General features: G+C 35.7%; 1 protein-coding gene across 3 annotated transcripts; it reads left to right on the plus strand.

The window, feature by feature from the left end:
* The first annotated feature begins 11,204 nt into the window (after window positions 1–11,204).
* Window positions 11,205–103,386, plus strand: LOC149806922 (CDK5 and ABL1 enzyme substrate 1-like). Of its 3 annotated transcripts, XM_089959710.1 has the most exons (13): window positions 11,205–11,666; window positions 18,245–18,348; window positions 20,690–20,801; window positions 25,618–25,695; window positions 36,912–37,044; window positions 41,359–41,452; window positions 56,044–56,133; window positions 67,376–67,479; window positions 82,091–82,197; window positions 83,868–83,904; window positions 86,858–86,920; window positions 100,922–101,026; window positions 101,706–103,386. In XM_089959710.1, the coding sequence occupies exons 1-13, from the start codon at window positions 11,275–11,277 to the stop codon at window positions 101,844–101,846; spliced, it is 1,560 nt and encodes a 519-aa protein (XP_089815836.1). In that variant the 5' UTR covers window positions 11,205–11,274; the 3' UTR covers window positions 101,847–103,386. The 3 variants fall into 3 exon arrangements, with proteins under 3 accessions (XP_089815836.1, XP_089815853.1, XP_089815843.1); XM_089959727.1 differs by lacking the exon at window positions 56,044–56,133; XM_089959717.1 differs by lacking the exon at window positions 25,618–25,695.
* Window positions 103,387–144,179: the final 40,793 nt, after the last annotated feature.

A 144,179-nucleotide genomic window follows, 5' to 3' on the forward strand; every position in this document is an offset into this window, starting at 1 on the left:
GATTTTTTTTTTATCACAGATGAGAAAAATTTTATAACAACTCACAAATATCGAAATATTTTTCCGTGTAATGCAGCTAATGATGTATACAATATTTATAGTTTTATTGGCGAAATAAGACACTTGGACGTTTATAAAATGTATTCAGACCCCATTAATTCTGAAGTCAAACAGTCAATCGAAAAAATACGAAATCTGTTTTTGTCGTTATCACAACATTATAATGATGATATAAAACAAACAGTCATTGAAAAAAATACAAGATCTAAATCAATTGGAATTATATTATAATCATGTTAATGACACTTTCATTAAGGAAGTTTTAACACCGCTATTTCTTTCCCGCGCCCTAGAAAACCATTTATCAATCATAAAATAACAGAAAAAGAATATGAAGGACCAGATGATTTTACATTTGCAGTACAAAATTTAATATGGATGAACTATAATTGTTTTTATTTTTATAAACGAACTCTTTTCTAAAATCGTTGAATCATGGAAAAAAAATAGCCATTCCTCCATGAATTATCAAACATAACAATAATCTGTATGGAGAATGTCGTTTTATTTCACCAGGAATCGTTAATATAACTTCAACTATTGCAGTCAGTCTTGTATGCGATGTAATTGATGGCAGTTATCAAATAGATCTTGAAAAGTCAAATAAAGCTCAGCAAGGATATATTCTGTATATTTTTACTCCGCAAGTACCTCCTGGATATTTTATTCTACAGGAACCTATAAATCATGTTTATCTACAATGTCATTATCCGTTATTATCAAGAATAAATTTCAAACTTACTAACCAATCCGGACACTTAATTGATTTAAGAAATAAAAATTTGAACATAAATATGTATGTCAAATCTTAACGAGATATTTTTTGTAGAGTGATTTACAATTAATTAAAGTCAAGAGGTATATTGTACAATGTACCAACATGTCAGAGTTTTCATACATGACAAGGAGGATGTACTCGAAAACGCCATCAGAACAATAATGACACTATGTCCAGTCAACACAGAACAATTTAGTCTTAATATAGTTATTGATAAACACGTCAGCGAAGACGTTTTCTTGGCGCAGGAACAATTAGATGAACTGTAGCGAGAAATATTTCTATGATCACGTGTGAGTTTGATCGGCTTAAAAAAATATTTTCTAATTCTGAAAAAAAATCTGTGATTGGTATACACGAAAAAAATATATAAAATATTGTAACAATCTTTTTTTACCGATTCTCGCTCAGATTTCAGATAAATATTGAAATTCAGTCAGATTTTGTTTGTTTTTTTAGCAAATAAATGGAAAATTTATCGATTTATCGATAAATCATTTGGAGAATTTTAATGACAAATCGGCTAAAATCGGTATAAAAAGGATGAATTTTGACTGAATTTCAATAACATTTTGGAAAATCAACATAAAATGATATTATAACAGAATATATTTTTTACCGATTCTCTCTAATCACTAGTCATAACTTTCATTTTCATCACTAGTGACGTTGTTACTACAATCATTGTCATAAGTGACAGCGTTTTCGATTTCATGATCTGATATAATTTTTTGCAGCTATTTATAATCTTTTTTGTTTCATATTGGTTAGATAATTTAGAAAGAATGTTCTCAATTGTGATGGAAAGTTGGACCAATTTCTCCACTTTAGTATCTTTCACTGTCGATAAAGATTGTAACATAATCTGCTGGATGGTTCTAATCAATTTATATTCTGCTGATAGTGCACATCCACCTAAAAATTTACGATTTTGTTATAATTCAAAATCAGAAATTATTTTGTCTTGATCAAGTTGAATTTTAATTTCTGAATTGCAGAAATAACAGCATTAGTATTTTCAAAATTCATGTTATTGCATATATATATATATATATATATATATATATATATATATATATATATATATATATATATATAAATTGTATTCCTCAACCAAGACGATATAATAAAATTGTGTAATATAGCGCAAACACAACATCTTGACTACTGAATAAATGTTTACTTACCTCTGTGCAATCTCCGAATTCAGCTCCACCCTGACTGGGGATAGAGAAATTCTGGCTTCATTTTATAGTCCAAAGTATTCTAGAATGATGGGTTTTCCCACACGGGTTTCCCAGAATAACTTGCACGATTCTCTAGAATGTTCTAGAATGATGGGATTTCCCAGGTGGGTTTTCCAGAATAACTCAATCACAAAATTCTCTAGAATATTCTAGAAAGATGGTTTTCCCAGACGGGTTATCCAGAATAACTCAATCACATGATAATCTAGAATGTTCTAGAATGATGGGTTTTCCCAAAATGTTTGAATATAAAAGCAAGCCAGAATTTCTATATCCTCAGTTAGACTGGAGCTGAATTCGGAGAGTAATCAGAGGCAAGTGAAACATTTTATTAAATACGTTCTTTTAATCATCACACAGATAATTAATTATTATGACAAAAGTTAATTACGATCTACGGAGAAAGATATACTACAGAGTAACCTCTCTTCTTTCAGGTCAGTGACATCAAGAGGGGAGGTAACTACTGAATTACCCTACAAAAGTGACAAGAGTTATCTCTCTTTAGTAATACTGAAATTTTATAGAGGTTTCAGATAAAAATAAGTATTCTGTCTCGGTATTCTCGTGACAGGGTAAAACTATACTAAATATATATTTTATAGTAATTTGAAAACATTTTCACTACTGACGATAGAAGCTTCAGAATGGATAAATTAACTGTTCTATCTTGATATTTAACTCGACAATGATACACCTATATGTCCTTGCGAGTGGGGAATCTTCCATATTTGTAGTGTTATATAGGATTCAGGAAATTTCCCCGGAGAAAAGACATATATATGATTATCTATTTTTTCCTCGACGAAGCCTTAGATTGATAAAAAAACTGTTCTATCTGAATTATTTTAACAATGCTTATGATGATACCAAAAAGAAAGAAAAAAATTAAATAAATAGTTAATAATATAATCGAGATAAGTACTTAATTAACTCTTGCCAAAGATACAGAGTCTCCCTTCAACAATAACGAAAAGTTATTTTCTTACTATACTTTTCGATGTGTGATGTGATGTGATTTAACGTAGCTTTAACAATTTTTCAGTCATATCGCTTCGATGTCTGCAATGTGGCAGTTTATAGTGATGTCTAGCACTGGGGCATCATGCCAAAGACATGTAGCACGATGTCCCACCCAGTCACATTATCCTGACACCAGGCCGACCAGTCCTAACACTAACCTCTTAATGTTGAATGCCAAGCGAGGCAGCTGTTCGTACCATCTTTGTAAGTATTTGGCATGACTCGACCGGGGATCGAACCCACGACCTTACGCATCCGAGGCGGACGTTCTAACCACTAGATCACCGGAGCGGTCCTAATACTTTTCGAAAAAGCCGATCTGGTAATATTATTTGCGACTAAATGTACAGAACGCTTTACAGTATTAAAATATTTACCAGCTGCACTCATTCATTGAAATATTATTACTTCGCCAGTCTCTACATTTGTAGATACAACTGATGTTGCAATTTTTGAATGTTTGCCAGTATTTCGAAATCTGCCATTTTGGCTCTGAGTGGCAGCTCGCAGATGAGATAAATTATTATCGATTTTTATACCGAATATAATGCAGAATATCCCCTGACTTACCGATATAAGCTCTGGTTGATCCGACGAATTAAACTTTGATTAATAAAATTCATGACTTCAAGAAAGGATTTAACAAATATGGCGCATCTCATGTGCAGTCAACGTTCAAAATCATAAGCAACGCCGATGGTGTGATACTACGATGAACGACAAACGAGCAGCGACGATTTTTAATTATCTCGACAATGGAAGATATTTTTCCAGAGTAAAGTTTATTAATGAAGTAGACGATACTTGGATTGTCAGTGACAAACGTGACCCCGTCTTTCATAATGAAAAATGCCGTATTGAGTAAAAATTTCAAACCAGGAATGTTGACTGGTATTGACAAACCATATTATTAAAGAGCCTATCCTGTCACAGCAGTAATCTACGCGTTATATCCGATAAATGATAAACCCAGCGTTAATAATTTAAAACCAATGAAAGTTACAATTGTGTAGCCAAACGAGTAACGGATTCGACTCGCTGAAACGGTCTAACGGATAAAAGACGTAAAACAATAAATGAGTGGGGAGAAATAGTTAAGGATACCGGAGCGTCTGTCAAAGATGTCGCTGAGCTAGGAAAGAAACTAAAATTGTAGTAATAGTAAAAACGAAAACCGAAGCGATTTTGTACGAATCAAAATATAAATCAAAAGAGCTTCGATTGAAATTATTGATCATAATGCGCATGCGTAGATTAATGCAGTAACAATATTTCCACGAAATCGAACTGTTCAATTTTATAACGATGATATATTTGATTTTATTAACGAAATAATTAAAAATGATCCTGTCTCAGTATGGTTATTTCAAAGTTCTGATGATGGAAACTATCTAATGGCGACCTAATGGCGTTATTTATCGCACAGAATCTCTCCACGAATAAATGAAGAATCATGCGTTAAAATATACCGATGATGCTGAGTAATTCTTTTACTGTTCCGTCAGTTGCTGCTCATTTTGCTAGAGAGAAAAATTCGTGGAAACCAACATGATTGGATTTTCTCAATGAAATAATATCGAGTTGTGTCGAATACAGACACGATGGATTGTGGAATAGTAAATACGATCATAAAGATGTTATTTAGGTTGATATGGTTGCATGTTATCACGAACGTTTTCATTGTATGGGAGAGTGATCTAAGAATTTTGAGCGATTTGGTCATCCCTCACACGAAATGACCAGATTATCGATAAACAGACTATTACCAGATTTTGACCAGACTGGATTCACTTGCATCGAGTCATTTAAGTTTGCCGAAAATCTTCATCGGATTTGTTTTGTCTGGTTTGGCAAACATTTTTCAGAAATAATGTGAGCACCAACAATATTTGTACGGTATATGCTCGATGTAAAAATACTGATATTTATGACAATAAGTGAAAAAATATTATCATATCGTCCGCAGAAAGAAGTTTGGTTACCACAACAAAAGAAATATTCTGATGATTAAAATCCTGACAACCGATTACGAAAATAAAATCGCAAAAGATCTCGGCAGAAAAATAATCGGTAAATTTACCCAAGGAGGATCATATGATCATAAACGACATTGTACCAAATTTATTATAGACGATGCTGAGTTAGATTTTATAATTGTTGACACAACGAAAACAAATACGTTTATAAGTTGCAGTATTGTTTACTTATCGGACGCAACTAAATTAGGTACAATTGTGGGTTATATTGATGGTGAGTCACCGCAGTTTACTCATTTAAGTTCTTCAATACTCGCGTACGTTTTGATACTTCTATTATCGATGATAAATATAATTTCTAAGTTTGCTGACAGAGTCACTACAGATTCGTTTTATATGTATAAAAAAAACATCCAGGATTGTTGGAAAAATTGAATATCGGCATTTATGCATCATGTGGCGAATGAAGAACAAAACAGGAAAATATACTAGATTATTCTGAATCTGCCGACGTTGAAATCAAAGATATTTATTACAAAAATAATCAAATATCAAAATAGTCATCTGCACCGTCAGTGTATGATCCCGTAGCTAGATATGAAAGTTCATCTTAATGAGCCTGATTGTTCTGGTAAAACAACTCGTGTGATTGAACTATTTCGGAATTTTGATATGGTTGTTTTAATCCCTACGCACAGACTCACAAGAGAAATGAGAGAAAGAAATATTAAATCATGTACTTATCTCAGCTTCTTTCGATGGAAGGTAGATAAATGAACTCCTGATCGAATGGGTGAAAAATACATTCCAAGGATTATTGTTTGGGATGAAATATGTACAGTGTCGTTAGAAACATTAAAATCATTTCTTGATTGGTTCTTTACAAAAAAATACTGCTGTATTAATGTGCGGCGATCATGGTCAACCGCCACCTTTTGTTGGATTGTCTCCACATGAATGGTTGAAAAACTTTGTGGATTATTATGAAAAAGTAACCGATGATTTTAGAGCGCTTGATCCAGAATTAAGAGAACTTAAGAAATTAATCAGACTACAACCGAATAAAGTTCAGTGTTAAATAATGCGTGATATAATTTCAGGAACCCCAATTAACAATTATTGGAATTTATGGAGACCAAATGACTTAATAATTGCAAGTAGAAAAATAGCTCGCAGTGTCTCGAGTCAGAAAGATATCTCAGCCGCGGAGAGTTGTCACAGACTTTACATAAACTGCTGGTGATAGCGATGTTATTGACAACGACATAATAAGAAAAAAATTAGTTATAAACAGTGTGACCAAAAAAAAAATAAGCGCGACTTTGATGATCTTGACGCTGAATTTATAATGACATTAAAACAACATCAAACTAATCATTGTGCGAGCTGTCACACAGTAAAGTTGTGTCAGTATTCAAATAATGATCCAAGACAATTTACCGTAGATAGAATTAATAGTGATTGTGGTCACACACGTACAAATGTGATGCTGACCTGTCTTGAATGTAATCGAAGTCGAGGTGCTAGTTTACAAAAGTGAATGCGATGGTAATTGTGTGTCTTCAGGAATTATTTGTAATTGCTCGCGTATGAATCCACGTTGAAGAGCAGTTGAATCTAGTATCTAGATTGCAGGTCGAACCGTAGATCTTACAACGCTAGAAATGTTATGTGTCGTAATACTCCAAATAGGATCAGTCGCTCTTTTTTTGCTACCGCCATCAAGTTCACCGGGTTCATATAAATATCTTACAGTAACATTACCTAATACTGGTTGTTTTGAAAATTCATGTCGTTGTATTGGTATGTATTTTTTTTTTTTGTAATCGCATTAACGGGTTTCATACAATTTTTTTCGAGTAATTTCATTATTTAATCCATTTATCACACTTGGTAATCTTGCAGCCCATTCACGAGATTTCATATCTTTCTGAATTATTTCCTTTGCATATTGATATCCAAATAACCGCTCAACTAGTGTCCGATTAAATCGTTCAACAATTGCCTGATCACGATGAATTACAGGATGTCCTCGTATAATTTTGACGTTATGTTTTTGCATCAGAGATTTTATTGCCAATCTAGCTAACTTTTCTTTAAAAGAGAAATCTTTCATGGAATTTAATGTATGAATTAGTTTTACGTTTGCAATATGTCGTTGTCGTAAATATTTACTTTTTTAAGCTACATCATGAACATGACATGCTCGATCAATATCATTTATAGGATACTCTCCAGGTCTTGGTTGATCTTGTTTATCAAGTCGGATATCAAGTCGGGATCCAGGACCACAATAATTATATCCAGGAAGATGTTTTTTCTCCTGGATACTTAGCCCGTGGAGCACCAGGTTATTTTCCTAATGAAGCAGCGATATCACCACCTGTTTTCCTTGACTTGTCAAGGGAGATAAATTTATATTTTTTAATACCACATTTTACACATTTACCTGTAAGTGCACGCTTTCTATTTTCTGTAATTATTATTGTTAATCCACTTTATTTATTATATTTATACAACATAAATGTCACTGATTTCTCAGCGACACAAAAGCAAGAGCCAGTCAAACATATTTCAGCATTGCCGAATTCCATCAGAATGATAATAATAGGTCCATCCGGATCGGGTAAAAGACAATTACTGCTTAATTTGATAATGAGATGGCTCAAGAGGGATAAATTATATTTAGTGGCACCATCCGTAGATGATCAGAGATGCTTAAATGTGCTTACAGATTTATTGAAAATGCAAAATTGTTGGACGGTGATGGTAATTATATTGTTGATTTTATCACCGATATTGATGAAGCCCCATCTGTAGATGACCTCGATGGATTTATTAATAATCTCATAGTATATGACGACGTAATGCTGTACAGGCAACCAAATCCAGCAAAAAATATATTCTCGAGGCAGAAACAAAAACACGAATGTGATTTATGTTACTCAGTGATATATACAAATACCTAAAGTGGTCGGAGATAACTGCCATATTTTAGTTGTGTCTAATGGAGTCGATACACATACTCTGCGAAATATTCATCAGGCTTAGTGTAGTGGGGACATGGACATGATTAAGTTCAAAAACTCCTTTTCAAAAGCACAATCTACCTCCCCCCCACGGATTTATAACAATAAATTTACATGATCCTCGATTGCATAGGTGACTGACGTTTCTCGGGAGTATAGGTCTGAGTAGTGCTCCACCCACCAGGCCATCTGTTGCTTACGGTCTTTGATCTTCTCTCGAGTCAGTGATTTCGGGGGGGGGGGGAAGACCTCTTTCACTGTAGGGCCTTCTTGATGCCACTGTGCACATCTTGGATGTTTCCAGACTCGGTACTGCGCCCTTCACGATGTTCCACTTGTCTGTGGCATCGTGCTCTGGTAGGTCCTGGAGAGCCTGGTCCTGGGCGGACGCATACTCCTCCACATTGAACTTGGAGGGGACAGACATCTGCGCAGTGTTAATGCGAGGGAGTCCTTCTGGTTTTGAGCGGTGTAGTGTGTGTGGCTGTAGTCGCACCCTACTGATCACGAGGGCGTGGTCGGAGTCGCAGTCTACACTGTGGTAGGTTCTGGTGGAGAGGACGTTGTTAAGGGCAGAGCGCCTGGAGATGATCAAGTGGAGCTGTTGCCAGCGATGAGACCTGGGGTGTTTCCATGACACTTTGTGTTGTGGCTTACACTTTAAGGTGTTTGTGACACACACAGATCGTGATAGGTGCACAGCTCTAGCAGTCTCTGACAGTTTTTGATGGTCTTTCCAATGCCATGTTGTCTGAGGCAGGTAGGCCATGACTCGTGGTCCGCACTTACTCTGGCATTAAAGTCTCCGAGGAGGAATACTAGTTCGTCTTTGGGGCATGCTTTAATCTGTTCGTCCAGCTGCCCATAGAACTAATCCTTTGTGTCTTCTGAAGACGTGAGGGTGGGGACGTAGACATTGAGGATGTTGGCAGGACTTGCAGCAGTGGTGAGGCGGATGGAGAACAGACACTCAGTTCCCCCTGTGGGAGGCTCAACCGAGGCCAGGATGGTGTTTCTGATGGCGAAGGTTAGGTTCTCGACCCTTCCAGAAGAAGGTGTAGTTTTCCTCTCTGAGGGATCCGCTTGAGGCAAGTCAGGTTTCCTGGAGGGCAGCTATGCTGATATTTAGTCTGGTGAGCTCTCTATCGATGATGGTCGTCTTCCTGGTGTAATCCACCTGCCTGAGGTCGTCAGAGATGCATGTGCACATGCTGCGCACGTTTCAGCTTGCGAATCAAAGAGCTGTAGTCTTCTCTATTGGTTTCTAGTTTCTTTTGTCTGGTGTGGAATTTCCGTCTGCTTGTCATGCTTAGCAACACACTGAGCTCCAGACACCTACTTAAGCAGGCAGACGTTGGCGGGTCAACACATTACTGACCAGGGCTGTCAGGCTTGAGGCAGGCGGTAGTAGGCCAGTGGGACACGATTATCCCTCCCACCGTCGAAGCTGACCCGTGGCTCCCCTTCCCTACACCACTCGGGTAGGACTTATAACCCGTAGACTGCCAGCTTTCGTGTTGTTTCCTCACTCAGTAGCGAGACTGGAGTGACCTCTCCATGGCGCAAGCCTGGGCGTGGAGTATGGAGATTCTGGGCTGCCCAGACATCAGGATCTCCCTCTCGTCCTTGCTGGTGAGGTCCAAAGTAATGCTGAGTATGACATTTGACACCAGTTCGAATGCAGTAGCTGCCAGAAGGAAGTCGTAGTTAACACTCAAACGCCTTAGGGGCTCAACTCCGAATTTTCTGTTTGGGTTTACTCCCAAAGCCTTTCCTTCTCCCGAAGATATCCACAAGGCAGCAGAGCCACCATCCAATGGCTGCGACTTGGTGGGTTTTGAATCAGAGTTTCCTTCTCTTAGACGAACTGCCTGACAAGGCTAAGGAGCTCCATCTGCCCGGGTTTGGAGTCAGAATTTTCCTTCTCTTATACTGGCTGCCTGCCAAGGCTAACGAGCCCAGTCTTCCCACCCAGTAATTCCGCCGGGCACTCGGTCGCGTCACACAGCAGGCTCTGTGAAAACAAGGGGCCCCGCGTGAAGGTGCTGATGTGGACACAATAGTGTAGGAGAGGCTATATGCAAGTAACCTCCTGCCCAGCAGAGCCAGACAGGGGCCCCGTGGTATTCACTACACCTGGAAAGGAGAGGCTGTGAGAGACGATTCACTTTCCTTTGGCGAGTGGTACGTCAGGCCCAGATCTCTCCCCCCCCCCCCCAAGTGATAAGAATGGCAGATATCGGCATAATTCGATTTAGGTTTGACCTCAGAGTTCTGAATGGTCTCAGATGTATTTTTGAACTTTTTTTTATATATTTGCAACCACTCGGTAAAATTCGACGCAGACTTCATAGTTCCTGTTATCTTCTCTTTCCAATGGTAGAGCTCCTAAATACTTCTGACAGAGTGACGGGATAAGCTGAAGTTGTTTGCATCAGCACCATACACATATCAAGGAAGGTTTGGCATACCTCTATGCTACTTTCATGTATTGTGTCTAAAATATCTTTTCATGTCGTAATTATGAAAATCGTGCATGATCCAAGCATACGATTGATCAAAATGACTGCTACCATTTGTTCTAAAACTTAGCCCCACATAGTCCAAGGAACATATATTAGTATAGGGAAAATTAACTTACCCACAATCGGAAATGCCATCATCTGAAAGTGCAATGAATAAATTACAAAGTGTACATTTTTTATTTTTTTTTATTTTTATTTTTTTTAATCGTCTTTTTTACAGTTTATGTATGAAGTTTAGGAAGCGAAAATGAGCAAGCGGAGCTAGCAGCTTTTTGAAAGACACATCTCTGAAGTAAAGTCAAGCTGTATAACCCAAATTACACTCATCAGTCAGAAACCAAAATAAAGGGAATTAAAAAATCTTTTAAACATTCGTAAGACATGCAAGTCTTTTGTTTTTAAACAATCATAATAACCATTGAGGAAAACCTAAGAAATTATATTAATTCATTAACTTCGACACAGCATGTCGTGCAAAGTTGAGGATACTCCGATTAAAGCGCTGATCATTCACAATACCTGTTTATTCTGCATGAGCACTTGTTGATCTCATCGGTTCAAATGCAGGGCGAGTAGGAGTAGACTGGTTCTAAATATTATTGTTTACAAATATATTGATGTCAAACACAAACAAGAATGGCTACTGCTATGATGAAACAACACAAAAAACGGACATTGAGAAGAATAGCTGCCAGAAATTTCTTGTCCAACATCTCACTAGACGGGACATATAGAGATACCAAATATTCTGTATTTAATTGGAAACACCATAGAATCAAAGGAGAAAATTACCAGGAAACGACTAAACCCAATGACGAGCCACATTCAAAAGGAAGCCAAGAAAATGAAGTGTTGCGGAAACAGGAGTCAAATAACGCAGCAGAGGAAAGCCCCCAAAAGAATGATGACTTTATTAATAGGGAGCGATCTCGAACTCTTACAGAATTTGATAAATCTCAAGGGAGAAAGAGTTCTGATAAATTCGGGAGGGAGAATTCGGTTGATTCAAAGACACCCAAGAGATGGAGGTAAAGATGAGACAAGACCAAAATTTGTCACATTAGCGGGTTCAAATATGCACGATCGCAGTGGACAAGAGAGGATATTTTTTATTTTTGTCTGCATTAATACCTTTCATCTTGTGATACGCGAGACGTAATCTTAATGAAGGGCACATCAGTAGGGTTTTCATTATGTAATTACTATAGTCATACAATGTTAGACATCGACCTGATATTTATGTTTTGGGGGTCGACGCCTAAAACTTAAATATCTGGGTCGACATCTTACAATGTTGGACTAATAATAACTACAGTAGGTGTTTGTGGTTTCCGTTTAAAAATGCTGAAATATGCCCAAGAACCGATATACACGAAAATACGCAAGTATTTAATGTCTTGTGTGTACACTTCGATATTATCATTTGTAATTGTTTTAATAATAATAACAAGCAAAACAAACACTGATTTAAGTGATTTTTATACGAATTATTTACTTTTTACCAGCTTCTATTGTAATTCATGTAATGAAGTCACTCGGTCATACTCGATTTTTCTCTGTTGGACAGGAATGATAAACAGCAAAATGGTCAGAACTTAAAACATAAGAGTGAGATTATGATTGTGAGATGCTAGAATGTGTATTTAGTTTTGGTCTATGGATCATATACTTGTATATTTTAAAGTAAATACAGACAACTGGGTAGAAGATGGAAATGTAGCATACAGACATCCTGCAGAAGGCAAGTTAGATCAGGGTAATTTTTTGGACACAGGAAAAGTTGTTGAATTGTCATCAAAATCGGTCTGGAATTCCATGTGGCTTAAAAATGTCTTCATTTTTAATAATGAGAAAGACTGCAAAAAGAGGTAGTATAATGCTTTTACAGACAAATGTAGGTGTGTGGGATATATAAACTGCTGGTGTATTCCCTAAATCATACTATTTTCAGTCAAAGAATGGGGACATGAGTATAATTTTGTTTAAATGGGAAGTTTTCCAGATCCATATATACTATACTCATTTGAAGAAGGACCACATGTACCAGAAGAGAGTAACATGGAGAGGGTTTACTAAGAATTGTTTTAATTTGTAAAAATCTATATTATTGAAAGTTCAAGTAAATATATAATGTCAGCCAATACTTTCAGTACTTTCATTCCATGTATATAATATGATTTGCCTTTTATCCTAGCCAACCAATCAAGTATGACTGAGTGACTTCATTGCATGAATTGTGCTGTAAATAGATAAAATGTAAGCAATTCATATAAAGTACACTTTAATCAAATTTATTTTGCCTCTTCATCATTTTTCAAACACATTACTATCATAATACATTCATCTTAATGAGTATTTCAGGTTTTGAGTGCATTTCAGAGTTTCTAGTTACCCAACACCATTGTATAGTAGAACTTCCTCACTGGATGTTGTAAATCACTCGATCTTTAAGTGTATATGCACCACGATTTTGACAAAAAATTAAGGTTATGGATATATTGTGCATGAAGAGAAGACCTTCAAAAATATGATTAGAAAATTATATAACCTATAGTCCTCAACTTTTACACAAAGCACTTACTTTTACATTGTGAAAAATATTCACCTTTCATAGTGATACATGTATCTCTTATTTTTTAGAAACAAACATGCATATAAAGTGTCATTGATATATTCCTTCATACTCTTCTTGGTCCAGAAGACCCCATGTCATTTGTTTTGTCGCACTTGGACACTGTTGTACATGGCTCCAGTACAAAAATATATCACATATCATGATTAGAACATAGAAAACACAAGATTTATAGGAAAACTCAAATATTTAAAAAAAAATCATTTAGCATTTCTAAAGCTTTCATTTCATACCAGTCTGCCTTAGATCTGAGACCAAAAAGTCTAAAATTTAGACACAATATTGGATCCGACCACGGGCAAATTTTGGGTGGAAAAAAGGGTCAAAAAAATGAGGTTTTTCCCTCTGTATTTTGTAGTGCAACTAGAACTTCCAGATTATTTGGTATCATTGCAGAGCTACATCTGTCTACCTTTCTATTATACCACCCACTTTAGTGTATCTTACATAACCTTGATGCTACAGAACTCAGCAGTAGGCTAGTACCTCCTGCCACATTAACTAGTCGTCAGGGGTTAATGTGTTAAGGGCATAATAGAAATCAGCAGTTGAGACCTCACTAATGTACCAATACCAATTCAAGGCCAACTTGGTGTTATAGCATTAAAACAAGTAAATGCTTGGTCACAGACTACACCACCAGGCAAGAAAGCACTCTGGAATTGTTTCTGCAGTGATGAAGTCGAGTTCACTATCAAATCCACCATGTTTACATTCCTTGTTGATTATGTTAAACCAACATGGACTCAATTGAGAAAAACCTTAACTGATATTTGACAAGGACAAACTTGTTTCTTTAAACATTTCTTGGCAAAAATGAGAATGATCCTTTCAGACACCATTAAATGGTGCAATCGGTATAGGTCTAAGTGATTATAGTACATGTCCTTGGAATACACAGTGGCTGAAAACTGAATTATTCCCCATGTATATATTTTCTGTGATGGTACGGCAGTTGTAGAAGTATAAAAGAGTGATTGGTTGGAGTTGTTTGCATGTTGCAGCTGAAGAAGGCAAGATTTATTAGCAATTATACTTCATGATCACACTATTAATGGAAGAGCTATGATAGACCCTCAAAGTTACTGAAGCAAGAAAATAATTGAAGCAGTTACAATTCCATTTCTCTTCTTTGCCAGCTATTGTTTTCTGTTGCTAAAACAAATATCAAATTTTTAAAAAAATTTGTGGGGTACCTCAACTTTAAAGACCCATAGAAAAATTTGTCATTTATGATAATGACCCCGCCTTTCCATTTTGTTACAGTGTTTTTTTTTCTAGAGATTTACAAAGATACCAGTATTTGATAAATCAACACCAATACTGTAATCAGGTAATGAAATATTAGTTTTGACAAGTGTTTGTTTTATTTTAACTCTTTGAGAAAAAAAGAGCATTTTATGTTTCAATGCAAACATCGTAAAGTTATAGAGTGGCTATAATTTCAACTAACTGTCTTAAATCATATGTGAAATAATTAATGTTAGAGAGAAACGAGAAAACACCTAGGTATTCAAAACAATAGCAGTAATGAAAATGAAAGAACAATACGCTACTAGTATATGCTAACAAAATTTAATACTTATTGAAATCGATCCTTCATTCAAGTACAACTGTTGTTGAAAAATTTAAATCTTCCTAAAAACATATTTCATTTTATCCATTCATTTTTAATCCAGAAGAACAATAAGTTTGTAAAATACAAGGACAATTACATGTATAAAACACAACTTACAGCAAATTATTTATGTCAAGATTGTGTCGATCATGTCTAATGGTACACATAAATGCTTCCCAAGTAAATAATCCCAAATCTTCATAATTGGACAAGTCCAGTTTTTTCAAAACCACTGAAAACGAGGTCACTTGTTATGTGCGCTGCAGTTGTCCATTCATCATGAATTGGCTTGGCTAATGAGGTTACAAGATTCACATATACATTGCATAGATTGCCACCAATTACGTCTTCCTTTTCCATGATGGCCTCCATGGCCTGTTTAGCATCCCGTTCAGATCTAGTGGTTGAAGTTGGTCATGAGGCAGGCAAAAACAAAGGAGTGATTCCGTGGTCTTTTAATTTAGGTAGCATCTTCACACTTTTGTGGCACCAGCTTCCATCAGTATTGAGCACTCAGATGAAAACAAGATGAAAGTGATTGATCTAGACCGATTCATTTGTGCTACATGTAATTGCAGTTGTAAGATTTTTTTCATGTTGTTGGCTGTACTGGCTTCCATTGTTATTCACCTCGACAAAAATTCAGTGTAAGTATTGAACTCGTCAGGTCTTTGCTTTGTGTTCATACATTTGGTAGTTTTGTTTTAAGTGATTATCGTGTGCATTGACATAGTTTTTATCTTTGGTATTTATTTTGTATTTTTGTAAAGACTAAATCATGAATTAAATACATATTTATAGGCAAACCCACAAATTTAAGTGCCTACGAAGATGTCTTTTTATTTTACAAATCAACAAAGATTTAGCCCAACAAAAATAGATGATACTAATCATTTTTAGTATCTCCACTTCCCACAGAGATCCCCAGCCTCAGTTGAATCTGTGCTGGGGATGATCAAGACTTGTCAGTGCTCTGCATTCTACCTCAATGCTTCCAAAGGAAGAGGAAGGATAAAAAATGTCTTTCTTCCTATGATGGCTCCATTGATATTTGGCTTCTATGATTTCATGGTGGATTGTCCCTACCATCAAGAGCTTATCATTCCCTTATTGATAGAGGCTTCTGTTATGAAATAAAATCCCATGAGGCGGCTTGAGCTATTGCTTTTTTGGCCTCCTGAAATCATTCTTTAGAGGAAATCATGAAAGCAGCATTTTGGCAATCAATTCTACCTTCTCCTCTTAGCGCTACAAAGGGCAGACTTTTTTCTGTGGGACATACAGTTGCTGCACAAAATGTGGCCCAGAGAAATGCCAACATACAGTAAGTAGAGTCTTCCCCAAGGGTGATTCCATTCCATTTTTCTCTGTGTTTGTTATTTTGTTTTAACACATCAACCAGCCCACCAAACTATATATTTTTCTCCAAGTTTGCATTTTAAGAAAGAAAAACAGAAAGACTTGACACAGAAGTTATATCTTGTCATAAAACAGTTCTTAGGAGCTCATTGTAGGCTAGGCTTTGAATTTTGAAATACTGGCTTTTTATTGACTTGAATGCCATGCTGTAATGAGTTATGTTTTGTATTTTTCCACTGCATTAAGATAGCACCATAAAATAACTGGCCAGATGCATCAGTAGAAAGGGTTCCAGATCCTGCTTGTGAAACTTCATTGAATGATCCCTTTTCTTAAGTTTGTTAATATTTTTCACCATTATATAAATAATTCCAGCCCTTTTTGGAGGACAAAGCTGCAGTCTCATAGTTTTATTTTGTAGATAAGTTTCACTGTATATCATATTTGAAACTGTAAAAAGGGAGAAATGTTGTTGTATAATGCTTTACAGAGTGCTAACTAAAAGTCAGTAATTAAAGTCAGATCATGTTAATAGGGAAAAAACAACAGAAGGCTCTGTTCTAGAACTGAACAGTTTGGTGGCGGGGGGATTCTCCTCTCGATTGGCAAAGGCAGAGAATTTTCTGAATATTGGAGATGTTTCCTGGGGTTGGTTATTTGAAACTGTTATGCTTGTTTTGTATGTATTCAGTTTTATTTTCATATTGGGGTGGGAAGAGAGCAGTAGAAATTTGCACATCCTTGAAAAATCCAGAAAATGATATTTAATTGCAGTTAAATGGGATTCATGACAATGGCTGTCTTTAATGTGGAACTGCATAATACTGCAGTGTGTTACATTAAACAGTGTGTTACATTAAATTCAGGGATTGCAAAGTACTTTACTCTTGGTGCAATGTCTGTCAACTTTTATGTTGAATTCAGGTAAAACCCATTATGTTACTACAAGTACATGGTGCTATGACTTGTATATTTTTCTCAAAACATAGATTGATTAATATATTTCACCAAGGAGAGTACTTACCAGTATTTATAAATCATAGCAATGGATAAAAGGGAATGTTTAGAGCCAACACCAGTATTTATAATTCATAGCAATGGATAAAAGGGAATGTTTACAACCAACACCAGTATTTATAATTCATAGCAATGGATAAAAGGGAATGTTTACAGCCAACACCAGTATTTATAATTCATAGCAATGGATAAAAGGGAATGTTTCAGCCAACAACAGTATTTATAAATCATAGCAATGGATAAAAGGGAATGTTTACAGCCAACAACAGTATTTATAAATCATAGCAATGGATAAAAGGGAATGTTTCAGCCAACACCAGTATTTATAATTCATAGTAATGGATAAAAGGGAATGTTTACAGCCAACACCAGTATTTATAATTCATAGCAATGGATAAAAGGGAATGTTTACAGCCAACACCAGTATTTATAATTCATAGCAATGGATAAAAGGGAATGTTTCAGCCAACAACAGTATTTATAAATCATAGCAATGGATAAAAGGGAATGTTTACAGCCAACAACAGTATTTATAAATCATAGCAATGGATAAAAGGGAATGTTTACAGCCAACAACAGTATTTATAAATCATAGCAATGGATAAAAGGGAATGTTTACAGCCAACAACAGTATTATAATTCATAGCAATGGATAAAAGGGAATGTTTACAGCCAACAACAGTATTATAATTCATAGCATTGGATAAAAGGGAATGTTTCAGCCAACAACAGTATTTATAAATCATAGCAGTGGATAAAAGGGAATGTTTACAGCCAACACCAGTATTTATAATTCATAGCAATGGATAAAAGGGAATGTTTACAGCCACCAGCTTAAAATCAACTTGCCTTCTCTGAGCAACTGAATTTCTTTTAATGATAGTCCACAGGGATGTGAATTGATTTTGAAATTTGTCAGGCCCTGTAGTTACATACCATTTGTCTACAGTAACCATAATGTTCTCTTCAAATGTTTCCAGGACAGGTTCTTATTCTGGGGAGAAGAGCAGTGTGAGGCGCAAAGTTGTTCAGCTTCCACCAGATACTTTTGTCAGTGCTACTTCTCCAATTCAAGAAAGACCAGGTATAGTTTCTGCATTAAGCTGTATATAATTTGAACCCAGCTAGCACATATCCAGAGATTTTGATGCTCTGTGTGTTAGTTTGGAGATCATAAAAGTGTACTTTTGAGTTTGAGACTGGATTTTTACTTAAAGCCAGTCAAAAGTGATGTTACATAAATAATATTCTTTGTGATTGGCTAACAGAAAATATCAAGTTCAGAAAAATCATGATAGTATGAACAACAGATCAATTGCATAAGTTTAGTCACATAACTTCATTCATTGTATGTTTCATAAATTTGTTGGATATTTTCAGTATTCCACATAATGATGTCATACAATTCTAAAATCATCAAAATTAAACTCTAAATTTCATTCAGAATTTTAATTCATTTGACTCAATGAACTTCTTGAGAAAAGTAACATTGTATTTAATTGTATGATAATCACGATCTTTCATTTATGTTTTTTTTTAAAACTAATGAATCTTACTGAATAATTTCAGTACATTGTATTTTGCTTTTCAGGGCTAACCCATTAGAAAAATTATTTACCTGGCTTTATGAAATGAGCATTTAAATAAAATTTTCGTTTACAATAGCACAGTTTAGCTTTTCTGTCAATATAATACCAAGGCAAGAAAAAATTAATAGGCTATCTGCTTTAAACAAGTTAAAAATTATGCTGGGCATGTTTGGATTTGTTTATCTTGTCCATAACTTTTAAAATGATATATGATATGGAGAAAAGAAATTGAGTAAAGTGAAAGCCTCTAAAATGTTATGTTTGATGCAGCTAGAAATTATATTTTTCCAGCGCTGAAAATTTCAAACCTATAAAAAAGTAGAATAATCTCTTGACACTAAATTTTAACTGTGTTTGATTTATATTTCTGTGAATGCCATCAGTCAGTCTGAAAAGTCATAACTGTTCCAGATCATGGGGATTTTACTGTGAAATAATGGGAAACCAGTGATACTGTAGTGTACTTGCCAAGTTTTGTTGCTACAGGGCTATTTTACGATATGTTAGTCAGGATACTATATTAATGTGAGTTATTTACGTATGGTCATAGAACACTATGCATAACTCACTCAATTTTCATTTAGAGTTTCTGGATGATTTTGAAAAAGGAAAAACAAGTGACACATATTCCTGGAAATAGAGCCCATTAGAAAACTTGATATCAATTTAAAAAAATAAATAAAAGGTGAGTCCAGTACATAATAATGCCAGAAATTGGAGGTCCTAGGACAGGGGCTGTCACTCACTTCTGAGAGCTTTTGTCATAGAAATTAGTACAGTACTGTTGTATGTCAATAAATCTATACCTTTTGAATTTGAGATATTGGTAGCACATTGGGAAAGTTAAATTAAGGTTTATTCCTGAAAAAGTCCAGAAATTTAGAAGCCAGAACTCTGGCTACTATGAATTTTGCTCTTCTGTTGTATTTTAAAAGATTGTACTTACAGTCGCAGTGTCACAGGTTGTACCGGTACTTACAGTCGCAGTGTCACAGGTTGTACTTACAGTCGCATTGTCACAGGATGTACTTACAGTCGCAGTGTCGCATGTTGTACTTACAGTTGCAGTGTCACAGGACGTACTTACAGTCACAGTGTCACAGGTTGTACTTACAGTCACAGTCACAGGTTGTACTTACATAGTGTCACAGGTTGTACTTACAGTTGCAGTGTCACAGGTTGTACTTACAGTTGCAGTGGGGGCCCCCGAGTCGCTGAGGGGTCAAAAGCACTCACCGTTATGGATCACTGCCATCTCACCTCTGTCTGCTCTAGTTCGAGTCTCAGGCTCAGCTAACATTGGTACGTGAGAAAGCCTGCCAATAGCTTCTCGTGGACCGGTGGTTCTTCCCGGGTTCTTCCTCCACCAATTATACTGGCCGCCATGTATAGCCTATCTTGTGCTGAAAAATGGCATTGAACCCTACAACAACAACAACAACAGTTGTATCGCTATGATGTCTGCAGTGTGGCAGTTTAAAGTGATGTCTAGCACTGGGGCATCATGCCACAGACATGTAGCACGATGTCCCACCTAGTCACATTATCCTGACACCAGGCCTGCCAGTCATAACACTAACCTCTTAATGCTGAGGGCCTAGTGAGGCAGCTGTTAGTACCATTTTTCTAAATCTTTGGTATGAGTTGGCCAGGGTTCAAACCCATGACCTATATCCAGGGCGGACGCTACCCACTAGGCCACCGGAGCAGTCACAGAGACTAGATATGTGACATGTATGTATATTTTCATCACATAAACACAACAAAGCAAGATAATAACTTTGGAATAAAATGAAGACAAATTATGTCAGTGAAAATCAAATGCCTGTTTTCTAGGAGAAGGAGTTGACCACAGATCAAGATCACACTCTGGTGAGTCAAGCGACTCTCGAGATCAAGATGTCCTCTTCATTTCTCCAGATCGCCGGAAACGGATCAGGAATGAAAGGTAATATCGATGCAGACACATGTATAATCAGTGATATATATTTGCACAAGTATTAGTGAGTTATAGTTGGATTGAAATATACTCATGAAAGAATATCTCGCTTTCATATTCTGAACAATTAAGAATTTTGCTGCATATTGATCATCTGCTTCAGTAATGCTAGTAGCTTGCTTATTTTTTGGATGTTGTATTTGTAACAGTCTCCATGCTGTTTAGTAGAGCAACAATCCTACAGTAATATCTTAATTCTTAGCTCACCTGGAATACAGGTTTATATCATAAATACAAGTTGTACTCTGTGCCTATTAATCTATGCTTATTAAAGAAGTCATCTTGTATCAGCTTGTTACAACACTCTGGAGGACATACTAATCGAGTGACAGTTTCTTACCAGTCTGCGCATGTCTGATAATTAGCAAGATGAATGCATATTAATGAGGACATTGACTGAGCTAATTACTTCTCAGTGTGTCATATTTCTGATCCGATTTTTGATCAGACTTGAAATATGAGTTTGTATCATCCAGGTTGGATGCAGGGATGAGTGAGACCCATTGCATAATAATGAGGTTATCTTGGATATAAAAATGCTAGCATATCGAAATTATGTTTCTGATCTGATTTTGATCAGACTTGAAATATGTGCGTATGTCATCAAGATCTTATAATTTTGATAATAATCAACATCCATGCATACTATCAATATGATCTTGCATCCGACTGACTTAGCTTGTTACCAGTCTGGAAGTCATATTTTTGATTGATTTTGGTCAAACTTCGATTGCATACTTATATGATCAGAATCTTGTAGGACTTTATTACTGTGTGGGATTGTTAATGTGTGGGATTTGCATGTGATGGGTTAGCACGTCACATGGAAGATACTATTTCTGAATCAAATTTTGATCCGACTTGGTAAATAGGCCTCAGTCATAAAGAGCTTAGTATAGTTCTGAGCAAGATTCATGCACCTCAGTGAAGTGAGTCTGCATCTGATAAGCTGAACTTAACAACACTTGGCAACTTAATTTCAGATCGAATTTGTTATCAAACATGGTACATAGGCTTATATCATCAAGATTTATGATGTCTTTTATTATGAGCAACATTTACACATATTATTGAGCTGATCTTGGTTGCTTGACTTCTTGCCAGTTGAGAGCATGTGTAGTAGACCTGATTTTAATTAAATTTGGTAAATAGGCTACTATCATGAATATGTTCAGTGTTTTAGTCCAGGTCACATGATTTTGTGGAATTAGCTAGTATGCATGCATGTGTAATTGCACCTAGAGGGGTGCTGATATTGCTGCCACATGGACAGGACATACCAAAAACTTAATGTTATTATAAGTTCATAAAAAAGGTTTTTATGTTTTATTGACTGATATCAAGTCATTAACACCGTGGAGTTATACTATTGACCAGTTGTAACCAATAAAATTTCCCAAGGGAGAAAATTTGTCTGAATGTACTTGGTTAAATTGTCACTGTGTCCAGTGCTGGAGGATTGAAAGATCAGAATGGTTTTACAGACAATAACAGCTTTTTCATTAGACATTATTTACAACACATTATGCGATACTTCAAGAAAAGTGTTCAGTGTGGAATAAGTCATAACAGAATTTTCACAATTCTTATGAAGTGCTTGAATTCTTCCTAAATATACAGGCCACAGCTTGATTTGTAGGAAAAGATACAAAATGGATGCTTTAGGCACTGATGCCATATCCCTTCATCTTTTGGCATTAAATATACTGTAAATTTGGAAGTATTTTTTTATTATGATGCAGTATGATTTACGACCATAGTCATACTGCAATGCATACAGAAGATGGTAAAGTTTGAGCACAGTATAATTGGTCGCATAAAAATGAGTACACTGTATTTATCATGTTGATACCTTTGTATGTATACTATGGCATTAGCAAGGATACACAGCTCTACTATTTACAGACTTAAAGTGGAGATGGTGAATTCTACCCCACCATGCATGTTTTTCAATTTGTTTTTTTTAAAACAGAATACTGTGAATTCACTATTTTTCCACATGTCACAATTTTGTTGGATCTTATTTTGTTATGAGCCATGAAATTAAACACCCAGTGAACTGTGTTTCTTCTATTTAAACAATATCACTGCTTTTTCCAGTTCACATAATTAAGTACACATGAAAGGGCTTGCCTTTTGCAAACCACAAACAGTGATAAAATACAAATATGGCAGTACTTGCTCACATTTTTAATCGTCATTGATATAAAATATTTCCTCATAAAGTTAGACTCTGAAATTTCTTGTGCTGGCCATTTAAAAGAGAAGTTAACTAATGAGGCAGCAGATGTGTTTGTCACTTATTTTATGTGTTATTTATGCTGGTTTACCTGTTTATTGCTTGCTTAATGTTCACTGACAAGAGTATTTTGGGCAGTGTTTTGTATGCCTGAATTAGAACTACTTATATCATGTTTTTGACTTGTACATATCATTAGTACCCACGATTTAAGTTTATTTTAAAAATTATGTGCTGCAGGTTTGTTTATCAGAATCAATGATTTTCTTTCCAGTAGTCTGGAAGTTAATTTTAATAACTTCTTTTGATGGCTTCATTTTTATTTCATTGGTATCATTAATTAAAGCAAGTTTCAACGAACTTTATTATATGATTTTTAAATGAAAGTGTATTTCTAATGGTTTTTTAAAGGCAGAAACAAGAAGACAACCTAGATATCAGTCATCCCTATGCATTACTGAACATAAAATTCATCAAGCTGCTTTGTACTATTAATTAATTTCTTTTCTTTATGTTATTTTTTATACTGTGAATTCATTTATTTTTGTAGATACCAGTTTTTGTTGTTTTAAGAAAATTATATTTTTGTCAATAATTAAATTTCTAAATTGAACAAGGGGTCTTATTGTTTATACAGAAAGATTATTGCTTGTTGGGCCTTTAAGGAGTACGAACTGTACATTTTCATTTATACTTTGAGTAAATATACTACATGAATGGAAATAGATACCAAAATTGTATTCAAGAGTGGAAATGATTTGGAATTCAACCTTACCCTCAATTTACACAACATCTAGTTGTATGGAAGACATTGGCTGCATGTATGCCATATCTCACACAGCTGACATTTTGCTTCATTTGCTGTTATGTCTTTTACCTATTTATTGACAGGATTAAGTTTGTAAAATGAGTTTTTGTTGAATATTTGAAACAATTTAAACAGATTTGCTGTATATCCTTTGCCGATTATTAGGACAGGATTCAGTTTGTAAAACAGATCTTTGTTGAATATATTTGACATTTAAAGTAAAACCTCCTCAAGGTCATCCTGATGTTGCCTATACTGCTTATCATATACAGTCGGCTCCACTTAGATGCATATTGCTTAATTGCATAAATTGCTTAATTGCATAGCAAAAGCGTGGTCCTTTAAATATACATGAGTTCTGTTTATATGCATAGATTGGGTCCAGTCCCGAGGCTATACATATAAGCGGAGTTGACTGTACATATTTGATGAGAAATTTTTTTTAAATGCAGCTTCACATATTACATTGTCATGCACATTGGACACTTTTGTCAGATCTACAATGACTCAGAAACTATACATTGGTTGACAGACATTTAATTGTGTTTTTTTTTTTTTTATTACAAGAAAATGCTACTCACTAAAGGGTTTGTTGATGAACGTGTTTTTCAAAAGTAAATAATGTTGTGTAAATAAAATTTTGTCAGCATTATCGGTAAATCAACCTAATCAGTTCCCACCAAGTCAGGTTTTTTCATTGCAAAGACACATTTGATTTGAAAATCATCCATACCATAGGAGAAGAATGAATAGCCATGTGCATGTTCATTTACACGGTTGCTAATATCATAAATGTCTTCAGGCAATAAATTAAACTTAGCCATTTATACCTGAACATGATGCAGCCTTATTTGCACTAAAGTATGTTTTGAATATAAAATCGCACAACTGTAATGTTAATTATAGAGTAAATAATGAAGATTAATTCAGATATGGAGATTCCATGATTAAACATTTTAAAGGCAGCCTGTACAACCTAGGAAACACTGCTTTTCAGTACATTGAGGTAACTGTTATTGTTTTATTACATAATCTCAGCATTTTATCAAGATGCTTTGAGATGATAATATGACTCCATATTATCACACAAGTTATTTGTATTGAAAATAAAAGTCCAATATCCATGTCTACCAAACAGTATAAAATTCCCAAACCAAATAAGGAGTTATTTAAAAAAAGTTTCCAGTACTCTGGAACTCTGCTCTGGAAAAGTATTCCAGTTGAGATTAGAAATGCCCACTCTGTTTCCTTCTTCCAAACCCAATATATCCAGTGGCTTCAGATATGCAGCTTAAATAAATAAATTCCTTTGTATGAGGGCCTCAAGGTAGATTAGTTTTTAGCTAATTGTGTTACCCTCTTTAAAAAAGATCATTATTATTATTATTATTATTATTATTATATCTTTCAAATAGCTGACAATTATTACTGCTTTCAAAGATGGTGAAATCCTGTGCCTCAGGAAGAACTTTGATACTGGAGTAGAAAGTGAAAAACTATTGCATTTAGTAGCAAATACAACTTTTTTTGACACCTTTGCATTTTGCCACAAACAGTTCTTTTTCCCTTGAATTTGTAGCTAGAAAAAAACATCAACAAGGTTGGTTATTACAAAGAGTAGTGAATTCACAGTAAATGAGTGCATTTGTTTTTACTTTTTAATTATATATATCAACTCAGGGTCATGTTTCATCAGAAATTGATTGACGCGCTTTCAGGGTTGTGATAGTGTCATGTCAGAAAGTTCCAGTTGTTGTGTGCTCTACTGTCCCTTATGAGAGGAAAACTTGTTTTAGGTAAGTAGATTGCTTATTAGTTAATCTTGGCTAAGTACTGGGAAGGTATTCCACTACTACAAAAAATGCCAGCGCATGTTCAAAACCACTGTGTATTCTAACTTATTAGTCAAGTACATGTGATAATTGCACAGACCCAGATCTGCTATAGCATGAAGTACTGTAACATCTGGGTTTGTGCAATTTGTTAGGAATAATTAGTATAACAAACATAAACTCAGATCTGCCATTATGCAATGGAAGATCAGGGTCTATGTTTATTGCAGTTGGAATTAACTTGTAAGTGATTATAGATGGTAGTGATTTCACCAGCATGGTAAAGGGCCAAAAGCTACGTATTCACAGCAGCATCATCACATGCAGCATGCAAAGTTTGTTCAGTCCTGTGTGTGGAGGAAATGAAAAAGTAAAAAGCATGATGACTCTACACAGACCCAACTGGCAAATCAAAGAATTCTCTAGAAACTCGAAATGCTGAACACTTGCTTTCCACAGGCAACTTTTAATTACATTCATTGGAGTCACCATCTCAAAATTCTCAGAACAGGCTAACTAAATTAAGAAGAATGGAAACCCATGCATATTTTTTAACTATGTTCCAGTTTCCCTAATCTCATCCTTAACTTTGGCAAAACTTTTACTTTGTGGACCATGACTGTATAATAGATATTATTTTATACAGATTTTTGGGTAGCTGTATATTAGCGCATGATATATTACTTTTGTTTGAAATAATCCCAAACTGGATTACATGTAGGTAGGTTGCAACAAAAAAGTTTTTTTGCCTAATTGAAATACTTGATTTTCCAGTGCAAATAGTCAAGAGTTTTATGCATTTTATGTGCCCACCATAAGGCTGTTAACAACTTGCTTTCCACACATAAGCTTGAGAAGTCCTCCAACTACAGTTACCAAATTTTGTGAATAACTTTCACTGCCAATTTTGGGCTTGAAAGTTTCAAGGTCAAAGTCAGCATGACTAAAGAACAAAAATGGTTTCTACATAACCCAAGTTGTCCAATACCTAGAGTTACCATACTTTGCGGAAGGCTTGAACATGGGGTAAGGAAGAACCCTATCAATTTTGAGGTCACAAGGTAGAAAGGTCACTCTAAAAGAAGAAAAATGGTTTCTCCATAAAAACTCTTGTTTTCCATCATCTACAGTTGCCAGACTTGGTGGACAGCTTGCACTTAGGGCAAGGAAGAACTCGGATAGTTTGTGGGTTCAAATATCAATGGTCACTGTCACACACGGTCCAGACTTTGTGGTTGGCTTGTATTTGAGAAAAGGAAACCTGTTCAAAATGTTACCTCAAGGTTACCATGACTGAAAAAGCAGAAATGGCTTCTGCGCAGTAACACATGTTCACCATCATCAACAATTACCAAAACCATGTTGAAAGCTTGCGTTTAGGTTAAGGAAGGACTGTATTGGTTTTAGGGTGAAAAGGTGTAAGGCCATAGTCACTGTGACTGATAGAAGAAAAATGGTTTATGCACAGTAACACTAATTCTGTATACTGTAGTATCGTCAATTTTCGTAAGGGACTAATTTTCAAAGTTTTTATTGTTGCCCCGAACCACGAATTTAAATCGCCAACGAAAAATGAACCACGAAGGATGATGACCCCCCCCATTTTCTTACAGTGTTTCATTCCTAGAGATTAACAAAGCTAATAGTATTTGATAACTCAAGGTCAGTACTGTAATCTGGTAATTAAATATTAGCTTTTACATGTTTTTGTTTTATTTTTTATTTTAATCTTTTGAAACAAGAATTATAAATCATTGTATATTGTTTCAATGCACACATTCAATAAGGTATACAATAGCTGTAATTATACACTCACTGCCTTAAATCGATATGTGAGGTAAGGATAGAAAGAATTAGAGAAAAACCATAAAGTATTCAAACAATAGTAATACTGAAAATGAAAGAAAAAATAATACAAAATAACAGTGTATGAAAAATAAATTTAATGCTTATTCAAATCGATCCTTCATTCGAGTACAACTGTTGTTGAAACATTTAAATCCTTCTGAAAGCACATTTCATTTTATCCATGCATTTTTAATCCAAATGAACAACAATCCTGTAAAATACTAAAACTATTTCTTGAAACACTATTATTAATGAAACACTATGTCTGTACACTAATTACAGCAGAGTATTAATACGTATTAAAGCTCACACTTCATGTCAATCAAGTCTCATGGTACTCACAAATGCTTCTTAGGTAAATAATCCCCAAATTGCTGAATTAAACAAGTCCAGCTTTCTCAAAACCACTGATAGTTAGGTCATATCTTTCACTCTTGTCGCATGAGCTGCAATTATCCGTTCAGCGTGAATTGGCTTGATTAATAGGTTGCAAGGTTTACTAATACTGTGCACTGATCATCACCAGTAACATCTTTTTCCTTAATGGCATCTATGACCTGTTTAGCATACCACTCTTGGAAGTGTGACTTTAATTCTTCTTTAATAACCAATTGGCCTAGTGTTGTTGGCTGCATTGGCTTTCTTTGATGTTGAACACTCAAATGAAAACATGGCGAAAGTGATTAATCCTGACATGTGTTTTATTTGTGTTCATAGAGATGGAAGTATTGTTTTGTTGGCTGCTTCGGCTTCAACTGATGTTATTTATTTGGTTGAAAACACAGTGTAAGTATTGAACTTGCCAGGTCTTTGATTTGTGCTCATACAGGTGGTAGTATTGCTTTAAACATTAAAGTGACTGCCATTTGCATCGGCATAGTTTTATTCTTTTGTATTCTTTTTTGGGGGTATTTGTAGAGGTTAAACCATGAAATTAAATACCTACTAATATTCAAACTTTGACAGGCAAAACCACAAATTTAAGTACCCACGAAAATGTCTTTTTTTAAATACAAAACCACGAAAATTGAGCCCAACGAAAATAAATGATACTGCAGTAACCTAGACCAAAATTTGTGGATGTCTTTTACTTGGGTTAAGGAATAAGTCAATCTATTTTGGGGTCACAAGGTAGAAGGTAAAGGTCACTTTAACTAAAAGAAGAAAAGTGGTGTTTACATTGTAACTTTAATTCTATACCGCATACTTCGACTAAGATTTGTGGAGGGCTTTTATTTAAGGTATGGACGAGGCCTGTTAACATGAGTATCAAAGATCAAGTTCATTATTACTGATAATAATGGATTTTTCTGATTAAATTTGTTCTTGATCAGATCTTGTGCATGATTTACATTTAGGATAACAAAGAAACCTGTAGATTCTAAAGTGAAAAGGTCATACGTCACAATCTTTGGTAAGTCTACTAAGACAATAGCAGTGTCTGTACATTAATTTTAGTGTTAAGAGCTTAATTAGAGAATATTGAACTTGGGGTTAACATATAATGTGCCGTTTATGGTACTTATGATTTTGGACACATTAGTATTAAATTAAGTGATTGCAAAGTATTATGTAACAGAGCTTTTTGTATGATTTTGAAATTGAAAGTCCAGGGCCATGTTTCTTTAGATGGTGAATGCCAACTATATAGAGAACTGTAGACCAAATTTAAGGAAATGAGTGCATAACTAGAAAGTGTGGAACCTTAAACTAGGGACTCGCACTACAGAGAGCTCTGATATATATACACTGTTGACATTTACATTTTTGTGTTTGTAATTGTCCTTCATTTGTTTCATCTGCTTTAAAAGAAGGACCTGTAGTTCTCAGAAGTGCTTGGCCATTTTCTTTGACCATTCTTTGTTGTGTGTGTGTGTGTGTGTGTGTTAAAATTTATCACACTGTCATGATTTATTTTTTTACAATATTATGATGTTCATTCTATTTTCAGATTATTGAAATTAGCAGTTAAATCTTTAAAATACACTGAATTTGTATACATGGCCAAGGTTATAGCTTGCAGACAATTTTCTATTGTATATTTCCATTCACCATTATCTGTAGACTTTTGCAATTAATATCTGAGAAAAAATGTACTGATTGGAATATACTAATGTTGATGATACCACTGATTATATAAACTGATACAGATGTTAAACATGTACTGCTTGAAATGGAAATGTACTAATGCAGAGGATACTGCTGATTGTGGTAAACATGTACTGTTTGAAATGTACTAATGCAGAGGATACCAATGATTATGGTAAAAATGTACTGTTTGAAATGTACTAATGCAGAGGATAGCGCTGATTGTGGTAAACATACTGTTTGAAAAGTACTAATGCAGAGGATACCACTGATTGTGGTAAACATATACTCTTTGAAATGTACTAATGCAGAGGATACTGATGATTGTTGTAAATATGTACTGTTTGAAATGTACTAATGCAGAGGATACCACTGATTGTGGTAAACATGTACTGTATGAAATGTACTAATGCAGAGGATACTGCTGATTGTTGTAAATATGTACTGTTTGAAATGTACTAATGCAGTGGATACCGCTGGTTATGGTAAACATATACTGTTTGAAATGTACTAATGCAGAGGATACTGCTGATTGTGGTAAACATGTACTGTATGAAGTGTACTAATGCAGAGGATAGCGCTGATTGTGGTAAACATGTACTGTTTGAAATGTACTAATGCAGAGGATACTGCTGATTGTGGTGAACATGTACTGTTTGAAATGTACTATTGCAGAGGATAGCGCTGATTGTGGTAAACATGTACTGTTTGAAATGTACTAATGCAGAGGATACTGCTGATTGTGGTGAACATGTACTGTTTGAAATGTACTATTGCAGAGGATAGCGCTGATTGTGGTAAACATGTACTGTTTGAAATGTACTAATGCAGAGGATACTGCTGATTGTGGTGAACATGTACTGTTTGAAATGTACTATTGCAGAGGATAGCGCTGATTGTGGTAAACATGTACTGTTTGAAATGTACTAATGCAGAGGATACTGCTGATTGTGGTGAACATGTACTGTTTGAAATGTACTATTGCAGAGGATAGCGCTGATTGTGGTAAACATGTACTGTTTGAAATGTACTAATGCAGAGGATACTGCTGATAGTTGTAAATATGTACTGTTTGAAATGTACTAATGCAGAGGATACCACTGATTGTGGTAAACATGTACTGTTTGAAATGTACTAATGCAGAGGATACTGCTGATAGTTGTAAATATGTACTGTTTGAAATGTACTAATGCAGAGGATACTGATGATTGTTGTAAATATGTACTGTTTGAAATGTACTAATGCAGAGGATACTACTGATTGTGGTAAACATGTACTGTTTGAAATGTACTAATGCAGAGGATACTGCTGATAGTTGTAAATATGTACTGTTTGAAATGTACTAATGCAGAGGATACTGATGATTGTTGTAAATATGTACTGTTTGAAATGTACTAATGCAGAGGATACCACTGATTGTGGTAAACATATACTGTTTGAAATGTACTAATGCAGAGGATACTGCTGATTGTGGTAAACATGTACTGCAGAGGATACTGCTGATTGTGATAAACATGTACTGTATGAAGTGTACTAATGCAGAGGATAGCGCTGATTGTGGTAAACATGTACTGTTTGAAATGTACTAATGCAGAGGATACTGCTGATTGTGGTGAACATGTACTGTTTGAAATGTACTAATGCAGAGCATACTGATGATTGTTGTAAATATGTACTGTTTGAAATGTACCAATGCAGAGGATACTGATGATTGTTGTAAATATGTACTGTTTGAAATGTACTAATGCAGAGGATACCACTGATTGTGGTAAACATGTACTGTTTGAAATGTACTAATGCAGAGGATACTGCTGATTGTGGTAAACATGTACTGTTTGAAATGTACTTATGCAGAGGATAACGCTGATTGTGGTAAACATGTACTGTTTGAAATGTACTAATGCAGAGGATACTGCTGATTGTGGTAAGCATGTATTGTTTGAAATGTACTAATGCAGAGGATACTGCTGATTGTGGTAAACATGTACTCTATGAAATGTACTAATGCAGAGGATACTGATGATTGTTGTAAATATGTACTGTTTGAAATGTACTAATGCAGAGGATACCGCTGATTGTGGTAAACATGTACTGTTTGAAATGTACTAATGCAGAGGATACTGCTGATTGTGGTAAACATGTACTGTTTGAAATGTACTAATGCAGAGGATAGCGCTGATTGTGGTAAACATGTACTGTTTGAAACGTACTAATGCAGAGGATACCACTGATTGTGATAAACATGTACTGTTTGAAATGTACTAATGCAGAGGATACTACTGATTGTGGTAAACATGTACTGTATGAAATGTACTAATGCAGAGAATACTGATGATTGTGGTAAATATGTACTGTTTGAAATGTACTAATGCAGAGGATACTGCTGATTGTGGTAAACATGTACTGTTTGAAATGTACTTATGCAGAGGATAACGCTGATTGTGGTAAACATGTATTGTTTGAAATGTACTAATGCAGAGGATAGCGCTGATTGTGGTAAACATGTACTGTTTGAAATGTACTAATGCAGAGGATACCACTGATTGTGGTAAACATGTACTGTATGAAATGTACTAATGCAGAGGATACTGCTGATTGTTGTAAATATGTACTGTTTGAAATGTACTAATGCAGTGGATACCGCTGGTTGTGGTAAACATATACTGTTTGAAATGTACTAATGCAGAGGATACTGTTGATTGTGGTAAACATGTACTGCAGAGGATACCGCTGATTGTGATAAACATGTACTGTATGAAGTGTACTAATGCAGAGGATAGCGCTGATTGTGGTAAACATGTACTGTTTGAAATGTACTAATGCAGAGGATACTGCTGATTGTGGTAAACATGTACCGTTTGAAATGTACTAATGCAGAGGATAGCGCTGATTGTGGTAAACATGTACTGTTTGAAATGTACTAATGCAGAGGATACTGCTGATAGTTGTAAATATGTACTGTTTGAAATGTACTAATGCAGAGCATACTGATGATTGTTGTAAATATGTACTGTTTGAAATGTACCAATGCAGAGGATACTGATGATTGTTGTAAATATGTACTGTTTGAAATGTACTAATGCAGAGGATACCACTGATTGTGGTAAACATGTACTGTTTGAAATGTACTAATGCAGAGGATACTGCTGATTGTGGTAAACATGTACTGTTTGAAATGTACTTATGCAGAGGATAACGCTGATTGTGGTAAACATGTACTGTTTGAAATGTACTAATGCAGAGGATACTGCTGATTGTGGTAAGCATGTATTGTTTGAAATGTACTAATGCAGAGGATACTGCTGATTGTGGTAAACATGTACTCTATGAAATGTACTAATGCAGAGGATACTGATGATTGTTGTAAATATGTACTGTTTGAAATGTACTAATGCAGAGGATACCGCTGATTGTGGTAAACATGTACTGTTTGAAATGTACTAATGCAGAGGATACTGCTGATTGTGGTAAACATGTACTGTTTGAAATGTACTAATGCAGAGGATAGCGCTGATTGTGGTAAACATGTACTGTTTGAAACGTACTAATGCAGAGGATACCACTGATTGTGATAAACATGTACTGTTTGAAATGTACTAATGCAGAGGATACTACTGATTGTGGTAAACATGTACTGTATGAAATGTACTAATGCAGAGAATACTGATGATTGTGGTAAATATGTACTGTTTGAAATGTACTAATGCAGAGGATACCACTGATTGTGGTAAACATGTACTGTTTTAAATGTACTAATGCAGAGGATAGCACTGATTGTGGTAAACATGTACAGTTTGAAATGTATTAATGCAGAGGATACTGCTGATTGTGGTAAACATGTACTGTATGAAATGTACTAATGCAGAGGATACTGATGATTATGGTAGATGTGCTTGCTGATAATCTAAGAATCTTATACAAAGTCTTGTGTTTTGCATAATAATTTTGTAACATTCAATAAATTTGACATGCACTTATTTATAGGCCACATTTCTATTCAGCAATTTTTTTTTATATAAAATCTTTAATTGTAGGTATATATTTCATATAGTTGGCTGCAGTTTTTCACTAGAGTGCCGTTAGTGTTATTTAATTTTCTTAAAACACTTAATTATGGAATGTCATTTTGTGGTATTACCATTGTACTAGAATTTGTCTCTACAGGTTGAGTTGTCATAGTAATTATATAGGATGAATCTGGGATTGTCACCTTGACAAATAGACATGTAGGAGATATGTTCACATGTTGCAATAATTATTTTGTCAGTTTGATGTGTAGGAGGAGATGTTATGTTGACATGTCATGATAATTATCTTGTGAAGTAGACATGTAGGAGGTGCATTAATATGATTATTATCATGGTCTTTCATGTGTTACGAGTCTATGCTCTTAAAATAAGTAACAGAAAAGAGTGAAGACAACAAGCTTTGTAAAATTTAAAAAATAATTTATTTCTCTAGAATACATGATGAGAAATGAGAAAAATGATTAAAGAATTAAAGACACAAGTCAGAGTAATGAAAGGTCCTGAATAAAATTCAGTAAAAGTCCAGAAGAGATCCAAAATTTAAGGCGATGATGTGTATGTTATAACCTGTGGAGTGCTGATGTGTCAACAGTTGCTTGTTGAATCACAGAAATATTATTCCAGGTTTTAATTCAGTATAAATTCCAGTGAATGTCTTTATCCAAGAATTTTATCAGAACACTTATGTATTTCCAAAGAAAATAATCACTTGAATTCAAGAATTTGAAGAAAATAAAATTTAGACCAAATCGGTCACAATATAATACAACTTAAAGTGCTAGATGTTAAAGCACAACTGGTAAAATCCCCCAAGTCACAATATAATGATGTTATCTGCTTGACCTCAGGTCACAATTAGCATTTTCAAAAAACAACCATTACCTAATAGAAAATAACCTTATAGAATGATCAAATGAGCCTTGTTATTTACAACACAATAGCGTACAAAATTCACTATGGAATCTCCAGAACCCTGACCCTGATCAACATATTTACTCCTTGTTTACCCGAATAATAATCCTGATAATAAGCTCATCATAGACATAGAGAATAATTAAGCTATTATTAGTTGTTTACATAAATAAAATAAATCCAACAAAATAAAAAAAGACAATCAGAAAAAAGACAGTCAAGACGAGCAGAAATGAACTCAGTTTTGGACAAGGTCAAGCCCAGCATACAATGTTACATTACTATAACATGTAATGAAATAAAAAAATAAAAAATAGAACTTGAAGTTTTCAGTATCTTTAGTATTTGTTTGAATTATTACATGCATTGAGATTATCTTTAGTAGTGCCAATATTATCTTATTTATATTTAAAATTTTACCAAAAACTGTCAAATTTTGCCTAACTTGCCATACTGTTCCAAACACTGAGTTAAGCTTATATATTGAGTACTTTGGATTTAGTATCTGGCCATTATTATGTATGGAAATATTAGGCTGCCATTGATATCATAGGATATTTTTATTGCATATCAAGTCAGTGTCTTTTATACCAACAAAATGAGTACTGATTGCAATTTGTTGACATGATTATGTGGAAATGGTGACAAATTTTGGTGCATCTATGTTGTTTTACTGACACGTTTCCACAATTTTTCAACCTAATTATCTAAATTGGTCATGTCTGTGTAATCATGTAAGTATAATGCAATCAATAACTTATTTTGTTGGCGTAAATAAATAATTTGTTAAATTTCTCAAAGCTTGTTGTTTTCACTCTTTCATGTGTTACTGTTTATTCAAGCTTATACACGTAACATAAGAATAGTTGAGCTTAATAAGAAAAAGATTAAGATCTCAAATAATACTTTTATATTTTATACAAAATGTAGGTTTTGTTTGTTTGTTTTTTAGCTTACCTGGTCACAAGCTGAAGGGGCTGATGATTTGGTATTGCATCATCAGCAATGCATAAGCAAATGCTATTTTCCACTTCTCAATTGCTTCTCAATTAAACTTGACAGAGCAACCTGGCATGAAAGTCTTTAAAGGTTGTACAAGCAATGCTGATCTGCCATTACTGAGAACAGAAAATATCTTCAAAAAAACTGCTAAGTAGAAGTTAACCTTATTTGATAATGAGCATTATAGCTTGAAACCCATTTAGATTTTCACAAATGATGCTTATATGCCATTACTAGAATTAGAAAAAAGGAAAAAAGAAGAAGAAAAAAGACTAAAAATGAACAAAACTTGACAATATCTGACAGAAGTCTGACACAAAGTTTGTACAAATTGATGCAGATCTACTATTAAACATGGCCACTGTTACTAATAATAGGAAACTTTAAATGACTTTTTCCCTAAAACTGCTTGACAGAAGGTGGCATGTGACAGAAATCTTCAAGGCAGAATAATTGATGCGCAGTTATCATCATTAAAGAATGACTTCTAACAAACTGCAGGACAGAATTTGACTAAAAATATTCTGGTCTTTTTGATTTATATAAATGATGACCCTCTGACATCAAATTTGGACCCTTTACAAGAAATGAGAAACAAAACTTGGAATGACATCCTATCAAAAATTGCTCAACATACTTTGACAGAATTTGACAGAGAATATCCTAGCATAAAGGCCTTTGAATTTGCTACAAAATGTTCACTATGGACATTGTTACAGAAAGTAGAAAACTTTAAAAATATTGACCATTTGCATGCAATCTCAAACTTGCATAGATTGATAATAACATAGATCCAAAAATACTCATACAGCTGAACTAAATCCTCTTTCTCCTCCCTCTGTGTCCTTTCAAATCAGTCCTGCCATTCATAGCAAGTCATTGACTTTTCTGCAGTCACATAATGTACCATAAGGCTCCGGTGGCCTAGTTGTTAGAGCATCTGCCTCGGATGCGGGAGGTCGTGGGTTCAATCCCTGGCCGAGTCATACCAGAGACTTACAAAAATGGTACTAACAGCTTGGTGCTCAGCATTAAGAGGTAAGTGTTAGGACTGGTGATCCTGGTGTCAGGATAATGTGACTGGGTGGGACATCATGCTACATGTCTGCGGCATGATGCCCCAGTGCTAGACATCAGTATAAACTGTCACACTACAGACATCATAGCGATATGACTAAAACATTGTTAAAGCTACATTAAAAATCCAAATCACACACACATAATGTACCTGCTTTATATGTCTTGCAGCAGGAATATTTCGTACAAATTGTTTGATATTTGTTTTTTTGTTTTTTATTGCAGGCCAGAACTTGGTCTTGATGAGCCGCCCATATTATCTAGAACAAGACATCCATCGGGGACCAGATCTATAAGTTCTACAGAAGAGCTGTTGTTACTTGGCCAGCAGTTGATCTCCAGGGGTGAGGATAGTCAGGTCTGTAATGAAAACATGTATAGTGGGGTCTAGCTAGCCTGGACAAATGGTTAAACATATATATATTTCTAGATAAACAGTGTATTGCCTATTTTATGCAGTCAGTTTGACAAAAATGACTTAAAGAAATTTTGTATTGCATTCAGATTATGAAGAATAGTTTGATCTTAAGCATTTAATCAGAGTTGCCAGCATACTGCTCCTGCCAAAGGCACAGTCCGTTTTGCATGATGGAATGTTTAATCAATATCAACTCGACTTTTGGTTGAAGTTCTTATTTGAAATGATAGCACTTGACAGCTTTCAGAATTCTTATTTAGATGGATAGAGCATCATGATCTAGTTTTGATCACAAATCATTTGATGCATTCAAAAGGGTGTGATTAATGCCTCGATCATTAATTAATGCCTTGATCATTAATTAAGGACTCGGTCATGTAAAAAAAGTTTTGTATTTTGCAGTGTTCACAATAGAGTATTGTACAAGTATCTACTTTTTGATAGAGTTAGAAATGCATTTTTAACGTTGAGATTTTCCGTTAACAGTTTTAAGGATCATATGTACAGCATAGTCGAATTCAGAATCAAGAAATACTTATCAGCGTAACTCTTTTTGGTCAGGGTGATACCTAGTCCAAAGTTTGCATTTTGAATAATCTCTTTGACTGTCTTGCATGTTAGCCAAGGATAATAACCTGCTGATTTTCTGCTCAGGTGTCAAAAGTCAAGGTCATGTCAAATGTACACAAGTCAAATTGGTGTTGATCATTTTGGTATTTGAGTATCCAACCAAAAATGTCACTTAAAAGAAATCCAGTAATACTATTTACCACAGGGCAGGTGTATAATGTAGTTTACAGTACTCTTCAGGGTTGTGCAGATATTTTGCATAGCTACTTGTCCATTACAGATGTCTTCTGGAAAAGTGACTTACCCATGCAATGTTTTACTTGCCCCATATCTTTTTAGTTAACCTGACCATAAGGCCAAGCAAGCTTATGGTAAGACGCAGCATCCATCATACATTGTCCATCCATCAACAAGGCCTTGAATGAGTATAACTATAAGCAAGACCCATGCATATCGCTGAAATGTTAAAACTTTGCATCAGATTGTCTGAGTTTGTCAGCAACTCCATTTCTGATCATATTTTTGTCAAATTTTTAAATAGGCTCATACCATCAAGATATATCATGCGTTTTATTATGAGCAAGATCTCTGCTTATTCATTAGGAGGTAATAATAATTTTTTAAAGTCACATGATCGAACTGATCTGCCCTGAGGACCTCTAAGATATATACATATATGTACAGAATGCAGTAAGTCACTACTCGACTCATAAATTAAACATTCACACACACACACACACACACACACATACACACACATTCATATACATGGAAACTTCATGGCTATGCTGTGAGACAAAACTGCTATTGGTGTTCACAAGCCAAAGTTATACTCTTGCATTACACATAGCAACATATATTTATATACAATAAATGTAGCTGGAAGAGTTGGATATGCCTTACGCTTTTAATTAAGACATGGATTTTTCATCCATTTATTGTTGAAAAGCTTATTTGCCCAAGGACTCTTTTTTTTTTTGTATATTATTTCGACTAATTGTCCAAGAGTATTGAAAACTGTTTTTAAATAATACTTGGTTTGGTTTATAATTGGAAATTTGCTGACTGTCATTTGATCTAAAGTTTGTTGTATTGCTGGTTTCTCTGTATTATAAAGTATTTTTCAAGTAAACTGGGGCACTCCTAACAAAATGTTGTATTTCATTTTGGCTTTTTGAAAGCAAACTCAGTGTATTATTTTACAGGCTCGTTTTTTTCAAACAAAATTTTTTTTCCAATATTAAAATCAGACATATTTCCCTATAGTATATTACCATAGTTACGGTGAGGCTGAATAATCTCTTGTCAAGAGTGAGACAGTGAGAGATTATTGTTTTGAATGAAATACTTTATTTTCTTAATAGACAAATATAAAAGTTTTGTTTTCTTTGTAATGAAATTTATATGATCGGATCAAAGTAAATTATTGTCAACGCCACTTTAATTTGTTTTCATTATTATAGAAAAGCAGATTTTGCATATTTGTGTAATTCACAATCTTATCAGTTGAGAGACTGATTTTCTGACTTTTATTCAGACTTTTTCAGTTGACTTATATCATCAGATATATTAAAAGTTTTACTATGAGTAAGACCTATACATATTTTTAAGGTGATCTTGCAAACTTTTAGCTCAACTGGTCATAGTTTATTATTGCAATACCTCCTGAATTGCTTGGATGATTGCAATGAAACTTCATGCACACATTCATCCTGTGATCTAGTTGGTCCTGAGTAAAAATGATGCCCCTTGGACATTTTGAAAATCTTGTTATTCCTTCAGAATGGATGGTCAGAACAATGTAGGGTTTTCACTGAAAGGCTTCTTATGTTATCTGGTTGGTCCTAAATGAAAATGGTGCTGATCTGACATCCAATATGGCCACCACAGCAGCCATCATGATAATCTTGTATTCACAGTTTTTTCAGAGCATAAAGTTATCTTGATATTGAGTATTTGCCTAAATACTTTTAGATATCTTGTGGGTCCTAAATGAAAATGATGTTGATATTGATTATGGTCACCACAATGACCATTTTGAAAATCTTTATCACTGCTCCTTGAGAATTGATGGTTGTATCAAAGTGGGGTCAATTACACTGATAGCTGTACATTGAATATTTCTTTTAACACCCAATTCCTAATTGTTGAGAGCTTTATGGTTCGATAGAGCTCTTTAAGAACACTAAGTGTAACCTTGATTATAGAATTAAACTGGTTTGCTTGAATACAGAAGGAAAACGTCTTCTTAGTTTGATTATTAATTTTATGGTAAGTGTTAGCAGTGAATTCCAAATTGACTTTTTTCCTGCAGTGGGGATTATATCTGTTTGCTTGAAAATGCATTGAAGTGAATGTCAGTACAAACTTAATACTCACACGTTCGCACACACACAAACACACAAGACTGTTTATAAAGTACATTATATAAAGAAATGCTATATCTAAATTGATTTTTTTCTTCAAAATATTTATATAATTGTCCATGTCAATGAAACTGGACATATGTATATATATATATATATATATATATATATATATATATATATATATATATATATATATAGTAAACTATTTATAGCGATTTGATTACTATCAGAATTCACGAGTAATAGAAATAAATTTTTCAAACAACTTACATTTGTATGAACACATTTGATCATGAAAAAATATTATAAAACCAGTTTTGACATCTGATTAAAGTTTCAACATACATATACCAATTGATGAATAATAATTATTTCTTTGTGAAAACATCTTGTTCAATAACTTAACAGCTAGCACATTAGACCTTTATTTATTTGGATAAAAAGGAATTTTGAGTAGTCATGTTTTTAAAAAATTATATGAGGTTTCTGTTGATATGTTTTTTGATGACATGTAAATGCATATAAAGAGTATTAGGTATGCCAGGCATGGCGGCTGCTACTGAATCATTGTCATCCTCATCACTTCCAGCAGAAATATCAGTTGCATCCTGGCAATGAATGATTTCTCAAACAGTGTTATCAATTGTTGGTGTCACAGATGTGATAATATCACAATCAGAGTTAATGTAATCCAAGAAATCAACATCATTATTTACAGATTATGCCTGACATGTGGCTATCATACTTTTGTTACCTGGTACCTTTGTTTTTTGCCTTCTTTATTTATATGACAGCTGTTGTTTTTCTGGTTTTGGTGTATCAGGTGATACACGTTTATAATTGAACTAATTTTCTCAGGTGAACCACATAAATCAAATGCTGTAATCAGTAAACATTGAATTAAAGGAATGTTCTGACAAAACCTTTGGAATACATAGTAATTAGGAATTTAGCATGGGAAATGAAACTCAAATGCTCTGAGAAAAGCGTTTATCCAAGAATGTAACAATTCTTTACTATATATATATATATCTATATATATATCTATCTATCTATCTATCTATATATATATATATATATATATATATATATATATATATATATACATACACAAACACTAATATTTTATCTTTTTCTTTTCTTTTTTTAATGACAAATCCACAAATTGAACTTATATCAATAGTATCTATTTTATACTGAACCACTAAATTTGATATGTAAAACTTTAAAGTGATTCTCATTACTTAATTCCTTTGGGTTCCCTTTTGTGCATACTAACTGTGATTTACAGATACTGGTTTTTATTTAATTGCAGGATGTTTCCTACTGTGATCTGCTAGTTCCATCCAAGCATGTGATCAAGAGAGCTCACTCTGAAATCAACTTTCACATCACTGATCATCTACCAGGTAATCTTTATATAATTGACAAAAATATAATAGAAAAAGATACAAGAAAGATCCTATTTACGTTCCATTGTTTTTTTGGGTTTTGTTTATTCGCCTTCGGAGTGTTACGTTAAACCTGCTACAGTGACCATCTATAAAGAAGTGTTGCATCATTTTAATATATAAATAATAAGTATTATGAATGATTTAAGATTTATTGTATATTAAAACCTTCCCGATGATGACTGTTTTAAATGGCCATCTGCATGAGCTTTGTATGCAGCTTTGACTGCAATGTTTGATTGCATATTAATGATGCAGTTAAAGATTAAGCAGTCTGCTACAGGCATTAAATATGTCTTTCATTTATTACATTTATTACAGAATTACTTGCGAAACTACTTTGTATGATATGGTTAATGCATCAGTTTTCAGGTACTCAGTTTGGAATGCAGTGGGTAACAAAATGTAGTGAAACCTTTATTAAAGGTCATCTTTATTAAGCAGACTCCTGTCTTAAGCACTCACATGTTTTAGGTGCATTACATTAAACCATTTTAATGAGCAGGCACCTATTTAAGCAAGCACCTGTCTTAGGAGGCCAATATCCTTGTTTTCAAGAGGTAACTATTATATATTTGTGATATTCTATTGGAGATATCATATAGTCTTACTGTAAATCTATCCATCTCATCATGTCCAGTACAGATTTTGTTTCTGCTCAGTATCTGTTTATTAAGATGTTAATGGAGTCTAACCATATTTGGCATGAGACTTTATATTAAGAAGATCAAAGTCAGGTTGGATTTTCACCTTTTTTTATGTTCAAATTTGAATTATGGCCCTTGTATGACTTGATGTTTACCCATGCCTGATTATTCCTGTTTTCACTGAGTGAATTGTAATGGACTTAATGGATTGGAATACAGTTTTATATTTAGGATTTGTAAGCTAAGTTCAACAGTGATTTCATAAACGTAGTTTTCCAAGCCCTATCTTTATTCAGTCCACTGATATTAGGGTAGCTCCCACCAGCATACTATTTGAGCAAAACTACTCCCCAGCTACCATCATTCAAGCCATGGGTTGTAGGTCTGAGATGACATTCTCCTGTTTTATCTCCAAAACATCATCACTAGAGCTTAATTTGACCAGGTGGGATCTATATCTGCAGCACAACAGAATATCTTCCCAAGTTACTATGCAATTCCATACCAATGTGCATTCTGCTGGATGTATGGGAGTAAACATAAAGTCTGCACTCACTCATTGATCTGTGCTAATCCTAATCTGCATCTCACATGAACCTTCAAACAGCTTGCATACATTAGGACCCAGGGTCTACTTCAAGTTAAGGGTTGTAACTCCCTCCACCTCTTTCATGTTATCTTATATATATTATCACGTAGAAACACTTTATAGTCATACCCTCCAAAACCATCTCTGTAGTTACATCCTTGGAAGAGTGTAGTGTACACTTCTGCTATCCGTTTAAGAGGATTTTGGTGCCATTGTATTTATGTAATGCAAAACCACTCTTGTCTGACTTCATCTTGACAAGTCAGTTACTTTTTAGCATATTGTTTGTGTTTTAAACAAGTCAAAAGATGCAGTTCATGTCCTTTTTTTTTAGCACAGAGGAGCTGGATTTGTAAGGTGGTAGTTGTTCTCCAAACATGCTATGAGTGTGTGTGTGTGCGTTTGATTGGGATTTTTAATGTAGCTTTAACAGTTTTTCAGTTATATCTCTACATTGTCTGCAGTGTGGCAGTTTATAGTGATGTCTAGCACTGGGGCATCATACCGCAGACATGTAGCATGATGTCCCACCCAGTCACATTATCATGACACCAGGCCGATCAGTCCTAACACTAACCTGTTAATGCTGAGTGCCAAGCAAGGTAGCTGTTAGTACCAATATTGTAAGTCTTTGGTAGGACTCAGCCGGGGATTGAACCCACAACCTCCCGCATTTGAGGCAGACAATCTAACCACTAAGCCACCGGAGCTGTACAATGAGTGATTAATTACCATCAAAGAAAAAGATTTCTCTCCCAAATCTGGTTTAAAACACTTGAGATTAGGTTTTAGTATACATCTATCATTAGAGTGTGGGATGACTGAGTGGGCCTTGTCATTTTTTCAAAATTAACATTATGCTATGACAGATATATAAACCTTTTATAGGCAAAATAAGCTGCAATATATATATACCCTCAAAAACAATTGTAGACAAAGATTAGTTAGTAAAATACTCATCATGCATTCACAGTTATGTCTTTTAACTCATAAGCTACCATCTTATAGAATTAAAATGTATTCTCTATTATATGTAATTTGTCTGGAGAATTATCTGTCCCAATAAAATCTTTCTCCCAGGATGTCAAGTTCAGAAGATCATAAAAAATGTAACTCAGGTTTGAACTTGAGATTTTGTTTGTTTCAGCCAATCACACAGGACTTTGTTATGCAATATAACCTTGCTTGCAAGACCACCCCTTCTGCTAACAAATAATGGTCTCTCAAGTTAGGTGGTCTCTCATAACAGGTCATAACACTATACAACCAAAAAATCTGTGCACAGAGAGCCTGGTCTCTCCAAACAGATGGTCTTTCATAGTAGTGGTCTCAGGTTTTATTGTAACATTTTTGATTGGCCTAGATTGAAAACTCAGTCTCAAACTCAAGCTCTGAGTTTTATTCCATCCTGGCTTAGCTTTCATAAAATATTATCACAACCTGAGTGCGTACTCAACTCTGCGTTTGTCCTACTGTAAAGTTCCTATGAAGAATCCCAGTGCTAAGTCAGCAATAACCATCTTGGTTCAAAACTTGTGTTTGATGCAATTATTCTGTTGTGGTTTGCAGATAATAGGCTTTCACTGTTTGAGCTGATGTTTTCAAAGACCAGATTTCATGTACAGAATCCTCTAAAAATGTTGGTCATTTAAGACTGATGTTGCTGTGGCATATTTTAGTATGGATATCTAGTGTGGAATGAAATGTGACTTTCGGTCAGTTTCTTTGATAATCTTATAGTTTCAAGGTGAATAGTATGTATATACATTGCTCCATTGGCACATTCATTACATAATCATGGTTTTCATTGGTTGTATTCAACAATTGTTATGTATATCTATATTTTCTGTAACTTCTGGTATATTTTATTTAATTTTCATAATTTTTATTCATGGTCATAAACTGTATAGAATAGTTTTTGTTATAAATTTTGTGCATAATTTGGCTTTGTTGAAAACACAAATTACATAGGATCTATAAATAGATGTTTATGTTCTTGTTGTAGGGTTTAACGCCATTTTTCAGCACACGATAGGCTGTACATGGTTGCCAGTATTAATCATGGAGGAAGAACCCGGGAAAACCCTGGAAAGAACCGCCGACCCATGAGAAGCTACTGGCAAGCTTTCTCACGTACCCACATTGGCTGAATCCAAGACTCGAACCCACGCAGACAGAGGTGAGATGGCAGTGATCCGTAATGGAGAGTGTTTTAGACCACCCGGCCACTCAGGGCCCCCAGATGTTTATGTACATGTTGACAATTAGTAATAATCATCATAATAATAACACTTAGAATGGCACCTATGTTCTCAGTGACTGATGGGATATTGATGTTTCTAGAATAATTCAGTGGATTAGTATTGGTTACACAAGATCATGTAAATATATGTAATTTGTTGTAAATCATTAGTGTATGTTGTCACATGCGGTCTATTGTGAACTACAGTGGCGATATAATGTGCATATTAGGAGAAAATTAAGCATTCAGTTTCATTCAGATTTTTGGAGTCATTCACACTTTTCATGTTCCAGATGTAAGTCTGCAGATGTATTTCATGTTGTACTTCGATATTTTTGGAGAGGAAAAATGTTTGTTTGAACTGTTCAATTATGATAGAAAGGGCCTATTATTTGGACTCTAATATTATTCTGGAACTGTTATAAATTATTCAAAAGAGTTCTGGGCAATGCCATCTTCACAATGCCATGGTTCATGCAGGACCAGTACATTTCTGGAATTGAAATTATAAGGGACTTTTCATTTGTTTAGGACTTTCAAAGACTTTTATAAGGACAAATTTGGATTCAGTTCATTATACTGAAAGTTCCTTATGCATTTTTTTATTTGCCACTTTAATAATTAAATTGTTTGTTAAGTTTTGCAAAACTTGTTGGTTTTGCTTCTTTTCTGTTATTTAAGTTTGTGACCATAGAGTTGCAACACAATTTATTAATTTTTGTATATTAAATAATTCAGAAGCATTTTATAGAAACACAAACTATGAAAAATTGTTGACTCAGAATAATTTTAATTAGCAAAGTTACTGGGAAATCTACTTTGGACAGAGTGTTTGTTATATATATCTTTATGTTCATTTTTTGGAGAGGGGTGGGGGATTGACCATCTCCTTTTCCTATATTTAATGGATGAGACTAATAAGAAAACATGAACAATGAATGCTACCATAAATGATATGTGCTAGTTGCACAAGTATGATAATTATACAAAATAAAAATAGAAATTCGGAAGAAAAAAAGTCCCTCTGAATCTAAATGATGTTCATTCGTATACGCCAGACTGATAATTTAAATTTCATGTATGTAGTATGTTCTTAAACCAGGGTTAAGAAACTTTATTGTAATAGGGCCTTGTCAGGAATATAGCTTTTAAACAACAAAATATTTTAATGAAACTTTAACCAATCATGACTAGACTATGTCACATACCATAGCCATGTCCTCTGCTTCAAGTTCAAGGTCACAGCAAGTGAAAATATAAGTTACCTCTATCCATGTTTGGATAAAGCTTTGAACCAATGAAGATATTTTAATTTAACTTTAGCCTCCTGTGCATTTAGCCTTTTATGTATGACAATGCCTTGTGTATCACAGTCAAACCCTCTCCCCACCCCACTTTAAAATCAAGGTCAGAACAAAGGATATTATAAATCATTAGCCTTTTTCTTCATTCAGGTTGTTACCATTTAATCCATACAGATATTTTGATAAACCTTTATACAGTAATCAAGTTCATAGCTCAAAGGTCAAGGTCATTAGTTGGAAATCTTTTTTTTACATCTGGTTGATACAGTTGTGTCATTTGCAGAGCTCATACTTAAAAAAATGGAATAAACACATGCAATAAAGAAACAGTATTTGAATAATAAAAAGAATGATAAATTTTGACCTATGTATTGTTAAGCATTTGGTATGACATATAAATCAATCAGTATTGCTAAGTATACAACAATGGCATTGATATCTGCATAAAAAAATGTACAAGTATCTCATGATTTCCAGTTGTTGGATTGTGTTTTTACATTTTCTGCTATCAATAGATGTTAAATTTGTTTAATGTCATCATCTTTTATCTTGAATACCATCGTATTTTAGATCAGTTTGACAGTGATGTGTTGGTATGATTGTCATCAGAGATTGAGCTCATTTATGGTCATTCTCAGTAGCATACTGCTGCACCCTGTTATCACAACCTTTGCAGTTTGCATGTGCTAGAAGTTGGGATGAAATTTGTTTTTTATTAAATTGATAATTCCGGCTGTTAAATTTGTATTCTCAATAGTATTGACAACAATAAGTAGTTTTGAAGATGTTTTATTAAAACAATTTAATATGGATATTTGATATTTGGTTGTTATGTTGTAATGACAGTCATATTTTAGTTTTTAGCTCACAGGTGTAAGTTAATTCACCCAAAACTGTGCGTACATTAGTTGTGAGCACCAAAACTGTGCACATTTGGTTTTGCATCACGTCAGTGTCAGAACAAGCTGAATCTCACTGGATGCATGTGGGAAAATAAAAGTTGGGTAATTTGTTGAGAACATTTGCATAACAGTGATAATTTGAAACAGATTTTATGGCAAGTTGATACATGAAAATGTTTGAAAAACATTGTACAGTTGATGAAAATATATATTAAGTAAATTTGCAAGGAAGTTAAAATTAAGATTTACCAAAAACGAACTCGCTATGAAAAGTTTTTGTTGAATATTGCTAAGTAATCTGAAAAAGAGAGATAAATTCCTTTATATCTGACATGATTAAGTTTGATAAAATAAGAAAAGTGTAGCTTGCCCTCTGCATTTAGGGTCAAGTACAGGGAATAAACTATTCACCAATTAAAACCCATTTGAATCTTGCCTTGTTTTTTTAATAAATTTTATTAGTAAAGTTACTGTAGTAAATGGAAATGTCATGTGATGTGACTGTGCTAAGGTATTAGTTGTTTGATGGAGTTGTTTCATAACAAATTCAGTTGTTTAACTATCTTCATCTATGCTAGATTGACCACTAATTATTTAGCAAAGTCATGCAGTATTATTCCCATTGTAATCACCCTGACTACCCAATTAATAGTAAACCTGTCTATCCATTCAATCATCCTTCCTGTCTTCCTCTCTCTTTACCTAACACAAATTGATTGGTAGTGCGTTACATTCAAATATTCATAATTTGCATGTAACCCATGTGTAAATAAATATGGAATTTCATGGCATTCATGTAAATTACAATATTTTGTAAAAAAAACAACAAAAAGATACACATACATTATGCAAGCTTGTACCTTATGTAGACCCCATGTAAGTTCCTTTCATTCACTTGTATAATTAGGTTAAAAACAAATGTGATTGTTGCCACATTTTGTCAACCAAGAAAGGATAGATCAGTGCAGATAAGATAGGCTGTGCTTGAGTTAAACCAGTAGACACTGCCAAGGCTTATTTTTTCTTGACCATAAAGGAATAAGGGGTAATATGGTTTTTAATTTCATAAATAGAATACAGAAAAGGTTGAAATACTTGAATGGAGAACTGATATATTCATTGTGAACATTTAAAAAGCTGGTTCTTTGCACCATTATATTATAAAATGTTTTTATCCATATACACGAAAATAACAATATCTGTAAATGGTATTTCACACATATATGTAATTCAAAATACTAGTAGTTATTTTGTATGTTTCAGAATGTTGTCATTTACAACTGAAGCACAGTGCATATGGTACTGAAACAGAAAAAGAGAGAGAAAGAAAGAACATGTTTTGCACTTTATTTTACCTGTTCTGAAATTTTAACAGGAATGATAATAATGATGATGAAGTTTTCAAAAGGCTTACCAGCAGATGACATCATTGTTACAACTGTATTGACTTGTGATCATCATATGAATTAGTTTTTTTTTGTTAGGATCCTGCTCAATGAAGGCTGTCAATTAACAGTTTGGTTTCTACAAGATAACTTTTCAGGAATTGTTAGATTTTAACCTGATTTTATATGTAGCTTTATATGGATGAGACTTCAAAAGATTTTATTTCCTGACTTTTTTGCCATCTTTTAGAGTACCATAGATATGATCCCTGATTGCCTGCCCTTCTTCTTACTTTCAATTCTGCAGCTTTGCTTTATCAAAGATTGTTGGATTTAAACCAAATTTGCCATGCAACTTGTTATTGATGAAATTTTGAACGTGTTCAATTTGCAGCATTCCTTGAAATCATTTACAGGAGTTTTGCCATATGATTTCCCATCTGCCTAATTTTGGTTTCTTCATCATGACTTTACGTTGGACTGCTGGATTTCAACCAAATTTTGCATGAAGTGGCATTGATGAAACCTTGAATGGTGTTGATTTTCAGTGTTCCTTGATAACATTTACAGAGTTATACAGTGGGGGTTGGTGTTTACCCATGCTTCTGATTTTGGTTTCTATTCCATAACTTTAGCAGGTTTGTTGGTTTTCAGTCAAAATTTGGCTTGTGGCTTTATCTGACATGAGATTGAATTTTTTTATTTCCAGTGTTCCATACCATCATTTGAGTTATGTCCCCTGATAGTCCATTCCCATGTCTTTGGTCTCAGTAGCATAACTTTACTAAGGAATGTATGATTTCAACCAAATTTATCATGCACTTGAATGTATAGAATATACAACATTCCACATCAGCACTGATCAGACTTGTGTCCCTCATTGCCCATTCTGCTGACTTTGCTTTCAAGCAAATTGTAGTGAGCAGGTCCCTTTGCAATGTACATATCCTTTTTTCATTTACACTTTTCTTGCTTTTTCAATTTTCAGATACAAAGAAAGTGCATTGAATTTGAAATTTTGTACAAAACCAGTGTATGATCATAATAGAGACCTGCATTTTAATCCAAGTCACACAAAACACTCAGACAAATGCTATAAAACACATTTGTACTTCTGTTGTGAGAGGTCATTAAATGAGTTTTCTTTGAGTGACAAGTATTTGTAGAAGTGTTATGAGAATATATGATATACATTCATGAACTTTATCCGAAATGATTTCTCTAAAAGGAAAAGGTTTACATAATGTTCTATTTTAGGCCAGTTAAAGTTAGCGGAGTTGGCTGGAAGAGTCAAAAGCCATAGGTTCCTAAAGTTTTCAGGTTACATACTCAAATACACAGTCAGTATTATTAGGAAATCATAGATAAGTATTAAAAACAAATAGACTTATGTAAAAAAAATGTATAATGTCAGTTCATCTCTGAGTAATTCCCAATACTCTACATGCTTTGTATGAAAGTTTTGTCTGAAAGTGCTAACAAACCTGGATTTTTGCCATCATGTTCTACACCTTTCTAGACAAGTGCAAGTACTTGCCTTAAAGCAGTGTATTTTTCATTCTGTCTGTCTGTCTGTCTGTCTCTCTCTCTCTGTTTCTCTGTCTCTCTTTCTCTCAGTATACAACTGGCTAAACAATGAAGTGGACCCATCAAAAAACAAAAAGAGGGGGGAATCAAAAGTAATCAATCATTGCTTTGGATTCAGTGTTTTAATAGAATTAAGCTAAGGGTAGGTTGCTCACACCTAATTGTTTTAAGTTCTTCTTGTCATGAATCAGAAGAGACTGTGATATATCCTGATGTCTGACTGACCACTATCAATTAACACAGGAGTCTTATCACGACTTTTAAACTACCTGGAGGATTGCCATAAAACTTCACATACATTTATCGCAAGGTATGGTTGGTCCTAGATGTAAATAATGCCACTTGGACATTTAGTATTGCTACCACTCTGACCATCATGAAAATCTTTTTGTTAATACTCCCCCTGAACTAATAAAACGATTTTCACTAACATTTTTCTTATGGTGACAAGTTGGTCCTAAATGAAAATGGTGCTGATCTGACATCCAATATGGCCATCATGATGACCGTTTTGAAATTTGTATCACTACTCTCGAACAGAAAGTCATAGCAGCATAAGGTTTTCACCAAAACACTTCTTGTTATGTCCGATTGGTTCTGTAGGAGAATGGTGATGATCTGATGTCCAGTGTGCCATCTTAAAAATCTTACATCAACATGGGGTTTTCACCAAAGACTTTTATGGTGGTTGGTTGGTTCTAAATGAAAATGGTGCAAATATTATATCCATAATTTTCTTGGTGGCAATCTTTTCAATTTTATAATTGCTACTTCTCATGAAAGGATGGCCATATCGATATGGGGTTTCAGGGTTGGCGCTGGCTTTAAAAACGTCACCCAAAATATTGCTAATCTCAATATTTTGTTGCCAATTTTCTAATAAAATATCGCCATTTTGATAATACAATACTATTTGTTTATCTCAACATATGCAGGACCACGGGACCAATGTAATGTTGTTGACACAAGCTGGACTTGATTTTTCTCTGTTTTAAAGTTGAATTCTTCTTTTCTCCTGACTTGAATCAGATTTTTCTTTATATAGTACATTTTTTATATCATCTCCGATCCGGTTTTTAAAAAAACGGTCTGTTCGCTCCCATTCTGCAACAACCCTTGTAAATTATTCGTTCCATATATTAGTTTGCACATGACTCTCCTAAGAGTGTTCTGATTGGTCAAAGGTTTTAATTCATCCAATGAATCTTCGTGTAAAGGAGACTGATGGTAATGGAAAGAACATGGTGTCCCCAGAGTTCTATGACACAAAAAGTTTAGGTAAAGGTTTAAAAAATGTAAGGAAATGGGAATGGCAGGAGCAAAAAGTTTACGGAAATTTGGTTTGTCAGTTTATAAGAAAACTGAACGCTAGAGGACTGGCATTTTGTGACCTCTGCTCTACAGTAATTGCGGTTGGAAGAGTTTGGAACAGCACCTACAAAAGAAGCTGCATACGGAAAAATTGAAGCACAGAAGGCATCTGGAAAAAGTGTAATTAATTACTATAAGAAGAAAGATTTCTTGCATGAGAGAACAGATGTAGCCCTGTCAGAATATGCACGATGCATGTCGCCAATACAAGCACTACCTTGAAAGGAGAAAGGCTGTCATTGAGAAGGAAAAGAAATGGTTGCACAAGCCAAAACAGTCAGTGGTGACAAAAAGTAAAGGTAAAGAAATCTTTGCCAAAGCTGCAAAAAGGGCTCAACTGGCATATCAGCAGGTTGTGTCCACCAGAGAAAAGGACAAGTAAATGTATGGGATTATTTGTATAATGTTGGTGTACTTGGGTGTTTATTTTACCAATTTGTTATGAAAAGAGAGAAGTATAATATATTTGCTGCAGAAATTGAGAAATTATTGTGACTTAATTACGATGTGAACACTGACATGCACATGAAATAACTTAAGCACCAATAGTATTGGAGAACAAATTCTTGTGACTATAAATATTGTGAAAAATTATTGAAGTCAAGTTGAATACTTTTGGTAAGTTTATTAGTTTTTCAGATGATTATTTTGGTTTAATTTATGATCTTAAGTTGCACCAGGAGCAGTTTTTTATGAGTGTAAAATACATTTTTGGCTGGGGGCCATAGGCAACCTGGACTTCCGGATCAGGGGGCACTGCCCCTGAACACCATATTGGGGGAGGACCCCCAAACACCCCTTAAAATGTTTTAGCTTTTTTATGGAAGACCAAAATCTTGGTAGTTAGAAAGAAGAAACAGACTAATCTTGGTCTTCATAAAAAAAATTCAGCCAGTTGAGTGTCGGTCCCTTTAAGGGACTCATGGATTTTTGCTTGACCATTGCATCCTATTCCTGCTTTCTCAGAGCATCTTAATCTACCAAACTCTGTACATAAAAAAGCCTATTGACTTGAGGTGAAGGTCACTGAGACTGAAAGAAGGAAAATGTTTCAAAACAATAACTTGACTTGTTTAATAGATACTTTGACCAGACTTTAAAATGGCTTGTATATAAGATAAGAATGACATATATCGATTTGTGGGTCATGTGAAAGTTACTCTTAGAGGAAAAATGGTTTCCACGCAGTATATTGAGTTTTTATCACCTACTCCAACCAAACTTGGTGAATGGCTTGCACTTGAGACAATATGGCATCTTTCCATTTTGGGGTAAAATTGGTCAACAGTGAAACTAACAGATACAGAAAGAAGAAAATCATTTTTCACAAAACTATCTAAGTTCTGTGCTATGAATAAACTTTGTGCATGGCTTGCACTTGAGACAAAGAAGACACCTATATATTTGGAGGTTAAAAGGTCTATGGTTAAGGTCAGATGGGTTCCCAGAAGGAAATTTTGTTGTTGTGGGTATAACGCCATTTTTCATCACATGATGGACTATACATGGCAGCCAATATATCTGGTGGAGGAAGAACCCTGGCAATCCCCTGAGAAAAGCTTCCTACCCATGGGAATCTACTGGCAAGCTTTCTCACATATCCACATTGGCTGAGCCCAAGATTTAGACTCATGTGAAGAGAGCTGATATGTCAGTGATCTGAAAAGTCGAGCACCTTAGACCACATGTCCACCCAGGGTCCCCATTCCCCCAAAGGAAAACAGTTTTCACGATAATAACACAAGTCACATGTCACACATTATGACCAAACTTAGTGTATGGCTTATATCTGAGATGAAACAGAAATGTACCTATTGATTTTAATGTAAATAAATCAAAGGTCAGGTCATCAAGATGGAAAGAAGGAAAATACTTTATGCCAAATAAGTTGAGTTCTGTGTCTTTTACTTTGTCAAACGTTTGTGGATTACTTGATTTGAGACCATGAAGACACCAGTAATAGTGCTGATCGTATCATTTAGTACTGCCAGCAACGCTACTGTGTGACAATGACATGATGTACAAGTTAAAATGCCACTGTATCATGTGGTAGATTAGTATATGGCCAAGGAGGGTTTTACATAAACATTTTTTTAAAAAAATTATGTACCTCATGGAGGGATCAGAATGTACCATTTATGGCATTCATATTTTTCTGTTGACATTAATAGACTGGTCAATAGCAGTTGTGTTGACATTAATAGTCTGACTGGTCAATAGCTGATGTGTTGTCATTAATAGTCTTACTGGTCATTAGCTGTTGTAGTTAATATTCTGACTGGTCAATAGCTATTACATTTTCATTAATAGTCAGACTGGTCATTAGCTGTTGTAGTGTCATTAATTGTCTGACTTGTCAATAGCTGTTGTCCCATATAGTCTGACTGGTCAATAGCTCTTGTATTGTCATTAATAGTCTGATTGGTCAATAGCTGTTGTAGTGTTGTGTCATTAACTCTCAACTTGTCAATAGCTGTTGTCATTTATAGTCTGACTGGTCAATAGCTGTTGTATTGTCATTGATAGTCTGATTAGTCAGTAGTGGTTGTGCTGTCATTAATATTCTAACTGGTCAATAACTATTGTGTTGTCATTTATAGTCTAACTGGTCAATAGCTATTGTGTTGTCATTAATAGTCTGAATAGTCAATAGCTGTTGTTGTCATTAATTGTCTGACTGGTCAAGAGCTGTTTGGTTGTCATTAATATATATTTTATAGTATTTGTTTACATATAGTAAAACCTCTCAAGAGAAATCAGATTTTTTTAAACACTTCATAAATTTTTATCAACCAAGAGATGAAGGTGATCCTGATAACATATACGCTGTTGAAACACTGTTGTGCAAATAAAAATGAGGCATGTCTTGAAAGTAAGGTTGTTTGAAAATATACTATCCTATTTCTACAACAATTTTGCTCCCAAAAGTATGTCATTCTTGAAAATAATCTGCCTTATATACATGTACCATATATATACATGTACCATATATATACATGTACCATATATATACTCCCTTACAAGTCAGATCCAGCTGCATAAACCCAATTTTCAGGTGGATTGCAAAGCAGTTCTGACTTGGTGATTAATGATGTCAGTCTGTCTGTTGTCAACATTGAGGTTTGAGTTTGGATATATGTCATTCACTGTTGCTGGTAGAGACACATGATGTCATAAAAATGTTTCATGAGGAATATTACAGCCGTAAGTGAAAACTATGTCAGTGTAACCTGTATTTCATGGTTTGTAATCTGGCCAGATAGCCATTGGAAATTTCTTTTTCATACATGTAGATAAATGGTATGTACACTTCACCCTCAATTTATTCTTTATTTCAGCTCTAAGTACCAAGATGACCAATATCCAAACTGCAGCATTAAGTACCAGGATGACTAATATCCAGACTGAATCATAATCAGAAAGAATATTGATAAGCAATAATTTAAGTTTTGTCATTTGGATAAAATTAAGCAAAGTGTTACACAAAGCAATTGGCAGTTGGAGCATACAATAAAGTGACTAATATTAGCACATGAAAAATGTTACTACAATATGCACACACTGCCATACATGTGCTGAGATAAGGTAGTGCCACAATTTTTATTTAATGTCAAATTCATTATTTTTGTGTGGGGGAATTACTTTTGGATTATAAATCTTTGCTTAAAGGTCAATAACTACAAGGGTGCTCAAGCTTTAGTGTACTTGTATTAGTCATTGCACAGTGTTATGTATCTGAAAGTCTATCAGTAGTGGAATGTCCTCAACCTTTTGTTACAAGATGTTAAATTTGACAGATGTTCATACTGATGTCATGTGATCAAGTTGGCAAAGTGACCACATTGAATTAAAATAGATGAGAGAAGAGAAAGGCAAAATTATTGTTCAGTGAAAAGGGCAGTGGCTGAATTATTGTTTAATTAATGGGCAATGGCTATTGTAAAATTAAAGGGCGATGGCTGTGGTAAAATTAAAGGGCAGTGGCAAATTTATATCAGAATTTAAGGAGAAAAGGGTAAAAATGTTTTCACAGGGTTTGAAATAGTTATTTGGGGCATTTTTAGTTTAACTACAGCAAATGTAACAAACCCTAATTTTACTCATCCTTGAATAATGGTTTTATTCTGTCTTGGAAAATATAAAGTAGGAATTTACAGTTATAGGATTGAATCAATGAACAAACAAACATTGGGTAAATTTTTGTTCAGTTAGAGAGGACAGTCCACCAAAATGCTATTTCCACTTAAAATCATAGAAAGCAACAAAAGTTGGTGAGTTGTGAGAAAATCGTGTAGTCAGCCAGAGTGTTTATCCAGAGCTTTGCTTTGAATTCAAGCACAGTCTCATCAGATGTCCCAGTATTATTATAACATTTGTCAAAAGCTGGGGAGTCTCCTATGTTATTCTTTTTCCAGTCTTTCAGAAGAAAGGACTCTTATTAAGGGCTAAAGAGAAATTCTGGTGTAATAACGATTTACATCTACTCAGCTTTCTTTTGAATTAGCTGTGCTTTTGCCTTCAGGTCGAATGTATATTAGGAGTGTGTCAGATGACCCATCACTTCACATTCCTACAGCAAGAAGTTCTCTCACTCCTTCAAATCTGGAACGAGGTATAATTTTATCCAGACTTATTTGTTGATGTGTTTTGTTTATGTACTGTCTCTGTGTATTGTAGTGTGTGTCCAAGTAGATAAAAAGTGAGGTATCTTTCCTTGCTGAAGTTAATGCCCTCCCATTTGACCTTAGTCCCCTCCCCTTCGACAAGTCCTTCCCCATCTCCTCCACCTCCACAAATTTACCTCTTTCAGCAGGTCACTGCAGGACCTCAGTAAAACTTTTCTTACACAATTACTTCTGATTGATTCCTTCACATACATGTGCCAAAGGGAAATATCAGAAATTATTATATCAGTAGCAGTACCCATTTTTACCATTATCATTACAGTTGCCCCATGGTATACCCTGCTTGCCCACTCCTAAATAAAAATTATCTAGTTGGAGCACTTTGCATCTTGAATCATAGTCCAGAATTTTAATCAGAGAAAAATCATAGCCAACCGTATAACCTATAGAAATATCTTACTAATTATAAATAGTTTTTAGCATGCATTTTGGATGTGCAGAAAAAAGTTTGTGATCTGTGTATATGTGCATGGCCATATAGTCTGTAATTAAGTTAATTTCTTTGAAGTTCATTACCCAGATTTAAAAAATGTCCTTTTCAATTAAAAGGATATATAGGGGTATTAACATGTATTGCAGTTAATTTGTGGACTTTTGAAGAGCATTTATCAGAATTTCTAAAAATTACTGAGGTTGTATCAGATCCAGGTGTTGCAGATAAGCTATATTCTCATATGTACAGATTCTATTGCTGATTAAGTCGTGTTCTAACATGTCCAGATTCTGTTGCTGATTAAGTCATGTTCTAACATGTCCAGATTCTGTTGCTGATTAAGTCGTGTTCTAACATGTCCAGATTCTGTTGCTGATTAAGTCGTGTTCTAACATATCAAGATTCTATTGCTGATTAAGTTGTGTTCTAACATATCCAAATTCTATTGCTGATTAAGTTGTGTTCTAACATGTCCAGTCTTCTGTTGCCTATAACTTGTTCTTACACATGTCCAGATTTCTATTTTCTATAACTTGTTCTAATATATATCCAGATTTCTATTGTTTATAAGTTGTTCTAACACATATCCAGAATTCTGTTGTGATAAGATGTGTTCTAACAGATATCCAGATCTCTGTTGCCTTTAAGTTGTTCTAACACATATCCAGATTTCTGTTGTGATGTGTTCTAACAGATATCCAGATCTCTGTTGCCTTTAAGTTGTTCTAACACATATCCAGATTTTTGTTGTGATAAGATGTGTTCTAACAGATATCCAGATTTCTGTTGCCTTTAAGTTGTTCTAACAGATATCCAGATTTCTGTTGTGATAAGATGTGTTCTAACAGATATCCAGATCTCTGTTGCCTTTAAGTTGTTCTAACACATACAGATTTCTGTTACCTGTAAGTTATTCTAACAATGCTGCACACAATACTGTAAAAAATGTGGACACCATTGTACATCATAAATGTCTTTGTGACACTTTTCTGCAAACATAGTCAGCATCAAGAGTTTGTTAAGCTTTTGATTGAAGCTTTTTATTTGCATATATTTGCGAGTCCCATTGGTAAATTCTGATCATACTTGGCGGGTATCATTGTGAAATTAAGACAGCTCATTCTTTGACATGCTCTCATTTTATGACCACATGATCATATTGTCACAGTCATAGAAAATTTGAGTTTTTTTTTTTTTCTTCTTTCTTTTATATTTTGTGAACCTGTTTGGGCATTTTATTCATACTAGGGATGACTCATTATCAAGCTAAGATACTTGAACTTCATTCTTGTTGTTGGGTTGAGTTTTTGAATTTTCTTATTTATTCTTTGACGTGCTTCTTCGGTCTTTTGAACTTATGGTCAAGGTCACACATTTTACAACAGTGCTTTGATTGTGGGTTCAGCATGTAGGACCAGGCTTTGTTCCTTAAAAATATTATCCATATTTCATTAAGAGATTTGTAAAATTGTTCAGATTTCATGCAGCTGGAATATTTGAGGGTTTTTTTTGTTGAGGAAGAATATTCTTTATACTGTACTGCACTTCCACACCCCAGTTACCTAAACCTCCTCCAATAGTTTAGATCGTACACAATCTGATGCATGTGTGGTTGGTTTTAATGACACTTTTGGTACAGTATAGGCAATAACGTGCCAAATAAATTGGAGCTAATTACCTTTCCCAGAGATATATTAGGGCAGCCAACCTGGGCTGGCCTTTGTGGGTATTAAACCACGGCTGTTAGATTACAAGTCTGATGCTTTACCAACTGAGCTGCTGCACCTCCCATACACAGGCTGAACCTTAAATGGATACCTTGATAATACATTATTAATACAGTTGCTTCGTACCTCTGCAGTTCCGTGTTCAAACCACATAACCAGCACATGAAAATTTAGAGATAATCTATCCATGGCGATATGGTTTTTGTCTCACCTGCATAAGCATGGTGAGATGTAGGTATCACATTCCAATAATAATGTTTACAGTGACATCAGCAACAAGAGTTGATGTTCAAGTTTTGAGTTCAAGTTTTTGCATGTAATGGTGTGAAAGATGCCGGTCACATTCCCAAGAAACATTGTTCTCCTGCATTGAGTTTTCTCCATCTTTAAGACCACTCCTTGCCAACAACTGGGACATTGAGAGTGTACTTTTCACAGTTAGAACTGTTTGTACCATTATTGTAAAATGACTACAAAATGACAAAATGTTTGTGATGAGGCTGTAATACAATATTTCCTCATTATAATGCTGTCCACAGAAGCCATTGAGTATACTGCCTTATAGTGAGACTGCCTTACAATGAAGTACATGATATAGTATTTCCTCATTTGAATACTGTGCACAGAAGCTATAGAGTATACTGCCTTATAGTCAGATTGCCTTTTAATGAAGTACATGATACAATATTCCCTCATTATAATGCTGTTAATAGAAGCTATAGAGTATAATGCCTTATAATGAAATACATGATTAATCCCTCATTATAATGCTGTCCATAGGAGACAGAACATACTGCCTTATAGTGAGATTGCCTTATAATGAAATACATGATACATTAATCCCTCATTATAATGCTGTCCACATAAGCCATAGAGTATACTGCCTTACAGTGAGATTGCCTTATAATGAAATACATGACACAGTATTCCCTCATTATGCTGATGTCCATGGGAGGCATAGATTATACTGATACAGTACTCATTATAATGTTGTTGCTAGGAATTTAAGTGTGCTGTCTTATAGTGAGAATGCATTACAATGAAGTAGATGATATATATAATTTTACTACCACTTAATGAAATGAGATAAATCACCATACTTATAACAGGAACAGTGTTATAATGAAGGGTCTTATAGGGAGGGGGTACTGAACATACTACACCACTCCCTCGATAACTCGCACCCTGATAACTCGCGAACTCACTTATAACATTGCTCCCTATTTGTTGAACTTGAAGAAAATCGCAATCAAAATTGATAACGGAAACTTTAATGGTAGATAGGACCTAGAAATTTTAATCAACACTATAAATTATCAAATTTAAAAATAGGTCATACAATATTTTAAATTGTCTTTCCAAACGACATTCCTAGTACACCGCAATTAACGGAAACTTCGACCAATGAAAATGTCACTCATGCCAAGTGGGGGCATACTTTAATAAATAAATACAAATTAAATAATTCTTACATCAGGTAAAATTTGTGTTCTAGTTCTATCTTTTGGTTCCTTTTAAATGTTATTGTCAAAAAATACAATGTGTCCTCTTGTAATTAAACGTAAAATGCATCAATCTACCGTAACAGCTACGTCTGCAAGCGTTTCTCTGAGAACCTAATTAAGTGCCGACCGTATTTTTATTAACTGACTTCCAGAAGTATTTGTTGTATAGTTGCACTGAATTAAAAACTGGCCTCTTTTGTATTATCACGTTAATCATGTCTTTTGAATCAAATAAAGGAGATGGATAAAATGAAAAGTTAAAAGGCACAAAAATCCTACAAACTTAAAATCTAGCGGCCACAGTCATATGTCATTTGAACTCACTTCATTTGATCAATCGAACGCTTATAAATGTTATCATGTATGTAACATAAACTACCTTAAATTAACCAACTCTTTCATAACTGATCAAAGATAACAAGGCAGTCAAGCGAAATGAATACTTTGTAAAATAAAGAGTTGGATTTCCCAGATACGGACCATTGTGGACAAGCGAGTTTCAGAGAATTCTTCAATTGGCACTTGGAGATATCCTCAGGGATGATAAGAAGTTTCATTATTAGTTCCAATTCATTAATTCATGACATTAATATTATACTAATTGAGCAATACAAATATTGAATTTCAACGTAGACTATTGTCTCACAAAAATAAATGTCACGTGTTTTTGAAATAAAGGAATCTTGTTTGGTGTGTATCAACAGTTAGTCTAGTTTCCTGCTCTGTGGACTCCTAGTTTGAAAGGATAATATTAAACACCACTACAAGAAACAGACTCATCAAGAAAACAAAAAGCAGTGATGTAATACACATATTTTTTTACACGTACACGTGATAAGTTGTTGAAACCAGTTGGAAAGATCTTTCATATGTTGGACATTTTGAAAATAAATGTTATTTAAACAGAATAACGAACAACTTCATTAGAAAAAGAACATTATTAAAAATTATTATTGACATGATTGTAAAATGAGGATTCAGTCAATAAACAGTCCAGTTCCCTAATGCTGCTCTCCCCCCCCATGGTTTTCACTATGTCAAAGCAATTTTTGGAGGTCCCTCGGTAACTCGTGCTTTGCTTATATTGCGGTCTATGTTTGTGGACCCTGTTATGTGCGAGTTATCGAGGCAGAGGTGTAATCAGTATAAACTGAAGAATATCCTATAATTTGCATACTGGTATGTATAATGGTGTAGTCAACTGTAATTTATTATAGGGAAGTAAAAATGTGACCTTTTCTTCAAAAATTCATTGATTGCCATGATAATGAAAATGATAAATTATTCTTAATAATAGTATTTTGGTAATACATATGACACTGTTTATTATGAAAAGTAAATAATGAAAAATACAGAAAGCATTCACATATTGAGAAAATATGTCAAGATGGACTTTAGCATGTGGTTTTAACAGATGTGAATGTAATCTGATCAGAATTGAAACTTTTTCTTAAAGTATTCTGTAGGGTAGTAGAGTTTACAAGCTGCATGTCATTAACGTTGGCGGACATCGGTTGATATATGTAAATCTTGTGATTAGTTTGGATTGTGACTTTAATACCGTTGTTGTGATATCTAATTATATCAACAGTTCTTACTCATACCTACTGTATATGCTCCTTTATAAATAGAGTTTAGCTGCAAACAACATAAACCCTGATTTGCCATTGCATAGTGTGCTTGCAATCAATGTCAGTGTTGTTTGTTCTACTTAATACCGTATTTTCGCGCATTTAAGATGCACCTAATTATAAGACGCACCCATAAATAAGACGCGGGTTTTGACGATTTGTGTAAAAAATATTTTACATAAGACGCCCACAAATATAAGATGCACGCGGCCTAGCCATCTGCCGCACTGAGCAATTTATCTCCAGTGGTTTCCTTTCCTTTATCATAAATAAAAATTTGTCCAATGTTTCATCACCCGTTGGATGTAAACAAGGCTTCATTACCATTTTTAGTTGAGATCAAAGAATTGTCCGAGGCAGGACCACAACGGTTATCGTTTATTTTTATCTCCCGCTGGGCCAATAGCGGATGGGTTGAGTACCTGGTATCTAGATTCTAGAACAATAAACGCCAGATGTAAAGGCGGCTTCATTGATCTGCTAGGCCAAGTCTTCAGCGGGTGGGATTAGTACCGTACATAGACCAATAAATGCCTGATGTATGCGGTTAGCATATATACCGGTAAACGTGGGAACAGTCTCTTACTACCGGTATATATAAATGAGTGATCAATTTGCTTAGCATTTTTAAAATTTATAAAATTGTCACGATGCCGAAGCGAAAATCATATACGGCCGACTTTAAATTAGACGTCATCAAGTTTGCCAAGGAGCGTGGCAACAGAGCTGCTGGAAGAGAATTTAGCTGCAGTGAGAAGAATGTACGTGATTGGAGGTTGGAGGAAGAGGAGATTAAGAAGATGAATCCAAGGAAACGAGCTCGTAGAGGTAGAAAGGCAAGATGGCTGAACTTGGAAGAAAATCTAGCCAACTGGGTGCGGTCGCAACGTGACAGTAACCGTGCTGTTTCAACGATAGCGATCAAACTGAAGGCTCGAATTATTGCTACAGAAATGAAGATCACAGACTTTTGTGGTGGCAGTGTCAACTGGGTGTACAAGTTCATGAAACGGAACAATCTTGCAGTCCGGTCACGTGCAACTGTTGGACAGAAGCTTCCGGACGATTGGGAGAATAAATTGGATGTTTTCCATACCTTTGTTCAGAAGGAAATAAGTGAACTGAAGTTGGCAGATGATGACATCATCAATATGGATGAGATTCCAATGTCATTCGTGTTAAAAAATACTTAGATAAGACGCCCATTAATATAAGACGCACCCTGGGTGCGGGGTAAGTAAAATTTTGTATAAGACGTGTCTTATATACGCGAAAATACAGTACTAATAACACATTGCATAGACCCAACTCTCTGCTGGTGCATTATACATTGGCAGATCTGGATCCATGCAGTTTGTACTTGTATGCATTGTACAACCGTATATATATATATATATATATATATATATATATATATATATATATATATATATATATATATATATATAAGTTTCATGGTTTCTTCTTCTGTCTTGTTTCTAATGCAATAGTCTTTGTGTTATGCTACCCTTTACCAGCCAAAAAGCCAAGTCATCATTTTGCTTTTCAAGCTGGTTTATAAAGGTGGCACTGGGCTACCTATCTAGAAATAAGAAAATCTCATATGGTTCAGTGATAAGTTGAAATATTAATTTTAGGGAAGAAAAGCAAAGATTCCTACCAAATTACTTGTGATATTATTGTTTTTCTTTTTTCAACACATTTTGAAGGAAACTTTTGGGAAGTGTGATATGACCCATGAATGTCCTTTGGGAATATAATAATAGAATCATCTGTGTGCATTTGTCTTAGAGATTTGATCCATTTTGTTATAAGGTATGATCTGGGAAGTTATTTGCTTTGGAAAGGAACTAATAATTTAAGAAAGCATGGGAATATTTTATTTTGTTGCATTAGCATCTTGTTTATGCTACGAATTTCCATCTTGAAAACAATACCTTCCTTTCTTTTCAGCCTGCCAATATTTGTAGCCAGCATGCTTGTGAATTTGAGTTACCAATATGTTTTCTTTAGATTTTTAACATGACTCTCTCTCTCATACATAAATTTATTTGTTATTACTCATCAAAGTTCATACTCCAGTAATATTCATCAGGCTTCATACTCCAGCAGTACTCATCAGAGTAATATTCCAGTAATACTCAGACTTCATACTCCAGTGATACTCATCAGACTTCATACTCCAGTAGTATTCATCAGACTAAATACTCCACTAATATTCATCAGAGTTTATGATCCACTAATATTCATCAGACTTAATGCTCCACTAATACTCATCAGAGTTCATACCCCAATATGCAAAGATATTACTGTTCAAGAGACCAGCTTTACATTTATCGGAGGAGTGGACAGTTAGTTTATTCAGATGAAATGCATGCATTTGCAGTGCCAGTTTTTTTTATAGATTGCATGGCTTTCAGTGGCTGCAGCTGGTAAGCAACAAAGTGTTTGCCTATCTGCTTTATATATCAAGTTTTGAACAAAGAAAAACAAAATTTTAATACCAATAATACGGTACTGTTTTCTGTTGCTTAGCTGCTACTTTTCACGTGAAAAAGGCCCTGACCAAAGGACACATGTATTTTCTTCCCATTAGGGTGAACAAGAAGATTCCAAAACATGAGAATGCCTGTGGCAAACTCCATACAGGCTCATCATGCATACTGCCATCTTCATTCTGTTCTTGGTCATTTTGAATGTTGAACATCATTTATACCATGAAGATTTAGCTACCACTTTGTGGGCCAATGAGTGTATTTCTTTCTTGTGTCTTCTTTGCAAAAGTTAGGATTACATGGTGCATGGCTTGGTATTTTATTTTATTCCTTTTGTCCCTCACCAGGGCATTATTGTTTAAGGAACGAAATTTGATTGTGCCTTTTCATTTTCACAAACAGGTATTTTGTTTATATTCCCTATCCCTGCATAATTGTAATCGTCAGACTCACATTTATTCATTTTATTGTTCCTTACAAATTATTGAATTCACCTTGCCAATATTGTCAATTGTGCTTTATTTATATATGGTAAGCAGGTCATACACCACTTTTGGATCATTCAGGCATTGCATTGTTCTGGAATCTTCTGGTTCACCCTGATGGGAAGATGAAATTTTCATTATTCGGTTGGGGTATATTCCTCCCAGAAAAGTATCAACAATGCAGTAGCAACACATTATGTATTACATTATTCAAATTAGTTTTATCCCCCCACAAAAAAACTATTTTCATGAGTTCTTCCAAAAATTTTAGAAGGAAGTAATTTTGCACATAGTGCTCTGGAAAAACTTTAGTAATAATGCATGTGAATAATTAAAATAATTTTAAGTTAATGCCAACATTTTTTATTATACATTTATAAGATATTTGTTTTTCCTTGTTATTATTGCCCCAAGCTTTTCCATGCAAAGTGTGGGACATATCAAACTCGTTTTGTCATTTCACCGGTTTCTACTCTGTAACCATTCAAGGTGAGGGTAATATCATAATATTGTTTCCGTCTCACTTTCCTTTCTGCTGGTCATGATCACTGATGTTTTTTTGCACTTTGACTCAAACACCTCTTGAGATGGACATTAAAGTTGATTACTAGTAGGGTTTGGGGTGGGGCAGAAGTTCATTAAAGCTTGTTTCATTCTTGTTTGTTTTTAATAAACAGAATCCCCATTTCTGTTGTATGGCAAGGAAAATAAACATTTCTATTTGCAGAGATGCTTCCAGGGCACACAAGTGCAAAAATCAATGCAAAATTTCATAGGAATTCACATACCGTAAAATAGTGATATGTGAGGACTCCTGCAAAATAGTTCAAAGTCACACATGCATAAATGTTGTTTTTTTAAATAAATTTAACTGTTAAAATAAATTGAAAAATGAGAACCTTAAGAGAAATTAAAATGTAATGATATTTAATCAAAACTATATCTGAACAAGCAGAGTATGGCATTGATAGACTTAAAAATCTAATACAGCATTATGTAACAGAAAAGAAATCTGGCATAATAGACAGGAAAGCGCTGTGTCAAGAAGTTGAAACTTAGCCACAGTTCATGTTAGTGAAAAATCTGATTTGGGAGCAGAGATATCAATGAGACAATACCTGTGAACTATGGAAAATTGTGGATAACAACAATAAGGAACAGTTTCCCAACTTGTTCAAGCTGGTTAAGCTAATTGTGCATATGCCTCTTCAGACAAAGGCTGTGCAAGGGGGTTCTCAGTACAAAACAGTGGTCATAGACAGATAATAAAGAGACTTAAGCACAGAAACAATCAACAGATTATTGTTTATGCAACTAGAGGTGACATCTTTTGAGGATTTTGATTTCAGTAGAGCCTAACAAATTGTCACAGGAAGAAAGAGGGAGGGATATTTTATTAGTTGGTAAATACTGAACTATGTCCATTTCCTCCCACCCTCTTTTGTCTACTCCCCACCTTTTTTGGTGACAAGGGGGAGATCCCCCTTTAGATAAAATCCTGGCAGCACCTCTGCATTTGCACAGTGGCAAGAATAATTCACTCAGTACATCACTGGTAAATGAAAAAGAATGCATGATATGTCATATTTCTTTTCTCATTAGAACAAAAGATTTGTGCATCCTAATTTGAATAAATGTTTTGATAATTGTACGATATTAATGTCTCAGACTTGCCCAGCTCCAAACAGTGTGGAGTATGATGGGAAGGAAGATCAGGATCCGCTCTTTTATAATTGACCTGGATATCCTGAATCTACTCTGTTTGGAGTTTGGTAAAAGGAACAATTTCCAAACATTTTACAGACCTGCCAACTCTTACGATTTTGCCTTAAGTCTTACGAAAATTACCCTTAAAATACAGACTTATGGCATACTAGCAAAAACTATGGAAAAGTTATCGTTGCCGAAAAGTCTGGATAATTGATGCATCCGTGTTTTATTTGGATCCAGGTTTAATCTTAGAATTAGTAAAATTAGTTAGGGAACCAGACTAACTTTACAAAAGCACCCCAGACGCTTTAAACTGCACCTATTCATGGTAAGCATCTGCATGATAAACTGTTGATTATACAATTTTAAAAAATGGGGTCCAGAAAGCGATGCATGTTTAAAGGGAAAATAAGCTTCTAGAAAAGTGTTACTAATCAACACAGAAGAATAAAGAGTACTCAGATTTTTGTGACTAAAAGTTGGAAAGGAAACAATCATGAAAATTGGACATCACGTGTCATTTTGAGTATGTCTCATGGTGGGAGATATGATTGCCATCATCATGTGAAATGGAAAACAATTTCCAAGAAATTGTCAAGTTGAGAGATAGTAAACAAGCAACTGAGCTGCATAGGGTTTGGAACTAGAGTTTGTTCAACTGTACTAGTGGTAAATAAAGTCAACGCGTACTTTACAAACTTTTCAGTTGAACATAATGTTTATCGTTGATGTGTCAAACTTTTAATTACGTTTTCCAGCTTTACAATGGCAGTTATTTATATTTTGTTACACCTTACTGAAAACTGGTCAATCTTACGGAAACAAAATCAACTGCTTTACTGAGATGGACTTGTCAGGGTTGGCAGGTCTGGTTTTATACCACTTTAAAAGTAGACTGTTAATAACAGAGGAGTATATTATTTAAACATTGTTAGTTGAAATTATAAAAAATGAATATAAATGCAGAAAGAAAAAAGTTTTAAGATTTTATTTGGTTTATTCATACATGACTCATACATGGCCTATATTTGTCATCCATCACTATTGTTTCATATTCACCCTAAAAGGTTTCATTAAAGCCTGACAGGTTTAAATACAAGCTGTGAGACAAAGGTCTCTAAGCACATATTTCTTTCATTAAAATTAATATACAAATATCATTTCTCTTGTTTGTTCTTGACAGTGCCAGAGGAAGATGAGATGGGATTCTATAACCCATATTTGCTGGATGACCCAGAACTGCAGTCAGGGGCTTATCGTACAGTCTTGACATTTTCGTCTTATATGGTATCTATACTTCATGCTTATTGTGTAGAGTCCATTCTCATTTACAGTCCTATTGTCTTATTCAACTAAGTAACAAGGTATAAATCCACTTACCTTTACGGTAGTTTTATATGTCAAGGGAGGCAACTCAGCTTTAGATAAACTATTATACCTGATGGTAGCTACCTCCCTTGGATAGTGTTTCCCCCAATGGTAATGCTTGAAACAATAGTAGATAATGCTTTTAAAAGGAAATCAACACCAGAATTCATCAAATGATGTTTCAGATATTAAAAATTGCTTTAGAGGCTTATAAAGAAATAAAAAGCCAGAAAATATATAATTATTTAGAACAGTTTGTTGACATTAGTTCAAACGACCATGAATAGCAACATCACTCGAATTTCATTCTTATGTCTGATCTTAAAGTATCACTTCAACCTTCCAAGCCATCAGTATTCCCAATATTTTGATTTATGTTTTAGTGACCCTTAAAGTTACTATTTTTGTCAGGCTGCTTTAGTTGATATGAGCACATTGTTTTTTGCAGTGGCAAAATAGTCTTAAATTTAGATTATTTTGTCATGGTTTTGGAGGATATTAACAATTAACTTTAATTTCCCTGGCGACTTTCCTAATTAATAATTATTCCAAAGACTTTGTTAGAACTTTCCTTGTTGACAATGTTTAATTGGTTATAGCATTGTCCGTTTGAGAATATTAGCTCACTTATAACATTTGTATCATCTTGACACACCAAAACAAATCGAACATTGCTGGTTTTTCACCATCATTCATGAGCTCTGGTTGATTAACTGAGTGTAGCTCAGATGGACATAATGCTATTATTTATGAGCAGTGGCATCTCATTGAAAAACATTACAATAAATATCAGATTAATTTTTAAAAAAACAAATGATTATTAGTTATTCATTTTTATCCAAATGAATAAAGGACTCATTTACTTGTCATTAAGTTACTGAACATAGACGTTTTCACATAAAAGTGATTTTTATGATTCAAAGGCTAGTACACATACATGTACGGTATGTAGACATTTTCATCAGAAGGTACTTAATGGCTTAACATTTTATATGATAAAATATATATATACAAATATATGATATTTGAAATTTATGTAATACTTACCTATTGGTATTGCTAGGTTTCATTCTCCCAGCACGCACTGATATCCCATTTTAGTTTAAGGCTACATCCTGAAAAGAAGCAGCAGGGAGGGTGAACAGACCAATTTTGGAGCAAGTCTTCTTTGAAAATAAAGCTTCCCATAAAAACGAAAATACAATGTCAATATAGCCAAACCAAAGCCTCTAACAGAAAACGGAGAGTTTCTCTAATTGGGTTAGCTCATTTTGTTTCTTTATCTTTGTCGTTTGTATTCAGATTTGTATTTGTGTTTGTTTTCCCATCAAACACTCATTTTTGGTCACACCCTCTGTAGTGTGTGAGTATTTAAATCATTATTATGTCAATAATAGAATCTCGCACAGCTAGATTAGCTCAAGAGCGACTAGAGTCAATTAAGAAATATATCACTGTTTGTGATGCTGTCAGACACCAACTACAAGCGCATCAAGAGTCTCACCTCAGGTAGAATTTGCAGAAGGTGCAGAACAATTATTTAAACCTGTTACAAAGGCTGCCTAAGGAGTTACAGAGGCTACCAAAGGTCTTCTTCCTACGTTGGAGCAAATGATTAGAGCAACTGGAAGAATAGCAGAAAGAACTAAAAAAACAAAAAAGAATCTGCAAGAACTTCCAGCTGAAATAGCTGCTGCTCAACCACAATTACAAGAAGAAATACAACAAGTACTTGAGAGCACTGACAAAGTCTACGAGGTGGTTGGTGATGTAAGGGATCTTGTTATCCCAAAACCAAAACCACTATCCCAATTTACCGAAGAAGGTCGTAGGATACTTCAAGAAAATGCAGTAGCGGTTGGCGCAACAGGATATCCAGATTGTGATAAATTATTAGATCCAATCAACACCGATATTTGAGAAAAAAAATGGATCCCATTTGTATTTTGAAAATACTATGGTATATCTAGAATCACTGGTGAATAAAAGGATAAATTTGCAAAATTTGAGAAGCAAGTTGAAGAAGCAATAAGAACGTCCTTACTCAGAGATATATTATCCCCAAAACATCGCCATTCAGACCACCTCATATTGAGGAAGAGGAAGATTTGCAATTTGAAGAAATTAGATGAAGGAGGGAATTACGTTCAGCAAATAAGAATGAAGCAAAAGGAGCAACTGGAAGTGGTCTTGTTACTCAAGGAAGTGGTCTTATTACTCCATGTCCCAGCGATGTACTTGCCAATGTTGATCAATTAGAAATTCTGATTGGCGGAAGACGAGCTGGTAATAATTCCTCAGAAATCGTCAATGAAGCAGCTGATATTTGTCAATGATTATTTACAAGCAGTTTCATTGACATCAATGTTTATTAGTCCCTCATTGATGAAATCGTTGATGATTATCACAGTGATTGAGAGTAATTAGATACAATGACTAAAATAAGATAATCATACATAATGCTCAACGTGGACCGATTGCAGTCAGGGTGATAAATTCGCAATTACTAACATACAAAGTTACCTTCAGAGATGGACTTAGCGATGTTGTTCAGAGTCTGTTTAGAAGGATATCCCCAAAAGCAATACTGATTGCAAAACAATTAGCAATGAAAGCTTTTGACATTTGTGAAAAAGGTATTGGTGGTGTTACAAATAAAGCATTCTCAGCAATCAAGGATAGACTAGCACAATTAATACGACAAAAACCGCAATCAGTAAAATTAGCCAGCACCAAAATTATGCCTGCAGATGTAAAATAATCAATCAAGCTGCAAATAAAAAATTGGCTGGTGTACCACTATCAGAAAAAGAAAAATATAACTGCTTGTCTGATAACAGGAAATGGAATTTCCTGAAGTGGTCTTCGTGTCAAACAATAATAATTATAATAAAATGTTCCAATGTATATCTGATCCAGCATTTGACATGGATGCACCAGTTCTCAAAAATGAATCTGTGCATGATTATCAGTATTATTCTTATGATACATGTGTACCTAATGCATGTGGAAGAATTGAATTACAGGTTCAGAATACAAGTAGATATTTCTTACCTGCTGAGGCATTTATTGAGATCGAAGGTAGACTTTTGAAAGCAGATGATACAGCATGCAGACTTTTAGATCTACCTAGTTTTGTTAACAATGGTGTTATGGCATTATTTAACAGCGCCAAATGCATGATTGACGGAAAAAAATATTGAATCATGCCAGGAAAATATCGACGTTGCCATGACGATATTGGGTCAGGCAAGATACAGCGATGATTACTCGAAGTCAGCTGGTCCGTCAATGATATTTGTAAAGGATACCACTGATCAGCCCGAGAGTAATAACGTGACAATGAATGCAGCTGGAACTAAAGTTGCATCAATGAATGAAAATTTCAACTTTGGATTTGCCGCACACAGATCAATGTTAAATGGAGAAGAAAATTTTTCATGTGTGATTCCACTATTACATATATTTGGATTCTGTAGAAATGTCAGAAAAGTCATATTTGGAGCTAAACACATCATGGTACTTGTCAGAAAAGCCACCAACAATGATGCGATCTGGTGACCCAATGCAGTTGATGCTGGTAAAGTAATACTAAGAAAACGTTTGCTGTGGATGCCAGTGATGACTCCATTGATCGACGAAGAACAATGGTTACTCTTCTTTCATGAGTCAGGGTGGTAAATCAACATTATCATGGTTGACAATGACCACAGACAGTATTCATAGTAATGCTGCTGGGTTATTCACTTGGCAGATAGCATCACAGCAGGGAATGTGTGCATCACAACATATATTCATCACATTTCAGGAAAATACCAGAGTAGATTCATAGGAACAAAATCCAATGATATTCAACACATTTGGAGTTTCAGAAGCTGCTTTGAGGATAAATGGACATCAAGAACCTTCTGAACAAGTTTTGCTGAATTTTGATCAAAATCATGTTGCACGTGCTTATCATTGGTTGATGACATTCATACGACATGATCAGAATGTTGATTCTAGTTTGCAAATATCTCAACAGGATTTCACAACACTGTATCCAAGATTTCACAATGCTGTATCCAATCTGTTACTTTTTTTTGGAACATTTAGATATATTCAGGCAATCTGTCGTTGATATACACTTCCGAGCTCATGTAGCTTGACTACCCACTGGTGGTTACAGAGCATACGCTGTTTGACTCAGCGATAAAACAACGTTACTTGAAGGTGCTGGTGGACGATTGAGAGTTAATGATGCCCCAGTAGAAAACATGTTATCAAATCGCACATGATATTAAAACGTCATATCGTCATGTTAGTGTTACTCTGACTCCAGGTCAGATTAAAAAGCTACAGTCTGTATCAGAAAAGAATTGTGGAATAAAAATATCACTTACAAAAGAACAAATCGCAGGTGGTTTGAATAAACTGTCATTGTCAGAACATCAACTCAGGCACTTCAATGAGGCCAAATGATCAAAGACCAGTGTATGACTTAATCTTTCTGCTGGTGCTGTTAAAGACATCGCTAAGATGGGTGGTATTTTTCCCCTTCTTGCAGCTATACCAATGTTAATAGCCACTGCAGCCCCAGCTGTTGCAAAAGCAGCTGCACTTGGTCTGCTGGGATGGCATTAAAGAAAGCAACAGGTCATGGAATAAATACTTCTAAAAAAAAGGGCAAGGTCTAAGACTACCAGGAACCCCTCATTGGTAATGGAAAAAGTCTGAGACTTCCCGGGACACTAAGTTAAATGCAAATCATCTTTCTATGTCAGATTTTGATTTACTTGATGCTGCTACAAAATTAAATATCCAAAACTTCAGAGGTGTTTTTATGCATGACCAATTACCATAACAACCAAACAATGTTGAAACAGGTATCATTAATCTCGATAAAACTTCCCACCCTGGTACTCATTGGGTTGCACACACAATTGATCCACATGGAATTGTTTATTTTGATTCATATGGATTGGCGCCACCAAAAGAATTATTAAAATTTGCCAACAGAATATGTAGTATTCCTGCAGTCTGGTATTCAACATTACCAACACAGACAATAACCGATCTGCAAGTGTGTGGCTGTGAAGCAATTGCTATTCTCGACACGTTATCATCATCAACAATACCACCTCATAAAGTCATGCACAAGTATACAAGTAGACAGTATAACTGTCCACCGTCATTTTAAACAGATCTTAAAGTATAAGGGTAGATATATATGGAAGAGTTGCACAAAAACAAAATACTAATGGAATAACCCATGAAAATGTAAGTAAACAGATTAGTGATGAAATATCTGAATTATTAAATCTTGCAAATGTAGATCCAAATAAAGTGGTTTTATTTCAAGATAAGCAAGAAAAATTAAAAACAAGCAATCTTTCATTGAAATATATTATCGTTTAAATTAATGGAGTAACTGAAAATAGCATAGCTCTGTTTGATAGTAATGGAAACATTAAGCCTGGTGTTTGTCAACAATATCAGATAATATTCGTGGTCAAGTACAGAAATCCATTGATACAATGACTGGTTCTCTTAATATATCAAATAATAAAATTACCAGCCTTTAAAGAACAAGAATCAGATGATGCTGAAGCAAAGAAATACATCGATAATAGAAACCTCCCAATGATGAATTTGTTAGTTTCATTTAATGGTACAATAACCACATTTAAATCTGATTATAATACTCATGTAAATACATTTTTGATTTATCACAAAAGAATAAAAGGAATTGTTGATGATTTTTTTGGAAAGCCAGCATCTGTTGATATTAAACTCTCAGACATAATTTTTTTTATCGACAGTGTAGTATATACAGTAGTGTCTAGACAAGCATTATGGTCACCACTCAGTAAATCTATCAAACATCGGTATATACAGGTTCTCAGTACTTGGCATTACAACATTTACAATATCCACCATAATACCACTGTGTTATCCACTAACTGAATCTTCTGGATCTATGTTATTGATGTTGGAGCAAAATGACAAGGAAACATTTGGCTTGATTTACTATTGGTGTCTTGAATTAGTAGCTATATATCCACCTACTTAAATAATGATCTCTCCAATCGTCATTTCAGTGCAACATTACAGATACAATCAGGTATGTGAGTGGCAAACCAAACTGAAAAATATCATTGACAAGTATTCAGTATAAGTAAAAAAATATCACAGACGTGTAGTTGTCATTGACATAATGGTGTATTTGGTGTCTGCTGTTATTGCTGGAACTGGCATATTGCTATCAACAATAACAATGACATCACCAGCAGTTATAACAATTTGCAACAACAATTGCCGGTGTTCTTAATATCATCACAAAAAAATATCTACGTTTAGTGAAAATAAACTACATGAATATATAATAAAGTTGCATACAGCGACGCTAGCCTACTCCAAATTATCTTCATTGATATCAGGCCTAAGCGATGGAATAAGATCAGATACTGAGTTCACAGAAATGATTATGATTTACCGCGAAAGTACAAATGTGTCAGAATCTACTTCCGATTTAAGAAATCAGGATTTCGAAAATAATAATAATGTCATCGCAAAAATTACTGCAACAGATTGTCACTAATACAACTCATTTGAAAACCACGATGATATCAGCAAGTTCAACTAATCCTGAGTTCAGCATCATCTTTCCAACTGCAATTTGCGTGAATGAAATAGCACTAGTAGAGTTATGAGTATATCATAGTTGGCCAAATATTAGACCAAAATCATTTGGTGGATTGCCAGCAGATAATTCACTGGTATTTGCAAATAAAAATAAACCAGATGGAACTCCCGATTGGCTAGCTTTTGGAATTCCCACAGGCAGTTATCAAATTGAACAAATCATCGATGAATTACAGCATAGAAATAAATCTAATACTGTAAGAGAATCTAAAATTGCTATCACTGTTCATGAACCAACATTATCAGCAGTGATAGAAATAAATTCAATCTAAAGTATGATAGGATGGCCAGAAATTCTGCCAATTTTTAAAAACCACCAGAACCAAAGTTAAATGATTTCCTTACAAATGAGATAAAGACACAATATAGAAAATTACTTCCATGGGGCTATATACCACGAATATTAGTAGATCCTTCTCAGCCTGGAATTTATTTTACTACATCTGATGGTGTAAAACTTCCTAAAATATCAATATCCAGAATAAAGAGCTTAAAAAATTACTCAAACTACAACCAAATAAAATTCAGTGTGAAATAATGCATGAAGTAATTTAAGAAACTCTGATGAACGATTTTCTGCAAGTGTGGAGATCAGATGATTTAATAGTTGCAAGTAGAAAGATAGTTCTTGATACACTTATTATTTCTGTTACATGAAGAAAAAATTTCAAAATCTACCTGTACCATTGTATTATCGACCAGCAGATACGTGACTGTAAAATACTGAAGTTGAAATTCCAGGCACCCTGACTTTGTGTGGGGGGGGGACAAAATCTTGTATTAAATGATATTGTTTTAGTTCCTGTCAGTGTTGTTGAGGATGTATTATCAAAGTAAAAAACTCATTGGACGCTAGGATAAGCTATGACAATTCATTCATCTCAAGGATTAACTATTTCTGATACTAATGTTTGAATTGCTGATGATCGTATTGATTGGTCAGTCTTAGTTTATCTTGCAGTGTCTCGTGTTAGAAAAATATCTCAGCTGCGGAGGGTTATCATTTTCACAGATAATAATCAAACTTCTCGCAATGGTGATGAGCTAGTGAAGAAAAATTTAGATAAAAACAATGTGATAAAAAAAATGTGACTGATCTTGATGCTGAATCTATCATGACATTGAAAAGACAGAATAATCATTGTGTAAGGTGAAGCACAGAAATGTTGTGGCAGTATTCAAATAATAATCCAGGACAGTTTACCGTATATAGAATTAATGGTAGTCTTGGTCACACATGCGAAAATGTGATGCTGACCTGTCTTTAATGTAATTGATGTTGAGGCGCTAGTTCACAACAGTGCGGTGGTAATTGTGTCTTCAGGAATTACTTGTAATTGTTCACATACAAATCCACATTGAGGAGCAGTTGAATCTAGTCTGTAGATTGCAGGTCTACCCATGGATCTTACCATGCTGAAAATTTTGTGTGTCGTCACACTCCAAATAGGATCAGTCGTTCTATTTTCACCACCTTTAAGTTCACCAGGTTCCTATAAGTACCTCACAGTCACATTACCTAGTACTGGTTGTTTTAAAAAGTCATGTTGTTGTATTGGTATATTTGTTTGTGATCGCATTGGTAGGTTTCATAGAAATTGCATGAATAATTTCAATATTTAACACCGCTATCACACTTGGTAGTCTTGCAACCCATTCATGAGATTTTTTGTCTTTCTGAATTATTTCTTTTGCATGCTGACATCCAAATAACTGCTCAGCATGTATTCATTTAAATTGTTCAACAATTGCCTGATCACAATGAATTGCGGTATGTCCTCATCTAATTTTGATGCTATGTTTTTTCATCAGAGATGATACTGCACCAAGAAATTCCTTGCCAGGATCAACCTGTAGCAGATGTGGCCACCGTAGACCACCACATTGATAAATTTGTTCAAATGCAGATGCAACTTCAACTTCTGTTTTATTTGATAGTGGTTCTGCTTCTTTTTATCTACTTGCAATGTCAACAGTAGTCAATGCCTATTTGTATGTGCGTGATTGACATCTACCAGATTAGTATCATGGTAAAAATAAAATATCTGCTTGAAGAACTTCATTGGGAGTGCTGACGTCAAAATTTGCATACTAAATTCGTTTAGGTGGTGGTAAATAAATTTGCCATATTGCCTGTCATGCTAATCAGTTTGCAGTAACAGAACATGTGATATTTTCTGCACCCGCAAGTTTATTAATTGCTGCTCTACCTTTCCAGTATCCTCTTGGGCTATAATAAATTGATTTCATCATAATAATAATCAGTTGATTAATTATCACCCCTAATACTAGTTTACCTTTCATCGCAGATTTTACCAGGAAGCTGGTAAAGTTTTTCTTTGAGAGCTTTATTTTTTTATGGAATTGAACAACTGAATCAACTTCACATCTGCAATATGTTGTTGTAGATTTTGATTTTTATACATGACATGCTTGATGAATAGCATTTATTGGATACTCTCCAGGTCTTGGTTGATCTAGCTCATCAAGTCAGGTTCCAGGACCATAATTATATCCAGGAAGATGTTTTTCTCCTGGATACTTAGCTCATGGAGCTCCTGCTAATTTTCCAGTGAAGCAGCGATATCACCACCAAACACTTTGTGTTTGATAAATTTGTATTTGCTTGTACCACATGTTACACACTTATCTGTAAGTGCATGCTTTTTATTTTTTTGTTATTATTGTTGTTAATATATTGGTGGGATTGGATGCTCTGCATCGAACGCAATATAAATTCCTATTATTTATTTATTTATTTATTTCTACAACATGGATATAATTGATTTCTCAGCGACATGAAAGCAAGAGCCAGTAAAACATCATCCAGCACTACCAAATTCTATCAGAGCAATTATCATAGGTCTATCTATGTCTGGCAAGATGCAATTACTGCTTAATCTGATAATGAGATGTCTCAAGTGGGATAAATTATATTCATTGGCACCATTTGTAGATGGTCATAGATGCTACAATGTGCATAAAGATTTTAATGAAAATGCAAAATTGTTGGATGAGGATGGCAACGATATTATTGATTTTATCATCGATATTGATGAAGCTCCATCTGTAGATGATCTTGATGGATTTCTAATACTTTAGTAGTGTATGATGATGTGATGCTGGACAAACAATCAAATCCAGTTCGGATATTTTCTCGAGGCAGGCATAAAAATACAGATGTGATTTATGTTACTCAGCAATATACACAAATACCTAAAGTGATCACTGCAGAGATAACTGCAATATTTTAGTTGTGTTTAATAGAGTTGATACACATACTCTGTGAAACATTCATCAGACTTGGTGTAGTGGGGACATGGATATGATCAAATTTAGACATTTCTTTTCAAAAGCACAAGCTACCCCACACGGAATTTAATTTATCACAATAAATTTACATGATCCTTGGTCGTAGTATTGTATAGGTCTTGATAAAATCTTTAATAAAAAGACAGCAGCAGAGAGGGTGTGACCACAAATGAGTGTCCGACAGGTAAACAAGCACGCATACAAATTTGAAAACATACGACAAAGATAAAGTAACAAAATGAACTAACCCAATCAGAGAAACTCAGTTTTTAGTTAGAGGCTTCGGTTTGGCTTTATTGATCTTGTATTTTCATTTTCGTAGGAAGCTTTATTTTCAAAGAAGACTTGCTCCAAAATTGGTCTGTTCACCCTCGCTGCTGCTAAAGACTACAGACTAGTGCACAAGGGCCAAGGGCTTCAAGTTGGATTTAAAAAATACCTCATAAAATATGCAATTAAGAACTACAGGAAATAGTTTTGTTTAGTTGATTTAAAGGTATGGAATAAAGCAGTCATAGTAGTATCTGTCCATCTTTCTGCAGACAAGGTAATTCTACACATGATAACTTAAGCGTGCTGTCACCTGCTTTGCTAAGAAAGTGTAGGTAACCTTGAGTAGTAGTGGAAAAAAGTGATGATTTGGACTCCACAGGTTAAATGTTAAGGTCATTGAAACCTACCGTATTTTCGCGTATATTAGACGCACCCAATTATAAGACGCACCCATATATAAGACGCGGGGTTTGACGATTTGTGTAAAAAAAATATTTTAAATAAGATGCCCACGAATAAAAGACGCACTCGGCCACGCCATCTGCCGAACTGAGCAAACCCTATTTTGGCTGCAGATGATATAGCGTTGATTTTTTTAAAAACTTATAAGTTACTTACAGTATTGATCTGTATCTAATATTATTTTGTTAAGTACTATTACATTATTGTTCCAATAAAGTTTAATAAAATCTTTTGAATAATTCTGTGTGTTGTTTTGTTCAAATATGTACTGGTAAACATCCGTTTTCAAACCACATGCATCAAAGTGGCTGCCAGTACATATACTTTCCATTGTCATAAACGCAAATATCCCCAATGTTTCGATCACTCACCTAATGTAAAAAAAGCTCCATTGATCGTTTTGGCTGAAGCTCAAAGAATTGTTTGAGGCAGGGCCGCAACGGTTGTCGTTTGATCTTATCTTCTTCTAGGCCTAGGCTTCAGCGGCTGGGGTTAGTAAACACCGGTATATACTGGTATATAGGGTATACGTGGGATCAATCTCTTGTTATAAATAAATGAGTGATCAGTCTCTTGAGCATTTATAAAATTTTCACGATAACAAAGCGAAAATCATATATGGCCGATTTTAAATTAGATGTCGTCAAGTTTGCCAAGGAGCATGGCAAAAGAGCTGCTGGAAGAGAATTTAGTTGCACGTAACTAATTTTTAGTTGCATGTGAATTTACGTGACTGGAAGTTGGAGGAAGAGGAGCTTAAGAAGATGAATCCAAGGAAACGAGCTCATAGAGGTAGAAAGGCAAGATGGCCGAACTTGGAAGAAAATCTTGCCAACTGGGTACGTTCGAAACGTGACAGTAACCGTGCGGTTTCAGCGACATCAATCAAACTCAAGGCTCGAATTATTGCTACAGAAATGAAGATCATGGACTTTCGTGGCAGTGGGAACTGGGTGTACAAGTTCATGAAATGGAACAACCTTGCAGTCCGGGCACGTACAACTGTTGGACAGAAGCTTTCAGACGTTTGGGAGAATAAATTGGATGTTTTCACCACCTTTGTTCAGAAGGAAATAAGTGAACTGAAGTTGGCAGATGATGACATCATCAACGTGGATGAGGTTCCAATGTCATTCGATATTCCAGCTAGCAGATCAGTGGCAGAGAAAGGAGTAAAGACAATAGCGGTTGATACCACGGGACACGAACGAACGAACTTAACTGTTGTGTTGGCCTGCACAGCTGCAGGAGGAAAACTGAAACCCATGGTTATCTTTAAAAGGATAACCATGCCCAGAGAAACTTTACCAGCTGGAGTTGTTGTTGTCTGCAATAAAAAGGCTGGATGAATACAGAGGTGATGCAGACCTGGACGGATAAGTGCTTCAGAACAAGAAGAGGCGGATTTTTCAAGAAGCAATATCTTCTGATTTTTGATGCAATGGCTGCCCATAAGGAGACAACTGTGCAGAAACACATCCACAGTGCTGGAGCCCACATAGCCATTATACCAGGTGGTCTGACTTGTAAGCTCCAGCCCTTGGATGTTGCCGTCAATCATCCATTTAGGACTTTTGTTCGTGAGGAATGGGATCGTTGGATGACTAGCGGTAAGTACACCTTCACGCCAGCTGTTCGACATTGTCGTGCAGCGTACATAGAGGTGTGTAATTGGGTTCTCCGGGCATGGGAGAAAGTGAAAACAACAACAATCATCAATGGCTTCAGAAAGTGTGGGATAATTCCAGAACCGGCCGCTGATATCAGTTCTTCGGACATCCGATACCACTGACTCCAGTGAGGATCGATTATCAGCGGCTATGGAGGTATTCAGCGACAAGAGTGAATTCGATGAAAATTTCGATGGATTTGAAGCAGAAACTGATGACGATGAAGATGAATAGATTGATTTTAAATCAAGACAAACAGTATTTTTAGTAAATGTTTATTACAAAAATTGTTGACTGAGTTTTCGTTTGTGTAAAAAAATAATTAGATAAGACGCCCACGAATATAAGATGCACTTAGGGTGCGGGGTAAGTAAAATTTTATATAAGACGCGTCTTATATACGTGAAAATACGGTAATTGTGATTTTGGCTCCAAATTAAAATAGATTGAGTTTCTGCACAAAATACTCATCAAACTTCATAGTGGACTTACATGGAAAGAATTATATCTCTATTTGTTTGAGGGTTAAAAGTTTAAGATTTCAGTTTCCATTCAGTAAGTTAAGTTCATAGTTCAGCTTCTTAGGGTTGAATGCCCTTGGATGAGGGCCAGCGCTCTAGTGGTTTGAGGCTCAGAAGGTCAAGGGTCAGGGTTACAGAGTAAACATGGATCTAAACAAGAGCAGAAGCAGCATTTGCTAATTGGAGCAAATATAGGTCAAGGTATCATCAGTAGAAATAATTATTTTTTGTTATGGCAGCCTTTTGTCTTAAAAAACACATAATGTCATCGCAGGTAATTTCTATGTAAAATTGTAACAACACAGATGAAGTACTTTATATATAGGACTAGTTTTGTTGTCATGGTGATATCTGGCAAAAAGTCTATATAATCAGTATTGAATATGTTAGCTTTTATTTTTATTTTGAATCTGATGTCTTCGCCAATGTTTCAGCCAGGATGTGCCCTTGCTGGATTGGTGCAGAAGAGACACATGTCACCCAACAAAGATTATTTAACGCAGCAAATGTGGTAGTACCAAAAAACAAACACAACAAACAAAGTCTTTTCTTGAAACAAATGATCAATAAATATCTGACTTTTTTTTGGATGAAAATTAACAAAATCCAACAAGTGATCTTATCCAATTGCACTCGTTACTGTGTTCAGATTATCTATATTCTTCTGATCCCATATATGGCAAAACTCGGGATAGTCCTGAAGTAATCATAGTCCATAATCATAGTCCATAATATTTTTAGTTGAAACATTAAGAACAAGCTTGGCATGCTACCATATTGTAACAATCTTGATGAAAGAAATAAAAACCAAATTCAGGTAATGTATTGATGTAACTTCCACTCCAGTTTTGTTGAAATTGTTGACTTAAATGTGCTTTCAGTCACATGACATGACCTGAATTTTTGTACCATTTATTATTTGTAAAGGTTGCAGAGAGGTAGTTTTGGAATGATGAATTTTACCCACAGTATCATGCCAGGCATAAAATCAATAAAAATAACTGCAGATATGATGACTATAGTTGGTAAATAAGCTGGTAAAACCCTAAAAAGTCAAGATGACTATAGTCATGATGATGATAGTAAACAAACTGGTAAAACCCTTAAAAGTCAAGATGACTATAGTCATGATGACTATAGTAAACAAGCTGGTAAAACCCTAAACAGTCAAGATGAAAGTCAAAAAGAAAGTGAAATGTCCACAGAATTGGATTCCAAAATGTCAGAATGAAAGGAAACAATCAAACATCGTGAAATTGCATACATTTGTAGATTTCAACTTATCGATTGCTGTCAAGTATGGTTAGAGGTATCAGAGAAGAGAAATCTAGAGCAAAAACATTTATTGGGTTTGACATGCATATAACATGTAAAATGGGCTATGTAAATCATATATCTCTTTATAATGTGCCTGGCTTGTGGTGATCACACCATTGGCCCATTTTTTCAAATTATTTTTAAAACCTAGCTGACACTCCACTTTGCATTATTTTGTGTATCAGGATGCATGTTCCTGCCTGGGAGGTGCTATTCTCCCCCCCCCCCCATCACAGTTGGATTTGACATGAGCATAGACAGTACCCATTAATTAGCTCTTTACCATTTCAGACATCAGTAATTGACTACGTGAGACCATCCATTTTAAAGAAAGAGCTCAATGACAAATTTAAAGAGAAGTTTCCAAATCTGCAGCTCACTCTTACAAAATTGAGAAGGTATGATTTCCTTATCTGTGAATACATTTTCTATAATATTTTATCGTTAAACATGTGACAGTTTTTTAGACCTAAACCTTGTACAAGCTTACTTTTTGTTTAAAGATAGAAAGACAGTCATGTTTTAGGCAAAATAGATTTTTAGCCCTACTGGCCATAGACCAGAAGATCAAGAATAATGGTCAGTTGTCCATCCATCCATACAAGTTTTTAGAGGATTGACATGAAGCTTTTTGTTGTTGTTGTTGTTGTGGGGTTTAACGCCATTTTTCAGCACACAATAGGCTATACATGGCGGCCAGTATTAATGGTGGAGGAAGAACCCGAGAAAACCCTGGAAAGAACCACCGACCCACGAGAAGCTACTGGCAAGCCTTCTCACATACCCACATTGGCTGAATCCGAGACTCGAACCGGCGCAGACAGGTGAGATGGCAGCGATCCGTAATGGAGAGCACTTTAGGCCATGAAGCTTTTACAAGCTCATTCATCATATGGTTCTAAATAAGAATGGTGCTGCATGGAGATTCTCTGTGGCCACCACAGTGATCAATACCGCTATCATAGTGGTTATCTTGATAATCTTACCATTTATACACCTGTATAGTGTCATGTCAACATGGGAATTTCACTAAAAGACTTTTTATATTGTCTGCATAGTCCTAAATGGAAATGGTGCTGATCTGATGTCCAGTATGGCCACCTCATCAGCCATCTTGACAATTTTGTTATCACTAGTCCTTTTGAATGGAAAGTCCTCTTGAAAATATTTTTATTATTACTTCTTCAAAACAGAAAGTCCAATGAACATGAAGTTGGTCATAAATGATGTCTTGTTGATCCTACAAGAAAATGTTGCCAATCTGACATACACAGCATCTAATTTGAAAATCTTGTTATTGATGAGGAATATCAGAGATGGTCTTAACACTCAGCAACAAAAAAGGCGAAATAGTCTTATCTTGAATTCCCAGAAATTCTCTTTGACCTGTAGTGCATCAGATGCTTCAAAGAAATCTTGTTTAATAATACTTTTGGAAGCATAATATGGCTTGGAAAAATGGTTGCCCAGCATTAATTTTTAGTTGTCCTGGACTCTAGGATGTTAGATTTTTGTTTGATAATGATGATGATTGTTGTTATTAATATTAATATTATTATTATTTTTCTTATTATTATTATTATTATTATTAAACTTGTATTAAAATCTAATGAAACATTTTTTGAAATGGCTTTTTCATGTTTTTATTTGTGACATGGCAAGATTTACAAATGTATCAGATGTGTTGTTTTCTAGAAGATACAGTATAATGATATAGTTTTGCCTAATAATACTTAATGTATTTTTTTTTAATGTAGAAAATTATATTGTCTTAAGCACTTATTAGAATAAGTGAAGTTTGCACAAAATTACGTTCTGTTTAGTTTTGTGCATATTTTTGTTGGAATGAATGTGTTGAATGCAGACTGGTTTGCATCACTGCAACTTATGGATAAGAATAAGTGAAGCTTAATTTGAAATAGTATTATGTGGAATTAAACAGTGACTGAAGTTATGATACAGTGAAAATACATACTGTATCATAGATAAATAGAATGATATATTTAATGATACATTCTAGTCAGTCCTATTGTTCATAAATTCATTGTCATCTGTTTCATTTTTTCAGTTTAAAAAGAGAGATGAAGCAAATAGCTCACAATAAGGTTAGTTCTTTTTAAGTATTTTTTTTTTCTTGACAATAAATCCAACAATTTTCTCTTTAAATAGTTTTTCTTGACAATAAATCCAACAGTTTTCTCTTTAAGTAGTTTTCTTGTCAATAAATCTTACAGTTTTCTTTTTAAATAGTTTTTATTGACAATAAATCCAACAGTTCTCTTTTTAAGTAGTTTGTATTGACAATAAATCCAACAGTTTTCTTTTTAAGTAGTTTGTATTGACAATAAATCCAACAGTTTTCTTTTTAAGTAGTTTGTATTGACAATAAATCCAACAGTTTTCTTTTTAAGTAGTTTGTATTGACAATAAATCCAACAGTTTTCTTTTTAAGTAGTTTGTATTGACAATAAATCCAACAGTTTATCATAAATGCATAGTATTTCAATGGATTTGTTTGTGTGCGAAGAATGTAAGCTATCCATTCATATTTAGGTGTATTGTGCTGCTGCACAAGTTTGAAAATACAAATTTATAAAAATTTTATAATAAATTTTGAGTAAAACAACTCTGGAGAAAATGATAAACATTCTTTTTCATTATATATTAAAGCAAGCAGTAGATAATACTGGTAATTTTGGTCACCTCACTACATCAAACATGCAGTCACTGTTATCACGAGCATGCTTGTGCTTCTAATAGATAATGAAATTTAGTATTTTAATACTAAACATGTTAAAATAAATAGTAATTATTGCTATCTTCATATAATGTACATTCTTATACTCTCCTTAAGAGGGCCTCAAGGGAGAATAGTCCTTGGCTAATGAGTCACCCTCTATAAATAAATCATTATTATTATTTTTATTATTATTATTTTTAGTCTCTGTGATATTCTTCAACAGACAATAAAATTGAATATTGTTGATTCTTAGCTATCAGTTGCCAGTTTTTATTTTTCAGTGTTTTAAGGAACCGTACATAGTGAAAAAATAAATATGACTGAACATCAGGTTCAGTCTGTCACAGAGTGAATGCAAATTGGTAACATGGTTGGCACATTTGGTCTGTTGCATTTGTATGAAAAGTACTCACAAATAAGTCCATTATTTAGCATTAAAGGTAATGTTGCAAAATAATGTGATAATTGATAAGTTAGATTGCAAGTATCAATGTCACTGAATTTTATTTGACAGGAATAGGAATCATAATAGATTTTACTTTAACTTTAAAATTTATTTTCACAAGATGCAATTAAAGTTAATTGTAAACCATATTTCAAATTTAAAATAATTTTTTTATAATACAAGGCTTGCATTATGCAAATAAATGCCCTCACCAAAGTACTGACCAAATTTAACCAAATTGACACTTTTACGATCGGGTAGAATTGATTATTAATTGTAAATCTTTTAAATGGCATTCAGTTAATGGAAGTATAAGGACATACAAGAAATGCTTCCTAGAGAACTGACAAATATTATTAATCAAATACTCTTGGAAAACATTGGAAAAATTACTTTAATCCAGCATTCATTGTGACCTTGTTATGACTGTATGAATTTGAATCCTGAGCAGTGGCTGGAATTGTTATGATCATGAGGGGCCTCACACAGCACCAGTGAAATGTATTCTAGTTGCACTTTGACCCACAAGTGAATCCTTTGAAGTATTTTACATCCTTGCTTATAAGTCAAGTTAAGCTGCACACTGCACAGAACCAGATCTGGTTTCTCTTAATATGCCAGCAGATCTGGGTCTCTGCATTTTTAGTTAGGAGTAATCAGTAGGACGAACATTATCAACCCTAGTCTGCCAGAGCATTATTCAACAGCAGATTGGGTCTATGTTTTTTACAGTTAGATTTGACTTATAAGCACGTACATTTGGCATATTTAACAAAACTAGTTAATATGTAATAAATCTTGTCTGACTGGTTTATTTAATACATGTTATATCACTTATGTGTCAATAGGATTGTTAAATGAGACCGATGTTTCACATCTTATTGGAATCACCAATCATTACCCTTTGCAGCAAGTACTTTATTTCTCATGTTGTTAATCAGTTTCTGCAAAATTATACTTCACACTAATTTAATGCAGAGTTCATGTTAGGCTGCAGCTTTGTGTCATTTACCCTTCTTTTTTTTCATCACTGGTACAAGAAATACTCCAATATGGCTCCCATCAAGCACAAAACAAAATTCCCCAGAAAATATAAATAAATGGTTGTTATGGTTGATTTTAGACTGACTGAATCAAGTGCATGTCAAGCTGGCTTACTGAATCTAGTGCACTCATTCCTAAAGAAGCATACGACCATCAATTTAATTGGATGATAGAAATGTCTTATTGACTTTGATTTCCATCGGCACCGATGAAGAGTGCATATCTGATGTTCATGGATGGGAAATAATGAAGAAAAGATTGACTTTTCAGGAAAAACCATGCTGAATTTGTTTCCAAAGTAGCATACTGGGGTGAAAAAATATTGACTTAAATGTATGAAAGAATTCTAGAAGGGAAAGATTACTTTTTCACAAGGAATTAAAATCCCAGTATGGAAGGCCTTTGACAGGACAGCCTGTTCATGATCAGATTTCTGCATAAATATGTTTTCAGCATTATAATTGAAGGAGTCATTGTTGAATCAGACTATCATGCAGTTTTCTACCATTTTCATTTTCCACTAAAACAGCAAACATCCATACTTGTGATAATGATATGAGTTCGAATTTTCATGAATCATTAAGAAACAGTTAATGAAATTTGCAGTACATGTTTTGGTAAATGACCCCAATTCTTGACCAGGCCTAACTTTTTCCATTAATTTTCTAGAATTCACACTTTTACTGTTACTGCAGGTCTTTGATTCAGATAATGACAATTTAAGAGAAGTTGCATATATTGTATAGGTGTTGTGTATGTCCCCCTGGTAAATCAGATGTACAGACATCTTGCACTTTAGAATTACCTAATCCTCTGTCTTCTTTTACAGTGTAATGTTGATCTCTGGACTGTAGCACAAGCTTATGTATTCTTTGAAAAGTTGATTCTTAAGGTAAATACAGTAAATATGTATTTTTCACTTATTAACACTGTAGCTTGTTCCTGCTTTGCTAGATTACAAAACAATTCTAGCTTAAGGATTGTTGATATTGGTCCATAAATCCACCTGTCTGTCCATCCATCCTCTGACATGACCAGGAAGGTTGATTTCTGAAATACCAAGAGTTATATCCTCCAACTGACTCTTCTGTTAGGTTTGGCTTCAAATTGGAAGCCTGAATTGTACAAGGACACTATTCGCTTTGACAAATTGGGCTAGCAACTAGATTTGAGGTTTGGATTTAGGTAGGAGGCAAGCAATTTTTATCATCAGCAGTGGTATATACATACACACAGCCTCACTGAATCTCAAGCATTCTTTCATCCTTGGTTCTAGGCAACAATTCGGAATGATTTCATACCATCTACTCCAAGGAGAGGGGGATAACTCTGTACATCTGCATTACTGTATTTACCGTATTTGTTGGGACACCATAAATTTATTTTAAAAGTAATTTTTGTGCACTGTATGTTCTGGGACACATCGTTTTTTTCGAGTTGGAAGTTGTGAGACACCTTTCAAATCATTAAAAAATGACATGTTGGAAAATGCACTCAAATGTAATTTTTATTAAAACAAACTTTAAAAAAGAAAACACTGTGAGTGGTTTGTTTACACTTTTCTTCCAGATGCAAATTTGCTAAGAACAAGAGTTCAGGTAAGAATGAATCGTTTGTGTACATGAGAACGAGTTCAACTTTTTCTGTTCTAATTTATGTTTCAACAAAGTTTTTTTTGTATTAAATGTCAAGGTTCAAGGTTTATTTGCCATTCCTGCTCATTACACGGCTTATTTTGGCAAAATAACTATTGATGAGCGCAGTATAAACTATTCACTGTAATTACGCAAAAATATATTCAGAGAGAGAGAAAGAAAGAGAGATACCAGTAGTACAGAATGATTGATAAACATACAAATTCCGAAACCAAACATCTTTTATTTCCACAGCAGTGATATCTGACATAATCCAAGTACTGCTGAACAAACTTGAATGCCGCTAATATATATATTAATTTAAATCCTTCAATCTGTCCACATTATTAATTGCCCACTCAACCTCCTCAGGCTCATATCCATCAAATTTGTCCTCTTCACTGCTGCTGCCATCACATTCGGTATCTCTTATGATATTGTCCTCACATCCATTCAAGTTATTGTTAATACCACAAACTTTAAATGATTTTCGGATCAGATCTGGCTTGTCCCAAAGAGATTCGAACATCTTTTATTTACACAGCAGTGATATCTGACATAATCCAAGTACTGCTGAACAAACGTGAATGCCGCTAATATATTTTAAAAACCTGTCGTGCGCAGTTACTACTGGCTTTAAACTCAGTTTCTGTACGTTCACTTGACACAAATTTCTTGGCATAAGTGCATATAGTGTCCACACTAACAGGGATCTGCAGATCGCATTGGACGAGAACCCACTTTGCAATTAGCAATGATTGATTTGGGGATTTTGAAATGTCTTGAATTCTATGCAGTTTTGAAATGTCTCGAATTCCATGCAATTTTGAGAAATTTGCAACTTCCTCTTTTTGCTTTAATGTAAAACACTTGTAATGCCCTCGCCTGTAGGCATCATCTCTCTCCTGACTGGGGTCTCCTACTATGTGTCTTTTTGCACCTGGTTCATTTTCTTTTATATCACACTCCTCCTCTCTAGCACGCTTTTTTGGGCCTCTTAGGTGAAGTTTTAGGCAACACATTTTCTTTCCATTCACAAGGCAAGGCCTCTTCACTACTTGAGTATCTCACTGCAGACTTACTCATAATAGCGATAACAATGGCTGCAAGGAATCACTTTTTGTGTAAATGTGTGAGAAGTTATCGTTTCAAAGTGTTCTGTTTGTTTCTGTTGATTTTCAAAATCCCAGTGAAAACTGGTAGAAAGAAATCAAAGTTGGCTTCCCCATGGTGGCTGACTTTGTATACATTTATGTACAGTTTTTAAAAATCTCCACGCTAAAAGGAATCCAAAGTCTTCTTCCTGGATCAGCTTGCTTTTTAATAAATTAACCTTTGTATTTGATATCCTACCGGTAAGTTCAAACAGTGAGTAGTGAGTTTATGGCTGTTACAAAGTGTGTTTATTCAACACCTGGGGTTTCATTTATATGCCATCTGTAGTCATAATTGACACAAATGGGTTTCGAGTTCTTATGTATACACAGTGTAAATAGTATACACAGCATTAACTTGCTTTAATAATACTTTCTGTAACCCATGGAATAAAAAAGATTGTCATTTGTACTCACAGTGAATGTATTTCTAATAATGATTTTAGTTTGTGAGATATTGTCTTATGGATACCCTGGATATAGTACTCTCTTGGTTATAATGTACCTTGTCACACATGAATGGCAGGTGCTTTTGAGCAATGGGGTTGCTAATTCTCACTCTGTCTCTCTCATTCGTATGTGATTTTGCAGGATCCAGTTTTCATTCTCATGACATTCAAACCTTTGAGGAGAACCAAACATGATTTGTTTCTCAATATTCACGTCAGTGACTATGGATGTATGCGCTACTTATACGTAGTTCATGGATATATTTTTGCTTTAATAAAATGCTAATGTTGACCCAAAAAGTGAATATATGATAATAGTACAAGGTTAGTTTCTTTCATTTTATTATCAAATAAGCATTTTATTTATTAATTTTATTGTAACATGCTGTGTGGCAGGTTGCGGCGGGGAATGGGGAACAAATTGAACAAGATTTATTTCAATTCCTAAATCTTGGGACACATGATGCAGGTCAACAAAAAAAAAATCACCATAAGTTCAGGGACATGAAGAATTTTTTATATTTTTTTTAGGTCCCAATATATGCGGTAAATATGGTAGTCCTACATTCAGTGTTAATTTTTTGTGTTTATCTCAGGGATTTTACACACTGTACAAATGCTGTTAAACTTCAAATCATGATGAGGGGATGCATCTTGATTAGTACTACACCCTCGTCACAAAAGTCGATCACTCTGACTCGTATTTCACAATTGAATGACAGATTAAGTTTTGTATTTTATGTTTATTTCTAAGCTCTGTTCATGCAAGAATCATCAAAATAAATTATAGGATACATCTCTATCACTATGACACCCCTTACAACAACATAAGGTCACTGTGAACTACATTTCACTTACTGGCTTAAGTTGATTTTTTTTGTATTGGGCTCATGATCAGATATGTTTTTTAAGCTCTTAGCAGTAGGATGAATAGACTGAATAGACCTCTTTTTGGAATAGCCTTCTTTGAAAATAAAACTTTGTATGAAAAAAATGAAAAATATGAGGTCAATAATGACAAATCAAAGCCTCTAACCAAAACCAAGAGTTTCTCTAATTGGGTTAGCTCATTTTGTTACTTCATTTTTGTTGTTTGTGTTTTCAAATTTTTATGCATGTTCGTTTACCTTTTGGACACTCATTGTTGGTTATACCCTCCCAGCTGCTGTAGTGTGTAAGTAATTAAATCATTATTATATCAATAATGGAATCTCGCACAGCTAGATTAGCTTGAGTGCAACTAGAGGCAATTAAGAAATATATCCCTGTTCGTGATGCTGTCAAGCAGCAACTACAAGGAAATCAGGAGTCTTGGGTGGAATTTACAGAAGGTACAGAACAGTTATTCAAACTAATTATCAAACCAACCAAGAAAGTTGTTACAGCAACTGAAGCGGCTTAAAAAGCTCTTGAAACATTGCCTGTTGATATTGCTGACCATCTTCAAGCAGCTCAACCACCACCCAAGTAACCTCCTCAACCACAACCTCTTCAACCACATCCTCTGCCAAGAGTCAAAACTAAAATTATGAATAAATTCACACCTGAAGGTGTTACCGCTATCAAGGACAAAGACCAAATATTTGGTATTGCCACATTTGGATATCGTGATAGAGATAAGCATGTAAAACCCAAATATGTTAAAACTTGAAAAGCTGCTGATTTAAATAGAGATGTATATTGCATCACTACTGATACTCAGCAAATCAAATCTGAGAAAGATATTTATAATTTTGGCCTCTTTAACCAGAAAGTATATGAGTATATTGAACAAACAAAACAGGAAAGGATACAAAGAGAAGAAGAAATGAAACAGCAACTTGAAAAAGCAAAAGCAGAAAGGAAACAAAGAGAAATAGAAATTAAGTCAAAACTTAAAGAGGTTGAATGAGCAAGGAAACAAAAGGAAGAAGAAAATTTGGAATTTGAAAATATTAACTGATGGAAGAAATTACACTCTTCACCAAGTAAGAAAGAAACAGAAGAAACAGCCAGATGTGGTCTTGTTACTCAAGGAAGTGGTCTTATTGCTCCATGTCCTAATAACGTCCTTGCCGATGTTGAACAATTAGAAATTCTGATTGGTGGAAAATGAGCTGGTAATAATTCCCCGGAAATTATTAATGAAGCAGCTGATATTTGTCAACAATTATTTACAGGCAGTATCATGGACATTATTGTTATCGGTCTCTCATTGACGAAATCGTTGATTGTTATCACAGTGATTGAGGGTGTACAGTTAGATCAGTAACAATAAAATAAGATGATTATACATAATGCTCAACATGGACCACATTGCGCACACAAATGCGTTTCTCCTCTAACCCCAACACAACACTTTAAACACAATTTTGATCCTAGACTACCTCTTCGTGCGCTTTGTAGGTGAAGTCCACAGAATTCTTTTACGCAAGTTTTGTTACAGGGTGTTGCAGAGCCAATCATAAGTCATTTGCATATATTTGAATCTTATATATATACAGTGTGACCCCACTATAGCATGCTCCGTTATAGCAGGAATTCAGATATAACACGGTCATGGTGTGGTTCCCGAAATTTCTTATACATGTATTTTTCTTGTACATGATTTTTTTTTAAATGTACGAAAAAACTTAAAAAGTTTACTATCCTTTTATCATTTTGGGAGAGAGATTGAGTTTAAATATTACAAGATGATCATGTCATTTTTCTTGTACACAATAAAGTTGTTTTTTCTTCTTAAAAGTATGAAAAATAACATATAAAATGTTTATTCTGGGATCGCATAGGGCTTTGCCAGTGTCAAAAACTTGGAATTTGTTTCCTTATTGGCGGCAAATTATACCATCTGGCGATTTTTTTTTAAATTGGCGACATTGTTGGCTGTTTAAACTTGTATATACAACCATTGGTTTGGAGTGGAGAAATTCAGAGGCCCCATGAAAGGAAGTTGCAAACTGGAAATAAAATGCACTGAAATTTATCTGTTGTTACATAAACAAATTCTTTGTCCATATTGACAAACCATCTAAACAGTGCATTGTTTTATCATAATCCACTTATCTTGACATCTAGCATGAGTACTGCATGTTGTGAGTTATTCACTTTTTTGTTGTTTATATTTCTGGTAATGGAGATCAGCTGGACGAGGCATTATCTCATAATCTATTTTTAATTAATATATTTACATAGACTGACATTTGTGTGTGGATGGTATGTAAAATTCATCTTCTTTTCACTCAAAATTAAATCCTTCAGAACACTCACTTTTCTGTAATAATCCCTGTCATCAGACCAGAACACCTATCGTCCGTTGACCCTTTACTAAATTTCTGACGCATGCATGGAAGGCAGTATGACGGTGCTACCACAAAACGTAAAAAAATAAAAAATAAAAAATAATAATAATAGTAATAAAAGAAAACACATCTTACTTATTGGTTTATTCAGTAGGTAGGGAGGAACAGTACCTAGCCTAGTCCAAACGATGGCCAATTCCTTTTTAAAAATGTACCCACATAAAATAGTTTGCTGAAATTTCAAAGGAAACAGATTACCTTTGAGTACCGATTGTTATGAAAATGTGCTCAGCAAATGGAGAAAGAAAAAAAATCAGTCTCAATCATGCAATACAATTGTTTGATGTTGCTGCCACAATAAGAAATGGGCATTTGTTTGGTTCTCCAAAGCTGACCTTTAGCGGTGACTTCAATAATGCATGCACCCTTCATCAAAGAAAGCCAACTACGATCTTCAGAAAAAAGCACTTTTCTTCAAAGGAAGTCAGTATCAAACTTAAATAAAAGTAATGGAATCTGGTGGATATTTGCATTTGCCAATGTGACTGGAACACGCTACCAATGGCAGCTTAGACATTTTACTGACTTGGGACATACTAGAAAGTAAATGTGCTTCATCATTCGTTACATGATTGTGTTATGTTTTTCCCCTGAATTCAGACCAGGATGACCTGTCACAAAATTAATGAATATTTTAAATCTCTTTGTGTTTGCATATTTTCAATGGAATCACTTGTATTGTGGATTCATTGTATGTGATGAGATTTGCGGGTGAGTACACAGTGTTGATACTCTATTCATGCTATACATTAGACATGTATATATAAACAGTATTCACGTATATGTACCAATATGTGCTTCTCTAAATAAACTAAACTATTATATATGCCTTCTCTGTTTTCATTACTGGTGTATTTCTCATTTAATATGCATCAATTTTAGATGGTAACTGTGCCAATGGAGCACACATTTTACCACCCACATTTATTACCTATCCCCCACCCTCTGCAGTTTTTTGGGGTACATGCATAATTTTATTCAACAAACTGACATGGTTGCTTAAAAAACAGTTGGGCCTATAACGCGGTCAGGTTATATGGCTCCCAACTACCATGCTATAGCAGGGTCACACTGTATATATATTTCATTTTAAATATATATTTGTCTTAATTATAATATGAAAGAGTTTGAGAGATCTACAATCGTGCCTTCTTAATCTAGATTTGATCTTGACAGGAGAACCCCTGACTTATGGAGGCGAGCTCAGGTTGATCCAATGGAAACTCTGATTAAAAGTATTTGTGGCACCAAGAAAGAATTTCGCGACGATGGTGCATCTCATGTGGTCAACATTCAGAATCTTGCACAATATCAAAGGTGTTGTCAATGGTACAATGAATGACCAATGAGCAGTGACAATTATTAATTACCTCAACAATCAAAGATATTTTTTTATAATAAATTATTTTATTGCGGATCTAGACAATACATGGATTATCCATGACAAACATAACCCTATTTGATTACATCACTGGAAATATTGTTATGTTAAATAAAAATTCTAAACCAAGAATATTGACTGTTATTGATAAACCGTATTATGAACGAGTTTATCGTGTAACTGCAGTTATTTATGCAATGTATCCGATAAATGATAAACCTAGCTTTCATGATCTCAAACCAATGAATAATTTTAAAATAAACTAACACATGTAAGATGTAAAAAAATAAATGAGTGGGCATAAACAGTTTAAGATACTGGAGTGTCTAACAGAGATGTTGCTGAACTGGGAAAGAAACTAAAATTCCCAATAATGGTAAAAATAAAAATAACCGGAGAGATTTTGTATGAATCAAAATATAAATCGAAAGGAGCTCCAATAAATATTACTGATAATAATGCGCATGCATGGGTGGTGACAATATTTTCACGAGATCGAACAGTCAAATTAATCAAGGAAATATTTTTGATTTTATTAATCAGATTAGCAAAAGTGATTCTGTATCTGTATGGTTTTTTCAAAGCTCTGGAGATGATAGTGATCCGATAAGAACTGATGAAAGTCTTTGTATTGAAGAAAAAAGATTTGATCAGTTTGCAAGACCCAATGGTGAGATTTATCGAACAGAATTTCTTCATACAAAAATTAAAGATCTTGCTTTAAAATTTACCAGCAACTATGAGCATTTACTGGTTGTTTTTGAAAAGTCATGTCTTTGTATTGGTATATTTTTTTGTGTGATTGCGTTGGTAGGTTTCATAGAAATTGCACAAATAATTTCATTTTTTAACACAGATATCAGACTTGGTTGTCTTGTAACCCATTCACAAGATCTCTTGTCTTTCTGAATTATTTCCTTTGCATATTGATATCCAAACAATCTCTCAGCAAGTGTTTGATTAAATCATTCAACAATTGCCTGATCGTGATGAATTGTGGTATGTCCTCGTCTGATTTTGACATTATGTTTTTTTTAAAAAGAGATGATAGTGTACCAGCCTGTAGTAACTGTGGCAATCACAAGGGTCCTTGTTGATAATTTCGTTCAGACACAGATGCAACTTCAGTTGCTGCTTTAATTGATAGTGGTTCTTCTTCTTTATATCTGCTTGCAATGTCAACGACCACTCCGGTGGCCTAGTGGTTAGAGCATCAACCTTGGATGCGGGAGGTTGTGGCTTCTACCCCCGGCTGAATCGTACCAAGACTTACAAAAATGGTACTAACAGCTGCCTCGCTTGGCGCTCAGCATTACAAGGTTAGTGTTAGGACTGGTCTGCCAGGTGTCAGGATAATATGACTGGGTGGGACATCACGCTACATGTCATGATGCCCTAGTGCTAGATATCACTATAAACTGCCACACTGCAGACATCGTAGCAGTATGACTGAGAAATTGTTAAAGCTACGTTAAAAATCCAAATCACACATAACACACGCAATGTCAACAACAGTCAACATGTATTTGTATGTGTGTGATTGACATCTACCAGTTTTAACTATCATGAGGTAAAAATAAAACATCTGCTTGATGAACTTCATTTGGAGTGCTGACATCAAAATGTGCATACTGAATTTGTTTAGGTGATGGTAGTTAAATTTGCCATATTGCCTGTTGTGCTAACCAATTTGCAGCAACAGAACGTGTGACATTTGCTGCATCAGCAAGTTTACAAGTTGCTGCTCTATTCTCCAATATCCTTTTGGGCTATAATAAATCAATTCCGTTATAATAATAATTGGTTAATTAATTACTGGCCCCTAATATTTGTTTACCTTTCATTGCAGATCTTACTAGGAATGAAGCAAGTTTTTCTCTTAGTGATTTACTTTTTGTGGAATTTAATGAGTGAATCAACTTCACATCTGCAATATGTCATTGTTGTGAATCCATATTTTTATATGCTACATCATGAATGTAATATGCTTGATCAGTCGTATTTATTGGACACTCTCCAGGTCTTGGTTGATCTCGCTTGTCAAGTTGAGTTCCAGGACCACAAAAATTATGTCCAGAAAGATGTTTTTCATCAGGATATTTAGTCCATGGAGCTCCTGGTAATTTTCCTAATGAAGCAGCAATATTACCACCCTTTTTCATATGAGACTTAAATAAATTTGTATTTGTACCACATTTCACACACTTGCCTATAAGTGCATGCTTTTTATTCTTTGTTATTATTGTTGTTAATCCACTGGTGGGGGTGGATGTTCTGCATTGAATGCAATAGATATTCATTTTATTTTATATTTCTACAACATGGATATCATTGATTTGTCAGCGACATGAAAACAAGAGCCAGTCAGACATCATTCAATACTACTAAATTCTATCAGAGCAATTATCATAGGTCCATCTGGGTGGGTTAAGACACATTTGTTGCTTAATCTGATAATGAGATGGCTCAAGTGGGATAAATTATATTTAGTGGCACCTTCCTTAGAAGATCAGCGATGCTATGATGTGCTTAAAGATTTTAATGAAACTGCAAAATTGTTGGACAAGGATGGCAATGATATTATTAATTGTATCACCGATATTGATGAAGCCCCATCTGTAGATGACCACGATGGATTTATTAATAATCTCATAGTATACAATGATGTGATGATGGACAATCAAATCCAGCTTGGATATTTTCTTGAGGCAGACACAGAAGCACAGACGTGATTTATGTTACTCAGCGATATACACAAATATCTAAATTAATCAGAGATAACTGCAATATTTTAGTGGTGTTTAATGGAGTTGATACACATACTCTGCGAAACATTCATCAGTCTCGGTGTTAAGGGGATATGGATATGATTAAATTCAAAAACTTCTTTTCAAAAGCACAACCTACTCCACACAGATTTATAACAATGAATTTACATGATCCTCGGTTGCGATATTGTGTAAGTCTTGATAAAATCTTTGGATAAAAAGACAACAGCAAGGGAGGGTGTGACCAACAATATTTGTCCAAAAGGCAAATGAACACGCATACAAATTTGAAAACACAAACGACAAAGATGAAGCAACAAATTGAGCTAACCCAATTAGAGAAACTCTCGGTTTTGGTTCGAGGCTTCGGTTTGGCCTTGTATTTTTTATTATTTTTTATATTAAGTTTTATTTTTAAAGCAGACTTATAAAAAGATGTCTATTCACCCTCCCTGCTGCTCCCTTTGATACCCTTTATACAAACTGTTGTATGAAACTGAGGAGATTCATCTTGATGAGTACTTCACCCTTACATCACTGACCCGTATTTCATTCATTCTCAACCACTGGTCATGCCAGAATCTTCAAAACAGATGATTGTTTGTATCTCTCTTAGTAAGTACCACACTCTTCCAGGAAAAAGAATGTCACTGTGACCTTACATTTCACATCTTACTTTTTTAAGTGAAGTTTTTGGGGGCCCCTTCTGTCCATGTGGTCTGGGAAGCTTGGATTTACAGATCACTGACATCACTGGGTTTGATTGAGTCTTTGGCTCAGTGAATATGATTATGTGAGAAAGCTTGAAAGTAGCTTCCCATGGATCAGTGGTTCTTCCCAGGGGTTTTCCAGGTTTATCCTCCACCAGATATACTGGCCGCTGTGTATATCAAGTGCTGAAAATGGAGTTAAACTCACACAATCAACCAACCAACATGACATTTTTTAAATGAGTATGTGATCTCATAGATTTTTTTCCTTTAGTATAATAGTGGTAGACATAGAACAATGATGCTTGGTGAGAGAAAACATCTTGACATGCTACACGTCTTCTTAAAAGAAGGGCATTCTGACTCATATTTCACATTTAACTGGCTGTGTTTATATTTTGTGTTGATACTGTTTATGCTTGAATCGTTACACTAGATGATTGTATACATCTATATTAGTTCCACACCAATGCAGAAGAGGTCACTGTGACCTGCACTTCATATTTTACTGACTTAGGTTGAAAAGTTTTGCAGACCACATAGGTTATCTGCATGTTGTATTTATCTAGAATAATGAGACTTGGTGAGGGATGCATCTTAATGTCTATCATTTCACTAGTAGGTAATTAGGGCCATCCCATTTTACCACTCACTGGCTTGGCTTAAATTTTGCGTTGATGTATACTTGAATAGTGAAATTGATGATGATATGCACCACACTCTTATGACCACATGCATTCATTCCATCAAACTTGGTGAGTGGAAACAAACTTTATAAATTGCAAAAAATTAGGTCTTACAGACCTGTATTTTATGCATCATTAACTTGTTTGAAATGTTGTGTTTAAAGTTCATATAATGGATGCTGTTTAGGTTCCTGACGTAAAACTAGATAACTGGATGCATCTCATTTAGTTCTATGTGCTTGCAACCAAAGAAAGTTGCTATGACCTACATTTGAGTTAAATATTTGTTTTATTGTGTGCACATTCTACTGTCCTCAGATGGCAGTTTGTGACCAGAGCAGTTGGAAGTAGGAATAAATATGTTTAATCAGTAGTAAACTTTCCAGCAGGTAAATTCTGTATTTTACATGTTAAGGAGTATTGGAGTTAGATGAGTGGACTGAATTTCATGTGAGTTTTTATCTGTAGTGGATAATCAAGATATATATTGATGCTTTAACTGTGCTTCTGGGGCCCTGAGTGGTCAAAAGTGCTCTCCGTTATGGATCACTGCCATCTCACCTCTGTTTGCATGGGTTCAAGTCTAGGATCTGGCCAATGTGGGTATGTGAGAAAGCTTGCCAGTAGCTTGTCATGGGTCAGTGGTTCTTCCCGGGGTTTTCCCAGGTTCTTCCTCCACCATTAATACTGGACGCCATACATAGCCTATCGTATGCTGAAAAATGGTGTTAATACCCACAACAACAACAACAACAACTATGCTTCTAATACTGGTTGTCACTCCATGGTTACTCCAAGCCTGCCTACACCTTTCACCCAGTAAATTCTTTCTTCTAAGATAATAGCTTTTTAAGCAGATTTTAAAAAGACTTAATACAAAAACAACTTTAATGTCTGGTTGGTAGCTTCTCTGGCTGAGGTTACGATACGGACCTTTGTCTGTCATGCTTGGAGTCCAGATTTCTGATCCAATCTTGTGTTATGGATTTAAATCATCAAAATCTCAGATTGAGTTCCATAAAGAGCTGGATCCACACAAATAATGTGATCATGCATCTGATTGGCTGAGTATGTCACCACTCTTCAAACCATAGTTTTTACTGTGTTTTGATGACATTTCAAAAGTATAGTCTATATTAATGAGGAACCTTGCATCGGAGTGGTTGAGCTTGTTACTTTTCTGTATCAAGAGACATCCAGTTTGTATAAAACTTGGTAAATATGTTTATATCATCAGGGTTTTCAGCTATGAGGAAGAAACTGTGCATTAATTATGCCATTATCTTTAGAATAAATTTTTTTAAGGTTAAGCAAAATTATCATGATATCAAACTTGGGAGGTAGCATATCTAGATTGTTTTCTTATAATACTATAGAAGCCTGCTTAGTGGAATGGTCGGCTGTTGTATAAGCCAGGTGATCAGTGTCAGGCCAACTTGAGCCTCTTGTTATTAACTCTTTATAGTACGTCTACTTTTGTATCACAGGAAAAGATATTCCTTTTTTATTGTTTTATGTATTTTATGCCTTGTATACATATAGGTAGACGCAGTTTTGTAACTGATTAACAATACAAAATTTAAACTGAAAATAAATTAAAAGCTTAAAATGGGAAATAGATTAAAAAAATGGAATTTTTTAAAGTTAGAAATGAGTCCAACATTATGTTGTCAAGATCATTTGTGTCTGAACTTATTTTCTCTGTGAGGTTTACAGTGGTTACTAGAGACTTCTAAACGTAGAGGTTAGCTATGTAATTATTACTTGCAATCAGTTTTCAGTGCAAGCAACCAAAAATACAGGCTCCTGATTAATATAGCTATAAACAGTTTAATGGGGGTGGGGTAATTACATGTAATGCTGCTTATATGTTTAATGTAGCAGTCAGTTGAATGCCCATGCATTTTGCTGTCCTCAATATATGATCAAAGACCACATGGAAAAGGACTTATATGAAGCTGAAAGGTTGTTTGCATGGTGCACTGTTCTACCTTTCACAGAGTAAAAGCAAACTGTGCAAGGATGATGGTTAAAAAAAAAAAATCTGATCTTGCCAAAAGTGAAAAGAATAAATTGCAATGAAAATACAAACACATTTGACAATTTCCATAGATCATAACCACCCTAATTGAAAGCTTAGATTTAATAAAACAGATAAAAGAGGTATTTGTGATTCCTCAACACTAATGATAGAGGCACTACATAGAGTTATTGTTACTGCCCAAGTAAAGGATATTTAGAGTATTTCCAAAGGTAAGTAAGTCAGAAATTGTCTAATGCTTGTAGAATCACATGACTCTGTAAATATTTTATGAGGAGTACTGCTGCAACCAGAGCAAACTTGGTCACACTGGCCAGTATTTCATTGTCTGCAAGCCAGTCAAACCACCATTGGTATTTTTCTTGTTTTAGAGGAAAGATCAAGATCTTGTGATGTCCAAATTCATCCATGCATCATTCAATTATTTTCATGGACAATCAATAGAAAATGACATACTTGAAACATTTTACTTAATTCAGACGAGTATGATATGCTTAGATTTTTGCACTTCTCAGATAAAACATTAGAATATCCTATTATAAAAATATCATTGAAGTAGACATTTTTTTAAAAAGTGTTTAAGAGAATTTTGGCAGTCATAAATTTTAATTTATTATTAAAACAGTAATACAATTTATGAAACATGTCATTGAAAATTGCTGCAATGATGTCAGATCTTGAACTTCCATGAATGCATTGTGCTGGAACATCTTGTTTTCTTTTTTCTGGCAGTTTCTTATCAACAAACATAACAGGAAGCTGTGTGCAAGTGCCTGCCTTATTTTGTCTGCCAAATTGAATGATATCAAAGGATTAGACCTAACTAAACTGATACAGGTAAGCCAACATTTGAAACATTTAAATTGACTTGCTTGAGCAGATTGCAAAGCAATTCATGCTTGAAGATTGATGTCTGTCCATCTGTCATGAGACATTTGTTTCGTGCTATTTTCAGGTCTTGTGGTCTTCATATGAAGAACCTGTTTGGTTTTGGAAACTTGTTAGTACAAAGTTTCTAATTCTAAGAGGAAAAGTTTTATAATATTATGTACTTCGAATGAATTTACAAAATAATATAAATCTGCTGTAGAACAAAGATTAGATTTATAGAAAAATCATATAAAAGATATTTTTTTAAGGAATATATGATGCATACATTGTTTTTGTTTCGAAAATTACACCATAAAACTATAACCACCTTTAGTAAACAGGTGAAATCTGAAGTGACCAGCATTGAGTGTAACAGAGCAATTGCATTAAAACAAAGTATGACCGAAAATGTACATCATGTCATGTTTCTCCATTCAGAACAATCAAAAATAAATTGTGTCTCTAGTTTGAAGCCTCTTTGCTATATTGCTTATATTAAATATGATCCAGATGTTTTGTAGAACTCTGAAATTTTAATGGCACTTTAAACAATGTTTTTTGCAACACTTGAATTAAAATTTAGGACTAGAAAATGTCCACTATCATGAGCGACTTTTCTAATGTGCTATTCACTTTATTTTGACAGCAAATTGAAGACGACTTTCGTTTACACAGAAAGGAGATGCTTGTATTTGAATTTGCCTGTTTAGTTGCTCTGGAGTTTTCATTGCATATTCTTGATAGTGAGATTCATCCACATTTTCAACGTCTGCTTTACCAATCCTGACAGTTACCATGGAGATGGAACAGAGAAATTCATCCACATTTTCAGCATCTGCTTTACCAGTCGCGACAGATACCATGGAGATGGAACAGATGAATTTTTAAATAAATATGACAAACGGGGTCGGAACATTTAATCAGATAATTGCATAATCTAGTGACATATATAACAAAAGCAACTATCAATATCAAAGTTAGGTATTCGGTAATTCAAGTCTATATTTTATTGCCAGTAAATATGTCTTGTTCAAGATGATGTTTGTACTACAATTACATTATCTCAAAAACAGGAGCTTGATGTGAGAGGTCCCTTGCAAATATTTTTTTATAAACAGTAGATATCTAAAGAAGTATTTCTTTCCCATTTGAATTATGTGACAGGAAGAAAAGACATTAATGTAACATCATTATAGGGGTACATCAGAAAGACAGTAATGTAACATCAGTATGCTGTACATCAAATTAGTAACCAAAGACCTGTGAGAACTAGGAATTCCATCTAGTTCTGAACAGGTGGATACATTGTGGGAATTCTGTTCCACTGTCTCTTTCACAGAAGACTTTCATGATGGCATCTTTACAGTCATATCCAACAAAAGATCCAGTGGACATAGCATCAAACTCTAGTGATGTCATTTCACAGGATCATGGTTGACAAATTAATTCAGTTGGTGTACTGTATAAACCCTCCAACATCAGTTAAGTTACTTACCAAATCCACAGTGTTTATTGTTGATAGAACATGACGAATAATTGATTTCTGTTTAGACTTTGAACAATCAGCCCTAATGGCAATTGATGTTAAGATTTGTGTGAGGGCAGGTTATTTTGTATCAGTTTTCATGGTTCAGCAAAAAACTACATTTTCTTCAGTACTTCAATTTGTGGTTTCATTCTTTATTGGATCTTTAAATTCATGGTCGTTAGCATCTACAAAATTGAAGGAAGATGACATTCCATGAGAAAAAGTGAATTCATAGCATTTGCCTCAAGAATAATATTCTTTCAGATTGCACAGCTGTATATTTTAGGAAAGCTATGGTACAACTTTATATTTTAGGAAAGCTATAATACAGCTGTATGTTTTGGGAAAGCAATTGTACAACTGTGTATTTTAGGAAGGCTCGTGGTATAGCTGCATATCTCAAGAAAGCTGATTGTGTTGCTGTATATTCAAGGAAAGCTATTGTAGAGCTGTATATTTTTAGGACAGCTGATTGTATGGCTATATAAAAGGAAAGCTTTTGTACAGCTGTATATTCCAGGAAAGCTATTGTATAGCTGTATATTTTAGAAAAGCTGTTGTACAGCTGTATTTTCCAGGAAAGCTGATTGTATAGCTTTATATCTGTGTACTTGGTGAAAAAAGTCACAAATAGAAATAAACATCATGCATGATGCATGTCTTTGTGACAACTGGTAGGACATCGTGTGTATTTAAGAACTTTGATTTATGAAACAATATGCAGTTGATAGCAAAGTGTCTTGTTAAAACTGAACAATTAATATAGTTTTTATGTCATGATAAAACAGAATCAGCATCATTGTTTTTATTTCTTGATAAAATAGAACCAGACACGTTGTTCTTATGTCTTGCTGAAATAGAACCAGTTACATTGTCCTGATAAAATACAACCAGATATGTTGTTTTGATAAAACAACCAGATACATTCCCTTGATAAAATACAACCAGATATGTTGTTTTGATAAAATAGAACCATATTTATTGTTTTCATAAAATAGAACCAGATATATTGTTTCAATAAAATAGAACCAGAAATGTTGTTTTGATAAAATAGAATCAGATATTTGTTTTGATAAAATAGAACCAGAGATGTTATTTTGATAAAATAGAACCAGAGATGTTGTTTTGATAAAATAGAACCAGATATATTGTTTCGATAAAATAGAACCAGAGATGTTGTTCTGATAAAATAGAACTGGATGTACTGTTTTAATAGATTCAGAAACATTGTTTTAGTAAATTAGAACCAGATATGTTGTTTTGAAAAAATAGAACTAGACATGTTGTTTTGATAAAATAGAATCAGATATATTGTTTCGATAAAATAGAACCAGAGATGTTCTTTTGATAAAATAGAACCAGAGATGTTGTTTTGAGAAAAAGAACCAGATATGTTTTTTAATAGAATTAGATATGTTATTTTGATAAAATAGAATCAGATATGTTGTTTTGATAAAATAGAACCAGAGATGTTGCTTTGAGAAAATAGAACCAGATATGTTTTTTTAATAGAATCAGATATATTGTTTTGATAAAATAGAATCAGATATGTTGTTTTGATAAAATAGAACCAGAGATGTTGATTTGAGAAAATAGAACCAGATATGTTTTTTTAATAGAATCAGATATGTTGTTTTGAGAAAATAGAACCAGATATGTTTTTTTTAAAATAGAATCAGATATGTTGTTTTGATAAAATAGAACCACAGATGTTGTTTTAATAGATTTAGATATGTTGTTTTGATAAAATAGCACCAGATATATTGTTTTGATAAAACAACCAGATACATTCCCTTGATAAAATAGATCCAGATACGTTGTTTTGATAAGTTAATCTGACATATTCCCTTCATAAAATAGAACCAGTAACATTGTTTTGATAAAACAACCAGATACATTCCCTTGATAAAATAGAATCAGATATGTTGTTTTGATAAAATAGAATCAGTTATGTTGTTTTGATAAAATAGAACCAGATATGTTGTTTTGATAAAATAGAATCAGTTATGTTGTTTTGATAAAACAACCAGATACATTCCCTTCATAAAATAGAACCTGATATGTTGTTTTGATAAAACGGATACATTCCACTGAAAAAATAGAACTAGATGTTGTGTTGATAAAACAACCAGACACAATCACTTGTTAAAATAGAATCAGATATGCTGTTTTCATAAAACAACCAGTTACATTCCCTTGATAAAATAGAACCAGATACATTGTTTTGATAAAACAACCAGATACATTCCTTTGATAGAATAGAACCAGATACATTGTTTTGATAAAACAACCAGATACATTCCTTTGATAGAATAGAACCAGATACATTGTTTTGATTAAACAACCAGATACATTCCCTTCATAAAATAGAACCAGATACATTGTTTTGATAAAACAACCAGATACATTCCCTTCATAAAATAGAACCAGATACATTGTTTTGATAAAACAACCAGATACATTCCCTTCATAAAATAGAACCAGATACATTGTTTTGATAAAACAACCAGATACATTCTCTTGTTAAAATAGAACCAGATATGTTGTTTTAATAGATTCAGATATGTTGTTTTGATAAAATAGAACCAGATATGTTGTTTTGATAAAATAGAACCAGATATGTTGTTTTGATAAAACAGAACCAGATACATTGTTTTGATAAAACAACCACATTATTGGCATGTCACAGTGGTATTTTGGATGGATTTTCTGTTCATGTAGGCACCGCTCCAGTGGCCTAGAGGTTAGAGCGTCTGCCTCGGATGCGGGAGGTTGTGGGTTTGATTCCCAGCCGAGTCATACAAAAGACTTACAAAATGGTACTAACAGCTGTCTCGCTTGGCACTCAGCATTAAGAGGTTAGTGTTAGTACTGTTTGGCCTGGTGTCAGGATAATGTGACTGGGTGGGACATCATGCTACATGTAAGCAGCATGATGCCCCAGTGCTAGACATCACTATAAACTGCTACACTGCAGACATCGTATTGATATGACTGAATTTTTTTTAAAGCTACATTCAAAATCCAAAGCACACACACACTGTTCATGCAGGCAAACTTATAGTTTCGTGCACCCTGACTGGCAACATTGTGGGAAACAAACCAGATAACTACAGGAGCCAAGAAGTGCTACCAGCAGGTTAGGGATGCATCAGAAAGCTCTCGAACAAAGTGACCTCATAAGGTGCATTTTGTAATCAAGATTATTGGTGTCAACTTAAAAAAAGGAGTTATATTTGAAAAAGACACTCTGTGACATCAAAGTAATCAAGCAAACTGACGCCCTCTTTGACATCACCGGTCTTACCCATATACAATGATCACAGCTTAGAGTTGCATGTCAACAAGGGAGCTAACCCCTCCACACCTCTAGATCAATTAAACATTCATATTACACTACTTAAAGAAGAATTATCATGTCACTATACTAAAAAGGACAAGACCCACAAGATTTTTGCCTGGAAAAGTTCATTGAGGCTGAAGCTTTCTGAGCATAGACAGAACAGCAATGCACTTTATTTTAAAAGAAGAACAAGCATGGAATAAACATGGTAGATGGTATTGACACCACACTGATGACTGTTTCTGGTCACTGATGGGTGGGGGGTTGGAATATTGTCAGCAGTCATTGCCATCCCCATTGTGATTGCCCTTGAGATTGCAGCTTTTAGCTGGGGTCTGATTTCTGTTGTTGAATTTTTTTCAGCTGACAACTACTTGTGAAACCCCAAAAGGACAATGAAATCTACATCTTGACCTAAATAAAGTTCAGCACAATCACAGACGACATCTATTAGGCACTATACAACAGAACCATCTCTGAGGAAGAGTTCACATCCATTAAAAATGCAACATGGGCTGCACCACACAAAGCATACACTTTGGTTGGAATTGATGAAGTGGCAAAAGAACAAATTCATGACTCATGAAAGTGCTGAAGCTTGTGAGGTGATCATGAAAAATCATGCAGTTGTATGTTTCAATGACAAAATAACAGAACCAAGCTTTCAAACTCTAGGCTTATTCTTAGCACACCTCCAGCAAACAGTACAATTTATCAATAACTGGAGAACAAAAATCTGTTTTGCCAGAGTGTTATAAAATCGCAAGTAAATACCATATTCCACAAAACACCATCACAGTACTCTTTAGAAAGTTATCATTTGGATCTATTTCACAAGATTGAAGCTTATATTTTAAAGAGAGCACATTGGTGAGGTCATGATGTTCTAGACAGGTTTTAGCAGCTGCTTCATTCCCATGGGGCATTCTAGGATAGATATATACATTTTAAAACTGGTTATTTTAATTTTATGTGAGTTTTACAAAAGAAATGGGTGTGTGCTTATTTTAATTACCTGTTGTTTAGTCCATGTACATTCAGTGGGAAACCAACCACTTAACACCCTTTAAGTTTTTTGTCTAGCTTGACAGAATAGGCAGAGGTTGTTCTGATTGAGATCTTTATAATACATGTAGTTGTTATAATGCTTAATAAATGTATCTTTTGATTGACCACATTTCACTAGGTGAAAATTCATGAAACACTGTCATTATGTTGCCCTGCAATAACCATCTGTGAGTTGGATGTCATACTTGGCTCATGTTTGAGGCAGGGTCAAAAGTCTAGTGTACAATGACATTTTCAAATATTTTCATTGGGGCAGTCCTTAAGGGAAGAAAGCATCATATGTGTGACAGATTTTGCATTGACACTTTAGTCATTACCTGAAGTGGGTGAAGGTGACTACATGGGGATGGAAGTGGCAGGGGCCACTGCTTGGTATATGCAGAAAAACGTGTATAGATTTGTGATGGTATGGCATTGCAGTTATGGTATTGCATGTTGTAAAAACTCTTTTGATAGAATATTGGTATATGATTTGTATATCTAGTAAATGATAATGGAACATTAACGATTATACATGGATTACAGTGTGCAAACATTTGCTGAGGGCACTCTTCACTGTGTGCAAACATTTGTCAAGGCACTCTTTACTGTGTGCCAACATTTGCCAGGGCACTCTTCACTGTGTGCCAACATTTGTCAGGGCACTCTTCACTATGTGCCAGTATTTGCCAGGGCATACTTTACTGTGTGCCAGCATTTGCCAGGGCACTCAGTACTGTGTGCCAACATTTGCCAGGGCACTCATTACTGAGTGCCAACATTTGCCAGGGCACTCAAGAAAGACTTTGAACCCTCATGTTCCAAGAGGGAGCCATGGTAGAGTATCAGACCTGCAATCCAAGGGTCATGAGTTTAGTACACACTCTTGCCAGCCCAGATCGGCTACCTCAGTGTGTCCATTGGAAAGGCACATAGCTGTCAAAACAGCCATTAAAACCCACAAATATAATATAAAGAAACATCACACACCAAAACCATATGATCCTTAAGTTCCATAAAAGTGAAACACTTCCCCAATGTTTTTGGTTGGGATCATGGGGCAGTGTACAGATGATTGCTGCATAAATGAACAGGCCAAATACAGGCATTTTATTTTAAGAAGCAAATAAAGGGCATTTTATGTTGTGTATTTTAGCCTGGAGTAAGATTATCAAATACAAATTTGATAGTGATTTATTCTCCTGTTGCATTGTGTTGAAGATGTCAAGTTTGCATGGAGGTATAAGGTCCTTATGGGTTAACATTGATATTTAATTAGCAAGAATCCAGTGTAATTTATTTATTAAATAAAGTCATTTTATCATCAGTTTAGATGTTGCTGTAATACAAATTTTTAATTGGGCATTGAAAACTTTTGGAACATTTGTTTTATGGTAGCATGTAACTCTTACCAGACGCAGAGCATACACTGCATGTAAAGCACTTAAACTTTTCTATGCCAATGAGTAAACTTACGCTGGAAGTAACCTGAAGTATCATGTGTTGGAAAATTTACAATGACATTGATAAAAAGGGTTCAGTATACAACTAAGGTTAAAGCCTCAGGTGTAAGTTAAATTCTATAACCGCTGTTGTCATTTTTCCACTTAATGATACTGCATGCTCCATCCAGTATTGACTTATGCACCAGCAATGACATTTTTATGCAATTTGGTATGCATGTGTACATTATTGCATGGCATTACTCCAGAATCACAAATTATACTCACTTATAAGTCAAGTCCAACCTCAGAGACTCAGATCTGCCATCCCATAATGCTCCAGCAGATTTGGGTCTACACAGTCTGTTAGGAGCAATCAGTAGAACAAAGAAATTAAACCCAGTCTGCCAGTTCATTAAGTAAGTAATCAGAAGTATAAAAGAGACCCTGATCAGCCAGCACCTTATGGGATGACAGATTAGGATCTTTGTTGTTTCGATATGAACTTTTTATGCAAGTATATACAGTACCAGAAGTTTTTAAGAGCCTAGCATGAGCTTTAAAAGACCAATATCATTTATATATAGACCTTTAAAATGTGAATATTTCATGGGTCATTGTTATTGTTGATTCTCGTACAGTATTCGTCCTAGTAAAAAATGTTCATGTTTTTGAAGTGATACGAAGAGAAAATACACAATTGTTGAGTGTTTATTAGTTTTTTGTTCATGACAATTAAGAGTTTACATAGATTATAGAGGAAATTACACATCATCATCTTGCATTTTACTAGGTCAAAGTAAGTCATCATTGAGTGTTTATTAGTTTTTTGTTCATGACAATTAAGAGTTTACATAGATTATAGAGGAAATTACACATCATCATCTTGCATTTTACAAGGTCAAAGTAAGTCATCATTGAGTGTTTATAAGTTTTTTGTTCATGACAATTAAGAGTTTACATAGATTATAGAGGAAATTACACATCATCATCTTGCATTTTAGTGAGTCAAACTAAGTCATTTACCTCTATCAAAACAATGAATATAACAGAATGTAAAGTGGGCTTGATGTTGCTCATCTCATGCATTGGTGTAAAAGGCAAATTTTACTAGTAATAAGGCTGGTGCATTGGCATTTTTGTATGAATGTAAAATGTGTTTATGCTAGGATTCTCCCTAATTACACTTGGTCTAACGTGTTTGTGTGTTTTATGGCTTTTTAATGTAGCCTTAACAATGTTTTAGTCATATCGCTACAATGTCTGCAGTGTGGCAGTTTATAGTGCTGTCTAGCACTGGGGCATCATGCCACAGACATGTAGCATCATATCCCACCCAGTCACATTATCCCGAAACCAGGCTGACCAGTTCTAACACTAACCTCTTAATGCTGAGCACCAAGCGAGGCAGCTGTTAGTACCATTTTTATAAGTCTGTGCTATTATATTTGGTCCTACATGACAAGACAGTTTTGTAGAGTTTATGAATGTAAAAGGTGTTTATGCTAGGATTCCCTGTTACTTTCGGTCCTACATGATAAATCAGTTTTGTAGAGTCTACAGATGTAAAAGGTGTTCTTAGTAGGAGTCCCTATTACATTTGGTCCTATATGACAAGACAGTTTTGTAGAGTAAAATGTGTTCATAGTAGGATTCCCTATTTGGTCTTATATGGCAAGACAGTTTTGTAGAGTCTGTGAATGTAAAAGGTGTTCATAGTAGGATTCCAACCACTCCGGTGGCCTAGTGGTTAGAGCATCTGCCTTGGATGCAGGAGGTTGTGGTTCGATCCCTGGCCGAGTCATACCAAAGACTTACAAAAATGGTACTAACAGCTGCCTCAATTGGCGATCAGCATTAAGAGGTTAGTGTTAGGACTGGCCAACCTGCAACGATCCCTGTAAGCTGCACACATGCATGGCTGTGCAGCTGCTCAGACATCCCTGCACAGCTGAATTGATCTCCACACAGCAGATCAAAATTACCAAATATTCAGTGCAACATTAATGCTCAAGTCACCATTCACTTAGAGGGAACGTTGCTGACCCAGTGTCAGGATAATGTGACTGGGTGGAACATCATGCCAGATGTCTGTGGCATGATGCCCCAGTGGTAGACATCAATATAAAACTGCCACACTGCAGACATTGTAGTGATATGACTGAAATTTTTTTAAAGCTTCATTAAAAATCCAAGTCTCACACACACACACAAACACACATAGTAGAATTCCCTATTACATTTTGTCCTATATGACAAGACAGTTTTGTATGAATCTATGAATGTAAAAGGTGTTCATAGTAGGATTCCCTATTACATATGATTTGACCTTAAATCTGCTGAAATGACCCTTAAATTATGGACTTAAGGAACAATAGCAAAAATGACATAAACACAACAATTACTTTTGAATTAGGTTAACGGTTAGTCTGTGTTTGGTCTAGATCCATGTTTCATATTTGATTCAGTACAGTTCTGGATCCATGTTACATATTAGATTTAGTGGAGTTGGTCTGGATCCATGTTTCATATTTGATTCAGTGAAATTGGTCAGGATCCATGTTTCATATTCAATTCATTGGAGTTGGATCAAAGAAACAAGTTAATTTTACAGGAGTATTTTGGATGCTGTAAACTGCCCATAGTTTTCATGCAAAATGGCATCCAACAAACGAAAACGCAACTGTGACAGCCATTTAAAATGTTTAAATAATCAGCACAGAAATATAAAAGGATTATTCAGATTGATAGCAGAAAAAGCAGGAAAGGCAACAATTATGTTCATAGGTCATCATGTTGTGTTGATTTGAGTATATCTTATGGCTGGAGAGATAATTGCTGCTAACATGTTATTGAAACAAACCCCAAGATAATTCTGAGAGATCTTGCAAGAAGTACTTGAGCTTCATGCGATTCAGAACAGCAGTTTCTAAAGCTCATCTGAAGGTAGGTAAGGTCCAAATGTCCTTTACAAACATTTTAGTTGAACATGTTTGCCTTCGCTGCAGCCATCTCAAGTCATGCTTATAAACTTATTAAATGAATGTTTTCCAAGTTGACAATAGCACTTATTGATATTTTATTACACTTTACTGAAAATTGATCTAGCTTGTGAAACAATATTGACTGCCACCATGAGAAGGTCTTGTTAGAGTTGGAAGGTCTGCATCCATCCATCCATCCACACACTAGATTAAGGTCAGTGTTAGTCTTGTAGATTAAGCTCAGTATGAAATCCTAGTTAAATGAAAGATAGGTTTGACAAAAATGGAATATTCTCTTTTATATATTAGTAACAGTAAGCATACTTGATTGGAGACAAGTATCATTTGTTATTTTCCACCAGGTTGCTATGGAAACTCATGATGCTTTAAGTGGAGTCATGTCACAATGGCCATCATGTAAATCTTGTTGCTAATCTGAAGAATATTACCATGGTGTTTTCACTGAAAGACTTTATATTATGTCTTAGTTTGTTGTATATTGTGCCGATCCAACTTCCAATATGGCTGCTACAATGGCCATCTTGAAACTCTTGTAACGACTACTGGTACTTCTTCTAGATGGATGGTAATACTGAAATTGTGCTTCCAACAAAAGACTTTTTCATGTTTAATCTGATCATCCAACATGGCCTGCATTACAGCATCCAGTCTGACGTCCAATATGTCCACCACCACAGCCACCTTGAAAAAGTTTTTATCGCTGAAGAATATCAGAGATGGCTTTGTAGTTGAAAGATAAAATGGTCTTGTCTTAGCTTCCTGGAAATTCTTTTTAGCCAGTAGGACATGTGTCCGTTTGAGGGGAGTTCTTTCCCTTCTGGTCTTGTGGCAGTGTATGATTATTGTTAATGCTACTAGTCCCAGAATCTGTGATGGATTGCCATGAAATGTGGTAAATGTTATGTTCACCTGAAGATATGCATAGCTACAAATCGCTTTGCTTTTGCAATGTTTCTTAGAGTTATTGCCCTTTTTGAACTAGCAGTGTATGACCCCATTTAATTAGCACAACTCTTTCTGCAGTTTTTAATGAATGTTCATTAAACTTGGCAAACATCATGTTGAGATAATGCATATCAACAAATAACTTTCATCCTGCTATTTTGTTATAGATGTTGGTTTTGGTCTTGTAGCCGCGTACATCACAGTTTTATTAATGCATCTAGTCCCACAGTTTCTGATGGATTACCATGAAACTTAGTAAACAGTATGGTCAACATTGAAGATGCATATGTCAACTAATTACACTGTTTCTTCAGATTTTGTTGGAGTTATTGCACTTCTTTTGCACAGAGTTTGGAATTGCTTCCTTTTTTTGTCTTGTTGACTATTGGAGTGTATGACACAATTTTGAAACTTGATAAATATTAGGAGCTGAAGATGCACATAACGACAAATCAGTACCTTTTTTAGTTTAATGCAGTGCTTGACAAAATGTTGTTAGCACAAATGGTGCCACAGTTTATCTTGCAGTTTTTTAATGATTGCTGTGAAAACTCAGTACATATTTTGGACATCATCTGCAGATGCATATTTTAAAACTCATTGATTTAATTAGTATGGTAAGAGTTGTTGTCCTTTCTGACTTGCAGATGGATGAAATCTGATGTATGACAGTATTTTGTTAATGCAACTACTGTTGTAGATTTTAGTGAATTGCTTTGAAACGCTGTACAGTTTATTATGGTATCATCAAAAGATATGCATTGTGACAAATCATTGTACCTGCACTATTTTTAGATGAGTCATGGATAGGGTGGGATATGGGAGGGGCAGGGTTATGTTTATACAATCATATTCCTTACCATTCCTCTAGTTGACCTGAAACTTCGAATTCAGACTTATAACATCAAGAACTCACAGGAGTTTGATAATGCACTGGACCCATGCATATTAATAAATTGAATTCAGGCTTATAACATCAAGAACTCACAGGAATTTGATAATGCACTGGACCCATGCATATTAATAAAATGAATTCAGGCTTATAACATCAAGAACTCACAGGAGTTTGATAATGCACTGGACCCATGCATATTAATAAAATGATCTTGCATGTGATTGGATGAGCAGATTGCCACACTAAATACTTTATTTCTGATCCAGTTTTGATCACTCTTAGTATTTAGATTTGAATTATAAATGTTCAATGAGTACAATTATCAGCAAGAAATTTATGTTAGTGTGGTGATCTGCATCTAATTAGCTTGTCAATAAAACTCACTAACAAAGCAGATATGGTGTACCTTCAAGATCTTGGATTATTTTTAATATGAGTGAGAAATATGCGTATTTATGAAAAATTTCTTGCATCTGATTGAATATTTTTTCCACTGTATACTCTGTACAGTATTTTATTATGGAATTTTATCAAACTTGGTTATTAGGCCTATGACATCAAACTTGGTCAATTGGCCTATGACATCAAACTTGGTCAATAGGCCTATGACATCAAACTTGGTCAATCGGCCTATGACATCAAACTTGGTCAATAGACCTATGACATCAAACTTGGTCAATAGGCCGATGACATCAAACTTGGTCAATCAGCCTATGACATCAAACTTGGTCAATCGGCCTATGACATCAAACTTGGTCAATCGGCCTATGACATCAAACTTGGTCAATTGGCCTATGACATCAAACTTGGTCAATAAGTCTATGACATTAAACTTGGTCAATCGGCCTATGACATAAAACTTGGTCAATCAGTCAATGACATCAAACTTGGTCATTAGGCTTATGACATCAAACTTGGTCAATAGGCCTATGACATCAAACTTGGTCAATTGGCCTGTGACATCAAACTTGGTCAATTGGCCTATGACATCAAACTTGGTCAATAGGCCTATGACATCAAACTTGGTCAATTGGCCTGTGACATCAAACTTGGTCAATTGGCCTATGACATCAAACTTGGTCAATAGGCCTATGACATCAAACTTGGTCAATAGGCCTATGACATCAAACTTGGTCAATCGGCCTATGACATCAAACTTGGTCAATCGGCCTATGACATCAAACTTGGTCAATAGGCCGATGACATCAAACTTGGTCAATCGGCCTATGACATCAAACTTGGTCAATTGGCCTATGACATCAAACTTGTTCAATAGGCCTATGACATCAAACTTAGTCAATAGGCCTATGACATCAAACTTGGTCAATAGGCCTATGACATCAAACTTGGTCAATAGGCCTATGACATCAAACTTGGTCAATAGGCCTATGACATCAAACTTGGTCAATCGGCCTATGATATCAAACTTGTTCAATAGGCCTATGACATCAAACTTAGTCAATAGGCCTGTGACATCAAACTTGGTCAATCGGCCTATGACATCAAACTTAGTCAATAGGCCTATGACATCAAACTTGGTCAATCGGCCTATGACATCAAACTTGGTCAACAGGCCTATGACATCAAACTTGGTCAATTGGCCTATGACATTAAACTTGGTCAATAGGCCTATGACATCAAACTTGGTCAATAGGCATGACATCAAACTTGGTCAATCAGCCTATGACATCAAACTTGGTCAATCGGCCTATGACATCAAACTTGGTCAATCGGCCTATGACATCAAACTTGGTCAATAAGCCTATAATATCAAACTTGGTCAATCGGCCTATGACATCAAACTTGGTCAACAGGCCTATGACATCAAACTTGGTCAATTGGCCTATGACATTAAACTTGGTCAATAGGCCTATGACATCAAACTTGGTCAATAGGCATGACATCAAACTTGGTCAATCAGCCTATGACATCAAACTTGGTCAATCGGCCTATGACATCAAACTTGGTCAATCGGCCTATGACATCAAACTTGGTCAATAAGCCTATAATATCAAACTTGGTCAATCGGCCTATGACATCAAACTTGGTCAACAGGCCTATGACATCAAACTTGGTCAATTGGCCTATGACATTAAACTTGGTCAATAGGCCTATGACATCAAACTTGGTCAATAGGCATGACATCAAACTTGGTCAATCAGCCTATGACATCAAACTTGGTCAATCGGCCTATGACATCAAACTTGGTCAATCGGCCTATGACATCAAACTTGGTCAATAAGCCTATAATATCAAACTTGGTCAATCGGCCTATGACATCAAACTTGGTCAATTGGCCTATGACATTAAATTTGGTCAATAGGCCTATGACATCAAACTTGGTCAATAGGCATGACATCAAACTTGGTCAATCAGCCTATGACATCAAACTTGGTCAATCGGCCTATGACATCAAACTTGGTCAATCGGCCTATGACATCAAACTTGGTCAATAGGCCTATGACATCAAACTTGGTCAATAGGCCTATGACATCAAAATCTTGAGTGAGTTTAATTAAGAGTGAAATTGGTGGATAGTAAATGATCTGACGTTGCAAATGGATATCTTAGCTTGTCAATACTCTAGCAACTATATTTCTGACCAGATTTTCATCAAACTTTTAAATTCATCAAGATGATATATGTGTTTATTATGCGCAAGATCTATGCATATTAATGAAGTAATTTTATGTCCGATTGACTAAGTTTGTTACCACTTTGCTGACCAAATTCAGATCTGATTTTGCTCCACCTTGGTAAATAAGCTTATTTTATTACAGACAGGTTCTTTAATGCATGAGATCATTTCACTTTAGTGAGGTACCTTGCTTCAGATTGGCTTGGCTTGTTACTTATCTGGATTTAGAGACTATATTTCTAATCTGATTGGCTGGTCTTGTTACCTCTCTAAATCTAGAGACTATATTTCTAATCTGATTGCCTGGGCTTGTTACCTATCTAGATCATGAGCAGGGGTCAGCAACCAAAGGCACATGTGCCACAGGGTGGAACATCAAGAGGTTTTGTGTGGCACGTGAATGGCAGCCAGATATCTTGATTTTAACAGTGTTACTCTCTTACTGGTGGCACATGTTCATTCATTTTGTAATTAATCCAGAAAAAGTGGCACGCTATGTAAAACAGATTCTGGGCCCAGATCAAGAGACCATATTTCTAATCTGATTGGCTGGGCTTGTTACTTTCCTGGATTTAGAGTCTAAATTTCTAATCTGATTGGCTGGGCTTTCTTTGCTCTCTAGATCTAGAAATTAAATTTCAACTCAGAATGTCCAGGCTTCTTACCTCTCTAGATCTAGAGACTATATTTATACTCTGATTGACTGGGCTTGTTGCCTCTCTAGATCTGAATGGCTGGGCTTGTTACCTCTCTAGATTTAGAGACTATATTTCTAATCTGATTGGCTGGACTAGCTAACTCTCTAGATCTAGAGACTATAGTTCTAATCTGATTGGCTGGGCTTGTTACCTCTCAGGATCTAGAGACTATATTTCGAATCTGATTGGCTGAGTTTGTTTACCTCTCTAGATATAGAGACTGTATTTCTAATCTGATTGCCTGGGCTTGTTATCTCTCTAGATCTAGAGACTATTTCTAATCCAATTGGCTAGGCTTGTTACATCCCTAGATCTAGAGATTATATTCTAATCTGATTGGCTGAGCTTGTTACCTTCCTAGCTCTAGAGACTATTTCTATCTGATTGGCTGGACTTGTTATCTCTCAGGATCTGGAGACTATATTTATTATCTGATTGGCTGGGCTTGTTACCTCCCATGATCTGAAGACTGTATTTCGAATCTGATTGGTTGAGCTTGTTATCTATCTAGATCTAGAGACTGTATTTCTAATATGATTGCTGGGCTTGTTATCTTTCTAGATCTAAAGACTGTATTTCTAATCTGATTGACTGGGCTTGTTACCGCCCAATATCTGGAGACCTTATTTCTGATCTGATCGGCTGGGCTTATTACCTCCCTAGATCTAGAGACTATATTTCTGATCTGATTGGCTGGGCTTGTTATCTCCCAGAATTAAGAGACTATATTTCGAATCTGATTAGCTGAGCTTGTTACCTATCTAGATCTAGAGACTCTATTTCTAGTCTGATTGGCTGGGCATGTTATCTCTCCCGATCTAGAGAATGAATTTTTAATCCAAGTGGCTAGGCTTGTTACCTCCCTAGATATAGATGCTATATTCTAAAATGATTGGCTGAGTTTGTTACCTCCGTGGATCTTGAAACTATATTTCTTATCTGATTGGCTGGGCTTGTTATCTCTCAGGATCTAGAGACTGTATTTCTGATCTGATTGGGTGGGATTGTTACCTCCATAGATCTAGAGACTATATTTCTGATCTGATTGGCAGGGCTTATTACCTCCCTAGATCTAGAGACTGCATTTCTTATCTGATTGGCTGGGCTTGTTACCTCTCATGATCTAGAGACTATATTTCGAATCTGACTAGCTGAGCATCTTTACCTCTCTAGATCTAGAGACTATATTTATAATCTGATTGGCTGGGGTTTTTACCTTCCTATATCTAGAGACTATATTTCTAATCTGATTGGCTGGGTTTATTACCTCCCTAGATCTAGAGACTGTTTTTCTTATCTGATTGGTTGGGGTTGTTATCTTCCTATATCGGCTGTATTTCGAATCCGATTGGCTGGGCTTGTTACCTCTCTAGAACTACAGCCTGTATTTCTAATCTGATTGGCTGGGCTTGTTACCTCCCTAGATCTAGAGACTATATTCTACTCTGACTGGCTAAGCTTGTTACCTCTATAGATATAGGGACTGTATTTCTAATCTGATTGGCTGGGCTTTTTAGCTCCCCGTATCTAGAGACTTTATTTCTAATCTGCTTGGATAGTCTTGTTACTGCTCAATATCTGGAGACTTTATTTCTAATCTGATTGGCTGGGCTTGTTCACTCCCAAGATCTAGAGACTATATTTCTGATCTGACTGGCTGGGCTTATTACCTCCCTAGATCTAGAGACTGTATTTCTTATGTGATTGGCTGGGCTTGTTATCTTCCTATATCTAGAGGCTGTATTTCTAATCCGATTCGCTGGGCTTGTTGCCTCTCTAGATCAAGAGCCTGTATTTCTAATCCGATTGGCTGGGCTTGTTACCTGCCTCTATATAGAGACTATATTCTAATCTGATTGGCTGAACCTGTTATATCTCTAGATCATGAGACTGTATTTATAATCTGATTGGCTGGATTTGTTACCTCCCTTTAACTAGAGACTTTATTTCTAATCTGATTGGTTGGGCTTGTTACCTCCCAATATCTGGAGACCTTATTTCTAGTCTGATCAGCTGGGCTTGTTACCTCCCTAGATCTAGAGACTATATTCTAATCTGATTGGCTGAATTTGTTTTATCTCTAGATCAATTATAATAAGATTGGCTGGGCTTGTTACATCCCTATATCTAGAGACTTTATTTCTAATCTGGTTCGCTGGGCTTGTTACCCCCTATATCTGAAGACTTTATTTCTAATCTGATTGGCTGGGCTTGTTACCTCCCTAGGTCTAGAAACTGTATTTCTGGTCTGATTGGCTGGGCTTGTTAGCTCTCTAGATCTAGAGACTATATTTCTAATCTGATTGGCTGGGGTTGTTACTGCCCAATATCTGGAGACTTTATTTCTAATCTGATTGGCTGGGCTTGTTACCTCCCTAGATTAGAGACTATATTTCTGATCTGATTGGCTGGGCTTATTACCTCCTAAGATCTAGAGACTTTATTTCTTATCTGATTAGCTGGGCTGGTTACCTCCGTGTATCTAGAGACTTTATTTCTAATTTACTGGTCTTGTTTACCTCTCTACATCTAGAGACTTATATTTTTGATATGATTGGCTGGGCTTCTTACCTCCCTATATCTAGAGAATTTATTTCTAATGTGATTGGCTGGGCTTATACCTCCCAATATCGGGAGACTTTGTTTCTAATCTGATTGGTTGGGCTTGTTACCTACCTAGATCTAGAGACTATATTTCTGATCTAATTGGCTGGGCTTATTACTTCCCTAGATCTAGGTACTGTATTTCTAATCTGATTAGCTGAGACTGTTACATATCTAGATCTAGAAACTCTATTTCTAGTCTGATTCGCTGGGCTTGTTATATCTCCTGATCTAGAGACTGTATTTTTCATCCATGTGGCTAGTCTTTTACCTACCTAGATGTAGATGCTATATTCTAATATGATTGGCTGAGCTTGTTACCTCCCTGGATCTTGAACCTGTATTTCTCATCTGATTGGCTGGGCTTGTTATCTCTCAGGATCTAGAGACTATATTTCTAATCTGATTGGCTGGGCTTGTTACCTACCTAGGTCTAGAGACTATAATTCTGATCTGATTGGCTGGGCTTGTTACCTCCCTTGATCTAGAGACTATATTTCTTATTTGATCTACTGGGCTTGTTATCTCTCAGGATCGAGAGACTATATTTCGAATCTGTTTAGCTGAAATTGTTACATATCTAGATCTAGAGACTGTTTCTAGTCTGATTGGTTGGGCTTGTTTACCTCTCTAGATATAGAGACTGTATTTCTAATCCGATTGGCTGGGCTTCTTACCTCCCTATATCTAGAGACTTTATTTCTAATCTGATTGGCTGGACTTGTTACCTCCCTCGGTCTAGATACTATATTCGAATATCATTGGCTGAGATCGTTTACCTCCCGTGATCTAGAGATTGTTACATCCCTCTACCTAGAGACTGTTTCTAATCTGCTTGGCTTGGCTTGTTACCCCCCCCCCCCTTGATTTAGAGATGATATTTCTGATCTGATTGGCTGGGATTATTACCTCCCTAGAGCTAGAGACTGTATTTCTTATCTGATTGGCTGGGCTTGTTACCTCTCTCGATCTAGAGACTTTATTTTTAAAACAATTGGCTAGGTTTGTTACCTCCCTAGACCTAGAGGCTATATTCTAATGTGATTGGCTGAGTTTGTTACCTCCCAAGATCTAGAAACTATATTTCTTCTCTTATTGGCTGGGCTTTTTATCTCTCAGGATATAGAGGGTATATTGCTAATCTGATTGCCTCGGCTTGTTACCTCCCTAGATCTAAAGACTGTATTTCTGATCTGATTGGCTGGCCTTGTTATCACTCTAGATCTGGAGATTGTATTTCTGATCCGATTGGCTGGTCTTGTTACCTCCAAATATCTGGAGACGTTATTTCAGATCTTATTGGCTGGGCTTGTTACCTCTCAGGATCTAGAGACTATATTTCGAATGTAATTTACTGCGGTTGTTTAACTCTCTAGATCAAGTGACTGTATTTCTAATCTGATTGGCTGGGCTTGTTACCCCCAATATCTGGAGACTTTATTTCTAATCTGATTGACTTGGGTTGTTACCTCCTATATCTGGAGACTGTATTTCTTATCCGATTGCCTGGGCTTGTTCCCACCTCCCTATATCTAGAGACTGTATTTCTAATCCGATTGGCTGGAGACTATATTTCTGATCTGATTGGCTGGGCTTATTACCTCTCTACATCTAGAGACTGTATTTCTTACCTGATTGGCTGGGCTTGTAACCTTCCTATATCTAGAGACCTTATTTCTAATCCGATTGCTGTGCTTCTTACCTCTCTAGATCTAGAGGATATATTTCGAATCTGATTGGCTGAGCTTGTTTACCTCTCTAGATCTAGAGACTGTATTTCTAATCCGATTGGCTGGGCTTATTACCTCCCTAGGTCTGCCTCTCAGGATCTAGAGAGTATATTTCGAATCTCATTGGCTGAGCTTGTTTACCTCTCTAGATATAGAGACTGTATTTCTGATCTGATTGGTTGGGCTTGTTACCTCCCTAGATCTAGATGCAGTATTTCTGATCTGTTTGGCTTGTCTTATTAGCTTCCCAGACATAGAGACTCTATTTCTGATCTGATTGGCTGAGTTTGTTACCTCTCTAGATCTAGACACTGTATTTCTAATCTGATTGGCTGGTCTTGTTACCTCCCTATATCTAGAGACTTTATTTCTAATCTGATTGGCTGGGCTAATTCCGCCCAGTATCTGGAGACTTTATTTCTAATCTGATTGGCTGGGCTTCTTACTTCCCTAGATGTAGAGACTATATTTCTGATCTGATTGGCTGGGCTTATTACCTCCCTAGATCTCGAGACTGTATTTCTTTAATGGTTAGCTGGGCTTGTTATCTTCCTATATCTAGAGGTTGTATTTAGAATCCGATTGGCTGGGCTTGTTACCTTTCTAGATCTAGAGCCTGTATTTGTAATCTGATTGGCTGGGTTTGTTACCCGACTAGGTCTAGAGACTTTATACTAATCTGATTGGCTGTCCTTTTTGACCTCGCTAGATGTAGGGACGGTATTTCTAATCTAACCTGATTGGCTGTGCTTGTTACCTCCCTATATGCAGAGACTTTATTTCTAATCTGATTGGCCGGGCTTGTTACCTCCCTATATCTGGAGATTTTATTTCTAATCTGATTGGCTGGGCTTGTTACCTCTCAAGCTCTAGAGACTATTTTAATCCAATTGGCTGAGGTTGTTACCTTCCTAGATCTAGAGGCTATATTCTAATCTGATTGGCTGAACCTGTTATATCTCTAGATCATGGGAATGTATTTATAATCTGATTGGCTGGGCTTGTTAGATCCCTATATTTAGAGACTTTATTTCTAATCTGGTTGGCTGGGTTTGTTACCCCCTATATCTGGAGACTTTATTTCTAATCTGATTGGCTGGGCTTGTTACTTCACTAGGTCTAGAGACTGTATTTCTGGTCTGATTGGCTGGGCTTGTTAGCTCTCTAGATCTAGAGACTATATTTCTAATCTGATTGGCTGGGGTTGTTACCGCCAAATATCGGGAGACTATATTTCTGATCTGATTGGCTTGGCTTATTACCTCCCTAGAACTAAGGACTGTATCTCTAATCTGATTGGCTGAGCATGTTACCTCTCTATACCTATAGACGATGAGCCTGATCTGGTTGGCTGGACTTATTACCTCCGTAGATCTAGAGACTGTTTTTCTAATCTGAATGCATTGGCTTGTTAAATCGCATTATCTGGAGACTACGTTTCTAATCCGATTGGCTGGGTTGTTACCTCCCTAGATCTAGGGACTGTATTTCTAATATCATTGGCTGGGCTTGTTACCTCCCAATATCTGGAGACTTTTTTTAAAAATCTGATTCACTGGGCTTGTTTTCTTACTAGATCTAGAGACTATATTTATGGTCTAATTGGATGGGCTTGTTCCCTCCCTAGATCTAGAGACTATATTTCTTATCTGAACGGCGGGTCTTGTTATCTCTCAGGATCGAGAGAATATATGTCGAATCTGACTGGCTGAGATTGTTACCTCTCTGGATCTAGAGACTATATTTCTAATCCGATTGACTAGGCTTGTTACCTCCCAATATGTAGAGGCTATATTCTAATCTGATTGGATCAGCTTGTTACCTGACTAGGTCTGGAGACTTTATTCTAATCTGATTGACTGACTTTGTTACCTCGCTAGATGTAGGGACTGTATTTCTAATCTAACCTGATTGGCTGTCCTTCTTACCTCCTTATAGATAGAGACTTTATTTCTAATCTGATTGGCCGGGCTTGTTACCTCCCTATATATGGAGACTTTATTTCTAATCTGATTGGCTGGGCTTGTTTCCTCCCTATGTCTAGAATCTATATTTCTGATCCCATTTGCTTGGCTTATTAGCTCCCTAGATCTAAATACTATATTTCTAATCTAATTAGCTGGCTTGTTAGTTCCCTATATTTGGCGACTTTATTTTTAATCTGTTTGGCTGGGCTTGTCACCTTCCTAGATTAGAGACTATATTTCTGATCTGATTGGCTGGGCTTATTACCTCCTTAGATCTAGAGACTCTATCTCTTATCGGATTGGCTGGGCTTGTTACCTCCGTATATCTAGATACCTGATTTCTAATTCGATTGCCTGGGCTTGTTTGCCTCTCTAGATCTAGAGACTGTATTTCTAATCAGATTGGCTGGGCTTCTCACCTCCCTATACGTAGAGACTTCATTTCTAATCTGTTTGGCTGGGCTTTTTGTCGCCCAATATCGGGAGACTTTATTTCTAATCCGATTGGCTGGGCTTGTTACCTCTCTAGATCTATGGACTGTATATTTAATCTGATTGGCTGTGCTTCTTACCTCCCTCTATCTAGAATTTTTATATCTAATTTGATTGGCTGGGCTTGTTACCGCCAAACATCGGGAGACTATATTTCTGATCTGATTGGCTTGGCTTATTACCTCCCTAGATCTAGGGACTGTATTTCTAATCTGATTGGCTGGGCATGTTACCTCCCTATATCTAGAGCCGATGGGTCTGATCTGATTGGCTGGACTTATTACCTCCGTAGATCTTGAGACTTTTTTAAAAATCGGATTCACTGGGCTTGTTACCTCTTTAGATCTAGAGACTATATTTATGGTCTGATTGGATGGGCTTGTTACCTCCCTAGATCTAGAGACTATATTTCTTATCTGAACGGCGGGGCTTGTTATCTCTCAGGATCGAGAGAATAGATGTCGAATCTGATTAGCTGAGATTGTTACCTCTCTAGATGTAGAGACTCTATTTTTAATCTGAATGGCTGGGCTTGTTATCTCTCAGGATCTTGAGACTCTATTGCTAATCTGATTGGCTGAGATTGTTACCGCTCTGGATCTAGAGACTGTATTTCTAATCTGATTGGCTGGGCTTGTTACCTCCCTCTATCTGGAGACTTTATTTCTAATCTGATTGGCTTGGCTCGTTACCTCCCTATTTCTAGAAACTATATTTCTGGTCTAATCTTGTTTACCTCTCTAGATCTAGAGACTATTTCTAATCTGATTGGCTTGGTTTCTTACCTCCCTATATCTAGATACTTTATTTCTATTCTGATTGGCAGGGCTTGTTAGAGTTTTTTTTCTAATCTGATTGTCTGAACTTGTTACCTCCCTAGATCTAATGACTATATTTCTAATGTGATTGGCTGGGCTTATTACCTCCCTAGATCTAGGGACTGTATTTCTAATCTGATTGGCTGGGCTTGTTACCTCCCTCTATCTGGAGACTTTATTTCTAATCCAATTGGCTCTGCTTGTTACCTCCCTAAATAAAGAAACTATATTGTAATGTGATTGGCTGGGTTTGCTACCTCCCTAGATCTAGATGCATTATTTCTGATCTGATTGGCTGAGGTCATTACCAGCTTGTTACCTCTCAGGATCTAGAGACTATATTTCGAATATATTTACTGAGCTTGTTTACCTCTCAAGATCTAGTAACTGTATTTCTACTCTGTTTGGCTGGGCGTGTCCCCCCCCCCCAATATATGGAGACTTTATTTCTATTCTGATTGGCTGGGCTTGTTACCCCCCATATCTATATACGATGATTCTGATCTGATTGGCTGGCGTTCGTACCTCCCTAGATCTAGAGACTGTATTTCTTGTCTGATTGGCTGGGCTTATTAACAACCTCCCTATATCTTGAGACTGTATTTCTAATCCGATTGGTTAGTCTTGTTACCTCCCAATATCTGAATACTATATTCCTGATCTGATTGGCTCGGCTTATTACCTCCCTATATCTAGAGACTGTATTTGTTATCTGATTGGCTGGTCTTCTTACCTCTCAAGATCTTGAGACTATATTTTGAATGTGATTGGCTATTTCTGATCTGACTGACTGGGTTTGTTACCTCTCTAGATGTAGGGACTGTATTTCTAATCTAATCTGACTGGTTGGGCTTGTTACCTCCCTATATCTAGAGACTTTATTTCTAATCTGTTTGGCTGAGCTTGTTACGTGACTAGATCTAGAGACTATATTCTAATCTGATTGGTTGAGCTTGTTACCTCTCTAGATGTAGGGACTGTATTTCTAATCTAATTTGATTATCTGGGCTTGTTACCTCCCTATATCTAGAGACTTTATTTTTAATCTGATTGGCTAGGCGTTTTACCATCCTATATCTGGAGACTTTATTTTGTAAACTGATTGCCTGGGCTTATTACCTCCCTATTGTCTAGAAACTATGTTTCTGATCTGATTTGCTGTTCTTGTTAGCTCCCTAGATCCAGATCCTAGATTTCTAATCTGATTGGCTGAGCTTGTTATCTCTCTAGATCTAGAGATTGCATTTCTAATCTGATTGCAGGGTTTGTTATCTTTCTGGAGCTAAAGACCGTATTTCTAATCTGATTGGCTGGGCTTGTTACCAGCTCCCTATATCTAGAGACTGTATTTCTAATCCGATTGGCTGGGCTTGTTACCTCCCAATATCTGGAGATTGTATTTCTAATTTGATTGGCTTGGCTTGTTATCTCCCAATATCTGTAGACGTTATTTCTAATCTGATAGGCCGGGGTTGTTACCTCCCTAGATCTAGATGGAACATTTCTGATCTGATTGGCTGGGCTTGTTACCTCTCAGGATCTAGAGACTATATTTCGAATCTGATTTGCTGAGCTTGTTTACCACTCTAGATTTAGTGACTGTATTTCTAATCTGATTGTCTGGGCTTGTGATGTCCCAATATCTAGAGACTTTATTTCTAATCTGATTGGCTATGCTTGTCACAAGTTCCCTATATCTAGAGACTGTATTTCGAATGTGATTGGCTGAGCTTGTTTACCTCTCTAGATTTAGACACTGTATTTCTAATCTGATTGGTCGGGCTTGTTACCTCCCTATATGTAGAGACTTTATTTCTCCTCTGATTGGCTAGACTTGTTACCGCCCAATATGTGGAGACTTTATTTCTAATTTGATTGGCTGGGTGTATTACCTCCCTAGATCTGTAAACTATATTTCTGTTCTGATTGGCTGGGCTTATTACCTCCCAAGATCTAGAGACTGTATTTCTTTTCTGATTGGCTGGGATTGTTATCTTTCTATATCTAGAGGCTGTAATTCGAATCCGATTGGTAGAGCTTGTTACCTCTCTAGATCTAGAGCTTGTATTTCTAATCGGATTGGTTGGGCTTATTACCACCCTAGATCTATAGACTATATTCTAATCTGATTGGCTGTGCTTGTTACGTCTCTAGATCTAGGGACTGTATTTCTAATCTAATCTGATTGGCTTGACTTGTTACCTCCCTATATCTAGAGACTTTATTTCTAATCTGATTGGCTGGGCTTGTTACCACCCTATATCTGGAGACTTTTTTTCTAATCTGATTGGCTTGGCTTGTTACCTTCCTATTTCTAGAAACTATATTTCTGGTCTGATCTGTTGGGACTGTAGAAACTATATTTCTAATCTCATTGGCTGGGTTGTTACCGCCCAATATCTGGCGACTTTATTTCAAATCTGTTTGGCTTGGCTTTTTACCTCCCTAGATTAGAGACTATATTTCTGATATGATTGGCTGGGCTTATTACCTCCTTAGATCTAAAGACTGTATTTCTTATCGGATTTGCTGGGCTTGTTACCTCCGTATATATAGAGATTATATTTCTAATTCGATTGGCTTGGCTTGTTTACCTCTCTAGATCTAGAGACTGTATTTCTAATCTGATTGGCTTGGTTTCTTACCTCCCTATATCTAGATACCTTATTTCTATTCTGATTGGCAGGGCTTGTTACCGCCCAACATCAATAGAGTTTTTTCTAATCTGATTGTCTGGGCTTGTTACATCCCTTGATCTAATGACTATATTTCTAATGTGATTGGCTGGGCTTATTACCTCCCTAGATCTAGGGACTGTATTTCTAATCTGATTGGCTGGGCTTGTTACCTCCCTATATCTAGAGACTTTATTTATAATCCAATTGGCTCTGCTTGTTACCTCCCTAGATAAAGAGACTATATTGTAATCTGATTGGCTGGGCTTGTTACTTCCCTAGATCTAGATGCAATATTTCTGATCTGATTGGCTGAGGTCATTACCTTCCCAGATCTAGAGACTCTATTTCTGATCTGATTGCCTGGGCTTGTTACCTCTAAGGATCTAGAGACTATATTTCGAATATATTTACTGAGGGGGCCCCGAGTGGCCGAGTGGTCTAAAGCGCTCACCGTTACAGATCACTGCCATCTCACCTCTGTCTGCGTGGGTTCGAGTCTCAGATTCGGCCAGTGTGGGTATGTGAGAAAGCCTGCCAGTAGCTTCTCGTGGGTCGGTGGTTCTTTCCGGGGGTTTTCCGGGTTCTTCCTCCACCATTAATACAGGCCGCCATGTATAGCCTATCTTGTGCTGAAAAATGGCGTTAAGCCCTACAACAACAACAACTTATTTACTGAGCTTGTTTACCTCTCAAGATCTAGTTACTGTATTTCTACTCTGATTGGCTGGGCGTGTAACCCCCCAATATATGGAGACTTTATTTCTATTCTGATTAGCTAGGCTTGTTACCCCCTATATCTAGAGATGATGATCTGATCTGATTGGCTGGCGTTCGTACCTCCCTAGATCTAGAGACTGTATTTCTTGTCTGATTGGCTGGGCTTGTTAACAACCTCCCTATATCTTGAGACTGTATTTCTAATCCGATTGGTTAGTCTTGTTACCTCCCAATATCTGAATACTATATTCCTGATCTGATTGGCTCGGCTTATTACCTCCCTATATCTAGAGACTGTATTTGTTATCTGATTGGTTGGTTCTCTTACCTCTCTTGATCTAGAGACTATATTTCGAATGTGATTGGCTAAGCTTGTTTACCTCTCTAGATCTAGAGACTGTATTTCTGATGTGACTGACTGGGTTTGTTACCTCTCTAGATGTAGGGACTGTATTTCTAATCTAATCTGACTGGTTCGGCTTGTTACCTCCCTATATCTAGAGACTTTATTTCTAATCTGATTGGCTGGGCGTTTTACCTCCCTATATCTGGAGACTTTATTTCTAATCTGATTGCCTGGGCTTATTACCTCCCTATGTCTAGAAACTATATTTCTGATCTGATTTTGCTGTTCTTGTTAGCTCCCTAGATCTAGATCCTATATTTCTAATCTGATTGGCTGGGCTTGTTATCTCTCTAGATCTAGAGATTGCATTTCTAATCTGATTGCTGGGCTTGTTATCTTTCTAGATCTAAAGACCGTATTTCTAATCTGATTGGCTGAGCTTATTACCAAACTACATCTAGAGACTATATTTCTGATCTGATTGGCTAGGCTTATTACCTCCCTAGATCAAGAGACTGTATTTCTTATTTGATTGCTGGGCTTGTTACCTCCTTATATCTTGAGACTTTATTTCTGATTCGATTGGCTGGGCCTTTTACCTTTCTAGACATAGAACACTGAATCCACTTGCCCGAAAGAGATCCTTATTTTTATTTACTCTTTTGACATGCTTACGTTAAAGGCGTTTTTTTGAGTCAACGCGTGATTTGGTACGGCAACGCCTGATTTAACTTTTGCAGTTTTTGTCAGAATTCCTGATAACGTCAATTCACCTTACTGACTGCAGTAGTTGTTGTTGTTGTTGTAGGGTTTAACGCCATTTCTCAGCACAAGATAGGCTATACATGGCGGCCAGTATAATTGGTGGAGGAAGAACCTGGGAAAACACCGGGAAGAAGAAGCTACTGGCAGGCTTTCTCACGTACCAACATTAGCCGAGCCTGAGACTCGAACTCGCGCAGACAGAGGTGAGATGGCAGTGATCCGTAACGGTGAACGCTTTAGACCACAGGGACACTCGGGGCCCCCAGACTGCAGTGGACTTGTATATCAAGGATTGTAATTTCCTTGCACATGCATAGGAGTACTTGGCGGGCCAGTAAAATATATTTTGCCAGATAAGTAAACATATTTTTATATTTTAATTTAAAAAAGGAAAGAAAGAAAGACTGAAAGAAAAGAGAGAGCAACTCCTCACCTCGTTGAACAATAAGCTAAACTGTGTCATTTAGCGGGCAGTATAAATTGTGTCTTGGCAGTATAAATTGTCTCGTATAACAGAAGCTAACTGCCGATTTTATTTTGCTATTTCCCCGTTCTACTTCGATTAAATTTTTAACGTGCATATTATATATTTGATTACCCCATTCTTTAACGGGGAGAGAGAGAGAGAGAGAGAGACCCACAACCAAAACGGTGCGTGTTCTAATTCAGTCGGATCGGCTGATCTACCATGGTGCGTCCTCGGACACTTTGGCTTTAGCACTAAATACCTAACTGTATTGTAGAGCTGTAACAGTTACCCTAAACCAAACCCAATGGCGTACTAGGCGTAACTGCACCGTCCGCCACCCCCCGTTAGTAATGCTACTTGACCAAACCAATTCCTTCTTGTACAGCTAATGTACTATCTGAATACTACTACGGCAGCTCTTGATGTGCAAATCAAACTTGCCTTATTCTTCTCTTGCTTTGCCATGGAAACAACTTTCTTACCGCAGTCTGGTTAGAGTGAGCAATTCATTTGTCACCACGGTACAGACATGAGTCAGCAGTTAGTTCCCTTGTCATCACTGTGTAGCAAATAGTACACCACAGGAATAGCTGTAAATTACAACGATTTTCGCAAATCTTTAACATTCCACATATTCGCAACATAAGGATTTCGCGAAATATCATCTATGTTGCGTCAATATCTCTACCATTACAAATTTCACAGATTCAGCTTCCCTGCTAAAGTTTTGACAATTATCTGTTCATAATAAAAAATTAGTTTTAAAATCATAAACCTCTGACCGATATCAGGTTCTCTTGGTTGATTTTTCCGGACACTGATTGACTCAGAAACGCTCTATACATGTTCAGGAGACTCGACGGTCACCCTTCAAACTTCTTGTTGTTGTTAATGTGCATACATTTTTTATGTAAGAAGATTATTTCTAGTCAATCACACGCTTTTAAACCTGGATGTACAGAGTGAAAACGAAGTTTATCATCGTCATCCTTGTAATCATCGTCATTATTGGAAGTCCTCGTACGTTATCAGTAGCAGCATTTTTTAAATGAAAATCGATTGGTCGTGAAATAGAAATTGGGAACCATTGGTTATATTATATAATATCTCCTCAAAGCAGAAAGTTTATAATTCAAACTCGAGCATTGCAATTTGGGTGCAACACAGACTAATCTAACGCAAGTAGATTTTCTTTATCCGGTAGTCAGGCAAATGTATGGCTGTGTTATCTAAACGAGCTATAGATAGAAACATACATGCACACACTAACAAAAAACAGACAATTAACACTTATATGTTTTTATTTTATATAAAATCTTTAGAAAAACTTTTTTCCTCCAAATTATATATTATATGTTAGAGATATAGACAACCAATGAAACCTGTACGATATGATCTAGATATGTCACTCTCCTTACACAAACAAAGGAGATTTAAAAAAAGACAGCAATGCAAACACAAAGTGCACAAACAAGGAGACGAAAGCAATGACCGTGGCAAAGGTCAATTCTAAAGAAAGAACAAAGTTAAAAATAATATATAAAGAAAGGGCAAGAAAACCGCCCACCAGGATGCAATGCCTGATGAGAGGCCAAAGACTCAGTAAGAGTGGAAAGCGCTTAGTGTAGTTAAAAATGAAGTTTACGCTGCTGTCAATTGTATAAAGCCATTCATGCATCTCTTTACAAAAAGCTGATGGTTGCTATTACTGAAAAATTGTCATTAAAAATTATTTATCTTGCTTTAATTGTTTTTGTTTTTTTCTTCTTCTGTGTATGTTTTTGTTTACTCAGAATATTTGATACGGTTTTATTGAAACAACTGTTAACCAGAAGAACGTTCATTATTCTTAAAACTGTATTCTGATCAAGTCACCGTTCATGTGGCCTAAGTGGTTAGAGGGGTGTCGCGGGTTTGAACCCTAACCGAATTGTCTTATAAAATTGGTACTAGCAGCTGTCTTGCTTGGTATTCAGCATTAAGAGGTTAGTGTTAGGACTGGTCCACCTGGTGTCAAAATAATGTGAATGGGTGGGACATCATGCTACTTGTTTGGTACATGATGCCCCAGTGCTAGAAATCACTATAAACATCCACACTGCAAATATCGTAGCGATATGACTGAAAAATTAATGCCCTGATAGGTACCATCACTTTGCCGTAAGTAATTAAAACCATAATACGTACCATCATTTTGCCCTACATAATAAATTATCCGATATGCACAGTCATTTGCCCTGGTAATTAATGCACTACTGGGTACCATCACTTTGCCCTAGGTAATTAATACTATATGTACTATCACTTTGCCCTGTGTAATTAATGCCTTGATATGTATCATCACTTTTCCCTGGTAATTAATGCCCTGATATTTACCATCACTTTGACCTAGTTTATTGATGACCTGATCGGTACCGTTATTTTGCCCTAGTTATTTAATGCAAAGACTATCACAGAACTGTGTATGAGTTATATATATATATATATATATATATATATATATATATATATATATATATATATATATATATATGATCACAAATGTACTCGGGTTTCGTTGCCGCTTACAGCGTCACCCGAGGGTGGTATATTTTTTCGGCTCTAGTTATTTCGAAATACTGAGCGAAACTCAACCTGTGCTGCATGTGCAAATTGCCTGCAGCAAAAATCTAAGTACCTAGCTGCGCATATCTGTCGCAGCTAATATACATATAGAGCATATTCTTTATAAACGAATTACATTACGACGAGACTTGTCACGAAGCTCACCTCTTTACGGGAGCAAATCTCCAGCTGTAGAGGTATTGAAAAATAAGTATTCTTTATTACTATTCGTTTATATGACAGAATTGTTTCATATATTAGATGTTTTAGAATTCATTCTAAATTCTACAGAGAGTCAATACCTAGGTTATACAACGCAATATTAGAAATACTATATTCTGTTTCGAGTTAGCTATTTGTTGTAACTAAACAGACGAATTTAATTATACGCTGCATGCATTAAACGATTAATGTAATGGGTAACGAATTCATGTGCGCGCATGCGCAACATATATCAATGCAGAAGTACTTAACCGTGTCATATGAACTACTGTACACGGTTTAGTTGTTATAATTTTAGCTGCCTTATATATGGTTTGGTGATGTGGAGTCACAGAACTCTGTGCGGTTTCTTGTGACGTGTACGCTGTGTCTGGTGACGTTGGTTCGGAAGAGTCTACTGGTGTTCTCGATGCGAGGAACAAAGGCTTCGCGACCATCGGGTCTGTGTTGAATGTGAGGGCTCTCGAGGGATCCTTCAAAGGGGCGGACCATGCGTGGGCGCTTCTCTGACCACCATTGACTAGAGCGAGTGGAACCGGACATACATCATGGACGTCAAATGGGCGCCGCGATAGTTATATATATTATGTGTTCCATGTTGTTATTTTCAGTATTGCTATCTGAACAAATTTACATGCATTCCCATTTCAATATCGTTTAATGAACGATACATTCATAATTACTTGCATTCCCATTTCAATATCGTTATATGAACAATACATTCATAATTACATGCATTCCCATTTCAATATCGTTATATGAACGATACATTCATAATTACATGCATTCCCATTTCAATATCGTTATATGAGTGATAGATTCATAAATTTATACATATCCCTATATCCACTGGTGTTTAATAAGACCTTGTTTATATTGGGGTGTAGATCATATACTTTTATTTGTTGATCGGTGATAGGACTTAATTCACGTTTGTTTAAAATTCCATTCGTTAAATTCATGTTTGAATTTTCTCGTGAGTTACTTGTTGTTGATAGTTCCATGTTAGGAACTTTATAATTTTCCTTATCTTTTTGTTTATAATGGTGTCAGATTTGTTAATATTTAATTTGCGTTTATAAATAAACATCTTATTAACGCAGTCGCTTTGGGTGTCTTCACTAATCCAGTCCCAACCCGGCTTCATCTTGTGACACTGACAGGTACAATCACTTTGCCCTACGTGATTAATGCCCTGATATGTACCATCACTTCACCCTAGGTAAGTAATTTCCTGATAGGCATCGTCACTTTGCCCATAATAATTAATGACCTGAAAAGTACGATTACTTTGCCCTAGTTAATTAACTCCCTGACAGATACAATCACTTTACCCTAGGTAAGTAATGCTCTGATAGGTACCATCACTTTGCCTTATTTCATTAATGTCCCGATATGTACTATCACTTTGCCTGGAAGAAATCACCACATATTGCACGTCTGTGCCAGTCAACGCCCTATTGAAACGCTGTGTTTGTTAAATACTGTGAGCTGACTTAGAACGTCTAAAAGCGTTGCAGTCGTGAGGAGAATTTAGTAGTTTTTATAAACCTTCAAACTATTCTTGCTTTATATGCACCGTCACCAGACCATCCTGATGTAGCTTCATTGTATATTACATTGATAACGTTAAGGGCTAATACATGTACAGTCCAAGCTGTAAGAAAATAAACTGCACTGCCTCATGTTTAGACAACCATATGACTTTGAATTGGCCGTATGAATATGAGAACTTGTAGATTAAGGACCTGTTTCAGTTCCCCAATTTCCCATACCATGCTGCAGAATACTGTCAAAAAATTGAGAGCAATTGCCAAGTTCATGATATTTTTCCAAGTAGTCGAGACCCTTTGAAGCCCATTGTTACGACTTTGTTCACAAGTCCAAAGTATAGTTCCGAAAGGATTCTCCAGGTCTTGAACGTGCCGATGTAGAAACGATCTTGAAAATGTCGATGTGCTAACAATCTTGATGATTCACAATGATACTATACAGAATGTTATTGAATGAATTCAAAATAATGCCAGAATAATAGTTTAGTCCAAAAATCAGCGAACACTTTTTAATTCCAATGAATAATTTAAATAATAAATCCTCTCAAATTATAATTTAACACAAATAAAAGACTGATATTAAGATAGGAATAGGAATAAATGTGTACTTCTTCTTTATTTACATCCCCACGACTCTATGTCGCAGAAATCCCCACCTTACATATGTCCTAATATAACCCCCACATGACCAACGTCGCAATAATTGAATCATCCAATCGAAAAATTACCCCAAACTGTACACAGGTTAATTTCCTAGAACCTTCTTAAGCCATACTCAAGGCTGGGTATATAACTAAAATACAAGTAAGCAACATATTTATAGTTAACCATCTTAAAATCTACAATCTTGGATTTTTTTTATAGCTACGTAATATGTTGTTTACTAATGATCATTGCAATCTAAAGTCATGGACACAGATTAAATACACAACATAAATATACATAACACCCATAATGAAACAAACAGGTTTTATGTTATATACATCATATATGCACAGTTCTTGTGTGGCTGCTTTGCATTTGGGCTCCTACGCCATTTTCAGATCCCATGCTGACTGAAGCACAATCTCTTGACATTTTTGTTATCATCGATTTATCACAGTTTAGGCAAAGTAGACACTCATCTAGTTCTGCTTTCCTTGTATTGGCTCTATCGTCTTTTGCAATGTGACATTGGCCTAAAAAAAAATCGACAGTAACTTTCATCACTTCAAGATTAATATATCTGTATAGAAATAAAGTTTCGTTGGTACCATTTTCTCACCTAGCAGGAGTCAAATAAATTAACTATTTGTCGATTTGCTTTTCTTGCTATCCGTTTTGTTTGTCATTGCGCATGCTTGATCATTAGGATGAACGTGACCGACGTTGGAATCAGCAAAACCCTTATGTACTCAGTCTTGATCATTGCAATTTAAAGTCATGGATAAATATTAAAGACACACCACAGAGACTACAAACTAATTAGGCTGTTCCACTTAAAGTCAGCAATATTGTCATCAGGAAAGAAAACTACCGTTCTGAAACTCAACCAGTTTGTGTAGTTGTCTCCTGTATTGGTATCTAGTTTGTCCTGTATGATGTCAGTTTCACATCGAATATGGCTGCCACAGTGGCTAACTTTGAAACTCTTATCATTCAAGAGTATAAGAGATCTTTAGCATTTAAAAAGAAAAAATTATTTTATCTTGGATTCCTGGAAATTCGTTTCTGTGGCAGCCATATTGGATGTGAAATTGACATCATATAGCACAAACTCAGCAAGCGGAGCTATCTAAAGATACACCCTGTGACATTCCTGGAATGCAAAAATTGCAAAAGGTCTTGTTTCCACGAGAATGTACACCCATAAGAAGTACGCAGACCATTGTTGTTTCGAGGCAAAAATGTCAAAGACGGAAACTTCTGAGACAATTTCGTCATTTTAGCGTTACTTTTAGTCACATCCATTTTGGCGTCAGTTTTTTTTTTCTCCTTGATTATAGCTATTTATAGCATCATTATAATTATGCAAACTTATGAACACCGCCAACACAATTTCAGGTTTCGGTAATGCTTTATATGGAATTACATCACCATTAATTCTTCCAGTTCAGTCCCACGAATGTAGTTCTAGTCTATTTTTAGAACATTTTTTCCTCTCTCGTTTTGGTGGTGATAGAAGAGTTTTATTTATGCATTTTTGGTAGGGATTTAAAGGTAACTGTTTATTCTTGATAATATGAGCTCAGGGTGTTGTTGTCTGTATGTATTTTGGCGACAGTGCACAGTGAGTAATAAGGCCTTGGTGATGATCCGGAAGTGAAATATGTGTTCTGTTTACATGCTGTTATGTTGACAGTCAATCATCTAAAAAAAGAGCAGGTCAACCTTTGACAAGAACTTCACCGTGAAGTCATCTTTGAAGGTATTTTAGATTAACATATGATTTGCATTGATTGTCACACAGTTGAAAGGTCAGTTCTGAGAAACAAATGTAGAGAACATATAGTAAAATTAATTGTGTACTATGTCCATATAAAAATCTCGGGGTTGTGTTAGTAATATTTTGTCTCTCTCTGTTGTGTTTGGTCCTCTGCCATACTTATCCCTTAGCCCATCCATGTTCAAGGTCCCTTTGTCCCTCGATAGCCCCATATTCAATTCCTTTTGTCCATAGACAGTCCCAATCCATTGTCGCTCTACATTCCCTATGTTTGATTCCCCTTGTCCCAACTTATGGTAAACGTTACTTGCCCCGCTATAGTCCCACCCATGTTAAATTTTCCCATGTTAAATTCCCTTTGTCCTTATACGTTCCCAGGGCATTTTTCCTTATATGTTCTCATTTGCCCGACGGTATCAATCTATGTATATGTGTTGTATATGTCCTGTATTTGTCTCTCCCTAGAGTAGAGCGTATTCAGGTTAGTCCCATGCTACATTGTTACCTATCTCCAGTAACGTAATGTTGCCTCACCTGTTCCATTCCTATTGTCCCTATACAACAAGTCCACTTTCCCTTGTCGCTATACAGGCCCAGTATTCCCCATGTTCAATTTCCCTTGTCGCTAGAGCTGCCCAGGGTGATCTGAAAAGTCTTGTCGCTAGAGTTGCCGAAGGGGGGGGGGTCTGTAATGTATTTTCCCATTGTCGCTAGGGTGCGCCACTACTCTACTCACATTAATGTTTGTGATAATAAAATAATATGTACTGGCGTCCCTAATGGGATGAAATCGTTTTAATACATAGTTGTGCGCTCTCCATTCAGTAGCGTAACTACCTCACCACCCACGGGCCCTACAGCAAACATTTTGTACCCCCACCCCTTTTACTATCACTTTAGAGCTGACTTGGTTGGGCTGGGCCCCCATGACGCCCGAGACACACAGCACGGCTGTATCTAGGCCCGGCCCTATGATGTTCCGGGCAGCATGCAGGGCCCAAGGCAGCAAGTGATGAGCGTGCTACCCTAAGCAAAAAAATGGTATTGCCTGAAAGCGCGTGGCTCAAGGAGGTTGCCTCGTTCGCCTTGCCCTAGGGCCGGGCCTTGCTGTACCTGTAAACACGGTAGTTTCACCACTGCCTCCATTAAGAGCGGCCTTTTTATACCTGGAAGTTTGACTTGTACTTTATAGGGTAGAAAGTTGTTTTACAAGAACAACACTCCTTTTGATATTCCTGGATTTCTATTTTTAATATTGTGCAGTAGTGCTCCTATCAATCACATCAGCATATGCCGTTCTCGTCTCAGTTATTTCAGCCATTTACAGTCTATCTGTGTGGGCAAAATTATTTTTTTTGTGGTCTAGGAAGAACGTAAATGGATAGATTCTATGAATATTTAAGAACGCTATATATTTTGAGGCGCTGTAGCGGAGAAAAGCTGGTCCAATCAGAACGTTGCCTCTGAAATGTTAATGTCATATGTCCAGAATTCCCATTTCACGTATTGTATCAAAACTGCTTGTCCTGAAAGTTTTCTATTTTCTAGGTCGAGATTTTACATTGTATCTGCTGAATTAAACAGTTGTGGTTAAAAGTTATATTGTATATGTCCAGGTTTTTCATGGTGTCGTTTAAATTACACGGCGTTGGTTGAAAGTTGAATGTCATACGTCGAGAATTCCTAATTTACGTATTGGTTCAAAGAATATATGTTGAAAATTCCATTTCATATGTTGAGTATTTAGATTTCAGCTTTTGAATTACACGGAGCTAGTTGAAAATTCGATGTCCAATGGCGAGTTTTTAGATTGTATCTTCTGAATTACACGGCGGTTGTTGAAATTGTAATGTCATATGTCGAGATATCCAATTTAACATGTTAAATCACGTTGATTGTGCTGAAAGTTCCATCTCGTATGTTCAGTTTTCAGACTGTATCTGTACTTAACTTGAAACTGCTGAAGCTATGTTACTAGTAATGATAACTAGTTACATCATCACTCACGTAGATGACGAGTAGTTAAGTGGGATACCCTAGCTTCAATGGGACTTAGCATTAAAAACACCCCTGGGACAATCTAGCCTAAATGGAAATTTAACATGGGGAAAAATCATGGGACAATCTAGCCTCAAGGGGAATTTAACATGGGGAAAAATCATGGGACACTCTAGCCTCAAGGGGAATTGAACATGGGAAAAAATCATGGGACACTCTAGCCTCAAAGGGAATTGAACATGGGGAAAAAAGTCTTGGGTCACTCTAGCCTCAAGGGGAATTGAACATGGAAAAAAATCTTGGGTCTGTTGAGAGATAAGGGAAAAATGGAACAGGGTCGGGACCCTATTTTAATACGGTCCCGACCTGATGGGTCTCTGGAAATGGAACATACGAAAATTGAAACAGGGAGGGGTCTCTATTTTTTTTTAAACAAAAAAAAAAATAAAAAAATGGGGTAGGCAATTGAAAGTCTATCTCATTTCGAGAAATGTGGGTGGCCCTGAAAAGGGCATTTGGTTTTCTCTTCGTCTAATTTCTTCTATTTCTCCACCAGCTTCTTATTTTCTGTCCTACACTTTTTCTCTTCTTTTCTTTCTTTTCTTCCTCCTTTTTCTTCTTTTTCTCTTCTTTCTGCTTCTCTTCCTCTTCTTTCTTCCTCTTCTCATTTTCTTCTTCTTTTTCAATTTTTTCGTTCCATTCTCTCATCATTATCCTTTCCTCTTCATCCTCCTTCTCCTCCTTTATTTCTTTCATCAGAGCACTGATCATGTCCTTTACTTTTCTTAAATTGTTGATCTCCATCTTCACTCGATGGGGACTATAAGAATAGTGATCCTCGTTTAGCCTCACTAACATTTGCTCCATCATACCCAAATTGTCCAGGACGTCTTGCAATGTTTTCATTTTATCAAGGTGGTTTGAAGCCATCTTCTTTTTTATTCTCTGTAGAATGGTTTGAACGACGAACACTGTGGATTCTTATACGAAAAGCGCGGACGTGAAGGAAAACATCCCCTAAGACAAAAGTTATATTACCTAGATCATGACCAAAAAACGCGCGGACGTGAAGGAAAACATCCCCTACTTTTCTCATTTCATATGATCCACTATTCACATACACTAACCAGAATAAACTAACCCAAAATCTACCATCCACACACGCAAAGCATTAAAATCAAATCCCAATAATCTACTATCCACACTAACCTATGCTAGCGCTTATAAACACACAACCATATACATAAACTCATACACTAGGAAAAAAAAGGACTCCGTGTTTATATTCACACTACTCTACATACACACATTGGCAAATCGATTACTATTTCTTTTCTAGAGATTGGGGTAGCCCTGAAAAGGGCTGTTTGTTTTTTGAACTCCATGCCACCTGGTTAATGATGGCACCTTCCAGGCCTGGCACCACACACACAATTTCTTCCCCAGTCTCCTTTCACTCTTTTTGGGGGGAGAGCAGAGGCGGGATAAGTGGCTTCAGAATCCCAATCTTCTGTCTCTGGGATTCTGAAATTTCCTCTCTCCTTTTCTTCCTCTTCTTTCTTTCTTCTCTCCTCCTCTTCTTTGTTTCTTCTCTCCTCCTCTTTCTTTCCTCCCTCTTCTACTATGGCCTCTGCAGCCAGCTCATTCACTACACGCCTGGCATATTCCAGGTGTACATGAAGTTCAAGCAGTTTTGCCAGTCTGGTGTTCATTCTCTTGATCAATCAGCAAAGGTAGCAAGACTGCCGAGCGATTTTCAATTTATACTAAAAGCGCGGACGTGAAGGAAAACATCCCCTAAAACAAAATTGATCTTACCTAGATCATGACCAAACAACGCGCGGACCTAAAAGAAACAATCATTCACTTTTTTACTATCCATTACTAATTTAAAAATTTTCCTTAATCACTTCAATATACTATCCACATACGCAAAGCAATCCAATCAAACCCCAAATCTACTCTCCACGCACCTCAAACAGCAAAAAAAAAAAAAACACGATCATTATCTACTATCCACACCAACACATACACTCACACCACAAAAGAGTCAGTGTTTATATTCACACTACTCTACATACATACATTGGCAAATTGATTTGTTATTTCTTTTCTAGAGATTGGGGTAGCCCTGAAAAGGGCTGGTTTTTTTTTGTGTGCGAAGTTGAAGCTAGAGCGATCTTTTAGTTTCTAAGAATGCGATGTCCTCTGACGATAGACTTTCTGACGATAGGTCTGCTTCTTCGGAAAGAGAAGAAGAATTCTTTGGTGTCGATACGACAATCGACAAAGCCTCTGTCAGGTTCAGGTTGCTGCTGCTGTTGTTGCTGTTGCTGCTCTCTCTGCTGTTTCTGAAGTCTGTACTTCTCTGTCCATTCTTCTTTCTCCCTGTTCACTTCTTCTCTGAAGAGCTCTTCTATCAGGTCTTCAGTGACTTTTAACATTCTCACATTCTCTGTCTCTTCTGGCTTCGGTATCAGACTGTGTCTGACCCTATGCAAATTCACGTAGGCTTCGTTTAGCTTACCTAGTTTGGAGCACATCTTCGTAGGAGGATGAGTCGACATTGGATGGTTAGACTGGAGGCTACCCCGGTTTTAAAGTCAAAGCGCGGACGTGAAGGAAAACATCCCTCCACGGTTTTCGAGCCGCAACGTTCAATGAGTGTCATGAGAGGGATAGTAAGAAGTCAAAGAGCATGAATCAAAATTCTTATAGCCAAATAAACCACAAAGGCATTTTTTCTTCAAAACAACATTTTTTTAATTCAAAATCACTTAACACTAACAAACAACTCTAACATTTTTAACAATAATCCAACAATATAACATCAAACATTTTTTTCAAATGACAAACATTTTTTTTTCAACTCGTACATTATTTTGGACAAGGCTGACAACGTTGTGAATGAAATTGTGATTTCCACTGTTGGAAGTCATTAGGCCATTGATGGACACTACGTTTCCTAGCTTGAGACAAAAGATAAGCAAAATGGTCACAAAACCATTGATCTACTTTCACATCGTTTTTAGAAGAAGAACGAGGATCAAAATGAGTCACTAAATGTTCTAAGGAATAGCCCAGGCTGCGATGATGCAGAAATTACACACAATATTGTCCGCACACCAAGGAATCTGTGCCTTGTAATTTCACATTATTGAATCGGGTGGTCTGAGCATTTCTTCTCATAAAGTCAATGATATCGTCTTCCAAAGGGGGCAATCCGTACGAATCGAAATATTCCACGCATCCTTCTTGAGGAAAGTAGACGGCTACCCATTGGGTTCCTGGGAGATGACTGTCGTCCGTGTTGATCACATAAGCTAGATGGTCTTGAGGTTTGCGATGAGGGAGTTCATCTTTAGCACAGACGACAGGATTCCAAGAAGCCGTGTACGAACTGTGGTTCAAAAGGTAATAGAGTTCCCAGGTATCCATGTTTTGTGTGGGTTTTTTCTTCTTCTTCACAGGTAATAAGTGATCAATTCGATCCTGACTTTTTGCTTGAAAATGTCTGACAAGTAAAAGGCGTTTAGCTTCGTCTCCCCACTCTGATTCAGAAGAGCTTCGATACGATGGATCTTCTGAATGGTTAATGGTGGACAAGAATGTTCACGCAAGTCTTTATACCATTGATGCAACACGACTTCGTCCGAGATGAGACTCCAAGCTTCGTCCAGATACCCGTTCAATTTTTCTTCTTGACTCAGCATCAGGCATTTATCGTGTTGAATTTGACTGGGATGATCATTTTGACATCCATAGCACTCTTTCTTGATCAATTCCGTCATTTTTTCGACCAAGTGTTTGGCAAAACAGGAGACTAAATGGGCTTCTTGTTCTGGCCATCTTGACTTCATCATGATAACTTCTTCGTCTTGAGATTCTTCTTCCCCGGTCTCCTCACATTCCATCTCCAAAGTTTCTCCACTAGGCAAAGAGGAATAACAGTCTTCCATGGCTTCTAATAGTTATGAATGACTTCTCTCAAGCTGTTGATTTCTATGGTGTTGTCAAATTCTGCATACAGGAGGACGTTCACTGTGTGATCTGGAGGTGGATTTGCAAACTGAAGTTCCACACGAATCTGACCCGATTTTATAGGGTGGAAATGTCCCTCGTCTCTGCCTTGGTCTGGAGTGAAATCAAAACACCACAAAGCATAGCCTCCTGCATAATCGTCGTACGAAATACCATGACTGGTGTTGGTTCCTAACTGTCATGTGGCTTCGTACAGGGACAAGTACGATCTCAAATAATTCTTCGCGACACCAAAGTTGGGCTCAAAGGGTCGGGTACACAAGGTCTTGCCGTCGCGACTGACTTCGATCTTGGACACATTGTAATGTTGAAACTCAAAAGGATTTTGATCGTGGGTTCCGTTGAAGGCTGAATTCGAGACCATACCAACAATCAAACGTTTGGGTAACTGTCCTTGGAACAGATAATCTTCGATCATAGATCGCTGTCCAGCAGGAATGGTGAACGTTTTCACTTCTACGCGTCGTATCGGATACTTGGCGGTCGTTCTGCTCAACGTCTGACTGACGTCGTTTCCCACTTTAGGTAACACTTCCACACGACGCACGTAAAGTCGGGCTTCTTGAATGATAGTTTTGTATTCATTGGCATGGGCCATCAAATGGAAAGCGGCACTGCTACGATTCAGTCTCAGACGGATATCCAGCCCGTTCAGCAAATACTTTTCTTGTAACCACATGTCCAAATGCAAACGATCCATCAGTTCTAAACTTCACCCTTGCAGAATTTTCTTACGACGGTCGTTAAACCCCACATTGTGAGGATTGTCATCTTCTGTCAGGACTGTGTCGCTAAACGTGGCTACACCCGCCGTGTCAGGTTTCCATACCACGCAAGCATCCAGATGAGCATTCTTGGCTTCTTTTCCGTACGTCAAGAGATTTTCCAGGTAGGCACGATATGGGTAAGTATCCATGCTACTGCTGACCAGTTTGTTATTCAAGTACAAGTCCACTTCGCTGAACAAGGAATGCATGAAATTGTTGACAGGAGCTACTCTAGCATCGCCTCCTGGATTGGTGTTGTCCGTTTTGATCACTTTCACTTTCAAATACAGGTAACTGCTATTCAGATCGATGTAATCTTCGGGTTGTCCTTTGATTTCAAACTCGATGGGAGCGGAATCCGTCAAAGAGGAGACGGGATGAAATTCCACCCACTGGGATTCTTGCATGGTCATCATGGTGGGGGGCATGGCAAACAGATCCAGTTCCGACTTGGAACAGGCGCAAGACTCTCGGTGCATCATTTTTCTGTTTCTCAATAATCGAAAACGTCTAAGTCTCGAACGGTTCTTCTTTTCTTGGCCTTTCTAGCTTTAGACGTGTGAAGTCTGGTGAAAGGGTGTTTTCTTCGTCGTCTCTTTCTACCTTGTCCTTGCTGAATGCCTGACTCGGTAGCGTGCAGGGCATTTATAGGTGTGTCTCGTCGGCCCAAAAGGTCTTTACCCGTTTGCAGCAAGACATTTTTGCCTGCCCTCATGAAGGCTTCTTTAGGATTTTGTTCGTCGATGATGACATTTTGGAGAAATTCTTTGCCTTGCGTCAGTGCCGCATCTTTCAAGGCGTGCAATCCCCGTGTCACCATCGGTTTCAACACCGGGGCCACCGAACGAAAGGCCGAGTTTAACATATCTCCTAAACCGTGTCCTCGCTGTCGAGCAACCCCTCGGTACACTGGATACATGACTTACGAGTCGTGAGAGAACCGTTTTCGAAAATGGAGTTTCACCGTGACTTTTCCTTTGGTGAATGGAATATTTTGTCCCAGATCTCCTTTTATAGCAATGTTGACCGTGTCCAAATACGACTTGCTGACAGGCAAATAGTGAGGATGTACAAATTCGCGGTGAACGTGGTAAGTGTTTCCACCTTCCTCGTCAGCGTTCGTGGCAGAATCCACGTTGAAAGGAATGACACGCAGTAACGGTACGGAGGTGTGCCCCACCACGTTATACTCCACCACATCGGAGTACACAAACATCAAATTCAGTCCTTGGTTCAGTTCTACCGGGGCACAAAATAACTTGCTAAAAGACTCGTTGTCGTAAACTATTGGTAATTCGTTTTTCTTGAGCATGGCCATTCTCATGTCCATGTCTCCGCCCAACATGTCAAACAATTCAGGACAAAATAAAATGGACACGATTT

Source organism: Sinohyriopsis cumingii, chromosome 1, assembly GCF_028554795.1.
Source record: "Sinohyriopsis cumingii isolate HCF-2022 chromosome 1, ASM2855479v2, whole genome shotgun sequence".
Lineage (NCBI taxonomy): Eukaryota > Metazoa > Mollusca > Bivalvia > Unionida > Unionidae > Sinohyriopsis > Sinohyriopsis cumingii.

What these genes read in the sequence shown, in the direction of transcription:
- LOC149806922 (XM_089959710.1), top strand. Translation starts at nt 11,275, where the DNA reads ATGGCTACTGCTATGATGAAACAACACAAAAAACGGACATTGAGAAGA. An exon ending in AAGACACCCAAGAGATGGAG is followed by an intron (nt 11,667 to 18,244) that starts GTAAAGATGAGA and finishes AAATGTTTCCAG; the next exon opens with GACAGGTTCTTATTCTGGGG. An exon ending in ACTCTTACAAAATTGAGAAG is followed by an intron (nt 82,198 to 83,867) that starts GTATGATTTCCT and finishes TCATTTTTTCAG; the next exon opens with TTTAAAAAGAGAGATGAAGC.